The sequence below is a fragment of the Capricornis sumatraensis genome, chromosome 2 (genome assembly GCF_032405125.1).
Source record: "Capricornis sumatraensis isolate serow.1 chromosome 2, serow.2, whole genome shotgun sequence".
NCBI classification, from domain to species: Eukaryota; Metazoa; Chordata; class Mammalia; order Artiodactyla; family Bovidae; genus Capricornis; species Capricornis sumatraensis.
Genome location: NC_091070.1, coordinates 132,065,859 through 132,210,037, shown reverse-complemented (window position 1 = coordinate 132,210,037; position 144,179 = coordinate 132,065,859). Strand labels below are relative to the sequence as shown.

At 41.9% G+C, this 144,179-nt stretch overlaps 1 protein-coding gene and 1 pseudogene across 1 annotated transcript; one reads left to right on the top strand and one right to left on the bottom strand.

Annotated features, from left to right (window-relative positions):
• Window positions 1-80,287: 80,287 nt before the first annotated feature.
• On the top strand, window positions 80,288-132,594 carry CTTNBP2NL (CTTNBP2 N-terminal like). The gene is made up of 5 exons (XM_068964130.1): window positions 80,288-80,338; window positions 96,869-96,976; window positions 123,271-123,501; window positions 127,025-127,132; window positions 128,344-132,594. Exons 2-5 carry the CDS (start codon window positions 96,878-96,880, stop codon window positions 129,820-129,822), a joined length of 1,917 nt encoding a protein of 638 aa, XP_068820231.1. The 5' UTR covers window positions 80,288-80,338; window positions 96,869-96,877; the 3' UTR covers window positions 129,823-132,594.
• On the bottom strand, window positions 105,794-110,593 carry LOC138073549 (small kinetochore-associated protein pseudogene; annotated as a pseudogene).
• Window positions 132,595-144,179: the final 11,585 nt, after the last annotated feature.

Here is a 144,179-nt window from a genome sequence, read left to right as displayed (position 1 = left end):
AATATTGAAACGTCTGGTAAAGAGCAGTGGTTCTCAAAGTATGGTTTCTAGACCAACAACATTGTCATCACCTGGGAATGTGTTAGAAAAACACATTCTTGGGGGTCTGCCCTAGACCTACTGAATCAGAAACTCCAGAGATACAGGCCCCGTAATTGATGTTTTAACAGACCTTCCAGGAGATTCTAAAGTGGGCTAAAATACAGAGTATACTCCCTGCTCTAAAAATCCTGTCTATTCATCTCTCCTCACCCTTTGGCAATCACTGATCTTTTCACTGTCTCATAGTTTTCCTTTCCCACGATATAGTATGTGTTAGTCACTCAGTTGTGTCCGACTCTTTGCGACCCCATGGACTGTAGCCCACCAGGCTCCTCTGTCCACGGGATTCTCCAGGCAAGTATACTGGAGTGGGTTGCCATTCCCTTCTCTAGGGGATCTTCCTGACCCAGGGATTGAACCCAGGTCTCCTGCATTGCAAGTAGATTCTCTACCATCTGAGCCACAGGGAAGCTCATGATACCGTATAATCGGAATCACATAATATTTAGCCTTTTCGGTCTGGCTTCTTTCACTTGGTGATATGCATTTCCGTTTTCTCCATGTCGTTTCATAACTTGGTAGCTCATTTTCTTTTTTGTGCTGAATAATATTCCACTGTCTGGCTATAGCACAGTTTATCCAGTCACCTACTGAAGGGCATCCTGGTTGCCTCCAGATTTTTGGCAGCTATGAATAAAGCTGCCATAAACATCCACGTGCAGGTTTTCGTGTGAATATAGGTTTTCAACAACTCTGGGAGCATGATTGCTGGATCATATGGTGAGAGAGTGTATTTAGCTTGATAAGAAACTGCCAACTTATTGTCCAAAGGGCTTATACCATTTTGCATCCCCACCAGTCATGAATGAGAGTTCCTATTGCCCCAAATCCTCACCAGCATTTGGCATTGTCAGTGTTTTGGATTTGGGCCATTCTCATACGTGTGTAATAGTATCTCATTGTTGTTTAAATTTGCATTTCCCTGATGATGTATAAGGGAGGGCATATTTACATATGCTTCTTTGCCTTTTATATCTTCGTTGGTAAGGCGTCTGTTCAAGGTTTCTCCTTTTTTTAATCAGGTTGTTCATTTTCTGCTTGTTGAGTTTTAAGAGTTCCTGGTCTATTTTAAGTAGTTCTTTATCAGATGTGTCCTTTGCAAACATTTTTCTTTCAGTCTGTGGCTTCTCTTCCCATTCTCTTGAGGTAAGTTGACATTTTTTATTTTGTTTTGCTTTAGTAACTAAGCAATAAAGGGTAAAAGTAATAAACATTTAGGAAAAGGTGAGTGTGACAAGAACTCTCAAACACCACCCAGTAAGAGTTCTGAGGCCCAAGGATATAGGCCAAATGACTCTAACAAGTCCCCTGGCTCCAGTACCTTATTTCCACTCATCTCCAAGATAAAGCTCTGTCCTTAGATAAGCAACTCTCCAGCCAAGCTTCCCGAGAACAATTTTCTGCTTCAGTAGACAAATCGTCAGTGTTTCTTAACCCTTTGGGAACCACTGACTTCTTTGAGAATCTGATGAAAAGCTTCAGGCCTCTCCCCAGGAAAACACACACACACACACATGCACACACATTACATGCCATTTCAGGTGTTCACAGGCTTCCCAAATCCCATGCAACATTCAGTGACCCCAGATTAGGAGGCCCTGCTGGAGATGTGGGAGAGAAGGACTTGAGTGGCCTGTAGTCAACCTGTCAGGGCACCCAGGGGCAGAGTACAAGCCATTTCCTTTTCAAGACAAAACCCAAACTCACAGTCCCTATCTTCCCAGTTCTCTACACTCTTCCCTTGCCTGTGTTTTGCTATGTTGACATTTGGGGAGAAAATGAAGACGAATCAATGGCCAGAGCCTGGTGCGGTCATCCAGCCCTGGTCACATTGACCTCCTGCAACCTTGAACCAGACTGAATGAGCTGCTCATGCCCTCACCACCCCTAGTGGCAGCTGCCCTCCAGCTGCAGCAAAGTCACCCCATGGTGGTGACTCCCCTCCCCCCAGGAGGCCTTCTAGAGGCCCAGCTGGTGGTCCAGCTGCATGGGTCCTTTGGTGTAGAAAGGAGAGCAGGAAGTAGGAGGGGCAAGTAAGGCACCAGGGGTGCAACAAATGTGACGGGATGCTAACTCTCAGGGCCCTGCAAAGAAGCTCAAGGGAAGTGTGTGGTCAGTGTACTTCCCTGGATGTGGATACAGCTGGCTGCGTAAACTTCGGCTCAGTTGAAATGAACTGGTTTGTAGCAATCACAGCCACCTCAGAGCAAAGCTCCTTGGCAACTTACCATCTGCAAACCCACCTTTGATGACGTTTGAGAGTGAAGGAGGATTGGCTCCTATATGGGAAATGTAGCAAGGGCCTTTTTAACCCCTGACATGGGGCACTGGAGAAGCTTGGCACTGCAAGGAAAGTGTCTTTCTCCATGGCTCCACCTGGGGTGAGCATGAGCCTGCGTGCAGGATGGGGGCTCGCCTCTGTGAGAGCTGAGCCCCCTACTCACACAGGGGGCTTCCCCTGGTAAAAGGAATGGCAGCCCACTCCAGAACTCTTGCCTGGGAAATCCCATGGACAGAGGAGTCTAGCCGCCTACAGTCCATGGAGGCGCAGAGTCAGACATGACTGATGACTAACACACACACACACACACACACACACACACTCACACAGGAGGCATCCTCTCAGGAGGGCTGTCCCAGTGCCATTCACACATGACCTCCACAAGTTCACCCAAGTCCTTTCCCCCTGCAAACCCCAGTTCCCGGCTTTCTCCACCCGCCCCTCCCACAGATGGATTCTTTACCAGCTGAGACACCAGGGAAGCTCAAGAATACTGGAGTGTGTAACCTATCCCTTCTCTAGCGGATCTTCCTGTCCCAGGAATGGAACCAGGGTCTCCTGCATTGCAGGCAGATTTTTTTATCAGCTGAGCTACCAGGGAAAACATTCAACACACCACGGCAAAAGTATATTCAGTCTGTCACCCAACATTCCATCTATTGCATCTCCAAGATGATCAGTCAAGATGATTTGGGATCACTCTGCTTCTAATTGTCCCGCTGTTACTAGCTATCCTGGGCCCAGAGGAGACATATGGAGCACCTACTGGCAAGAGTCATAGCTAGTCACAGTTAAAGGGGATAGATCTGTTCTCTGGGGCACACGCTGCAGGCAGCATGGGAGGTGGTGAGCTTTGCCTTGGCTGGAGAGGTTGTTCATTGATTCATCTAATCATTCAATATTTGTTAAGCACTCACTAAGTACCAGGCCCCAGGGTGGGTGCTGTGCTTATAGGGAGTCCCATTATGGATACAGTTCAAGCAAAATCATGCATTGGACAACAATTAGACAAAAAAAAAAAAAAAAGCCATACTGAATGTAAATTGATATAGCTACTATGGAGAACAGTATAGAGATTCCTTAAAAAATTAGGAATGGAAATATCATATGACCCAACAATCCCACTACTGGGCATATGCCCAGAATATGAGCCATACGCCTGAGGAAACCATAACTGAAAAAGACTCATGTACCCCAATATTCATTGCAGCACTTTTTACAATAGCTAGGACACGGAAGCAACCTAGATGTCCATCGACAAATGAATGGATACAGAAATTGTGGTACATATATACAATGGAATGTTACTCAGCTATAAAAAAGAATGCATTTAAGTCAGCATAATGAGGTGGATGAACCTAGAGCCTATTATACAGAGTGAAGTAAGTCAGAAAGAGAAAGACAAATATTGTATATTAACGCATATGTATGGAATCTAGAAAGATGGCACTGATGAACTTATTTGCAGGGTAGTAGTGGAGATGCAGATACAGAGAACAAACTTGTGGACACTTGTGGGGAAGGAGAGGGCGGCATGGAAACATATACATTACCATATGCAAACTAGATAGAGTGGGAATTTGCTGTGTGCCACAGGGAGCTCAGCCCAGTGCTCCGTGACAACCTAGAGTGGTGGGGTAGGGAGAGAGATGGGAGGGGGTTTCCAGAAGGAGGGGACATATGTATAACTGTGACTGACTGATCTTCATGTTTGGCAGAAACCAACACAATATTGTAAAGCAATTAATTATCCTCCACTTCAGTCACTCAGTTGTGTCCAACTCTTTGCGACCCCATGGATTGCAGCACGCCAGGCTTCCCTGTCCATCATCAACTTCTGGAGCCAACTCAAACTCATGCCCATCACATCAGTGATGCCATCCAACCATCTCATCCTCTGTCATCCCCTTCTCCTCCTGCCTTCTATCTTTCCCAGGATCAGGGTCTTTTCCAGTGGGTCAGGTGGCCAAAGTATTGGCATTTCAGCTTCAACATCAATCTTTTCAGTGAATATTCAGGACTGACTTCCTTTAGGATGGACTGGTTGGATCTCCTTGCAGTCCAAGGGACTCTCAAGAGTCTTCTCCAACACCACAATTCAAAAGCATTAGTTCTTCAGCATTCAACTTTCTTCATAGTCCAACTCTCACATCCATACATGACCACTGAAAAAACCGTAGCTTTGACTAGACAGACCTTTGTTGGTAAAGTAATGTTTCTGCTTTTTAATATGCTGTCTAGGTTGGTCATAGCTTTTCTTCCAAGGAGCAAGTATCTTTTAATTTCATGGCTGCAGTCACCATCTGCAGTGATTTTGGAGCCCCCCAAAATAAAGTCTGACACTTTCCATTGTTTCCCCATCTATTTGCCGTGAAGTGATGGGACCAGATGCCATGATCTTAGTTTTCTGAATGTTGAGTTTTAAGCCAACTTCTTAACTCTCCTCTTTCACTTTCATCAAGAAGCTCTTTAGTTCTTCTTCACTTTCTGCCATAAGGATAGTGTCATCTGTGTATCTAAGATTATTGATATTTCTCCTAGCAATCTTGATTACAGCTTGTGCTTCATCCAGCCTGGCATTTCACATGATGTACTCTGCATATAAGTTAAATAAGCAGGGTGACAATATACAGCCTTGACGTACTCCTTTCCCAATTTGAAACCAGTCTGTTGTTCTATGTCCAGTTCTAACTGTTGCTTCTTGACCTCCATACAGATTTCTCAGGAGGCAGGTCAGGTGGTCTGGTATTCCCATCTCTTTCAGAATTTTCCAGTTTGTTGTGATCCACACAGTCAAAGGCTTTGGCATAGTCAATAAAGCAGAAGTAAATGCTTTTCTGGAACTCTCTTGCTTTTTCAATGATCCAGTGGATGTTGGCAATTTGATCTTGGTTCCTCTGCCTTTTCTAAATCCAACTTGAACATCTGGAAGTTCACAGTTCACGAACTTTCAAAGCCTGGCTTGGATAATCTTAAGCATTACTTTGCTAGCGTCTGAGATGAGTGCAATGGTACGGTAGTTTGAACAATCTTTGGCATTGCCTTTCTTTGGGATTGGAATGAAAACTGACTTTTTCCAGTCCTGTGGCCACTGCTGAGTTTTCCAGTGATGGCATATTAAGTGCAGCACTTTCACAGCATCATCTTTTAGGATTTGAAATAGCTCAACTGGAATTCCATCACCTCCACTAACTATGTTTGTAGTGATGCTTCCTAAGGCCCACTTGACTACACATTCCAGGATGTCTGGCTCTAGGTGAGTGATCACACCATTGTGGTTATCTGGGTTATGAAGATCTTTTTTCTATAGTTCTGGGTATTCTTGCCACCTCTTCTTAATATCTTCTGATGCTGTTAGGTCCGTATCCTCCAATTAAAACAAAACAAAACACCGTATTGCACATTCAAATTCTAACATGCTGTGCTTCAGTGTTCTCTAGGGTTTTGCTCCCTTACAAACAAGTCCTCCATATTTAGGTGGTACACAAGAGAGGATCAAATTTGAAGAGAGCTGCCACCCTACTTTTCTGCCTTCCAAGGCAAGCTTCCAGCTTCTTCCAATTCTGGCCCATTGTACTGCCAAGTAGCTTGCTCAGCAAATAGCAGCTGGATATATACTTTATATAATCGACTTATATAATAAAATAATATATTTTATCAACATATAATAAAATAATCAAATTATTTTATTCAGTTATGATTAAATAGGACCTAATGAAAAAATTAAGAAAAATTGCAGAGAAAGGAACACTTCCAATTCATTCTCCAATGCCATCATCACTCTGATAACCAAAACTAGACAAAGACAAAAAAAGAAAACTACAGGCCAATATCACTGATGAACAAAGATGCAAAAATCCTCAACAAAATTCTATCATTTCAAATTCAACAACACATCAAAAAGTTCATACACCATGATGAAGTTGGGTTTACTCCAGGGATGCAAGGATTCTTCAATATATGCAAATCAATCAATGTGATACACCATATCAACAAACTGAAAGATAAAAACCATATGATAATCTCAATAGATGACGAAAAAGCCTTTGACAAAATTCAGCACCCATTTATGATTAAAACTCTTCAAAAAATGGGCCTAGAAGGAACCTACCTCAACATAGTAAAGGCCATATATGATAAGCCCACAGCAAACATTATTCTTAGTGGTGAAAAACTGAAAGCATTCCCTCTAAGATCAGGAACAAGACAAGGGTGTCCACTCTCACCACTATTATTCAACATAGTTTTGAAATTCCTAGCTACAGCAATCAGAGAAGAAAAAGAAATGAAAGGAATCCAGATCAGAAAAGAAGAGGTAAAGCTCTCACTATTTGCAGATGACATGACACTATACCTGGAAAACCCTAAAGATACTATCAGAAAATTACTAGAGCTAATCAGTGAATTTATCAAAGTTGCAGGATACACAATCAATACACAGAAATCACATACATTCCTATATACTAACAATGAAAAATCAGAAAGAGAAATTAAGGAATCAATCCCATTCACCATTGAGACAAAAACAATAAAATATCTAGGAATAAATCTACCTAAGGAGACGAAAGAACTGTATACAGAAAATTATAAGCTAGTTAAGCTTAAAAGCTTTTGCACAGCAAAGGAAACTATAAACAAGGTGAAAAGACAGCCCTCAAAATGGGAGAAAATAATAGCAAATGAAAAAACTGACAAAGGATTAATTTCCAAAATATAAAAGCAGCTCATACAAGTCAATACCAGAAAAACAAACAACCCAATCAAAAAGTGGGGAAAAGACCTAAAGAGACATTTCTCCAAAGAAGACATACAGATGGCTGCAATCTCAAAAATGACAGAATGATCTCTGTTCATTTCCAAGGCAAACCGTTCAATATCACAGTAATCCAAGTCTATGCCCCAAACAGTAATGCTGAAGAAGCTGAAGTTGAATGGTTCTATGAAGACCTACAAGACCTTTTAGAACTAACACTCAAAAAAGATGTCCTTTTCATTATAGGGGACTGGAATGCAAAAGTAGGAAGTCAAGAAACACCTGGAGTAACAGGCAAATTTGGCCCTGGAATGCGGAATAAAGCAGGGCAAAGACTAATAGAGTTTTGCCAAGAAAATGCACTGGTCATAGCAAACACCCTCTTCCAACAACACAAGAGAAGACTCTACACATGGACATCACCAGATGGTCAACACCGAAATCAGATTGATTACATTCTCTGCAGCCAAAGATGGAGAAGCTCTATACAGTCAACAAAAACAAGACCAGGAGCTGACTGTGGCTCAGATCATGAACTCCTTATTACCGAATTCAGACTTAAATTGAAGAAAGCAGGGAAAACCGCTAGACCATTCAGGTATGACCTAAATCAAATCCCTTACAGTGGAAGTGAGAAATAGATTTAAGGGCCTAGATCTGATAGATAGAGTGCCTGATGAACTATGAAACGAGGTTCGTGACATTGTACAGGAGACAGGGATCAAGACCATCCCCATGGAAAAGAAATGCAAAAAAACAAAATGGCTGTCTGGGGAAGCCTCACAAATAGCTGTGAAAAGAAGAGAAGCGAAAAGCCAAGGAGAAAAGGAAAGATATAAGCATCTGAATGCAGAGTTCCAAATAGCAAGGAGAGATAAGAAAGCCCTCTTCAGCGATCAATGCAAAGAAATAGAGGAAAAGAACAGAATGGGAAAGACTAGAGATCTCTTCAAGAAAATTAGAGATATCAAGGGAACATTTCATGCAAAGATGGGCTCAATAAAGGACAGAAATGGTATGGACCTCACAGAAGCAGAAGATATTAAGAAGAGATGGCAAGAATACACAGAAGAACTGTACAAAAAGGATCTTCACAACCCAGATAATCACGATGGTGTGATCACTCATCTAGAACCAGACATCTTGGAATGTGAAGTTAAGTGGGCCTTAAAAAGCATCACTATGAACAAAGCTAGTGGAGGTGATGGAATTCCAGTAGAGCTATTTCAAATCCTGAAAGATGATGCTGTCAAAATGCTGCACTCAATATGCCAGCAAATTTGGAAAACTCAGCAGTGGCCACAGGACTGGAAAAGGTCAGTTTTCATTCCAATCCCAAAGAAAGGCAATGCCAAAGAATGCTCAAACTACCACGCAATAAAGTAATGCTCAAAATTCTCCAAGCCAGGCTTCAGCAATACGTGAACCGTGAACTTCCAAATCGTCAAGCTGGTTTTAGCAAAGGCAGAGGAACCAGAGATCAAATTGCCAACATCCACTGGATCATGGAAAAAGCAAGAGAGTTCCAGAAAAACATTTATGTCTGCTTTATTGACTATGCCAAAGCCTTTGACTGTGTGGATCACAATAAACTGTGGAAAATTCTGAAAGCGATGGGAATACCAGACCACCTGACCTGCCTCTTGAGAAATCTGTATGCAGGCCAGGAAGCAACAGTTAGAACTGGACGTGGAACAACAGACTGGTTCCACATAGGAAAAGGAGTATATTGTCACCCTGCTTATTTAACTTATATGCAGAGTACATCAGGAGAAACGCTGGACTGGAAGAAACACGAGCTGGAATCAAGATTGCCGGGAGAAATATCAATAACCTCACATATGCAGATGACACCACCCTTATGGCAGAAAGTGAAGAGGAACTAAAAAGCCTCTTGATGAAAGTAAAATAGGAGAGTGAAAAAGTTGGCTTAAAGCTCAACATTCAGAAAATGAAGATCATGGCATCTATTCACTTCATGGGTAATAGATGGAGAAACAGTGGAAACAGTGTCAGACTTTATTTTTGGGGGCTCCAAAATCACTGCAGATGGTGACTGCAGCCATGAAATTAAAAGACGCTTACTCCTTGGAAGAAAAGTTATGACCAACCTAGATAGCATATTCAAAAGCCCAGACATTACTTTGCCAACTAAGGTCCATCTAGTCAAGGCTATGGTTTTTCCAGTGGTCATGTATGGATGTGAGAGTTGTACTGTGAAGAAGGCTGAGCGCCGAAGAATTGATGCTTTTGAACTGTGCTGTTGGAGAAGACTCTTGAGAGTCCCTTGGACTGCAAGGAGACCCAATCCGTCCATTCTGAAGGAGATCAGCCCTGGGTGTTCATTGGAAAGACTGATGCTGAAGCTGAAACTCCAGTACTTTGGCCACCTCATGCGAAGAGTTGACTCTTTGGAAAAGAATTTGATGCTGGGAGGGATTGGTGGCAGGAGGAGAAGGGGACGACCGAGGATGAGATGGCCGGATGGCATCACTGACTCGATGGACGTGAGTCTGAGTGAACTCTGGGAGTTTGTGATGGACAGGGAGGCCTGGTGTGCTGCAATTCATGGGGTCACAAAGAGTCAGACACAACTGAGCGACTGAACTGAACTGAACAAACACATGAAAAGATGCTCAACATTGCTCATTATTAGAGAAATGCAAATCAAAACTACAATGAGATATCACATCAGACTGGTCAGAATGGTCATCATCAAAAGGCTACAATAAATGCTAGAGAGGGTGTGGAGAAAAGGTAACCCTCTTGCACTGTTGGTGGGAATGTAAATTGATACAGCCACTATGGAAGATGGTATGGAGATTACTTTAAAAACTAGGAATAAAGCCAATATATGACCCAGCAATCCCACTCCCAGGCACATACCTTGAGAAAACCAAAACTGGAGAAGACAATGTATCCCAAATGTTCATTGCAGCACTATTTACAATAGCTAGAACATGGGAGCAACCTAGATGTCCTCAACAGATGAATGGCTAAAGAAGCTGTGGTACACATACACGATGGAATATTACTCAGCCATGAAAAGGAACACATTTGAGTCTGTTCCAATGAACCTAGATGCCTAGAGCCTCTTATACAGGGTGAAGTAAGTCAGAAAGAGAAAGATAAATATTGTATACTAATGCATATATATGGAATCTAGAAGGATGGTATTGATGAATTTATTTGCAAGGCAGCGATGGAGAAACAAATAAAGAGAACAGACTTATGGACACAGAAAAGAGGGGAGGAGAGGGTGAGATGTATGGAGAGAGGAACATAGAAATTTCTATTACCATATGTAAAATAGATAGCCGATGGGAATATGCTAAATGACTCAGGAAACTCAAGCAGCGGCTCTATATCAAAGCAGAGGGGTAGGATGGGGAGAGAGATAGGAGGGAGGTTCAACAGGGAGGGGACATATGTATACCTATGGCTGCTTCATGTGACGTTTGACAGAAAACAACAAAATTCTGTAAAGTAATTATCTTTCAATTAAAAAATAAATAAACTTTTTTAAAAAGAAACTATTGACACAAGTGTCTTGAGGATGCAAAACCTGGAGTTGGCGTGGCCTTTGCTTAGACAAGTGAGAAAGGTTAGAAAATATTTACACATCAGATACAAAATTTAGGTTAAATTCACACTTTTTCTGCATATTGTCATCACAAAGTTGAGTTTCCATTTAAGTCTGTTCATGAAAAAAGGCAAAGAACTTTCCTCTAAATATTGACTAGTTTAAGAATTCTAAAGACTTGTCACCATGAGACCATTAATATTTGTTATAGGAGACAACATGTGTTGAAATGTTTGCTGTAGAAAATTGTTCACTTAAAGTAGCTAAGCTGTGTTTATCAAAGAAGGTTGAATTTTCTCACCAGCCTTGCTATAATTAATCCACCGACAATGACCTCACTGGTCTTGTTATAATTCAATCAGTGAAAAAGACTCGGCAGAGCCGCTTAAAATTAGGAACATGACTAAAGGCATTCCTTCCCTCCCCCCTAAAAAAGGGTTATTTTGAAAGTAAAATAAATATGTGGTTCTAACAGATTAACTTCAAAATACCATGCAGAATCTCGATTTTCCACAACAGGGGAATTCTCTTGTAAGGAGGCTTAATGAGACTCTACTCAAAGATTTTTCTCCGTCTCTAATTTAACCAACACATGAGCACATCTTCAGGTCACCAGGGTATATTTCTAGAGGCCCAGCCCCTGCTCATGCCTCCTGCTTCACTCCAAGTCTGAGAAAAATGGAGAACATGCAACTTCTCCTCAAGCCACTAGCCAGAGTCCTCATTACCCTCCCTGGAGCTCAGCCCCTTGGAAAGGTGCTGGAAAGCCGGCAGGCAGGCTGCAGCATTGAGGAACTCCAGCGAAAATCCAGCCCAGAACCTCCTGAGCCAGAGGCCAGCAACCAGGGAAGCAATTTGCTTTTTAAGGCATTTTTCTCCCTCCTCATCAAGATCAGAAGAGTGGTGCTGGCTGTTGCTGAAAGCTTTGGGGTTAGACACAAACAATAACAGAATGATGGTTGGAAAAGACAAATATAGCATTGTTATGCCAGGCATCTCTGGGGGGGAGCCGGCTAGATGGCCCCAGCAGAGCTGCCAGAAAACCACGTGATGGTATCCATCCAGGCCTCCCAGGCCAGCCCATCCACATGCACCCCAAGAAGTTCTGCTGAAGGCACAACGGAGACTCAAAATGAGGATGGGTTTTAAATGATCAGTTGCTCAACTGAAAATAGTTAAGACTATTCTCGATTTCTGGGCAAGACTAAACTGAGAACCAGCTAGGTACCAGGAAGGCATCAGATCATCATGGACTCTCGGGTGCTGTAGGATATCAAGACACTCAGTGGGAACATCCAGCTCCTGATGAACACCCCCAGGGGTAGGGGAAGCAACTTCTTCCTGCTCCCCTCTGCCTTCCCCTCCTTTCTATGTTTGACCTTTCCAGCTTCTCTTTTTCCTCTTCTCCCCCCAGCCCTCCCCACCCTGCTCCCCAACACCCAGCCTGCTACCTCCCCATCTCTACCTGGAAGCCTCTACCTATCGACCCAAGGGTTCACAAGTTCACAGAAGGAGTTCCTCACAAACTCAGGAGACAGACCTGCTAGTGAGAGGAGCCAACACCAAGAGGAGTCCCAGGACAGAACCAGGGGGTCACTTTTCTTAGCCTGTCCTGAAAGGCAGGACTGTACCTCTACCGTGTTGGGAAAGCTATGAGGTACCATGTCAAGAACACAGGCTTTAAGTCAGAGAGACTGAACTTGAGTACTTACTAGCTGTGTGATCCTGGGCACTTCACTCCACTTCCTTGGACCTCAGTTACTTTATCTGTAAAAGTGGGAATAATAATAGCTATCCCAGAGTTGGTGTAAGCATTCAAAGACTTAATGCTGATAAAGTATCTTGCCCGTGACTGCTGATCAACAGAGTGAGTCCCATGCCTCTTCCCACTCTCTCCTTCTGTGAGCCAGGAGAGTGGCTTCCTGGTTATTCGTGGCTTCCTTGGAGAAATAGTACAGGAGACTATGTCTGGGCCCATCCATGTTACACCCCACTCCCTGCCCAGATCAAAGGTAAGTCAGGCCTCTGCTGGGCTGGGTCAGGAGACTGTGGCTAAGGGTCAAGTGCAACCAGATGCTGAGAGCATCAGGTATGAAGGGAACAGCGTTCTGCGTGGCTCGCACGGTCAGTAAGGTCTCCTGGAGCCTGTTAACAGCTGATTTCATTTCACCACCCTTTTTAGCCCTCAAGCAGCTGATGTTCAGATAGCTGGCTCTAGGCACACAGGACAGCCTCTGCGCTGGGTACCGCTGCCCAGAGTCTATCCTGAAATAGGCCTGCTCCTCCAGGTGTGAGAGTCAACTAGGGCTCCCCTTCCAGAAGAGGTCTGTTCCCTGGCACCCAGGCACACACACCTCCATATAGTCAGACCGCTGGATATTTTCCAAGGGTCTCCCCAGTCCCCCCTGTATCCTTGAGAAAATATAGGCTCTATATAGAGCCTGGAAAAATCTGTAACTGTGCACTCAAAAGATTTTCTAGAATAAAAGCCACAATGATAACCAGTAATGTTACAGCACTTTGAAGTTTCTGCAGAACTTTTGCCCATTTAAACTCTGTCAAAGAAGGCTAACTGCTGCAATGAATAATGCCAAAATTTCCACGGCTTAACATAATGAAATAATTTCTTGTTCTCATCACAGATCAATGCAAGTGGGCAGAAAGGAGAAAAATTCTATCCCACATAGACATTGGGGATCCAAGCTCCTTACATCCTGTGGCATTGCCACAGAATCTCCAAATCCTTCACTTTAGTGCTCAGACAGGGGAGGTTTCCATGGGCCAGGCCTGCAGGTGAGGGGCATCAGTTCCCCCTACCTAATTGGCCAGAACTTAGTCACACCGACCATCTAATTCCAAGGGAGGCTGGGTGCTTGGGGGGAAGGAGACAGGATTTGGTGAAGAGAACTGCCCTTTCGTTGCTACAAAGCCACAAGACAAAGACCTTTTCCTCAGAGCATAAAATGAGGTTCGGAATGGCTGACACACTCAAATAAATGACAGTGGATGCATGACTGTCAGTAAAGGTACAGAAGCAAGATTTGAATCCAAGTCTTCTGACTCTAGTTCATTCTCTATCTCATGGAGAATTTCTCCCTCCCCAGTTGCTGAGCAAGTTACTGTGTCTTAAGAGAGACCCAGGTCCTACACATGCCCCCTCCTCTTCCCCTTAATATTTGAGAAACCAGAGGGAAACATACTACATACTTCCCAATCAATCCTTCCACCTTCCACACCACAGGAGTGGGACTGAGCCCTCCTCTAGGCGCTCATCCATGAAAATAAAGACACCTTGGCACACCTATATCTTTGGTCCTGAGTAAGGAAACATGGGGGCTTTCCAGATGGCTCAGTGGTAAAGAATTTACCTGCCAATGAAGGAGTCGCAGGTTCGATCCCAGGGTCAGGAAGATCCCTTGGAGGAGGAAATGGTAACCCACTCCAGAATTCTTTAGGGAAAAATTCCCTGGCCAGAGGAGCCTGGTGGGCTACAGTCCACAGGATTGCAAAGAGTCGAACACAAGTGAGCATCAGAGCACACACGCACACACACACACAAGGAAACACAGTCCTTGACTTGGCGGAGTTCACAGTCTAATGAGAGAGACAGAAATGTAAGAAACAGCTATAACTAGACATGATCAGATAAGAACAGAGCTCTCTACAAAGAGCTACAGGAACACAGATGAGCAAGAAAGTTATCTTCTCAGGCAGTCAGAGAGCAGTAACATGTGTCCTGGGTCATGAGCCAGGGAGGCCCCGAAGCCAGAGAGAAGCATGTGAACAGACAGGAGCAGGAGAAAGGAGATGCCCAGGGGAGTCTTTCACAGGAGACAGGGAAATCCAGTCCCACGTGGCTGTGGAAGGTCACTCTAAACTTCCTCTTCTGGGGCCCCAGGAAGATGGGGTCATGATCTGGAGAGAGTTCCAAGATTTTTATGCCACAAAACCAAAGGGCAGGGTTTCCACCTGGGTCAAGGTTGTTACCTACCTGTAGTAGAATTAGCTGTCGTTTGCACAACACTCTGCTACTTAGAGGCACTTTTCACACATTAACTCCTTTCACTCCTCGTTTTGCAGACAAGGAAAACAAATCTCAGAGGTTAGCAGCCGGGCTAGAACTCAAACCCAGACATTTCCACTAGGGCTTTTTCAATCATTGGCGGGGAGGGGCACTTCAGGAGTCTTTTCCGTGTCTCTATCAGTGTCCTCTCTAAAATGGATAGCAGTAGATAACTTACAGTCCCTTCTTTTTCTTTCCTCTTTTCACACAAGGGGTTGAGAGCTAGTTCGAAGCATCTGTTCCTAGGGGACCCCAACCTGAGGAATAAATGGACCTCCCCGGATTCTGGAGAGTTCCTACCTTCCCCACTCACAGGTCATCTGTAGTTCTCTTCAGGAAGCCACCAGAAGACAGAATAAGTGGCAGAAGCAGAGACAGATGCAGACGACACAGAGAGTGCAATCTTCCCCAGCCTGTGAACCTCACAGGTCCACGTGGGACCCAGAAGGCACTGGGGCAACAGCCACCTTCTCTACAGCATCACCTCACCTTCCTCCACCTCAGCACCAGGCCCCGTTCCATTCTTCCTTTCAACCTAGAATTGGATCAAGAGAGCAAAGACTGAAGATGATATTTGCAGTGAGGTTCTCTGACCTCTCTGTAGGGTGGTCAGAGGGCAGGTGTCCTTTCTGAAACTGATCAGAGCTCCTTCTCTCCTGCCAGAGAACAACCAGTTGGAGGGAACACTGGGGCTCAAGAGAATTCAGTGCTCCCCGAGAAGATCTTGGGGACTGCTAGTTACAACCTGGGGAACAGATTCTTCCAGAAGTAAGTAGATGCCCCAGAATAGAGGTTACTTTTCACCTGTTGTTCACTCAAAGGAGCAGACATATTTCTCAAGTCAAGAAAAAGGGAACATAGTCTACTCAAAGGATCTTTTTCTGATGTATTATATTTGTTCATATGCAAAGCCCTATAAATATATGTAAATTAAATCACATGGAGTTATGCCTTTATTGAATAGAGAAGAATGTGGTGGCCACAACTGAAGAGGGAGTCTTTGGGACAGGGCTCTTCAGAGAGCACTTTGTAAAGGAAGGGATCTGGGACCCTCTTAACTATATTGAAAAATCCCATCCACTGTGTGCCTCCATTGTTGTGTTTATCACATCATATTTTAAAACAATTTCCCATTTGTTTTTTATATATATCAGGAGTTCTTTGAATCCAAAGCCTGCACACTATTTATCTCTGAATCCCCTGTGTCTGGTGCTAGGCCTTAGAGGAGCCCCATAAATATTTGTTGAGTGATTCATCTGTGAACTGGGAGACTCTAAGTTGTGCCCACCAGGAAGTCAATGATTTCTAAACTTAAAAGTCTGTGTTCTTTCATTTTTCTTATTTACTTAATTTCAAAGCAAAATTTCTTTAAAAAAAAAAAAACAACCCTCTCTCCGTTGAACCACAGAGAAAGGGATCTGTCCAAGGCTAAGTATAGTGGTAGTAGTGAAAGCAAGATCAAGGTCCATCCTAAGGGGAGATGAACACTGCATGAGAAAAATTGCTGAGTTTCCTGAAAAAACTCTTAAGAAAAACTTAGTTAAGAGAGTGCAACTAAGCCTCAGGCTATAGAACTTCCAAGAGCTATTCAACTCAGTTCAGTTCAGTCTCTTAGTCATGTCCAACTCTTTGAGAGCCTATGGACTGCAGGATGCCAGGCTTCCCTGTCCATCACCAACTCCTGGAGCTTGCTCAAACTTATGTCCATCAAGTTGATAATGCCACCCAACCATCTCATCCTCTGTCGTTCCCTTCTCCTCCTGTCCTCAATCTTTCCCAGCATCAGGGTCTTTTCAAATGAGTCAGTTCTTCACATCAGGTGGCCAAAGTATTGGAGTTTCAGCTTCAACATCAGTCCTTCCAATGAACATTCAGGACTGATTTCCCTTAGGATTGACTGGTTGGATCTCCTTGCAGTCCAAGGGACTCTCAAGAGTCTTCTCCAACACCACAGTTCAAAAGCATCAATTCTTCGGTGCTCAGCTTTCTTTATAGCCCATCTCTCACATCCATACATGACTACTGGGTTGGGAGGGCGGGAAGATATTCAATATGTAGCCAAGAAACCAGTCTGAGAGTGAGTGTCAAGAAAGCAGATGGTTGATCCCAGAAGATCTAGCAATAAAATGCTAAGAAGAATTTCTATTTTAAAAGTCCTTGGACATTCATCACAGGGATCTTTTATAGGTGCAGCCCATCAGGCTGTGACACCTACCTCCAGGGCATTTCACTGGTGACACAGATAGAGGGAGAGACCATCGTAGCTGCCTGTTTGTTACTGTAGGGAGCCCTCAGAAACTCTTTTTGGCATGTGTCTCAAAACTCACCTCTTCACAAGTTTGTCCCCTGCTAAATGCAGGGAGAGCTTCCCTGGTGGCTCAGCAGTAAAAAAATACAGTGCCTGAGATGCGGGTTCGATTCCCAGGTAGGGAAGATTCCCTGGAAAAGGAAATGGCAACCCACACCGGTATTCTTGCCTGGAGAATCCCATGGACAGAGGAGCTGGCAGGCTACAGTCCATGGGGTTGCACAGAGTCAAACATGATTTAGTGACTAAACAAAACAAAATACAGGGAGAGGGACCCCCACACACAAGAGGTGATGACCTGAGGAAGTTAAGAAGGATGTCATCTGGGAAAATAAGGAACACAGCCAGTTCCCTTTATGTTTGCAGGAAGAAACAGATCTTCCTCACTAGGGAGCTCAACGACACACTTATCAAGCACTTTCTGTGTAATACATAGTGGAGACAGCCATGTGTGAGTTAGCAAGGCTACAGTTGGGTAAGGAACCCCCAAACTTCAGTAACTGAAAGCAGGAGAAGCTGACTTCTTTCTCATGTGACAGCTCAGGAGAATGTTCCGGTTCAGCCCCATCATGTGGCAGCCTCCAAGGTCACCATGCCATCACCATCAAGCTGGCAAAGGGGGAGGTGCTCTCACTCTCTGGGCCTGAATGACACATTCCAATGGGACGGAGACAGCCTCTCCTAGCTGCCAGGGAGGCCGAGAGAAGCAGGAAGGTGAGAAGCCCCTTCCAGTTGTCCTCACCACCTGCCAGCCCTGCTAATGGACATTCGGTGATGGGGGAGCAACCACCCTCTCCAGGCTGGATCCTGGGCTCCGTCCTCCTCAGCTGCCAGCCACCCACCTCACTGCAGTTCCCAAAGCGCCTGCAGAGCTGGGGCTCACTGCCCACCCCAAACCACTCTGTCACTAAGTCAGCATGGATCGATCGATTTCCTACTCCACACCAGGCCTGGGGTAGGTACTGGGAACACAGTGCTGTATGAAACATGCGTGGTTGAGGTCTCCAAGGAACTTCCATTCCTCTGTACTGGGGACAAACAAGAAAAATCAGCCAATCACTAAACACATGCTTTCCTAGAACAGGAAAAGTTTTAAAGGAAATAAAAAAGAGTCATATGAGTGAAAAGTCTACGGTGAGAGGGCTACTTTGGACAGAGAGGTCAGAGAAGCCCTTTCAGAGCCCAAAGAGGCAAGGAAGAACAGCCATATGGCCAGCAGGTAAGTTGTACTGGGCAGAAAGCCCCAAGGCCGTTGTCAGGAATGGGCTTGCCATGCCTGAGGATCTACGGGAAGGTCAGTATTGTTGGTGCCCTGTGGGAAGGTGAATGGCCTGAGCTGAGACCAATCAGAGAGGTCAATGGGGCCATATGACAAAGGATGCATAATGGCAAGAGGCCATTCAATTACTCGGCAAATGTTTACTGAGCATCCGTGCACCTGGAGACAGAAGATACCACAGCGAAGATGTGGACCGCTGCCCCTGTAGAGCCCACACATGCCAGGGGAGACATGAAGCCAACAGGCAAATGGACAGCATCCCATCAGGTAATGGTAAGAGCTCTGAACACAGTGGAGCAGTATTCCAGAGTAGATAGACGGGGCTGCGATCCCAGATGGCGCTAGTGGTAAAGAACTCACCTGCCAATGCAGGAGACATGAAACATGGGTTTGGTCGCTGGGTCGGGAAGATCCCCTGGGGGAGGGCATGGCAACCCACTCCAGTATTGCCTGGAGAATCCCACGGACAGAGTCTGGCAGGCTACAGTCCATTGGGTCGCAAAGAGTCGGACACAACTGGACGGCTTAATACACATACACAATTGTAGACAGGATGGGAAAAGCAGGGCCCCTGGTGCAGGGAGCAGAGATCTGAGCAGGGGAAGGGATGAACTCTGTAAGTGTTGAGGGGCTGACATCCAGAGAGCCATTAGGGTTGCCAGGTAAAGTACAGGACACCCAGTTACTTTAGAAATTCAGATAAATAAATATTGCACAGGGCACACTCATACTAAAAATTATTTATTTTTCATCTGGTACTCAATGTCAACCGGGCATTCTATACCTTTATTCGCTAAAGCTGGCAACTATAAGACAGAGGGGACAGAAAGTGTGAAGACCGCAAGGTTGGAGAAGGCTTGGCATGTTCAAAACACAGCATGGAGGCTCCTGTGAGGCAGGTGAGGGGAGGTGAGGCTGGAGAGGGAGGCAGAGGCCAGAGCGCGCAAGGCTGCAGGGGCCCCGGTGAGCAGCTCAGATTTTTTTCTAAGTGGAATGGGAGACCTTGTTGGATTTTGGGCAGCTGTGTAAAGGGTAGAAAGAGAAGACACAGAGTCGCTACTCTAATCATCCTCCCTCCAGAAGGGTCAAACAGAGGAGGTTGAAAATCAAGCTTATCCCAGGTCCCAGTGTCCTACTGTGCTATACCTGCTGGGCAGCCTGGGGAGCCTGGGGAACCACTCCAGATGAGACCATCATTTTATGTGCAGGGCTTAGAGCCTCCTCTCCCAACCCGCTTTCTCCTTCTAGTCAGTGGGGTTAGGGGGTTAATCAGAGTGCCCAGGGCTCAGGTAGCCACTGCTTCCTCCTCCCTTAGGGAAAAGAGCAGTTGACACTGCAGCGCACAGACCCCGGGGCAGAGTCCTGGAACCTGCCGGCCCAGCCTCCATGCCACCACCCACTCCACTGCTTCTGTTAATTCAAAATGGGGCAAAGACCACCCTGAGAGAAATTGCCGATGGGCAGATCCTTCTCCTCTTTTCCTGACCTGACTGCTCTTTGTCAAGTCAAGGGTGGCGACAGTGGGAAAGAAGAGGCTGGGTTTCTTTGCGTCTGGCCACTGCTATTGATTCTCCCTTCTCTTGTCAGAAGTCCTGTGCATATCGTCTGGGCTCCCAATGCTCCAGTTGTTGGCATTGATCGACAGCAAGAGTAAATACAGGCAGATGCCGGCTGTTCCCAGAGTGCTCTGAAAGCTTCTCACACTCAGCTTGAAAAGGAACATTTTCTGGGATTGATTCCGGACATGTGACTCTATAAGCATCAGGATTCCAGCTGAGAAGGGACAAGGAAGGAGCTGGGACAAGGGGGTTCTTCCCTCAAAGATGTGATGGAAGAAGGTTTCTTTATGATTTCTTAAGAAGCTCTGGACCCCAGTTTCCAACAGTGGCATCTAATTCCAGTTTCAGTGGTTGAATGATCCTCTACAAAGAGTATTGATTTATGAATTGACGTGAGAGTCAAAGATCTACCTAGAAGGGCTTCTCCAGTGATTTGTCTCTGTCCTTGGCTTTGTCCTATAAAACATCTACTTCATCAGCTTGAATAGAAACACACCATTAAAGTTTACAATTGAACCCAAAACTAGGGGGTGATGTGAGCTAGGGAAAAACTACTCAGCCAACAGATAACCTTGGGCAATTTGTTTAACCACACTGAGCTACAGTTTTCACATATGTAAGATGATATAATAAATCCTGCATCTTTAATTTGTTCTGAGGATTAACTGAGATGCCCTACACAAGGCACCTATCCCAATGGCTGGCACAAAGGGCACAATAAATAGTAGTAATTTCCTTCCCTCAGTTATGTCACCTGCAAAATGGGGAATAAATGTCATTCAGTGTGAAACCCAATTGACTCTGGAAAGGAAAACTTAGCTGTTGTATAGCTACCGCGCGTTAGACCAGGATCAAGTAATGAACATTAATAAGCCATGCAATTAAAAACTAATAACAGCACAGAGAATACAAACTTGGTAACAATCCCAGTGAAAAAGACCCAAGAGTTTTAATTAGTCACAAGCTCAGTTTGAAGCAAGAATGGGACATAGTTACCATGAGACACTTATGCAATTGTAGATTACATAATGATAATAATTAACATATATTGAAATTTACTATGTCCCAAGTGATACTCTTAACTATTGTACTTTACTCATTTAATGCCGCCAATGACCCTATTAGCTGCTACTTCTATCACCAATTTATAGATGGCAAAACTGAAGCAGAGAGAAGTTAAGTAAATTGTCTGTGGTCACAGAGCTTATTATTAGCAGAGCTGGGGTGGAAATAGCAGAGCTGTTCACACTAAAGACCACCTTTGGAGTTACTGGGTTAGTTCTGAGTACCTTGTCAAATGCAGCCACATTGTCCCTAACCAGATGCAGCCTCAGCTTTCAACTGTTCTATGTCAACAGGTTAGGAGGGAGAGGTTAGGGATGGCATAGCTTAGAATTAAGTCACCCACCTAGACCCAGTCTCTAAAGGCCAAGCCATGACATCAAGACGTTCACATTGCCCTTCAGATCATTTTACTGCTTATCAGGGAAGGGGCCCTGTGCTTCATGGAAGGGTCTTGAGGTCTTGCCCCTGAATTTCTCCTCTCTTCTCTCTCAGTCCATTTGACTGAGCCTCGTAAGTTGATGGCTACCTGCCAATTAAAAATGATGGCACTGGAAAATGAGGCAAGCTAGACATTTCTTTGAAGTCTCATACCCTCTAAAAATTCATGCAAATTTTGCACTCTCTTTCATACTATTTCTAGGTTTGTTTTAATATAAAATTATTATTTCAGGCAACTTATCACTGAGTAAAATTAAGGGTCTGAAGTGATGAACCACAGTTTTCATAGAACCCCTGGCACTCTGCTGAAAAAAATTGGAAGTGTTAGTCGCTCAGTCATGTCCAACTCTTTGCTGTGCCATGGACTGTAGCCCACCAGGCTCCTCTGTCCATGAGATTTTCCAGTCTAGAATACTGAAGTGGGTAGTCATTCCCTTCTCCAAGGGATCTTCCTAACCCAGGGATCAAACCCAGGTCTCCTGCATTGCAGCTAGATTTTTTACTCTTTACCACTGAGTAAAACTGATGCTCTGGTGTGATGAACCAGTTTTCATAGAACCCCTGGCACACTGTTACCTGTCCCCAATCTGAAAAATTCAGACCTGCAGACACATACTTCACAAGGAAAGAAGTCCATGGTATATCAAAGGTGATAAGAGGTTACTACACAGTCTGCACAGTATGATTCTATTTTTGTATCCCCTCTGGAAGGCTACCTGTACTCTAAAATGTTACCTCTGTGTTGTAAGAATATGGGTGATTTTTATCTTACTTTTTTGCTTCTTACGTAACTTTTCTATAATAAGCAGATGTATTATCTGTGGGCGTGGAGTATGGGGTTTTGTGGTGGTGGGTTTTTTTTTTTTTTCAAGGCAACGGGGTAATTAGTTTGTCTTTTTAAGATTTAAGAGTTCCTGATTGCCTGCATGTTTCAGACACTTGCTTCAGCAAGCTGTACCTTTCAGACTCAGATCTTTGCCTTCTGAAGCAGGGGAGCCAAGTAGAACAAAACAGCATACACACAAGCTTAACCAGACATCTTCCCTGGGGCCTCACCTAGTTCTTTGTTCATTTTACCAGCAGCAACCTTGACTATCCAGGATGCTCACACAAGTCCTTCTCGCCTTTGAAGTTTGTTGTGGGGTGCCCAGTGCTCAATCCCAACTCTGCTTCCCCTAAGTAAAATGTTTCTGTCCTGCCCGCACCTCCCGACAACCAGCTCCTGCCTTCTCACCGCCAGCCTTAGTGCTGCTGGCTCACAGCTCACTGCACGTTTGGAACCTGTGACTCAGCTCTCTTCCCCTAAGGTTGCCCCACTGCAAGTTCAGTTTCCTAGTCTTCAGTCTCTACTTCGTACTCAGGTCCCCTTCCTATTTCATTCATAATGTCATTAATCATGATTAATTATTTGTTACACAGTTATTATGTGGCAAGTGCATAATGGCTATCCATTTATATTTGTTATCTTTTAAATCTCATTTGTTGCTGCTGTTCAGTCCCTAAGTCTCTTCTGACTCTTTGCAACCCCAAGGACTGCAACATGCTTAGCATGTGAAATGAGCGCAATTGTATGGTAGCTTGAACATTCTTTGGCATTGCCCTTCTTTAGGACTGGAATGAAAACTGATATTTTCCAGTCCTATAGCCACTGGTAAGTTTTCCAAATTTGCTGACCTATTGAGTGCATCACTTTAACAGCATCATATTTTAGGATTTTTAAATAGCTCAGCTGGAACTTCATCACCTCTGCTAGCTTTGTTACTAGTAATTGTTCCTAAGGCCCACTTGATGTCACACTCCAAGATGTCTGGCTCCAGGTGAGTGACCATACCATCATGGTTATCTGGGTCATTAAAACCTCTTTTATATAGTTCTTCTGTATATTCTTGCCATCTCTTCTTAATCTCTTCTACTTCTTTTAGGTCCTTACCATTTCTATCCTCTACCATGCCCATTCTTGCATGAAATGTTCCCTTGATAGCTCTAGTTTTCTTGACGAGATCTCTAGTCTTTCCCATTCTATTGTTTTCCTCTATTTGTTTGCATTGCTCATTTAGGAAGGCCTTCTAATCTCTCCTTGCTATTCTCTGGAATTCTGCCTTCAGTTGAGTATATCTTGCCCTTTCTCCTTTGGCTTTCACTTATTTTCCTTCCTCAGCTATGTGTAAAGCCTCCTCAGACAACCACTTTGCCTTCTTGCATTTCTTTTTCTTTGGGATGGTTTTGGTCACTGCTTCCTATACAATGTTACAAACATCTGTAACGTCATAGTTCTTCCAGCACTCTGTCTACCAGATCTAATCCCTTCAACCTATTCATCACCTCCATTGTATAATTATAAGGGATTTGATTTAAGTCCTACCTGAATGGCCTAGTGGTTTTCCCTACTTTCTTCGATTTAAGACTGAATTTTGCAATAAGGCGCTCATGACCTGAGCCACAGTCAACTTGTTTATGCTGACTATATTGAGCTTCTCCATCTTTGGCTACAAAGAACATAATCAATCTGATTTCAGTATTGACTATCTGATGATGTCCCGTAAGGTATATTTCACAGTCCTTACATCACAGGTAAAGAAACTGAGACTCAGGGTGCTTGAGTAAAGTTTAAGATCACCGTTCTGATTATTGTCAATAGTATCATCTCTGAGCTTAGTTTCTTAAAACAACAGTTTTATTCTGGGTGCTTACTGGGCTCATCTGGATGGTTCAGGTGGCAGCTGGAGAGGTAGCCATTTCAAAGGATTTCCTCACTACAGGTATGTGGCTGATGCTGGCTATAAGCTGAGATTTCAGCTGCGTTATCAGTCAAACACCCACACTTGGCCTCTCCGCATGGTCTTTCACTTAGGTCAGCTTAGGCTTTTTTACAAAATGGAAAATTCCAAACAGAACAAGATGGAAGTGCATGGTATTTTTATGACTCAGCTCACACAGCGTCACTTCTGTCACCTTTTATTGGTCATGGCAGTCATGAAGTTCTGCCCAGGTTCAAGGGGAGGGAACAGAGACCCCACTACTTGACGAGAAGAGTGTCACCACGCTGCAAGAACGTGTGGGATGGGATACACAGAGTCAACCATCTTTGGAAATTGTGGTCTGCCACAATTACACAGCTAGAAAAATGGGTAGAGTCAGTATTTGAACCCAGCTCAGCCTACATGCAAAGCCTGTGCTCGTAAACAACGACAGTACGCTGCCGAGAGACAGTCAAAATGCCTCAAGCTCTGAGTCTGGGATACAGAGCACAACACATCAGGAAGACATTAACCAACAGGGTGTCCAGAGGAGGGAAGCCAAGGTGCTGAGATGCCCAGAAACAGCAACATGATTTAACAAAGGCTGGAGGAGATTTAGCCTGAAGAAGACAAAACTTAAAAGTGACATGATAGCTTTCTCAAATCCACTGAAGATGAACATGCGGAAGAAGGAAGACAGATTGTGTCTTGCCTTCCCCAGTGAAGGAGGAGACAAGGAGGCAGAATCCAGTTCAGTGCAGATGACAGAGTGCTGGCTTTGGAAACTTACTGGTTTGGTGAGCAAATCAGGGTTACCTGCTGGTTGTACCTCTTAGGTAAATCACTTATCTTCTCTAGGCCTCATTTTCCACATCTGTAAAATGGAAGTAATAAAACCTATCTTCCAGGGTTGCTGTAAAAATTAAAGATGATATATGTAAAGTAACCTGACATACAGTAATTACGCAGTAAATAATAGCTGCTATTTTTATTATTGTTGTCATTGTTATTCATTAGAGCTCTTCAACAATGAGACTGGCTGCCTTGCAAAACACACGGTCCCAGAAAGGATTTTTATACTGCAACGTGCAGTATCTGGATGGAATGTTGGACTAAAAGCAAGGAAGCTCTGGGCCTTTGCCCACCTTGGGCTCACTGGAAATGAAGGCCAACCAGGGAGACCTCATTGTCCGTTGGATGGACTTAGCCTTGGGGCCTGCTGGGACCCTGGTAGCACTATTAGGAGAGAACAAGAGGAAACCAGGAAGGCATCGGTCTAAGAAGGCAGCACAGGATCCTTGAGAGAGGCCCAGGTAGAGGCAGCAGAGGTCTTTGGGCAAAGGCAGTGACAGAATCAGAAAGATATCAGTGGGTTCTGGAAACTGTCTAGGCCGGATCCACCTAGCCAGGCCTCCTGGGAAGTCTGTAATCCCGAGGAGAAGGATATGGTAAGAATGTTAGGAGCTGGGGCCCCAGACAGCAAGGGTGACCTCCATGTCAGTTGCTCAGTTGTGTCGCCATGGACTGTAGCCCACCAGGCTCCTCCATCCATGGAGTTTTCCAGGCAAGAGTACTGGAGTGGGTTCCATTTCCTTCTCCCAGGGATCCTCTGACCCAGGGATCAAATGCAGGTCTCCTGCACTGCAGGCAGATTCTCTGCCGCTTGAGCCACAAAGGAAGCCCATAAGCACAGACTAAAAATCAGAAAACCGAGATGGAAATCAGGTCTTATATAGACTGGCAGATAACACAGGGGAAAGAGAAGGTAGGGAAGGAAAAGGGGGAAGTGGGAACTTGAAAAAAATAGACAACATGTACCACACTCACTATGTGCCAGGCATGGTTTTAAACATGCCATGAATGTTAACTCACTTAAGCAATGATCCTATAAGATATGTGTTATTATTATTCCCATCTTATGAGTGAGGAAACCAAGCTATACAGAGGCTGTTAGTTGCCTAAGTCTCCATAGGTAGAAGCTGTCAGAGTCAGGTTTGAACCCAGGAAATATGCTTCCAGTGCTCTGATCTTTACCACTCTATTCGTATGCCTGTCCAGGTGCATACACCACTTAATTTTAAGTGCATGCATATTCAGGTGTGTCCAGCTCTTTGTTGGACCCCATGGACTGTAGCCCACCAGGCTTCTCTGTCCATGGAATTTTCCAGGCAAGAATTCTGAAGTGGGTTGCCATTTCCTAATCCAGGGGATCTTCCTGATCCAGGAATTGAACCCAATTCTTTTGTGGCTCCTGCATTGCAGGCAGATTTTTCCTGCTGTGCCACCCTTAATTTTAAAGGTAATGATTATTACCTCTATTTTCAGAGGAGGAAAACAGAAGCTCAGAGGAACAGAGAAGCTTCCTCCATATCAAACAGCAAGAAGAGAACTGAGGTAGGATATTAACACAGGTCTGTCCAGCTCCTGCAATTACACATGATCTTGTGTTTAACAGGCACAAGTACTTAGGACCTGCCAGAGGATTAACAGCAGAAACAACTGATCCATTTCCTATAACCAGGCGACAGTCCAAAGGCTTCCTGGCCTGCCGTGGGCTGAATGGGTCAAATTTCAGGGGCGTGGGTCTCAGTGACCTTACAGGGACAATGTCCCCAAGGTTCCCTCCTCCATCCTGCCACTTCTCCCCCACAAATGCAGGCATGCCTGGGTTTGGTGTCACAGTGATAAATTCCAGTCTCTGATGGCAAAACTCCCAGGCCCCATTCCTGTCTGCCTATTAAGTGGCAAGACCTTTTCCTGACTCACCAGGGAAAACCTCAGAGGAAAAAGAAAAAAGACTGGGTTTCCAGAACATTAAACTTCCACTGCCACTGCCGCTTGCCAATCTCCCTGCTAATCACTTGGAGCAAAGAAAGCCAATGCTCACTAGCGGGAGCAGGGGGCGGGGGATGTTCACTGCATCACTGCCTGCCGACCGTCCTTGTCTCACCAGCAGGCAGGGACCTTGGAAGGTCAGTTCATCCCTCTTCCCAACCTGGCCCAGACTCGCTTCATGCAGAGAAAGAAATCTGGCCCAGCCAAAGGGACAGTTTTCCCTCCATATTAGGTAACAAAAATATCAACCAGGGCTTATCTGAGAGCCAACTAATATTTAGTAAATATTGTTCACGTGCCAGACACTGGTCTGATTAAACTGGGCTCCAACCCTCTGTCTCCAAAGTTTATCATCAGGGGCTTAAGGACCAAGAAAGGGAGTAATGCTTAGATTCGAGGGTATAAATACTGAAAACTTTTCCTGTCACCCCTACCTACTCCACCAGATCCCCCAGCACCTTACAAAACACACATTCCTCCTGCCTTCTTTGCTGGCTTTCTTTTTCTGGGAGAGATTTTCTTGTGCAGCAACAGACTGCTCAAACACAAAGGTTCAGTGGAGTTTGGCCAGCAGTGGGTACAGTGAAAAGTTCACTGAGCTGGGTCACAGGGTGAACCTGGAACAGTCACTCAGCCTTGGTGATTTTTAGTAGTGTTATCTGTATAATGGGATTACTTAAATCACCTATTTCTTAAATTATTCATGCCTTCCAATTTCTTTAAAGAAGTCTAGCTCACCACACTGGCATATATGGTAAGAGCACATTTTAGAAAAAAATGCACAAAAAAAGGTATTCCTAGGGTGTGGGGAAATGGGCCCTTTTGTGCACTGCTGGTAGGTGTACAAGCTGGTACATCTTTTTTAGTGTGGGTGGGAGGGTAGCAACAAGTGTGAAAGAAAAAGCATTATACTCATCCTTTTCCTCAAAATCTTCACTACAGGAATTTTCTGCGACTTGCTGGAGCAGCCGTGAAGAGATACCCCACGCCCGAGGTAAGAGAAACCCAAGTAAGATGGTAGGTGTTGCAAGAGGGCATCAGAGGGCAGACACACTGAAACCATAATCACAGAAAACTAGTCAATCTAATCACACTAGGATCACAGCCTTGTCTAACCCAATGAAACTAAGCCATGCCTGCCGGGCAACCCAAGACGGGTGGGTCATGGTGGAGAGGTCTGACAGAATGTGGTCCACTGGACAAGGGAATGGCAAACCACTTCAGTATTCTTGCCTTGAGAACCCCATGAACAGTATGAAAAGGCAAAATGATAGGATACTGAAAGAGGAACTCCCCAGGTCAGTAGGTGCCCAATATGCTACTGGATATCAGTGGAAAAATAACTCTAGAAAGAATGAAGGGATGGAGCCAAAGCAAAAACAATACCCAGCTGTGGATGTGACTGGTGATAGAAGCAAGGTCCGATGCTGTAAAGAGCAATACTGAATAGGAACCTGGAATGTCAGATCCATGAATCAAGGCAAATTGGAAGTGGTCAAACAAGAGATGGCAAGAGTGAATGTCAACATTCTAGGAATCAGCGAACTAAAATGGACTGGAATGGGTGAATTTAACTCAGATGACCATTATATCTACTACTGTGGGCAGGAATCCCTCAGAAGAAATGGAGTAGCCATCGTGGTCAACAAAAGAGTCTGAAATGCAGTACTTGAATGCAATCTCAAAAACGACAGAATGATCTCTGTTCATTTCCAAGGCAAACCGTTCAATATCACAGTAATCCAAGTCTATGCCCCAACCAGTAATGCTGAAGAAGCTGAAGTTGAACGGTTCTATGAAGACCTACAAGACCTTTTAGAACTAACACTCAAAAAAGATGTCCTTTTCATTATAGGGGACTGGAATGCAAAAGTAGGAAGTCAAGAAACACCTGGAGTAACAGGCAAATTTGGCCTCAGAATGCAGAATGAAGCAGGGCAAAGACTAATAGAGTTTTGCCAAGAAAATGCACTGGTCATAGCAAACACCCTCTTCCAACAACACAAGAGAAGACTCTACACATGGACATCACCAGATGGTCAACACCAAAATCAGATTGATTATGTTCTCTGCAGCGAAAGATGGAGAAGCTCTATACAGTCAACAAAAACAAGACCAGGAGCTGACTGTGGCTCAGATCATGAACTCCTTATTACCAAATTCAGACTTAAATTGAAGAAAGTAGGGAAAACCGCTAGACCATTCAGGTATGACCTAAATCAAATCCCTTATGATTATATAGTAGAAATGAGAAATAGATTTAAGGGCCTAGATCTGATAATAGAGTGCCTGATGAACTACGGAATGAGGTTCATGACATTGTACAGGAGACAGGGATCAAGACCATCCCCATGGAAAAGAAGTGCAAAAAAGCAAAATGGCTGTCTGGGGAGGCCTTACTAATAGCTGAGAAAAGAAGAGAAGCGAAAAGCCAAGGAGAAAAGGAAAGATATAAGCATCTGAATGCAGAGTTCCAAAGAATAGCAAGGAGAGATAAGAAAGCCTTTCTCAGTGATCAATGCAAAGAAATAGAGGAAAAGAACAGAATGGGAAAGACTAGAGATCTCTTCAAGAAAATTAGAGATACCAAGGGAACATTTCATGCAAAGATGGGATCGATAAAGGACAGAAATGGTATGGACCTCACAGAAGCAGAAGCTATTAAGAAGAGGTGGCAAGAATACACAGAAGAACTGTACAAAAAAGATCTTCACGACCCGGATAATCACAATGGTGTGATCAGTCATCTAGAGTCAGACATCCTGGAATGTGAAGTCAAGTGGGCCTTAGAAAGCATCACTACGAACAAAGCTAATGGAGGTGATGGAATTCCACTTGAGCTTTTTCAAATCCTGAAAGACGATGTTGTCAAAGTGCTGCACTCAATATGCCAGCACATTTGGAAAACTCAGCAGTGGCCACAGGACTGGAAAAGGTCAGTTTTCATTCCAATCCCAAAGAAAGGAAATGCCAAAGAATGCTCAAACTACTGCACAGTTGCACTCATCTCACATGCTAGTAAAGTAATGCTCAAAATTCTCCAAGCCAGGCTTCAGCAATATGTGAATCATGAACTTCCTGATGTTCAAGCTGGTTTTAGAAAAGGCAGAAGAACCAGAGATCAAATTGCCAACATCCGCTGGATCATGGAAAAAGCAAGAGAGTTCCAGAAAAACATCTATTTCTGCTTTATGGACTATGCCAAAGCCTTTGACTGTGTGGATCACAATAAACTGTGGAAAATTCTGGAAGAAATGGGAATACCAGACCACCTGACCTGCCTCTTGAGAAATCTGTATGCAGGTCAGGAAGCAACAGTTAGAACTGGACATGGAACAACAGACTGGTTCCAAATAGGAAAAGGAGTACGTCAAGGCTGTATATTGTCACCCTGCTTATTTAACTTCTATGCAGAGTACATCATGAGAAACGCTGGACAGGAAGAAACACAAGCTGGAATCAAGATTGCCGGGAGAAATATCAATAACCTCAGATATGCAGATGACACCACCCTTATGGCAGAAAGTGAAGAGGAACTAAAAAGCCTTTTGATGAAAGTGAAAGAGGAGAGTGAAAAAGTTGGCTTAAACCTCAACATTCAGAAAACAAAAATTATGGCATCTGGTCCCATCACTTCATGGGAAATAGATGGGGAAACAGTGGAAACAGTGTTAGACTTTATTTTGGGGGGCTCCAAAATCACTGCAGATGGTGACTGCAGCCATGAAATTAAAAGACTCTGACTCCTTAGAAGAAAAGTTATGACCAACCTAGATAGCATATTCAAAAGCAGAGACATTACTTTGCCAACTAAGGTCCATCTAGTCAAGGCTATGGTTTTTCCAGTGGTCATGTATGGATGTGAGAATTGGACTGTGAAGAAGGCTGAGTGCCAAAGAATTGATGCTTTTGAACTGTGGTGTTGGAGAAGACTCTTAGTTCCTTGGACTGCAAGGAGATCCAACCAGTCCATTCTGAAGGAGATCAGCCCTGGGTGTTCTTTGGAGGGAATGATGCTAAAGCTGAAACTCCAGTACTTTGGCCACCTCATGCGAAGAGCTGACTCATTGGAAAAGACTTTGATGTTCGGAGGGATCGGGGGCAGGAGGAGAAGGGGACGACAGAGGATGAGATGGCTGGATGGCATCACTGACTCGATGGATGTGCATCTGAGTGAACTCTGGGAGTTGGTGATGGACAGGGAGGCCTGGCATGCTGCGATTCATGGGGTCGCAAAGAGTTGGACACGACTGAGCAACTGAACTGAACTGAACTGAACCTTAAGGTATGTGAAAAGATACACAACATAACAATGGTCATTACAACATCATTTTATCACTTCATACCTACAAAAAGTATGTGCAATAGATGTTTACAGGGAGCCCTCCTACACAATTCATGAGAACGTAAATTGGTATAGCCACTATGGAAAACAACATGGAGGTTTCTTAAAAAACTAGAAGTAGAGTTACCATATGATCCAGCCATCCCATTCTTGGGCATATACTCAGAGAAAACTGTAATTCAGATAGAAACATGCACTTCTATGTTCATAGCAGCATTATTCACAATAGGCAAGACATGCAAGCAACCTAAATGTCCATCAGAAGATGAATAAAAAAGATGCAGTATATATGTGTATGTGTGCACATGTATGTATGTGTGTGTGTGTGTGTGTGTGTATACACACGTGCAATGGAATGGGCTTCCCAGCTGGCTCAGTGGGTAAAAATCTGCCTGTGATGCAGGAGGCACAGGAGATACCAGTTTGATCCCTGGTTTGGGAAGATCCCCTGGAAGAGGGCACGGCAACCCAGTCCAGTATTCTTGCCTGGGGAATCCCGTGGACAGAGGAGCCTGGTGGGCTACAGTCAATAGGGTTGCAAAGAGCTGGACATGACTGAGGCGACTGAGCATGCACAATGGAATATTGCTCAGCCCTAAAAAAAAATGAAATATGGATGGACCTAGAGATTATTATACTAAGTGAGGTAACTCAGAAAGAGAAAGACAAATACCATATGATATAACTTACACGTGGAGTATATAATATGACACAAATAAACCTACCCGTGAGACAGAAACAGACTCACAGGCTAAAGTTGCCAAGGGGCGAGATGTAGGAGAGGGATGGATATGGAGTTTGGGATTAGCAGACGGAAACTATTATATATGGGATGGATAAACAACAAGGTCCCACTGATAGCACAGGGAACTATATTCAATATCCTGTGATAAACCATAATGGAAAAGAATATAAAAAGGAATATATATAACCGAATCACTTTACTGTTCAACAGAAATTATACATTGTAAATCAACTATACTTCAGTAAAAAAAAAAAAAAAAAATTTACATTTTAAAGAGCTGCCATAATAAAAAATATATAGTCAGTACCCGTGCATGCATGCTTAGTGACTAAGTCATGTCCAACTCTTTGCAACCCCATGAACTATAGCCCTCCAGGCTCCTTGGTCCATGGGATATTCCAGGCAAGAATTCTGGAGTGAGTTGCCATTTCCTTCTCCAGGGGATCTTCCCAACCCAGGGATCGAACCTCCAGCTCCTGCAGCATCTCCTGCATTGCGGGTGAATTCTTTATTGCTAAACCACCTGGGAAGCCAAGTACCAAACACCTATCTTAATATTCACCATACCTTTAAGCCTCATACATGCCGTGTCCCACCTCATGCATCTCTCTCCTCCCACTTCAGTAACCCACTACCCCAAATTTTGTGCTGTTCCATTTCTTTCCTTCTCTTTATAGTTTTGCCATACATCTACGTATCTCTTAAGAAAAGTTTCATTTTTCCTATTTTGATCTCTGTTCAAACATAGTCAATTTGTATACATTGGTCCGTGATCCTAGTTTTAACTTGATTTTTAACTCCACAAATTAGATGATGATGACAGTGATTATGATGTTTAGCATTGTTTTATACAATCAGTATTCATTTATACATCTTCCACTTTCTTTCTTCACCATTCATTCTTGCACTTCAAATCTCCTCCTGGGATCATTCTTCTTCCATGTGTCTATCTTTATAAGTTCTTTTAGCAAGTCTCTCTGGGTAATCAACGGTATCATTTTTTTCTTTTTAAAACATTTTTAATTTGCTTTTATTTTACCCTCATGTTTAAGAGAAAATTTAGTGGTGGTAGAATTTTAGCATAATATTTCCACTTAGCACTTGAGTCTCCTGGCTTCTGTTGTTGCTATTGATAAATAACCTGTGGGTGGAATTCCCATTGCTCTGTAGGTAATCTATCTTTTCTCTCTGACTTACTTTTAGGATGCTCTCTTTTTCTTTTAGTATTCTGATTTTCTACAAAATGTGAGTTTCTTTTTCTTTATCCTGTTTTGGAGTCACTGGACTTGCTAAGCTGAGAAATAATGTCTTTTATCAGGACTGGAAATTGTTCCGTCATTATCTTTCTTAATACTTCTCTCTCCTTTCCTCTGCCATCCTTTAATGTTCCAATTCTATCTATGTTGTATCTCCCCACTCAGTTCTTTACATCTCTTCATTCTTCCATCTCTTTGTCTTCCCACTATATTCTAGGTCATTCTTCAGAGAAACTTCCAGGTCACTAATTCTTTCTTCTTAATTCAATTGAGTCTAGTTTATTATCACATACATTGAGTGGCTCATTTGTATGATTATACTTTTTTATTTTCCAAGATTGAAGGAACACCTACTTTAATATATTTAATGAAAAGATAAGTGTAATTATACTTACTGGCAAGGGAAAATGTCAGCCTAAGGACTGAGTATAAAAATTAAGTTATATAATAGTGTTCTCTTTGGATCATAGGTTGTTGGGTGATCCTTGCTTTGGCTTTCTATACTGTTTTAATTTTTTGCAATGGGAATTTATTATATTAACAAAACAATTGTCTCAATGTTACTCACACTATTATGCAGATATGCGAAACATTTGTGGCTTCTTTATTTCTCTGTAACATGCTTAATTGTGCTTCTAGAAACTCGATCCTAGTGGGAATTAGAGGACTAGGAGTCTGATGAACCAGACCCAGTATATGGGTCTCCCCAGATTTGCCTGGCCCTATTTGCCTCTCCCCTCTACCATGCATTCAGTGGATAGCTCTAACCACCACTGTCTCATATCCTAAAACTGCCTGCTGTCTCAGCCTTCTCCAAAGTGAGGGCTTTAGCAGATACTCTTTCATACCTGCCATGGCAGAAACCACAGCAGCTCTGGTGCCGAGGTCTGACTCAACAAGATCCATGAAGATTCTGATTCTTCTCATCTCTTCCAGACTCAGATACAGGGTGTGTTTTGACTTAGTGCTTAGTAACAAATTACTCAGAAGCTTGGGGCTTAAAGCAGCTTATTATCACACATTTTTCTGTAGGTCAAGAATCTTCAAGTGGCTTCGCTAAGTGGTTCTGGCCAAGGGTCTGTCATGAGACAGTAGTCAAGATGATGACAGGAATTGCAGTTATTGAAGGCCTGACTGGACTTCAGTGAAGTTGGAAACTGGAGGTCCGCTTCCAAGATGGCTTACTCTCATGGATACTGGCAGGAGGCTTTGGATCCTCACCACGTAGGTCTCTTCATAGGCTGCTTGACTATCCTCAAAACATGGAAGCTGGATTCTCCAAGAACAAGTAACAGCAAGGAGGAAGACACAATGACCTACTCTCTGAAACCACACACTGTCATCTTCCGTTTATTCTCTCTGTTAGAAGAAAGTCACTAAGCCTAGCGCACACTGGGAGAGGAATTGGGTGTATCGCTTGAGGAGAGTATGAAAGCATTTGTGAACACATTTTTAAACTACAACAAAGGACCACAGCACAGACCCATGATCTCCTACCCCCTCAGAATCTTCCCAGGAGGACCAGTTAACACAACGTCATAGTCCAGTGAGACAAATGTTGACCACTAAACACAGGAAAGAGTTAAAATCAGTAAACAAACAAACCAACCATCCACTGACTCTTTTGAGATGCGGTGGTTCCTCGCAGCTCATCTGAAAGAACTCCCATGTGTCTCCACAACAAAATTAGTTTTCTTGTGAAGCTCAGTAATGCCTTCTCTCCTTCCCAGCCTCGCTTTCCTTTTCTCCTTTATCTTTGCTACCCTAGGACAGCACAAATGAGTAACGCTTGAACATGTAAGCTTTGTGTCAAGTTCTATGTTCTAGAAACTTCAGTCAAGTCAAGATCTCAACATAAGCATTTCTTTGAATGGTTCAGTCTCTTCAGAGTAAATGTTCAGACTTCCAGATCTCCTCCTGCAATGCTCCACCACCACCCTGACTCTTCCTTAACGACGACTAAGTAGACGGTGACATGTACATAATTTGTAGTAATGGGAAAGGTGAACTAACCTTCGCTCAACGCTGACCTCTGCCACTGGGTTGTTTATCTAATCTGGTTTCTATACTTCTCTGACTGACTTGTCAGGATGACACACTAGCACCCACAGCCAAAAACCACGATTCCGGTCCTTTTTCTCCAATTACAAAGTTCTCTGCTCTGTGAACTCTTTGTTCCAATCCCAGACCTCTACTCAACTACAAACTCTCAGCATCCCAACAAATAAGAATGATTTCCATCACACCATAGCCTGAATTATCTCTACCCCACTGTTTGTAAGAAAATTCCACCATCATATTATTGGGGAAAAGGCAGTAGTGAATTTAGAAATTGTTTTCTTTCCATAAAAAACCTTACTTTCAAGACTATTCTGTCCTGATGGACTCAAAAACAGGAAGTTGCCTTTGGACGTAAAGCTAAAAATGACCTCTTTGTTCTGGATGATTCCTGCCTTTCCTGAAGAACTAAAACTCATCGCTTTCATGGGTGGAGAACTCCAGGAAAACAAATTTACAATATATGGATATTCACTCAAAACACATGTTAAACATATTATCTATCCCTTTTAAGCAATTAAAGTATTTTTTCAAAAAGTACTGTCATCGACTCATTATTGAGCCCATCTCTAGCTTGCCTATTAAGGATACCCCTCTTTATCGCTTCTCAAACAAATTGAATCTAATCAAACTTATAAGCCTTTGCATAGCAAAGGAAACCATAAACAGAACAAACACCTACAGACTGGGAGAAAATATTTGCAAATGCAACTGACAAGGGCTGAATTTCCAAAATATACAAACAGCTCATACAACTCAACAACAAAAAAATAAACAACCTAATCAAAAAATGGACTGAAGACCTAAATAGACATTTCTCCAAAGAAGACATACAGACAACAGACAGGTACATGAAAAGATGCTCAACATCACTAATTATTAAGCGTAAATCAAAACTACAATGAGGGGTCTTCCTTGGTGGCTCTGTGGTAAAGAATCTGCCTGCCAACGCAGGAGACACGGTTCAGTCCCTGGTCCAGGAAGATCCCACATGCCGCAGAGCAACCAAGCCCGTGTGCCACAACTATTGAACCGTGCTCTAGAGCCTGGGAACCGCAGCTACTGCAGCCCACACTGAGAAGCCACTGCAATGGGAAGCCCATGCACCACAACTCGAGAAAGCCCCCAGCAACAAAGACCCAGCGTGGCCAAAATAAATGAAATTATGAAAGAAAAAACTATGAAATATCACCTCATACAGTCGGTATGGCCATCGTTTTCTACAAATAATAAATGCTGGAGAGAAAAGGGAACCTTCCTACACTGTTGGTGGGAATGTAAACTGGTGCAGCTGCTCTGGAAAATAGTATGGAGGTCCCTCAAAAAAAATAAACAAATAAATATAGAGCTATATATGATCCTGCAACTCCAATTCTGCGCCTATATCCAGAGAAAACCATAGCTTTCAAAGATATATTCACCTCAGTGTTCACAGCAGCACTATTTACAATAGCCATGCCATGGAAGCAACCTTAAAGTCTACTGATGGATGAACGGATAAAGAAAATATGGTACACATGCACAAAAGAATACTACTCAGCCAAAACCAGGACGGAATAATGCCATCTGAAGCAACATGGATGGACCTAGAGACTGTCATACTAAGCGAAGTCAGACAGAGAAAGATAAATGTCATATGATATCACTTACATGTGGAATCTAAAAAACTATACAGATGAACCGATTTACAGAACAGAAACAGATTCACAAACATAGAAAACAATATTATGGTTACCAAAGGGGAAGGGGGCAGGGATAAATTAGGAGTTTGGAATTAGCAGATACAAACTACTATATATGAAATAGATAAATAACAAAGATCTACTTATAGTACACAGAACTATATTCAAAATCCTGTAATAAATTATAATGGAAAAGAATTTTTTTAAAAAGACACTCCTCTTCTTCCTCTACCTCCCAGTTCAAACACTCAATCTTCTCCCCTTATAAAGGGCAGCTCAGTTTGGACTCATTTCCCTGGTTTTGAACTCAGCAGTCCTTCCAGGATGTGAGCTCCTATACTTACTCCTTTGACCCAGAATAAGAAAGAGCTCTCGCAAATGCCATTGTCTTACCTCACAGTCAGGAAAGAGAGATCAAACACAAGGATTTTTAAGACATGAAAAGAAAAGATGGATGTGAAGTCACTTTGTCAACTGTAAAGCACTGTAAAAATATCAAAATATCTCATGAAGGAAGACTTCCTAAATAGCTGCGAAGAGTACTTCTTCTAATGTTGCCTCTAGATAGTCTTTTGAATGATGACACTTGTCCCAGGGGCCAGGAAGGATAAAGTCAGTATTAGGAGTGAGGCTTCTTTAAATCACTGATTAGAAAGGATGGCGCAAGACGGGGCACCTGTGGAGAGTCATTTCCAGATGCATCTCATCTGGCTGGACACACTGGCTTCAGGCGTCCGCTGGTGCAGCAGTATTGGAGAGGCCTAGGGAAGGCATCCAGGGAGGTCCAAGTCTCAATATTGAGATGGTGGCAGAACCCCAAAACCTTCAGGCAGACCACTTCTGCAGTCGTGGGCAGAGATCCACCCAGGCCACTGTCCAACTCCACTCGGCTGGGCAGAAGAGGGACTGATTTATGTCTCCAGCAGGTATGCCAGAGAAAATGCAAATTGATCAAAAATTAAATATTCATAGGACATTATTCATTAAGATTCATCTCACCGAATGGATGAAATGAGGCAAGGGAAGAAATTAGCTTGCTTGAGAGTGTCAAAGTGATTATGTGATTAAATTGCAATTTATAATTTCTCCTTCAAAAAAAGCCTTACTTCTTGATTTGTATTTTTTCCTCCTTACTGTGCCCCACTGTTTTCTAGGCCTGCGCCAAGGGCACTCAGGGTTAATCGGTGATGGGAAGGCTCCAAACACAGTGCCTGGTCTCCATCCTTCACTCCTTCCCACTGCTGACTTCAGGAGAGGACCTTCACCCAACATTGCTCTTAATGCTGAGAACAGGGCCTCTGGAACAAGAGGCCCTCTGACAGCCCCCACAGAGAAAACCAGACAAATCCCTACAGGACCACTTGGTTGGATTGTTTCCAGGCTTAGGCCACTGTCTTCTTTTCCTCTATGAGGAAAAAAATAACTATATATATATATATATATATATATATGCAATACAATTTTTCTGTAGATTGTCAGTGTCCCTACAGGACATACCTAGATGACCACCTCCATATTCTCCCAGGAGGAGGTGTCTTTCTTGTACTCTTGGCTCCCCCTCCTGAACTTGATGTGGAGTTACACAGAGCCTCCTTGAGGCAAAGTCAGGGTCAGGTGACGGCTTGGCAAAGCTCACCCACTGAGACTCCATCACTGAAGGCTAACAAGCCTGTTCCTCAGCGCCTACCAACAAAGGTCCTCAGGGAAGTAACCAGAATTCAAGAACCCAGCAGTCCAGGGACAAGAGAATAGGTATACCCACCTGGTGGGCTGCTGTCTATGGGGTCGCACAGAGTCGGATACGACTGAAGTGACTTAGCAGCAGCTGCAGCAGCAGAAAACCCACCCCCTTCAGCTGGGGGATCCTCTCTGCCACAATCCCCCATCTGGTGAGCCTGAACCCAGTGAAGAACCAGGGATGCTCCCCAAACCTTGTCACATGGAGACCAGGCAGCTTTAGTTCCCCAGCTAAAGTCTCCAGAGCCCTGAGGATGCTGAGCATGCAGCCACCTTAAGAGGTGCAGGTGGGCCCGAGGATCAGCAAGATTCAGATGGAGCCCCACTTCTATCTGCTCCTTTCATTGTGCTTCTGGGTGTGATTTCACTCCAGAAAAGGGTTTCGCTGCTAAAAATAATTTTAAATCACCGAATTAGATGACCTCTCCTAAGCCCCTTCCAGACCAGAAGCTTCTGATTCTCCGACTTTAGTGGTATAGAAACAAGATGTACTCTGAGCTAGACAAAGTCTCCATTTTCTCCCCTTACCTCTCGCTTTGAGAAAAGCTGCAATCTGTCTGTCTGTCTTCCTTTCTAGGAGCCGGAGTCTAGCCAAGATGCTCTGTATGGGTATGGAAGCAGACGGCTAACTGGGTTTATCTCACTGTCTCTGTCTTCTCCCATTTTGGCCTCTCACTGTCTCTATCGTTCTGTGTCTCTCTACTGCTACTGCCCAGAGAAGATTTAGAGGCTGGTTCCAGCAGCTGAGAAGGGTGGTATTAATTCCAAGCTTGTTTCCAAACACCACAGAGGCCTGCCCAGGTTAATTAGTTGTGCCGGCTTTTCTTCAAGTGAGCGAGCCGGCAGAGTTTTTTATAGCTCTGTCACTGTGGTTATTTGTTCATCTTCTGTTTTATTTGGAAATGCGTTCATCTGACAATAAATAACATCCGCCATGACTAAGGACGATAAACACAGTGAGCAACTCCTCCAGGGGTTTGAGGGGTCACAGTCAGAAGATGGCAAGGCCCAGTCCCCCTGCCTGGAGGTGTTTCCAGGCCCTTGGAGAGGCAGGGAGGATATGGGTAAGGCCAATGAGAGGAGGCTAGAGGAAGAGGCGGAACCAAGAGACGCGGACATGGCTACAGGTGAAAAAGAAATACCACCGGGGAGCAGAGCCCTCAGCAAGGGAGCAGGGGCCTGAAAGTCTCAGGTAAAAGACACTGAGCATGGCCATGCCTCATGGCAGAGTGAAGGAAGACGATTTGGTTCCAGGCCCCAGTTCCAGCACCTATGACCTGTGTGAACTCAGGCAAGTGTCTAGTCTCCATGCTTCAGTTTCCTCACCCTTAAAATGAGAAGGATAATAATAACTTTCTACTCAGAGTGGTTACCTAGGAGACAATGGAAGTAAATGTGCTCCACAAACAAAAGGGATTCTCTTTTTTAGATGAAAAGAATTGATCAGGTAGACAGTCTTGGAGTGTGTGTTCAGGACCCTAGGCCTCCCTGGGAAAAAATTAATCTGAAAATATTAGAGAAGGGGTTTGATGAGGCAGTTTCAGCCTTCTGTCCAAAGGATCTGTGCTGATGACTTCAAGATGACCACAGAGTTTGGCCCATTTACAAGTTGACTGAAATCTTACATGGCTAGTTCAGCTCTTGCACAAGCCCCAACTGGGCAAATTCTGTTAATCCAAACAAAATTACCATGGGAAATACTTCACACTGATCTACAAGTACTTATGTAGGACTTTAGGGCTGATACTGGGGGAAGGGGACAGAAGGACCACAGTAGGAAACCAATTAGGCAGAACAGAATATTGGTAGAGGTATTAGCTTGGGATTTAAATCACCTGTTTATATCACTTTAAGCCTATAAACCTTAGAGAAGCTATTTAACATTTTTACCTCCTTTTAGTTTTCTCATCTATAAAATGGGCATAATAATAGCATCTAGCTCCTTGGATTGTGGTGTGAAGACTGAATGAGATGAAGTAGGTGGCATGCTTAGGATAGTAGATGGCATATGGCAAGGGTTCAATAAACACTAGCTATCCTTATAACACATAAAATTAGGCAAGACACAGATAACTGATCTATTCACTCACACATGTATGCGCTTATTTTTATCAATTGAGAACCTGGGTGCACAATAAAAAATTTCAATCTGATGAGGTTTAATCAAGGAATGCTTCCAAGAAGAGTAACCTCAACACAGTAAGGAGAAGAGACAGGATATTCTTGTGTACTGCAGGGCAGATCCTCATGTATTTTCCCATTAATGCTTGAATCATAGCCAAGGTTATGAGAGCCAAATCACCCACAGAGAGCTAGCAGCAAGCTGCCAGCAGATGGCGCCAGCCACCTCCACACGGAGCTGATGGAGGCACTGTGTGCGTGCTAAGTCCCTTCAGCCCACCCCATGGACTGTGTCGCCCGCCAGACTTCTCTATCAGTGGAATTCTCCAGGCAAGAATACTGAAGTGGGTTGCCATTTTCTTCTCCAGATGGAGGCACCAGAAACCCTCAAATCAACCAGCACCCAGCTCACCTCCAGTCAGGATAGAAAAGGACCAAGAGACAAGGAGAGAGGGCCTGTGGGGACAGGTTAGGCCTACCTCTCCCCTGCGGAGAAGAGATGGCTTCCCTGCCCCAGTGCAAAGGGAAAGAGGACGCACAGAACCCACCGTGCCTCACAGGCTCAGAGCATTGCCAAAGAGACCTTTGAGTCCAGGAGCCAAGCACTGCAGTCTCATGCTTGTTTTTTTCCTCCCCTCCACTGTAAGAAAAAGAGCAGAGCTCTTGACATTCACACCCTGAGGTCTAGGATCATACTTGAGTGTAAAGACTGGTACCTGTAGATTATGAAAGCAAGAGGCCCACTGCAGTAGCCTCCCCAGCAGACTTGGTACAGCATGAATGGGAAGAAGACGGCGGGCAGCCCTCCCATCCTAGGTCCAGGTGGCCTTGAAGACAACAGCCACCCCAGCAGGCCCTGTAACTGCACACGGAAATGTACAGTCAGTTCTAGGGCAGAAACCAGAGGTTTACCCAGGTTGGGCTGAATCACGACTTGGAGATCTAAGCCAGAGGATGGAGTCACAGGGGGCCTATATTACTAGTGAGACCAAAGGAAGGAGCAACTGAGGAGGCGGGGCTGGGAGGAGAGGATGGTCCTCAGAGATGGAGGAGAGGAGGGCTGGGGTGGGATCTTCAGCATCCAGCAGAACCGGAAAGAACCCAGAGGGAGTAAAGCAAGCATGGCACCTCCCCTGTCCCCACGTGCTGTGCGCTCAGTCGTGTCTGACTCTTTCAGACCCCCTAGACTGTAGCCCACCAGGCTCCTTGGTCCATGGAATTTTTCAGGCAAGAATACTGGAGTGAGTTGCCATTTCCTGCTCCAGGGGATCTTCCTGACCCAAGAACTGAACCCGCATCATCTTGGCAGGTGGATTCTTTACAATTGTGCTACCTGGGAATCTCAACCTGTCCCCATAAGTCATATCAAAAGGCTTCTTCCTCCCCATCCCTCCTCCCAGCCTCAAACAGAGTCGCTGAGGCCTTGAAAAGGGTGAGAATGGGTGCCGTCAACGCAGTCCCCACTTCCCCTCCTCTGACCAAACAATCAGGGCCCACCCAGCTCTAACTGACGCTGAAGGGGAGGAGAAAGAAGAATCACGTTTTGAATCAAGCTTGCCATGAAACTTTTAAATATTTAAAAGACTGAATCTTAATTACCAGAATGAGACTGTTAGTAACCGAAAGTGGCTGGAAAGTTATGGAACCAGACCAAGACATCATTAAGGGAGTTGCTCCCCAGCAGGAGAGAGAGATCTGGCAGGGTATAGCCAGGGGCAGTTACTGGAAGAGATAAGATTGCTTTGTGTTTATACTCCAACAAGTTGAGATTCCCCAGTAAATCAGGCCCAATTACCTGCACAGAGGAAGTAAACGGACGTTGGAGACCTGGGTCCCTGTGCCAGGACACCCTGAGGACGGATACTGACTTCCACAGAACACATCCTGCTCTTTCCCATGCAGGTGCTGTCCCACCTCCCAGGGCAGAGACCTTAAGTGAAGGAGGGGAAATTTGTCCTCAGGCTTTTGATGAGGCTCTTAGACAGAGGAACACGATGGTTTCTACTTAGAGGAATCACCAATGGAATGTGCTCGCACGCAGCTGAAAAAGATGGTGCAATTTGCTTATTTCTGGTGCCTTCCAGGAAGCATTACCTCTGCCTCACACTAGCATCCTCCAGTGGTCCCCGCCTGGGACAGCCAACAGCCACAGAGGTCTTTGACTTTCCAGGCTGAGAAAGACAGAAGAGGAACAAGTCAAAGGACACAACCAGCCCTGGGACACAGAGGCAACACCTCCAGAAGGTCAGAAGACTGTCAGAGGGGGCTTGATTCCCTAGTGGAAAATGAGAGGAAACAAAGTTTATAAAGAGAGTGGGAACTGATTCATGGAACAGGATGTTCCCTTGGCTAATTTCCATCTAGGGGAAAGGGAGGAACATTACAGAATGCCTGGGCTGTATCAGGCACCATGTTCATCCTTGTCTTGTTTGATCCCCCCATATTCACAGCCATGTAAGGAAGGCCTTCTCTCCATTTTGCAGCTGGAGGCAGAGTGGTTGCCTAAGGTTACATGTTGCTGGGATTTGAATGTCAGGTCTGTCTGTATAGCATACATGGAGATTTACTGCCTTTATCACCCCTTCAGTAAAGGGTTTGCTGTCCTGATGCCAAGAGTGTTGGTTCTAGTGGCCCCAGCAGTTAAGCCACAGTCATGCTTTTCTCAAGTACAGCCACCAGCCAATGGATGAGCAAGATGGTGGTACACAAGCCTAGCCCTTTCTACCAACGTGGAACTCCTCTAACAAGCCATTTTGCTCCAGGGTGCCCCGCTGGGCTGACAGAAGCATTATCAGTTGTGCTTCATAGACTGAGACCTCCTCCTAGCCAAACCTGCTTTCTGTCTTTTCCTTTAAGAGGTCCTATTCCCCTTTTGTGCTCTTAACTCCATTTTAGCGTCTGGTTCCTAGAGAACCCAGCTGGAACTCCCAACAGTCTGACTATTAAGCTCCTGCTCATTCTAACACCTTATCCTCACTTTCACTCACCCTTGAAGTAACATTGCTGCAGCCCAGAAAATAACTTCCTATTGGTAGCTTTGTTTCATCCATTTCAGAGGAAAGCTACTAAGGTTTAAGGATTAGAGGAGTTCCCAAACAGTTACCCTTGACTATTAGGTATTCAATCAAATCGGTGACTAACATTCGACCATACTTTGAACTCATAAGTCCAAGTAAACAGTTGCCCTCACTTTCTCCATTTCTCCCATATCAATTCCAACCCTTTATTTGCCACAAAATGTGACTGAGATACAAGTTTATTATATGTTGTGCTTAATGAGAATGCTTTATGATTCCTATCTTTCATTTAAAAGACAGGTGAGCACAAACAAAAAGGAAAAATGTACTTCATCAAATTTTATATATATATATATATATATATATATATATATACACCAAAACAGACAGAGACATTACCCATTATATTTAATTGTGAGAAACTTGAACTCTTCCCACTAAAATCAGAAAGTAAGGAGACCCTCTCACCAATGCTTTTCAACACTGTGTAGGGAAGTACGGCTTAATGCAGTAAGACAAGAAAAGAAAAGGTATACATTTGGGGAAGGAAGAAATAAAACTGTTCTTGTTCACAGATAGCATGATCATCTATGTAGAAAAATCTGAAAGATCTGACAAAAAAAAAAAAAAACCTTCTGGAACTACTTAGTAATTACAGCAAGGTTGCAGGATACAAAGTTCATATGTAACAGTCAGCCACCTTTCTATATACCAGGAATGAACAAGTAGAATTTGACATTAAAAACATGATGTATTTACATTAGCACCACCCAAAAATGAGATTCTTAGGTATACAAGCATTACCAAAAGGGTGTGTATGGGGTCTCACTGCTTGCCACTCAAAAGTCAAAACACAGGCCAGGTTGGTGGAAACCAAAGTTTGCTTTATTTCAGATGCTTGCAACTGGGGTGGGAGGGTGGTGGACATGTGTCCAAAGGCCAAGCAGGGGGTGAGAGCGTTTATAGACAGAGTTGGGGGCGGAGGACAGTTACATACAGAAAAAGCATAGTCATCTCTAACAGTCATCTTCAAATTTGTCATCACCAGTCTGAGCAGCAGCACCTCGATTGTTTTAGGTGCAGTTAACCTTCAGTTGCAGGGCCCGTTTGTTCCCATTTCTTTGCATCCAGTTCTCGGATTGTGGCAGCTCATGTCCTGGGTACAGTTTGGTCATCGTGTAGTTAATTTCTCCACCTGGTGTTTTGGTATCTGGCAGACAGCTCACAGGATATGGCTCAGAATATTATCTTTAGCCCTTGAGAAAGAGCTACAGATTCCTGGCTGTGCTTAAGGACTACATTATTATTATTTAGTCTCCTTTGACTGCCCATTTCTCACTTCTCTGACTAAACTTATTCTTTGACTAAAGTTTTCCACAGACAAAAGGCAAGCAGAGGACATGGGGGGGCGGACAGCAGGGTGCTGCTCCATTTCACAGGAGCATACAAGATCTATAAAGGGAAACTACAAAACTCAGGTGAAAAATATTGAAGAAAATTTGAATAAATGGAGAGTTCCATTTACTTAATAAATCCCATTCTCATGAGTAGGAAGACAATACTGTCAGGATATTAGTTCTTTCCAATTTGATCTACTGATTCAATGGAATCCCAATCATAATGCTAGCAATTATTTTGTGGTGTTGACAAACTAATCACAAAAGTTATATGGACAGGCAAAAGACCCAGAACGGCCAACACAACACTGAAGGAGAAGAATAAAGCAAAGGACTAATACTACCTGACTTCAAGACTTCTCAAAGCTACACCAACCAAGACAATGTGGCCCTAACCAAAAAAAAGAGACAAATCCATGGAGCACAATGAAAAGCCCAGAAATACATCCACAAAAACATAGTCAACTAATCTGTCAGAAAGCAGAGGCAATACAATGGAGCAAATGAAGTCTTTTCAACAAATGATGCTGAGACAATATGTATTCATGGGCAAAAATAATAAGAATCTAGACATAGACTTTACCCCCTTCACAAAAATTAACAAAAATGGATCACAGGAATGTCCCTGGCACTTGAGTGGTTAAGACTCTGCACTTCAAATGCAGGGAGTGTGGGTTCAATCCTTGGTTGGGGAACTAGGATCCCACACACAGAGCTGTGTGGCCAAAAAGAATAGGATCATAGACCTAAATGTACAGCAAAACTAAAAAACTCCTAGAAGATAGCATAGGAGGAAACCTATATGACCTTGGATATAGCAATGACTTTTTAGATACAGCATAAAAGGCACGATCCATGAAAGAAATAATATACACGCTGAATTTAGTTCAAAATGAAAATATCTGTCCTTTGAAAGACAATGTCAAAGAAATGAGAAGGTAAGTCACAGCCTAGGAGAAAATGTCTAGGAAAAAACATATAAAGAACTGCTATCCAAAAGTACAAAGAACTCTTAAAACTCAACAGGAAAACAAATAACTTGATTACAAAATGGTCCAAAGACCTGAACACACACCCTACAAAGAAGACATACAGCTGGAAGATAAGCATATATAAAGATCCTCATGATATATCATCAGGAAAATGCAAATTAAACCAACAAAAAGGTAACAGCACACACCTAGAATGGCCAAAAACCAAACTACTGACACCACCAGATGCTGTCAAGGATGCAGGACAACAGCAACTCTCTTTCATCGCTGGTGGGAATGCAGAATGGCCCTGCCACTTTGGAAGCCAGTTTGGTGGTCCTTACAAAACTAAACATACTACTACCACACAATTTATCAATTGTGCTCCTTGGTATTTACTCAAAGAAGTTGAAAACTTATGTCCATACAAAAGAAAGCTTCATACAGATGCTTATAGTATCTTTATCCACAATTGCCAACACTTAGAAGTAACCAAAATGTCTTTCAGTAGGTGAACGGATAAATAAACTGTAGTACAGCCAGACAATGAAATCTTTTTCAATGCTAAAAAGAAATGAGTTATCAAACCATGAAAAAACACATGGAGAAACTTTAAGTTCATATTACTAAGTGAAATAAGCCAACATGAAAAAGCTACATTCTATACAATTCCAACTATATGACATCATAGACAAGGCAGAGCTATGCAGAGGACACCACCCTTACGGCAGAAAGTGAAGAGGAACTAAAGAGCCTCTTGATGAAAGTGAAAGAGGAGAGTGAAAAAGTTGGCTTAAAACTCAGCATTCAAAAAACGAAGATCATGGCATCTGGTCCCATCACTTCATGGCAATTAGATGGGGAAACAGTGGAAACAGTGACAAACTCTATTTTGGGGGACTCCAAAATCACTGCAGATGGTGACTACAGCCATGAAATTAAAAGACGCTTACTCCTTGGAAGAAAAGTTATGACCAACCTAGATAGCATATTCAAAAGCAGAGACAGTACTTTGCCAACCAAGGTCCGTCTAGTCAAGGCTATGGTTTTTCCAGTGGTCATGTATGGGTGTGAGAGTTGGACTGTGAAGAAAGCTGAAGGCTGAAGAATTGATGCTTTTGAACTGTGGTGTTGGAGAAGACTCTTGAGAGTCCCTTGGACTGCAAGGAGATCCAACCAGTCCATCCTAAAGGAAATCAGTCCTGAATATTCATTGGAAGGACTGATGCTGAAGCTGAAACTCCAATACTTTGGCCACCTGATGCAAAGAACTGACTCATTGGAAAAGACCCTGATTCTGAGAAAGATTGAGGGCAGGAGGAGAAGGGGACGACAAAGGATGAGATAGTTGGATGGCATCACCAACTCAAAGGACATGAGTCTGAGTGAACTCCGGGAGTTGGTGATGGACAGGGAGGCCCGGCATGCTGCAGTCCATGGAGTTGCAAAGAGTCGGACATGACTGAGCAACTGAACTGAACTGATGGAGACAGTAGAAAGATCAGTGGTTGCCAGGGGTGAGAGGTGAGGAGGGATGAATAAACGATTTTTAGGGCAGCAAAAGTACTCCGTATGATATTGTCATTATATGTTTGTATAGAACAGTGAACCCTAATGTAAACTATGGACTCTGGTGATCATGACGTAACAGTATAGGTTCCTCAATTATAATAAATGTACCACTCTGGTGAGGGATGTTGATAATCGGGGCATAGTGCATTTTTGGAGGCGCAGGGAATATATGAGAACTCTGTATCTTCTTCTCAATTTTTCTGTGAACCTGAAACTGTTCTGAATAAAAATGAAGTCTTTTTTAAAAAATTTAAAACTTCTGTGCTTCAGGGACACTATCACTATGAAAGTGAGAATACAACCCACAAAATGGGAGAGATATTTGCAAGCACATATTGGATAAGATACTAGTATCCAAAATACATAAAGAATTCTAACAGCTCAACAATAAAAAGATAAACAATCCAATTAAAACTGGCATAAGATCTGAATAGATATTTCCCCAACAAAATTATATAGTCGATAAATATATGAAAATGTTCAACATCATTTGTTAGTAAGAAAATGTAAACCAAACCTCCAATGGCATACTACTTCACTAGAATGGTTATAATTTAAAAAGAGAGAGAGAAAGAAATAAAGGAAGAAAGGAAGGAGGGAGTGAGGAAGAAAAGAAAGAAAGAACAGTAACAAGCGCTGAAAAGGCTGTTGAGAAATTGGAACTCTTATGCATTGCTGCTAAGAGTGCAAAATAGTAGAGCCACTTTGGAAAATGTTTGTCAGTTTCTTAGAGATTTAAACATAAAATTACCAGATGACTGAACAATTAACCTCCTCAGTATATATCCAAGAGAATGGAAAACATATTTATATAAAACCTTGGGACTTCCCCCAGTGGTCCAGTGATTAAGACTTTGAGCTTCCACTGCAGAGGGTACAGGTTCCATCCCTGGTTGGGGAACTAAGATCCCATATGTTGCATAGCAAGGCAAAAAAAAAAAAGAAAAAAAAAAACTCATACACAAATGTGCATAGCAGCATTATAGCCAAAAAGAACCCAAATGCACATCAATTGAAAAATGAATAAACTAACTGTAGTATATCCATACAATGGAATACTATTTAGCTGTGAAAATGACTGAGGTATTGATATGAGCTACAACATGGATGAACCTTGAAAATGTGCTATGTGAAAAAGTCATAAACAGACTTATATTGTATATCAACTTATATATTCAGAAAAAGCAACTTTTATAGAGACGGAAAGTAAATTAGTGTTTGCCAGGGGCTGGGGGGTTGGGGGTTGAGAAATGGAGACTGACTGCTTAACAAGTACAGGGTTTCTTTTTGGGGTGATGAAAATGTTCTGGAATTAGGTAGTGGCAATGGCCTACTCCAGTGTTCTTGCCTGGAGAATCCCAGGGACGGGGGAGTCTGGTGGGCTGCCATCTATGGGGTCGCACAGTGTTGGACACGACTGAAGTGACTTAGCAGTAGCAGCAGCCGCAATGGTTGCATAACTCTATACATACACTAAAAACCACTGAAATGTGTACTTTTAAAGAGTAAGCTTTACAATATGTGAATTATAACTCCAGAAGAACCCTAAAACTGTTTGAGATTTAAAACTGTAAAACCAAAAAACAAAAAGAAAACAGAAAAAAACTTTTGCGAACCTGTAAAAGGTTTTTGAAAATGGCACTAAAAGCACAATCCATTTTTTAAAAAGTTGATAAATTAGACTTTATCAAATTAAAAATTTTGATCTATGAAAGGTATTGTTAAGAGGATAAAATAACAAGCCATATACTTGGAGAAACTCTTTGTAGAACATGTATCTAATAAAGGACTTGTGTCCAGAATATGTAACAAACTTTAAAAACTCAACAGTAAGGAAACAAACAACAGATTTTTTAAATAGACTGAATATTTGAACAGAACTTCAACAAAAACAAAAAAAAATAGGCAGATGGAAAATAAGTACATGAAAAGATCCTCAATATAATTAACCATTAGGGAAATGCAAATTTAAAAATCATAAGGGTACCACCATGTATCTATTAGAATGGCTAAAATGTAAAAGATGGCCATACAAGTGTTGGCAAGGATGCATAACAGCTGAAACTTTCATGGTTTAACCATTTTAGAAGTCTGTCTGGCAGGGTTTTGTTTTTTTTAATTAAATATATTCCTACCATACTTCAAGATAGTTCCCCAAGAGAACAGACAGAATAAGTCCATAAAAGACTTGTTTAAAAATGTTCATAGCGACTTTATTTGTAATAGCCCCAAATTGGAAACAACCCATATGCTTACCATTGGTAGAATGGAGAAATAAATGGTGTCTGTTCATACAGTGGAGGATTACTTAGCAGTGAAAAAGCATGAGCTATTGATACACAAAGCAGTATGGATGAATCTCAAAATACTGAGTCCACCAAAAGGTTCATTTGGGTTTCTCTATAACATCTTAGCCAGCCCAATACTTATATTCAGTGAAAGAAGTCAGACAAAAAGAGATACATACTGTATGACTGTATTTACATAAAATTTTAGAAATTGATCTATAATATCAAACTGACCTATAATAACAGAAAGCAGATTAGCGGCTGGCAGAAGCAAGAAGAGAAGGAGGCAAGAGAGGGTGGAAAAGAGAGAACACAAAGGGCACACACAAGGAGACTTTCAGTGACAGGCATGTCCACTATCTTGACTGTGGTGATGGTTTCATGGGCACGTTAAAGCTCATAAAGGTGTGGGAGAGATAAACTCGGAGGTTGGCATTAACATGAATTAACATATATACACTCCCATGTATGAAACAGATAACCAATAAGGACCTACTGTATAGCACAAGGAACTATACTCAAAATTTTATGTTAATAATAACATATAAGGGGAAAGAATCTGGAAAAATAGAAATATGTGTATATGTGTGTGTGTATGTGTACATATATGTGTGTATGTATAACAGAATTACTTTGTCATACATCTGAAACTAACATGACATTGTAAATCAACTATACTTCAAGAAAATAACTATTAGTCTTTTTAATACCTTGCAAATTGTAAACTTTATGTGCAGTTTATCATAAGTTGATTATAACTCAGTAAAGCTAGAGAAAGAAAGAGCATTCATGAGTGAATATGTAGCTTATTGTACAATATCCTACAAGTGGGAAAAGTCCCATTTAGATTCTGCCCCCAAGACTTTAAGCGCCTTAGGATGGAATGACCCCTGAAGGCCCAGAAAGCTGACCCTTTCCCAGACCCTTTATACAAAATCTTCCCTTAGAACACCCTTCCCTCACCGTGAACATCAACACATTTTTCAAGCCCAGCTAAAATCTCATCTACTCCTTGAAACTTTCCTTGTCTTCTCCAGTCTGCACTCTCCTAGCACCTGAGGATCCAGTAATATATCCCTTTAGTCTAGCATGTAAGACTCGTGGTTTCAACTCTTCCCCCCAAATCTTAAATGTCCACCACTTGCACTGATTGGTCATTTTACTGAGACACAAATTTAACTTCAGCCAGTTGTGATGTCCCTACAGAGGAGGAGATAATGGCTGAGCCAAACCCCCACCCACCTCCAGGCCTTCATAGCCCAACCCAGCTTGGCTGGCCGCTGCTTTTTATAAAAGCTTTTTCACCCTTTATGTAGAATGGACTGCCTGGGAAAAAAAAAAAAAAGCTATCAGCTTGTGATGGAAATGATGAGTGAGTGAAGCAGTCCAAGAAAGGCATGGTTCTTAGCCAGAAAATGGCTTTATAAATTACTTTAATCTTTTATTAAGAATCTGCAAGCATCACTTAAATATCTTAGTTGTACTTTACAGCATTTTATGGGAAGAAGTTACACACTACAGTGGCATTAACAGGATTGGAAATTTGAAAAGGCTTTGGGCCTTGTCCCTCAATAATGTCAAAAGCTCCCAGTAGCTCTGCTGAGTACTCATCACTCTGCATTATAATTATGAGTTTAGCTACCTCCCCTCTAGTCTGAGAAGTACAGTAGTCTGGAATTTAGAGTTGGATTGTCTGGGCTCAAACCTCAGTTCACCTCATAGCTAAGTGACCTTGAACAGGTTGCTTAAACTCTGTGTGCCTCGATTTCTCCATCTTTAAATGGCAAGTAAAATAGTACCTGCCTAATAGAGTTGATTTAAATGATTCAGCATAATATATAAAAAACACTTAAGTCAGTATCTGACCCATCAAAAAGTGCTCAATAAGTGTTAATAATTAATTTGAGGGTTTCCTCTGGAGCAGTTTATTAGGGACTTTTTAAAATTTGTCTAGTTCTCCAGTATGCACTCAACAAGAGTTAAAAGAATGAGTGGATGACTCAGCAAGTGGGTGAGTTATGGTTCTGCCCCTTTGTTCCTGAAGCCAAAATTCTGTCTGGTATAATGGAGGTGTTTGGTTGGCTTATGCAGTATCCAGCTTGTGATGGATGTATCCAGTATCCAGCACTGATTTGGTCAGTATCCCTGTCATGTTCTCCACTGTTACCAATGTGTAACCATGAGGATCATGGTGTTATGACTGGGGAGGGGCAGGAGGAACAGAAAGGATGGTAGAGGATCCTAGCTGGCCTGTGTTCCCCATTTGACCATCATGGTAGGAAGATGAGACCTGGAATCAAACAGTCTTCGATGAGAACAGTGATGCCCTTGCCCCTCTAGAGTTTATTCTCAACCCAGCACCCTGAGTGACCCTATTAAAACCTAAATTAAATCATGTCACACACCTGCACAAAACCCTCCAGTGGCTCTCGATCTGATTTGGAACAAAACCCAAAACTCCCATAATGGCCTACAAGGCCATACATACTCCAACCTGCACTCTCTCTCCCATCTCGTCTCCCACCTTGCTCCTCTCTGCACACCCCACTCCAGGCTTCTTGCTGGATACTGGCTTTCTGGCAGTCCTTCAAATACATCCAAAAGACCGCTGTTTGTGGTCTTTGCATTCTCTGTGCCCTCTGCCTGGTATGCTTTTCCTCAGAAATTCATGGTCCACTCTCACTTCATATAGGCGTCAGCTGCACCTCTTAAGGGAGACCTTCTCTCTCCACCTATCTAAAACTCACGTGGGACTTCCCTGGTGGTGCAGTGGTTAGGATTCCATGCTACCACTGCAGAGGGTACAGGTTTGAGCCCTGGTCAGCGATGTAGGATCCTCATGCTGCATGGCACAAACATAAATAAATAAAACTCACGAAATCAGAGACTTCATCTGTTTGCAGCATTGCTTCATCCCCAACACCTTGCCCAGTGCCTACCACACAGTACTCAATAAATACTATTCGATGAAGAAAACCCTAGGAATCCAGGTCTCTTTCTGCTTCAGTTTCCCTCCCAGAGCTTGATCCTCCCCATACAGAAGTCTCTCTGCAGGCGTGGACCATGCCCAAAGATGGTTCCTGGACCTCCTGAAGAATAAGGTGCATTAAAGTGTACTACTGGTAGAAAAGGGAGCTGTTGGTTGGTGAAGAGACTTAGTGGTCCCTGACTAGACAAGGTGATTTGCCTTTGCTAGCATTTTCAAGAGAACGTATAAAGTATAAGGTGTTAAAGAGACAGAAGTACTGATGACTGTGACCCATTAGCAACCAAAGAAATGGAGGGGGACAGAGACAGAAAAGAGAAAGAGAAGGAAAAACCTGAATCACTCATGCTGTTCTTCCTGGGGTGGGACTCAAGAATACACATTTTAATAATTCCCCTGGGTGATTCATAAGTACCCAGCTTAAGAGAGGTCCTTAGAAGGCATTTGGAGATTTAGTAAAGAACAAGGCCGTACATTTATAGTGGGAAAGCCATGGGCTCTCACAGCCAAGCAGACCTGGGTTCAAGTCCTACCATCACTGCTTATCATCTCTGTAACCTTCTGCTATCATTTAACCTCTCAGATCCTAAAGTTACATGTCTAGTTAGAGTTGATAATTACATCTATTCTAACTGCACTGTTGTGATGATTAAATCACAACACATGTAATATGCTTGGAACATAGTAGATTCTTAGTAGTTTATAATGCTCTTTTTTATGGCCTCTATTTTCTGAGTGCTTACAACCTCCCTATAATGTTGTGTTGACATTCTTACCCCTCTACTCCATGGCCTCACAGAGGTGAAAACATACAGTCAAAAGGGCCAGTTCTTCGGCATATAGTAAAATCTTCAGCCCATACCTTCCCCAGAATTCCTCTTCCCTTCTCTAGAATAGATCGAGGAGCATATTTTCACTCTTAACTACCCACTGCATGCATGCTAAGTCACATCAGTCATGTCCGACTCTTTGTGACCCTGTGGGCTGTAGCCCATCAGGCTTCTCTGTCCATGGGATTCTCCAGGCAAGAATACTGGAGTGGGTCGCCATGCTCTCCTCCAGGGGATCTTTCCAACCCAGGGACTGAACCCTCATCTCTTTTGTCTCCTGCATTGGCAGGCGGATTGTTTACCACTAGCACCACCTGTTAACTAACCATTAATAATATATTTCTGTATTTTAAGTCTCTACCAAGACTGCCACATATATTTTAGGACAAAAGCTCGGGAAGGAGGTGGAACAGACCCCATGATCACTCACTTGTAGATTTCTGGCAAGTGGCCTGCGTGCATGGCTAGAATGTGGGTGTGCTGAGACTTAGGACTCCCTAATGCTGTGTACTCTCCATTAGGTTACATTCACCATCATCAAGACCTTTTCTTTTGAGGGTAAAGAGGAAAAAAAGAGACAGGACATTTGTATCTCCTGTTGCTTCCTGCCCCTAACCTCTGGAGTACTGGCTGGAGAGTGAGAGGGCAGCCAAAGACGCTCTCCCAAGCTTAGCTGCAGACTGCAAAGACAACCTGGAAAAGCCTCTCCCAGTCCAAGCCTCTCCAGCTCAAGGCTGGCAGCCTTCTGCAGCTCCACACCCCCACCTGCTGGACGCTGCCTTGCACAGATCCTGACCATCCACAGGATACTGTTCTCTGGGAATCCTCTACGCCAGCCCCTCCCCCCAGGTCTGCCTTGAGGGCCACAAAACAGGCTGGAATAAGGGGAAGTACCCTTATTTCTTTCCCACCTAGTATTACTCGCTCAGTCGTATCCAACTCTTTGCGACTCCATGAACTGTAGCCTGTCAGACCCCTCTCTTCATGGAATTCTCCAGGCACGAGTACTGGAGTGGGTTTGCCATTCCCTTCTCCAGGGTATCTTCCCAACCCAGGAATCGAACCCTGGTCTCCCACAGTGTAGGCGGATTCTTTACCAGCTGAGCCACAAGGGAAGCTTCACTTTCCCAGTCTTACTGTAAATCTTCATCTAGGATACTGAGTGAACTCTTTATACTCTCTAACCTTCAGTTTCTCCCAAGTTATAACCAGAGGAGGATTCACCCTGACTTTCCCGCCCTCCCAGGGTGAAATGGAATAGAGTAAGACACCCACTCTGCCAGATGGAAAGAACTGAGACTTTGGAGAGGAAACTGCTATAAATCTGAGAACTCCGAGGATAAAAGCAGCAGCATTCTCAGTAAACAAATGAAGGAACTAAGTCCCAGAAAATCAAAGTGAGCAGCTGCAGGGAACAGACTTTATTCATTCACTCATTTATTCGATTACTCACTCAGATATATTAGTTGAGCCCCTACAATGTGCCTGGTACTGTGAAACAGGGATGAAAACCCACTCACTGCACTTTAAGTCTCTTTGCTGAGCCACTCATCACCTTCTTCCTTTCCTCTTCCCTGTCACTGTTTTCCTTCTGAATATTTTCCCCTGTGTTCTTGGTAACCCTCATTCTACTGAAAACAAATTCTACATCCATAACACCCTCCAAGAACTTTCACTACATCCTCCCCCTCATTATAACTAAAACCTGGCCTTTCCCCAAGGACATTAGTTCCCTTGCAGCCCTCTTGTGTGGAGGCAGCTCCCCCACCCCCGCATGAGTTCCATTTTCCAGCCAAGAAGGGTGCACTTGGGGTCAGCATTCTCCCAGCTGCCATCGCCTCGCCGGCAGTTTCACACTGACTCTTCTACCCTCATTTAAAGCCTTCATCAGACTGAATGGCTCATTGCCCCCTACTTCTTCCCTTGCTGTCACTGACCCTGGCCCATGCCAGCTGAGGACTCTCTCTACTTACCCCTACACATCAGCTCCCACCAAGGTCCTGAGACAAATCGCTCACACCCATGCATTCGACATGCTAACCTCCCCCTAACTTTATCCTAATCACTTCAGACAACTTTCTGTGCTGCTTTCGGCCATGCTTTTCAAGGCCACAATTGGACCATTACTAGCAGGCTCCATCTCTCAAAATTTACACTTCAGTGTCCCATTTGGACCACAATCCCTCCAACTTTATTCTGTTCCTCCCACTTCACAACTCCCTGACCTCACTGAGTTCTAGCACTTTAACCCCTTTTTTGCGTCACAGTTTATCTTCCCTCCTCCCTCAAGCCCAGGGCTCAGTACTTGGAAAACCAAGCTGAGTGATTTCTCACCAGCCTCTTAAGCCCCCTTACTCCCTTTTCCTTCTACTCCTAAAGCCTGACCCTGAGTCAGTCCCACAGCTGCCTGTTCTGCCCTTAGGCCTGGACTTCTGGGTCCTGGTGAGGAAAATTGTCTACTCTGGCACACACTGGTCTTCTGGAAGGTTCTTCAAGGACCATTACAGATCTGTCTCACTCTCCCCAAGGCCTCAGCAGATAGTCTGTCCTCCTATTTCACTGAAAAATTAGAGCCAAAAACTTCCTCAGATTCTCACCCTCCTCTCATAAATGAATCCGGATGACCTGCCACATAGCCTTCCTTAGGGTCTCCAGGTCAGAGGTTGCTCCTCTCCCTGTTCAGAGTCAGCCTTCCTACCTGGGCCTGAATTCTCTTCTGTCCCCTGCCCCCACCACGCCTCTGAAATTTCTATTCCCTTCTTTTATCAGCATCTGGGTCAGTCACTCAAGAGACAGAATGTTGTTGTTGTTCTTCAGTCACTCAGTCGTGTCTGACTGTTTGCAACCCCATGGACTGCCCACACCAGGCTTCCCTGTCCTTCACTACCTCCCAGAGTTTGCACAAACTCACATCCATCGAGTCGGTGATGCCATCCAACCATCTCATCCTCTGCCGTCCCCTTCTCCTCCTGCCTTCAATCTTTTCCAGCATCAGGGTCTTTTCCAATGAGTTGGCTCTTCACATCAGGTAGCCAATGTATTGGAGCTTCAGCTTTAGCATCAATCCTTCCAATGAATATTCAGGGTTGATTTCCTTTAGGATTGACTGGTTTGATCTCCTTGCTATCCAAAGGACTCTTAAGAGTCTTCTCCAACACCACAGTTCAAAAGCATCAATTCTTCAGCGCTCAGCCTTCTTCATGGTCCAACTCTCACATCCATACATGAGGACAAGAGACAGAATACAAACCCTAATTTAAACAGGGGGATTTTAATTTAAAGAATTACTAGCTATAACAAGGGCTTACCTTCTACAGAGAAAGAAAGAACTCAATAAGATACACAAATACCCACTATGGGGAACAGCCTCTACCTCTAGGACTGAGACAGAAAATCTGAAGAGGCCCTGCCCTCTCAGCTGATGTCTAACCTATGCTGGAAAGGGTGAGACCTTGACCCACTGGATAGCAGAGATGTTGTGCCAACAGAACTCACCAAGAAGCCACCCTCTGGGGTACCTGAGAAAGCCATCAACATAGAAGGTCTATGCTGTGGAGCTTGCAAGGCCACCCACCACACACTGCCCAGGAAGCCATCCACAGTGCCAAAGGACATCCCTAGGAAGGTGTTGCCCTGCAAAGCTTGCTAGGAAAATACCTGTAAGGATGGTGTACTAGAAAGCCACACTAGTAGACTGAGGAAGCTGCCCACAGGGAGGAGCCACGTGCTACTGGCTACCCTGTGTATGTGGCTGGAGACCACTCTCATAGCTGGTCACCCTATGCTGCTGTGCTTTGCCGCAAGAGCCTGCAAAGAGGACACAGGAACCAGGTAGAGAAGCCCTTTCTTCCAGCTATGCCCCCCCGTGCCCTCTACTGACATATCTTAACCTTACGCCAGCCGACAAAGGAGAAAGGCCTATATTAATGATAAGGTCCAGCTCCATTTCCACAGAGCAGGCAATGAAGAGTGTATCTGGAGCAGAGAAGCAATAGTTTGGTAAGTGACGTATTAATAATTGGTATCTTCCACTTCCCTGTCTTTACCAGCTTCTTTCACTCAGCCTGTGAATATGTGCAAGTATTACCAACTAAACATACACACGAGCATCTCCAGGCACTATGCTCCCCACTAGTTATGACAATCTTTCTCACTTCCTTCTAAGCAAAGCTTCTAGAAAATACAGTCCGCACTCATTGTTTTCTCTCTTTTGTACTCCTTTCACTCCTTTTTCTACTACATGAGTGCGTACTGAATTGCTTCAGTAGTGTCCGACTCTTTGCAACCCTGTGGAACATAGCCCACCAGGCTCTGTCCATGGGATTCTCCAGGCAGGAATACTGACCTGGCTCCAGCTACCACTATCCACAGAAATTTCTACAGCCAAACTCATTGATGAAACTGAGAGGATATTTTTTTTCTCATCCTTTTTAATTTAACATCTAAGCACTTTACATTGGTTACAATTCTCTCTTTCCTTGCATTCTGTGACATTCCTTAGGGTAGATTATGTTATTGGCTCAAAATTTTCCCCGCTTCCGACTTTGCCATGGTTCACTGTGGGTGGAGCATACTTCCCTGCTCCGCTTTACTGTGGGCTTGGCTGTGGACTTGCACTGGCCAATGACAGGTGAATTGAACTGACAATTGGTCCGTTCCAAAGAGAGACTCTTCTATTTGCCCTCTTGCACTCCAGCCCTCAGCCATACAAAGAAAATGCCCAAGGGAGCCTCTTCTCCATCAGCTTGAGCCCAGAATGAGAAACACATGGAGCAGACATGAACACAATCCACAGCCTGGATCTGAGCTGCCAGAGCCAACTTACAAAGCCATAAACTTGAAATAAATGTATGCTGATGTAAGTCGTTGAGATTGTAGAATCTGGCAACATAGCAAATGCTAGTTAATCTCTATCTAGATAAATTAAGATAAAAAGAAGCACAAATTACTAATATCAGGAATAATAGAGGAAACCACTGAAAACTTTATAGATACTAAAATGATATGAAATATCTTACAACTTTATTTGTCAATTATAACCTCAGTAAATCTGAAAACGGGGGATATGAAGAATCCAAACTATTTGAGAGACAAATCACTGAAGGTGACACAAATGAAATAGAAAAATCTAAATAGTCCTTTATCTATTAAATAAATTGAATTTTTAGTTTAAAAACTTTCCACAAAGGAAGCACCAGGTCAAACAGCTTCACAGAAGGAAGAAATTATACCAGTCATACTCATTGTAATAGAATTCCTGGGGTAACAATAGGAGGTTGGCGTAGGGGAAGAAAGAGAATACACAGTCTGCAAAGGACGAAGGAAAATTTTCTCTATTCACAGACGACATGATTGTGTATATAGAAATTCTTAAAGAATCTACACTTCAAAATGTGAAAACTAAAAAGTGAATTGAGCAAGACTACATGACACAAGGTCAAATATAAAAAAATCAAGTTTTTCTCAAGACTATAAAAAATTGAAAGAAATTTTTTTAATTTTAATGCCATTTAAATTAGCATCAAGTCTTCTAATTCTGATCAAGATGGAGTAACAAAGACAACATTTATTCTTCTACCTGAAATAACTAAAACACTAGACAAAATCTATGAAACAACAGTTTTCAGACACTAGGGATCAGACAGCACAGGCAGCAGTCCTTAAGAGAGAAAGAAAAACAAAATGAGCCCTGTGATGTCCTCAGTCAGTGACAGGAGTGGGTTTCCAAGTTTTAGCGCTAGAAGGGGAAAGCCAGACGTAGCCCAAAAGTCTCCCTCAGTTCAGGAGATTACGCTAAGAATCCAAGACGATCGATCGATGCAGCCGGAATTCACAAGAAGAGCATCAGCGATGAGGGAGCTGCACTGAGAGAGACTCCCAGAGATCTGCAAAGGGCCTCCCTCAAGTCTCTGGCCTGGTGCTGGTCAGTATGTTCATACGAGAAAACTACTCAAAGCTGAAGGAAAAGAAGACACCTGAAGGGAGTGAGGGTGGGGACAATCCTCAGGCTTCCTCTCCCAGAAAGAACGGAAAACTCCCTAATTTACAGGTCATCAGGTACCATATTCACAAGGGTATTGCTTCAGTTGTGGGCAGTATTAGCTGTGGATTCAAAGCAGTTCTGGTCATGCCTAACAAAGCAAGCCTAAAAAGGACCGAGTAATTTCCAAAAAACTACATCACAGAATAAAGCTCGATTATAGTTGTAGGAATACAGAAACATCCAGTACCCAACAAGGTAAAATACACAATGTCTGGAATCCAATAAAAAATTATAAGATACAAATAAGCAGGAAAATTCAATCCATATTAAAGAGAAAAATTCATCAGTGAAAACTGACATAGATGATAGAATTAGTAGACAAAGACATTACAGTTGGTAAAACTATATTCCATATGTTAAGGAAGGTAAAGGAAAGATTAAGCATATTAAGTGGAAACATGAAATATATAAAAGACTCAAATAGAACTTCTAAAGATAAAAATGAAAATGATTGAGATGAATAACAGCATATTAGACACTGAAAAATTAAAGATTAGTGAACTTTAAGAGAGAGCAACAGAAAATTGTACAAAATAATCACAAAAAGAAAATAGATTTTAAAAAACCACCAGAGTATGAGTGAGACAACTTCAAATAACCTATTATATATGCAGTTTCCTTTCCCAAAGGAAAAAAGACAAGAGAAGTCAGAAAAAAAATTGAAGAAATAATAACCAAAATTTTTCAAAAATTTATGAAAATCAGTCCCCAGACTCAAAAATCTCAGTGAACCTCAAGCACAAGAAACATGAATCTAAGGCACTCCATAAAATTTCATCAAAGCATAAAGTGTGAAGGGATAAATTTAACAAAATATATGTAAAATTCATATATGAAAAACTAGAAAACATTATGGAGAGAAATTAAATACCTAAAGAAATGGACTGAAAGGTACAATATCACCGTCAACTCTCCCCAAAATGATAGATTCAGTATAATCCCAATAAAAATCCCAGGAGGCTCTATTTTGTAGAAATTAATAAGTGATTTTAAATTTTATGTGAAGGTTCAAAGGATCTAAAATAGCCAAAACCATTACTTAAAAAGAAGTTGGAAGACTTAAATAACTTGGCTTGAAGATTTATTATAAGTATAAAAATCAAAGTAATATGATATTGGCATTAAAATAGACAAATACACAAATGAAACAGACCAGAAGTAGACCCAAAGGATGGCCAAGAAGCACAAGGTATTCAATCATTAGTTATCAGAAAAGCGCAAATTAAAACCGCAGGTAGGTACTACTACACACTTAATAGAGTTGCTAAAAATTTAATATAGTAACAATACCAACCGTGGTAAGAGTAGGGAGCATCTAGAAATCTCATGTATTATTGATTAGAGAGTAAAATGATATAACCACTTGGGAAAGAAGTAGGTAATTTCTCTTAAACATACACTAAACATTTGACAGTGAAATATATATATATGCAAGTGAAAATATATATATACATATATAAAATATATATACATTGTGTGTGTGTGTGTATATATATATATACATATATAAAATATATATACATTGTGTGTGTGTATATATATATATATATATATATATATATACATGCTGCTGCTGCTGCTGCTAAGTCGCTTCAGTCGTGTCCGACTCTGTGCGACCCCATCGATGGCAGCCCACTAGGCTCCTCTGTCTCTGGGATTCTCCAGGCAAGAACACTGGAGTGGGCTGCCATTTCCTTCTCCAATATATATACATATTTACACACAAAAGCTTGTACACAAATGTTCATAGCACTTCATTCATAATAGTCTCAAACTAGAAATAACTCAAATTTCCACCAACAGGTTAGTGGAAAAACAAATGATGGTATATTCGTACAGTGAAATTTTACTTTAGAAATAAATAGGAACAAGTTACTGCCACAACACTGATGAAACAGGATACAAAAAAGTAGGTACTGGGACTTTCCTGGTGGTCCAGAGGCTAAGACTCCAGGCTTCCAAGGCAGGGGACTGGGGTTCAATCCCTGGTCAAGGAATGGATCCCACAGACTACAACTAAAGATCACCCACGCCACGGAAAATGAAAATTAAAGATCCCTTATGCCGCAACTAAGACTCAGCATGGCTAAATAAATAATTTGAAAATTAAAAAAAATTTTTAAGTAGATACTGTGTGACTGCATTGAATGAAATTCTAAAATAGGCAAAACTAATCTATGATAATAGAAATCAGACCAGTGGTCGCTTAGAACAGGGAGTGCAGGGGAATAACTGGGGAGGGACACAAGGGAATCTTAATATGATGGAAATATTCTATACGCTGACTGGGGTAGAGGTCCCATGAGTGTTTACATTTGTCAAAATTTCAGCAGAACTCCCTATTGTTTGCTGACGTGGTAGCATCTGATGGTGGCATATATCTGGGAACTGTACACTCTAAATGAGTGCATGGGTCATATGTAAATTACACCTCAATAGGCAGTTTCTTTTTAAAAGGAAATAGAAAAACAAAATCTAACTAAATTCATCTCTCTCCTGATCCTCTGCTTACATTTCTGCATAGTCCTACTGAATCTTCTTTGTGAACTCTTCATTTGGTTTGCCTCTGAAACACAGATTACCTCATGGTTCCATCCTCCAATCCATGCACTTGTCTCTTATATAACCCTAGTTAGTTCCCTCACTGCTAATGGTTTGCTGCTGCTGCTAAGTCACCTCAGTCATGTCCGACTTTGTGTGACCCCCTAGATGGCAGCCCACCAGGCTCCCCCGTCCCTGGGATTCTCCAGACAAGAACATTGGAGTGGGTTGCCATTTCCTTCTCCAATGCATGAAAGTGAAAAGGGAAAGTGAAGTCGCTCAGTCGTGTCTGCTAATGGTATAACTACCACTTATTTTATGATCATTCTCAAGTCTATATTTCTTGCACAGACTTTTCCCCAGAACCCCTGATGGGTATATCCAAATACTTAATTAAGAAATCTATATCTTAAGCTCAACATGTCCAAAACTAAGATTGTTACACATAACCTCAAGACTGCCTTTTCTACTATATTCTTTTTAAATCTATTTTACTGACATATAGTTGATTTACAGTGTTGTGTTCTACTGCATGCCAATTTATTTCAGTTGTGTCCAGCTCTTTGCGAACCTACGGACCATAGCCCGCGAGGCTCCTCTGTCCACGGGGATTCTCCAGGCAAGAATATTGGAGTGGGTTGCCACGCCCTCCTCCAGGGGAATCTTCTCGACCCAGGGATTGAACCCAGGTCTCTTATGTCTCCTGCATCGGCAGGCGGGTTCTTGACCACTAGCGCCACCTGGGCAGTTCTACTATATTCTTCAAATACGGTGATACGCTGCTGGACACACAGTAAGCACTGCATATGTTAATGAATGAAAGATGGAATTACTAACAGTCAAAAACTCCTTCAGATCTCCCTCTTCTATATTAATTAAGCACACAACCAACATGTTTTGCCTAATCCTGCCTTTCCCTCCCACTGGGAAGCTAGAAAGATATAACCTTCTTCTTGGCTGACACTAAGCAAATTCTCATGCTCTCGGGGCCTCGTAGGCATTAAATATTAAAGGTATGCATTTGGAATCAGATAGAAGCAGATTCAAATCCCTGCCTACTGCTAATATATCTTTAGCATGTTCTTTTTATTCTTTGAATTTCACTTTCCTTATCCATGAAGGAGAAAGACTAATACCTATTCTGAGGTTGCTCTGAGTATTAAATGAAATGGAAGGTTACCTCTGCCTGGAACATAGGAAGTGTCACTAAATGTTAGTGCCTTCTCTTCCCACTCCCCACCACCACCTCCACTCTCACCTAGAGGGAGAGGGAGGGAGACGAGGTGGCGCACATTTCTGAATGGCACCTCCTCAGACTGACAGGCCGTATTTCAAGATAAGGAAAGATATTCTCCACTCCCCGCTTCCTCGAGCACCACAGTCACCAAGAGAACTGTGTGCCATTGGTATTCCAGGCAAATGCACTCATCTGCAGAGGTGCTCTTATCTCATGATGCATCTGTCAGGGAAACTAGAAAAAGGAACACTGTGTTTAGAAAATATATTTTTCCCCTCCCCAGGTAAGCAGGAGAAATAATGGAGTTCAAATTGGAAGGACCATGAGATAAAACTCCTGCCCACCAGGTATTTATCCCAGTTCATAAAAACAACTACTTCAAGGTAATAAAAAAAAAAAAAAAAAAAACCCTCCCTGTTGGGGAAGCAAATGGAACCACATGCTTCTGAAACAGTTTGAGAGAAAACGGCAAACTCAGGGAACAAACAGCAAATGCATGTCAAGCAGGGCCAGCACAGAGTGCCTCGCTCACAGACAAGGCTCTGGGAAAGGCTGGAGCCCCTCAAATCACACCAGCCATCAGGAGAGCACATGGACCTTCTGTCAGGTCCACAGGCCTCAGTGGGATATGGGGAGGTTCTCTTTCACTCCTGCACCCCCACCCTAAGAATTTCACTTCATTTCCGTTTCTTTAATGCTGCCCTACAAACTCTGTCCCCTAGGACACTGTCCCCCTCCTTCCTTTCCCTCTTTTCCCTGAAAATAAACACACAGGCTTTTATGGTGGGAAGAGTTTGCTAATCACTAGAAGACAATGGACAGAGAGAAACAAAACCAATAAAAATGAAGACATTGTTTACTTACCTAATGAGCCCTTGTCTGCAAGGTGACTAAACATCCCTGTTTGCACAGGACAGTCCTGTTTACTCTTGTCCTAATGTTATGATTAATAGTATCTTTTTTACTCTCAAAATTATCCATGTGGGGTCATGTAGTAGAATAAGCTATTCTATTGATATGGTATTTACTCACTTTGTATCAAGCATATAAACATTAACTTATTTAACCCTGAAAGCAATTCTATGAGCTAAGAAACATTTTTAAAATAATGAAGCCAAGACATAGTGAGGTTGAGTAACTTGCCAAAGGTCGCACAGAGAGTCAGTGTCTGAGCCAGGATTTGAACTGAGGCAGTCTGGCTTCAATGTGCTTTTTCTGTTGTTGTTGTTCTAGAGATGGTTGGCTTCTCTTACTTATTTTTTAAAACAAAACTTTTTATTCTGTATTGCGGTGTAGCCAATTAACAATGCTGTGGTAGATCCAGTGGACAGTGAAGAGACTCAGCTACACATCCATACGCATCCTTTCTCCCCCAAGCCCCCTCCCTCCCACCCTGTCTCTCACATTTCCTATCACTACCTTAGTTCAAGCTGCCTTCACCTCTGCCATGGATCCGGGAAACAGCCTTCTGTCTGGGTGTCCTGACAGAATGTCCTTGTTCTTAACCACAATAGTAGGCAAGCTATGACAAAGCTTTAAGAAATCACTTGCTCTTTCATTTGATAAATATTATTCATGCCTACTATGTGCAGACACTATGTGACAAACTACAAATACCCCATGAACCAGGAAGAGTCCCTGCTTTCAAGGAACTTTTAGAAATGGGAGACACAGATTCAAGTAAAAGGATGGGAGTGCAGAGTGTACTGAGAACAATTAGAATGGGGTAGAGGAGAAGGCAGTGGCACCCCACTCCAGTACTCTTGCCTGGAAAATCCCATGGACAGAGGAGCCTGGTGGGCTGCAGTCCATGGGGTCCCGAAGAGTCGGACACAACTGAGCCACTTCACTTTCACTTTTCACTCTCATGGCTTGGAGAAGGAAATGGCAACCCACTCCAGTGTTCTTGCCTGGAGAATCCCAGGGACGGGGGAGCCTGGTGGGCTGCTGTCTATGGGGTCACACAGAGTAGGATATAACTGAAGTGACTTAGCAGCGGCAGCAGCAGAATGGGGTAGGGGGTGCGTGGTACACAGCATCTAAATCTGGCCTTAGACGATCACAGAAAGCTTCCTGGGGGAAGTGACATCTGAGAAGAGTCCTAAAGAAAGAGTAGGTAGCTGGACTGGAAGAACCAAGAAAAGGCAGTGCAGGCAGAACAGCACAGCAAAAAGTCCTGAGGCCAAAGAGATCCGTGATGAAGTAAGGGAATTCAAGCAGTTCAGCAGAGGTCTAATGCTGCCTGGGGCCAGGGCAGCAGCAAAAGTTGGAGCTGAAGACGCAAGTAAGCAGAGGCTAGCCCAAGAAGGGATGTCATCTCACATTTACACTTTATCGTGAAGGTAATGGGAAACTCATGACTTTCTAGGAACTCAAGCAGTGGTGGTTTGCTCTCTCAGTCATGTCCGACTCTTACGACCCCACAGACTGTAGCCCACCAGGTTCCTCTGTCCATGGGATTTCCCAGGTGAGAATACTAGAGGAACTTCAGCAGAGCAGTGACCTGTTCAAATTTTCACTTTAGAAAAAAATCACCGTGGTTGCCATGTAGAAACGAATTGAAGGGGGAAGAGCCAGAGCAGACACAGAAACCCAGACAGAAGGCTGCTTCCAGGATCCATAGCAGAGGTGAAGGCAGCTGAGCTAAGGTAGTGATAGGAAATATGGAGACAGGGCGGATTAGGGAAGCAGAGCAGCAACACTTCACGGTTAGTGGGATGAGGTGACTGGGAGGAAGCAAGGGTGAATGCCCTGGAGGTGACCTACCCTGTCTAAGTCTGGAGCTTGAGTCATGCATTTGTTTGAGATGCATCCAAGTAGAGGTGGTGACTGAACCATCAGATTAGGTGGCTCACCCAGGGCAGTGTATAAAGTGGGAGGAGAAAGAGATGGCCATAAGAAGCATGGGAAGGAGAGGCAGGAAACCAATGAAGAAAGGATGATGCCATCACAGACACCAAGGGAAGGAGAACAGTGTCTTCAGGGAGCAGCTAGGGCCCAGACACAAGCACATGGTTTGTCAACAAGACGGTCATTGGAAATCTTAGGGGAGCAGCTGCACACTGAGGCAGGGGTGAGACTATAATGATTGACGGCAGAATGGAAGGTGAGGATGGGTCTCAAAAAGCCTGGCATTAAAGGAAAGCAGAGAGTGGGGGGAGGTGGGAGCGGGGTCAGGTCCCAGATCAGACACCCAACTCCCTGCTTTCTTGCTGAGTCCTCTCCCTCCTTAATCCTGCCCACCAGTTCTGCTGATAAATACTAGAGAAGAGGACTTCCCTGGTGGTCCAGTGGTTAAGAATCTGCCTGCCAATGCAGGGGACCCAGGTTCAGTCCCTGGCCTGGGAAGATTCCACGTGCAGTGGGGCAATCAAGCCCACACACTCCAACTACTGAAGCCCACACGCTCTAGAGCCCTTGCTCTGCAACAAGAGAAGCCGCCACAATGAGAAGCTCGCACACCGTAACTAGAGAGTATCCCCCACTCACCGCAACTAGAGAAAGCTCTTGTGCAGCAACGAAGACCCAGGGCAGCCAAAAATAAATTAATTTTTTAAATTTTTTAAATATTATAGGAAAACAGATGGCTGTAATAGAAATAGTTAAGAAATCTCACTAAGTCCATATTACCATTCCCCTGTTTTATGGCACTAAAATCACCTAAAGAAGCCCCTCATGGGCTTCATTCCTGATGGCATTTTCTGCTCGGCTGGCAGCCATCAGGGCAGAACTAGCATTCATCTCCATTAGCATCCATGTAGGAGACCATCTGTCTCAAGTGGATTATTCATATTCCTGCTGCTGCTGCTGCTAAGTCACTTCAGTCGTGTCCGACTTTGTGTGACCCCATAGACGGCAGCCCACCAGGCTTCCCCGTCCCAGGGATTCTCCAGGCAAGAACACTGGAGTGGGTTGCCATTTCCTTCTCCAATGCATGAAAGTGAAAAGTGAAAGTGAAATCACTCAGTTGTGTCCGACCCTCAGCGACCCCATGGACTGCAGCCTTCCAGGCTCCTGAGACCACCCAAATGGGTCAGTGAATCCCTTTTGGATATTTCCTCAACTTCAAGATCATTTATTTGATTAACTCCCAGGCCCAGGCACTGTTTCCAGGAATTGAGGATTAAAAAGTGAGTAAATCATTTTACTCACTCGGTAATCATCCTAAGTGGACTTTTCAAGAGGTTCATCTGAAGTTTCTGGGCTTTCCAGGTACCTCCAAGGGTATGAACCTAGATTTCCCCTAAGAGGATTTGCAGTGGGTTGAAATAGGTCATAAAAGCCTTTATTTCCCACCAAGGAACTCAGGATTATTACCACAGTTGGACACTAGGAGAAATTGATTTATAGAGCACTTTTTATAAACAGTGCACTTTCATTCATTCATTCAATCAATAAACATTCATAGAACACACCTACTGTGTACCAGGTACTGTGTCGAGATATCGGAGATAAGAATCATGAGCAAAATAGAAGTGAGCTCTGTCCTCATGGAGCATACAAAAGGCTTGTGAAAAGCCACACTAATCAAAATAACTGTCAGTTCAGTTCAGTTCAGTTCAGTCACTCAGTCGTGTCCGACTCTTTGTGACCCCATGAATCGCAGCACGCCAGGCCTCCCTGTCCATCACCATCTCCCGGAGTTCACTCAGACTCACTTCCATCGAGTCAGTGATGCCATCCAGCCATCTCATCCTCGGTCGTCCCCTTCTTCTCCTGCCCCCAATCCCTCCCAGCATCAGAGTCTTTTACAATGAGTCAACTCTTCACATGAGGTGGCCAAAGTATTGGAATTTCAGCTTTAGCATCATTCCTTCCAAAGAAATCCCAGGGTTGATCTCCTTCAGAATGGACTGGTTGGATCTCCTTGCAGTCCAGGGGACTCTCAAGAGTCTTCTCCAACACCACAGTTCAAAAGCATCAATTCTTTGGCGCTCAGCCTTCTTCACAGTCCAACTCTCACATCCATACATGACCACTGGAAAAACCATAGCCTTAACTAGACGGACCTTTGTTGACAAAGTAATGTCTCTGCTTTTGAATATGCTATCTAGGTTGGCCATAACTTTTCTTCCAAGGAGTAAGCATCTTTTAATTTCATGGCTGCCGTCACCATCTGCAGTGATTTTGGAGCCCAAAAAAATAAAGTCTGTTTCCACTGTTTCCCCATCTATTTCCCATGAAGTGATGGGACCGGGTGCCATGATCTTAGTTTTCTGAATGTTGAGCTTTAAGCCAACTTTTTCACTCTCCTCTTTCACTTTCCTCAAGAGACTTTTTAGCTCCTCTTCACTTTCTCCCATAAGGGTGGTGTCATCTGCATATCTGAGGTTATTGATATTTCTCCCGGCAATCTTGATTCCAGCTTGTGTTTCTTCCAGTCCAGTGTTTCTCATGATGTACTCTACATATAAGTTAAATAAGCAGGGTGACAACAGACAGCCTTCACGTACTCCTTTTCCTATTTGGAACCAGTCTGTTGTTCCATGTCCAGTTCTAACTGTTGCTTCCTGACCTGCATACAGATTTCTCAAGAGGCAGGTCAGGTGGTCTGGTATTCCCATCTCTTTCAGAATTTTCCACAGTTTATTGTGATCCACACAGTCAAAGGCTTTGACATAGTCAATAAAGCAGAAATCGATGTTTTTCTGGAACTCTCTTGCTTTTTCCATGATCCAGTGGATGTTGGCAATTTGATCTCTGGTTCCTCTGCCTTTTCTAAAACCAGCTTGAACATCAGGAAGTTCATGGTTCATGTATTGCTGAAGCCTAGCTTGGAGAATTTTGAGCATTACTTCACTAGCATGTGAGATGAGTGCAATTATGCGGTAGTTTGAACATTCTTTGGCATTGCCTTTCTTTGGGATTGGAATGAAAACTGACCTTTTCCAGTCCTGTGGCCACTGCTGAGTTTTCCAAATTTGCGCAGCACTTTCACAGCATCATCTTTTAGGATTTGAAATAGCTCAACTGGAATTCCATCACCTCCACTAGCTTTGTTCATAGTGATGCTTTCTAAGGCCCACTTGACTTCACATTCCAAGATGTCTGGTTCTAGATGAGTGATCACACCATCGTGATTATCCAGGTCGTGAAGATCCTTTTTGTACAGTTCTTCTGTGTATTCTTGCCACCTCTTCTTAATATCTTCTCCTTCTGTTAGGTCCATACCATTTCTGTCCTTTATTGAGCCCATCTTTGCTTGAAATGTTCCCTTGATATCTCTAATTTTCTTGAAGTACAAGTGTATAATTATAAATCATAACACATGCTAGGAAGGCAAAACATTAGAACTTACTCACTCTATTGGGCTAAGGAAACTTTCCTGATAAGGTGGCATTGAGAGAAGGTCTGAGGATGTATAGGCTTTAGGTAGAGGGTTGAAAGAACAGCCCAAGAACACACAGTAACATTAGCGAATACTCTGAGGAACGGAAAAGCAGCCATCATTGGAGAAAAAAATGAACTCTGACACTTGCTAAAATGGTAGAGAAGACTTCCCTCAGGACTCCTCGGAAAGTATCAAGACTATGGCAATAGGGAAGAGAGACCAGTTTCAACTCCAAAATCAAATGGAGGAAGGGATTTATAGCCCCAAAGCAGAGTGAGCGATTCAGTGGATGGAAAATCACTAAGAGGAGACAGCAAGGATGGGGGATTCTCACTAAACTGACTTAACCGGATTCCTGCTGAAGGCAGGTCAAGGACTAAAGATCAAAGGTGAAGGATAAAGCATTTCATCAGATATGAAGGATATGGACTCACTTAGCAGGATTCTTGCTAAAACTGGGCTGTGCAGGCCCAGCAAGGCCAGAGGGTGAGAGTGAGTGACCAACGTCAAGACCTAAACTAAAGCCTGACTAAAGTTTGATCAAGGAGAGTCTTTGTCCTCAGTTGTCCAGGGCAGAGACAGCAATGAGGAGAGGAGCACTAGATGATTCTGGACAGAGAGGCAGGAGCCAAGTAATGAGGGTTTGGTGAACAGATCTGTCCTAAGACCACTGAATAGTTTTCATTGAGAGGAAGGGTTGTGACGTGATCAGATTGTGTTTTCTTAAGATCTGCACAGCGTGCTGTGTGGAGAATGGACTGGAAGGGGCAAGAATGAAGGCTAGAAGACCATTTAGAAGGCTGCCACTGCCCTGAAGAAATGAGGTAATGGACAGACCATGATGGTGATGGAGGTAGGAATAGAAGTTATGAAGTTAAAGTATTCAGGAGGAAAAATTGACAGGTCTTTAAAAAAAAAATTGACAGCTCTTGGTGATAGATAAGTGGCAAGGAGAAAAATTATCAATAAAACTCCTGTTATCTGGCTTCTTCTTTACTACAACCCTGTGAAACACAATATTATTTCTCAATTTATAATAAGGGATTTGAAACTCAAAGTAGTCAATGACATGCCCAGGTCACACAGCTAGTACGTCTGGCTCTCAAGTTACTTTCCACAGTGCTACCCAGGAGTCAAGCAGCTGTTCCTTATGGAAGGTTCTACTCTCTTGTGTGCCTTTGAAAGCTACGCCTAGTTAGTACCTCGAGCACCATACTTCACTCACAACATTCCCTGTTTGCCTAAGCAGTAGGAAAATCAATGAAATTTTATCACAGAAGCTGCTGCAGTTTGAATCAGTTGACCTCCGAGGACAGTACAAATAGATTCCTCTGTTAGAGAAACTATCTTCATGGGCTTATCTGACTATGAAAATTGAGGGTCCCCTGGATAGAACTGAGATGAGAAAGGCTTGCAGTAAGTAATTAAATCACTCTGCATAACAAAGAAGAATTTTACAGCAGGTGGCTTGGCCATAACTGTAACCTTAACACCTGGCATACCATAGTCAGTGTATACTTCTGTTGAAACTCCAGGGTTAGGGCCCAGCAATCTGTGATTTATCAAGACCCTCAGGTATTTCTGATATACCTTCAAATCCGAGAACCCCAAATCTTTAAAAACCTTTTTAACACTGCCCATACCATACAAGGCCCCCAAATCCTCAGTGAACAGCCGCTGCACACAACAATCTGTTGTTAGTGATGCTTTGGACAACAAAGGACTGCCATTCCGAACTTTCTGACAATGACCAGCAGCAAGGAAAGTCCAGGCCAAGGTTAGAGAATCAGCTGCAGCTCAAGAGGTCCCAGGAGCAAACGCGAGACAAATGCTCAAATGTGTAATAAACACTATTTGCTTCGCAAATATTCAACCCCATTTTGTTGGTAATAAATGGATGAATGAATGCACGTTCACCTGTGGTTATAGCTTCCCCCCACGCTTAATGCATGGTTGTATACGGAGCACGTCCGGCCAATCACAGCAACACATGCCCTGCCCACAGTAATTGGATTCAGACTCGAATACATGGTCTAAGCAGAACCAAGAAGACAGAGTGGGACTTTTCTCAGACTTCTGAGGACAAAGGAGATGCTCTTTCCTATTGAATATGACTGGATATGAAGCTGGAACTCCTATGTTTATTGCCAGTTGAGGAAAAAAGCACGTCTGAAAACAGAACCAACTCTACAAAAGTAAAGCTGAAAACTCCCGAGAGAGCAGCCTGGTTCTGGTAAAGCTTTTGAGGAGCCAGATCAAGCCTCACGTGAAGGCAGTCTAATTCTGGATGTTTTTATCACATGAGCCAATAAAAACTACCTTTGCTAGTTTGGATGGAATTTCTGTCCTTTACATCTGGAGGAGTCCTGATTATGATGTAATACAGTGGGGTGAGTTATTTTATTTGGAAAGTGTAGCAACAGAAAGAAGGAGAACTTGAGTCAACTAGTTACACAAATCTACCTCCCCTCAAGACTGTGAGTACCCGGAGGTCTGGAATTGTGTGTTATTTCTTGTGGTAATGACAATAGGTACTCAAGGATAGTTTTAGAAATAAAGAGGGGACAAGAGAAAGGTAGGGTGGCAAAAAGAAAAGGAGATGAGAAATGTACAGACTCCTCCCAATGGTGCAGGTGCCCTGGGTCTCCTGGTCACTTTTTCATGGCAGACTAGACCCTGCTAGGGACCAGCAGACATCATGTAGCAAGAAATAGGGGTATAGAAGCCTCTAGCATCAGGTTCCTCCAAAGGGCTCCTCTAGGAAATTGCCTAGAAATGATGGTGCAGCCATTACCAGGTCATTACTTTTCCTACACATATTTCTCCCTTTTCTAAGCAACAAGAACCTATTCAGCCAACTCTGTGGTGCCTCAGCTGAAATAACAGACGAAAGGGAAACCAGAGAGAAGCCCAACTGAGCCGAAGCTCTGTTTATAGCGTAGCACAGAAATTATTTACTGCTTAATGTCAGGCCATGTGTGAGGAAGAAGGGGGAACAAGAGGGAAAGGAAAGACCAGCCTTCCAGCCAGCTTCAGTCCCTCTGGCAAGGCTACTCAGCCCAGCGCTTTGTCTGAGGAGCCAGAAGACACAGAAGGAGGTCTGGCCCCAAACGATTAGGGAAAAGTCACCTGGGGCGGAGGAGAAACAGGAAGGGAGACAGAAAAGGGAGCGGTTGAAAGAGAGGAGAAAAAGTTAACCGTTAATGAATTAAGTCAACTTACCAATAAAAACCAGTAGCCAGCTGATAGCTCCTGCCCCCTGCCCGCCATGAGTCTGCATGAACACTTGGAAATAGCAACCAAAACATGAATCTCATCATACATAACATCAACTCATCATCAGGTATGTGCTTCTCAATTATAATTTAATAATTTCAAAGATTAGAATGAAAATGAAAAGTTGAGATTCATCCAAAGGGACATACAGTATTCTTCCAGGGACCTATGACTAACCTGTACTTTGGGGATGAAGGGAGGGGATTAAATTGACTCAAATCTTTGGAAACTTTGCTGGGTGATTTGGGAACTCCATGATTTTTCTCATCTATTTCCAGGAATTTTCTATCTGAGCTAGACTGTACCCCATTTACCTTCCCTTTTTACCCCTCAGTGAGCTAGCTGTGTGTACCCCATCCAGGCCCATCAGCTTTAGGGGAACATGTGAATTCCACAGAGGATGAGGGAGACGGGACTCAGGGTCCTCTGGGTACTCTTCCCAAGGCCCCTAACAGCAATCTGTTGTGTGGTTCCCAGGGACTGCCCTGTTATGTGTCGCTCCACGCAAACTGTCCTAGGATTCAATGGCCTATGGCCTTGGATTTTTCATTGCCATCCTATGTCAGGAGCCTATCTATGGATCTGGAGATCCAAAAAACCCACATAGCCCTAGTTTCCTGGTCCTGGGGAAGGGCTGCGAGGCAGTGCCAGTAATGGCAAGAACAGTGAATCACAGGGTGCTGGGCCCAGTCCACCTCCACCACCCACAGCTCCATGAGGCAGTGGTGGAATGGAAACAGCTGGCATTGACGACCGGAGGACCTGCTCTTTGATCTCAGGCAAGCTCCTCAGTGACCCCTCTCTTAAACTACCTAAATCTCAGTGATCTCATCAATAAGTTATTATGATTTTTTTTTTTTAAGGTTTGCTGGGAGGATGGTGTGAAGTAGGCACTAAATAACTGGTCAATGTCACTATCATCATATTGTTATGTGACCTTTGGCAAGACGCTTAACCTCCATGAACTTACTTTCTTTCTCTTTTCTAAGATTAATTTATTTTTGGCTGTGTCGGGTCTTAGCCGCAGCGCGTGGGCTCTTTAGTTGTGGCGCTCAGACTCCATAGTTGTCGCAAGGGCTTAGTTGCCCCACGTCATGTGTGTCGGCTCTTGGTTCCCTGACCAGGGATCAAACCTGTCTCCCGGAAGGTGGATTCTTAACCGCTGGACCGCCAGGGAAGTCCCTGAACTTGCTTTCATGTGAAACATGGGAATGATAATTATCTCCTAAGATGATCACAAAGGAATAGATGGATTATATATGTAAAGATTACAAGGATGATACACGTAATATATGTAAAGCACCGGTACAGTGCCTGGTACATAGGAGACCCACAATGTTAGATTTCTTTTTCTTTCCCAGCCTCCCTCTGTGAAGTCCAAGGTAAGAGTTTCCTGGCTCTCTCATGGTCAAGCTGGCCCCAACACTTACCTAAAAACCAGAAGAATCTGTCCCTAAAGGGGGTTTTTCCCAACCTGCTGCGCTCTCAGCTCACGCCCTTAAAAGGAAAAACCGTCCAGCGAGAGGCGCTCCGCGGCGTGCGCTGGGGCAGCCAACAGGGAAGCCGACGACCGCAGGACTCGTCGCTCAGCACTAGGGGGAGCAAGAAGATCGAGAACACAGTGAGGGCCACACCCAGAAACTTCTCGGCTTCCTCTGTGCTCTAGTCGGTCGGGTGGAGTGATCCTAAGTGAAAGAGAACCTTAAGGACTACTCAGAAAGGCCTTTGTGGGAACAAGTAATGGGAGAAAACGTAGGGAGTCATGGAGACAGCACACCAGCCTTCCCACTTAAGCCTGGTCCCAGCAGAAAGAGCTCTCTCAGGCTTCTATATTGCGACCTCAGGATCCCCTCCTGGAGAAGCCAGATGGGGGCTCATAAGGAACCAGCAGGTAGGAAGAGCCAAGCCAGGTCACTTTTCCCAGTCACTCCAACTTTCACATCTAGCTCACCCAGCGTCTTAGTAAGTCTCAGTGGGTCACAGCTAGAAGGAGTCTTACAGAGCCCCAGATGGTCAACCAACCCTTAGATGTTCAGCTGCAGGGCTCGGGCCCAGAGAGGAGAAAGAGCTTGAGCAAGATCTCCAAATAGTTTATCATCCCTCATAGAATTTACCAAATACTTTCATGCCCATCATCTCACTTGGATAGTCACAACCACTTGAAGGAACTGATTCCATGTAAGAAATGAGGAAACTGAGGCTCAGGTAAGTGCCAATAGCTCGCCTCTTCCCTGCTGTTTTCGTTTGCCACCCACTGTTCTCTTCTCTCTTGCCTTCCCCAGAAGATTGCTATTCATCTCCAAGTATTCCAAAAATCAAATTTAAAAATATTCCTTGCATTCCCTGTCTTCCTAACCCATCTCGTATGATGGAGACATGATAGAGCATAGTAATTATGAGGGTGGACTTGGGAGTCAGATCTGAGTAAATATTCCATGTTCATCTCTTATGAATTCCATGACCATGGACCTCTTTGCGCCTCAATTTCCTTATCTGTAAAACAGGACTATTCACATCTCGCTCCTGGAATTCTTTTAAGGGTTAAATGAGATGTACTCCGAAGCATTTTCATAGTGCCTGCCATATAGTAAAGGCTTGAGAAATGCTTCTAGCATATATAATTATCATACAATTATAGAACTGAAACGGTCTTTAGGAATTAGGTTGCTAATTTCATGCTATTACCAGTGAAGCTAAATGCAGTTAAGTTGGGGGTGTTACTTTGTGAAGTAGTTTTGCACACAGGTTTGAATGTTTCCCATCCCTGCCCCCCTCCAAATCCTCAGAATGTGAACTTTCTTTGAAATGAGATATTTGCAGATGTAATGAGCTAAGATGAGGTCATACTAGATTAGGATGAGTTCTAAATCCAGTATGACTGTTATCCTTAGAAGAAGAGGAGAAGACAGATAGAGGCATTAAGTCACAGAGAGGGAAATGCCATGTGAAAACAGAAGCAGAGAATAACACAATTCAGCTACAAGCCAAGGATTGCCAGGAACCCTCATAAGCTAGGAGAGCAGGGTGACCCTCCATAAGCCCACTCCCACCAACACCCCTCACCAAGGAACCAACCTTGTCAAAACCTTAATTTCAGACTCCTAGCCTCCTCACTGAGAGAGAATACATCTCTGTTATTTTAAATCACCCCATTTAAGGTCAGTTGTTACAGCAGCCCTAAGAAAGTACAGTTTGTGACAGGGAGAACTCCAGCAGAACTCACAAATTTTTCTTTTACATTTCCAGTCTAGCCCTCTTTTACTCTATCATTGCCTCCCCCAAACGGGCAATAAACATTCATGGTACACCTACCTAGGAAGTTTACTCATTCGGAGAAAAATTAACACACACTATACTCTTTAGTGCTTCTTACTAAATTGTTACCTGACATACAGTAGGCATTTAATAAATACTACTGGCATGTTGATACAATAATAGATATAAAAATAGTATGTTGTATTATACAACTTTAGGAAATTATTACAAACCCACTTTCTACCTCTGTACACCTGTGTGCCAGACTCTAATTTATTTAGACATTTTATACATTTGAAGAATCATTGAACTTCAAATTCACAGGCTCTGGCCATGCACTAGCTCCAGGGGTGATGAATTAAAAGGATAATAATCTGAATACCCTCAGGACTCAATCCTACGAGGCAGGGATGACCTCATTCTTGCTGGGTCCTCCCACACTCACTGAGGAAAGTCAGCAAGAGCTCAGAAAATCTGGGGAGCCGCCAGTTGCTCTGAAGGAAGTAGGTGCCAGGTCAGCCTGGGAGTAGAATGGGTAATGGTGGGTTAACAAAGGGAAGGGGGGGAGGAGGGGTGAGCTGATTCACTGGGACAACTCTTACAGTGACTCAGAAGCCAGCAGAAAATAGCCTGTTCTCCTGCATCTGCCTCACTGTCGGGCAATGAGGCACTTCCTCATTGCACACCCAGAAGGCAGGGCAAAAGGGCGGAGGAGGAAATGGAATTTTTCAAATTCGTGGGCCTAGTCCAGCATTTAAACTCTGTTTTTAACCATTCCAGACATTTTGTTTCAAGTGAAGTCAGTATTTGTTGAACACCTACTATGTCCCTGGCCCTTCATCTTGCCTTTCAGAACACAGGGAATGATGTCTTTCTGAAGTTCTGAATTTCCTATTTGTTACTTCAGAAGCATCTGAGCTGCTGTGGAGCCCTTCAGTACAGTCCTCTTGTCCTTCAAATATACATACAGAGGACATTCTCAAGCCAGCAGTCAATAGAGGGAGACATGGAGCCCATTTCTGTTTCTAATCCTAGTTGGAGGTCATCCAGACTCACTCTCTGAACCGGCCCTCCTCCTGAAAGCCAAGTGTATAGAGAGCAGAATATAGCACAGAGTTGGAATCCACATCCTTGTTGGAAGGTCCTTGTTTTCCATTTACTAGTTCTATGGCTTTACTTAATTTCTCTGAATTTCTCTCTTCTCTGTAAAATAGGCACCAATGGTCTATCTTACAGGTTAGGAAAGATTACATTTGTGTGCGTGTGTGTGCGTGCCTGCGCAGTTGTGTTCGACTCTGCGACCCCATGGACTGTAGCCCACCAGGCTTCTCTGTCCATGAAATTCTCCAGGCAAGAATACTGGCGTGGGTAGCTGTTCCTTTTTGCAGGGGATCTTCCCGACCCAGGGATCAAATTCGTGTCTCCTGTGTGAAGATTAAATATCATTATATGAAAATAACTTGCAGGAATGGCAACCTAGACAGCATATTAAAAAGCAGAGACATTACTTTGCCAACAAAGGTCCATCTAGTCAAAGCTATGGTCTTTTCCAGTAGTCATGTATGGATGTGAGAGTTGGACTATAAAGAAAGCTGAGCACCAAAGAATTGATGCTTTTCAACTGTGGTGTTGAAGACTCTTGAGAGTCCCTCGGACTGCAAGAAGATCCAACCAGTCTATCCTAAAGGAGATCAGTCCTGAATATTCATTGGAAGGACTGATGCTGAAGCTGAAACTCCAATACTTTGTCTACCTGATGTGAACTACTGACTCATTTGAAAAGACCCTGATGCTGGGAAAGAGTGAAGGCAGGAGAAGGGGACGACAGAAGATGAGATGGTTGGATGTCATCACCAACTCGATGGACATCTGTTTGAGAAGCTCCAGGAGTTGGTGATGGACAGGGATTCCTGGCATGGGGTCGGACACAACTGAGTGACTGAACTGAATGGCATTAACAGGGCTTCCCAGGTGGCTCAGTGGTAAAGAATCCACCTGCCAATGCAAGAGACAAGGGTTTGATCTTTGGGTCGGGAAGATCCCCTGAAGGAGGAAATGGCAACACAATCCAGCATTCTTGCCAGGAAAATCCCATGGACAAAGGAGCCTGGTGGGCTACAATCCATGCAGTTACAAAAGCGTCAGACCTGACTGAGCACTTATGCAACAAAACGGCATTAATACTGGTTTACTTCCTTCGAACTTCCCTATGTTTGCAGACTGACTACATCCCTCCACCTGACTGCAAACTGCGTGTGGACAGAGCTGGATCTGTCTTGAGACAGTCTGCCTAGGTGAGTAGGAGGCCTCGGTACTGCTTTGCTTAATAATAATTGTTAATATTAGAAATAATACATTGAAATTAATTCATATTACTTATGCATTATAAATAATTGTAAGCATGTATTATATTTAAAGCAATGTGATTATTATTCTTTTAACCAGTTGAACTGGAATCCGTGAACGGGAAAAAGAAATCCAGAAACTTTGACCTCAGGAAGGGATGCACCCTCTCCCTTCTCTGGGTTATTTGGTGCTGGAGGGCTTAGTGCGGGGCTTCCCAGGTGGCTCAGCGGTAAAGAATCCACCTGCAATGCAGGAGATGCGGGTTTGATCTCTGGATCAGAAAGATGCCCTGGAGAAGGAAATGGCAACCCACTCCAGTATTCTTGCCTGGAAAAGTCCATGGACAGAAAAGCCTGGCGGACCCATTGAGTCACAAAAGAGTCGGACATGACTTAGCGACTAAACAAGGGCTTGCTGCCACCAGATCTGCATTCCTGTGTTCACGAGGGACAGACATTCCTTGCATCCTCTACTGTCCTTTGTCCCAGCAGGGCTGCGGCAGCCTACAGTACAATGGGGCCAAAGACACAAAAATTCTCATTTGGAAAACAGCGTAGAAAACATTGACACACAGCAATTTTATTCATTCGATTTCTACCTGGAAAGGAAGTCGGGTTGGAGAGCTACCCGGCGTCTCCACTCCAGGGGTTCCAGGGGCTCCAGAAGCTACTATTCTATAATGTGAAAAGAGGGGTCTCTGGGTTTTTCATCTTTGCTCCCTTCTCTAGCACACGCTTTGTCCCCATCTCCCCCCCCCCGCCAAAAAAAAAAGTGTGTCGGGGGGTAGAACAGGTTTTCAACAACAGGTTTTCTAAACACCAGAGCGCACTTCATTTATTAACATTTTGGATGTTAATGTGCCCAGTCAGTCAGGACACCCGAAACCCATTCCTGAGCTTCCCGTATAACGAGGGTACACACGAAGCACTCGCCACCATCTGGTCCCGAAAGCCCATAGAAGGTGGAAAGTTGCAAAATCCGGGCCCGGAGGGGCTCAAGCCCACCCCGAGCCCGGGCAGGAGGACTGCGCTTCCTCCCGGAAGTGACGCGAGCTCAATCCCAGCTTGGCTCTCCCCAAACAAAAGGGATCTTGGGGCCCCGGGAGGAGCCTAAATGACATTGGAGAAGCCCCTCCTCCAGCCTTCGCGGATTGGTTTCGCGGCTGGAGAGGCGAGGAGGCCATTGGCTCTGCCGAATGCCAGTGCCCCCGCCTGGCTGTTGAGGGGCGGGGCCTCGAGGGGCTGTGGATGGAGAGGGTGGCGGAGGCGGCAGGGAGAGGAACCTTGAGCGCCGGGAAAAGGTAGGAGCCGTTGGCGCCGGGGCTTGGCGGCGGCTGGGAGGCCAGGTTCTCGAAAGAAAAACAGGGGTAGAACCGCCGGTGTCCTCCCGCCACCGTCCCAACTGCCACTCGCGCCCATCCCCTGAGGGGGCGGGGCCGTCTCCTCTACCTCCCGGTATTCCCTGAGGAGGCGGCTTCTCATCCTTCGAGGGTGCTTGCAGCTACTTATTGTCCCCCATCAATCCCAGCTTCCCAGAAGGGGCTGGTTTCCTGATACCCCTCATTTAAAAGGTCCCTCACCTAGCCTCTCAACCTTGGGAGAAGGCGTACAGGTTCCCATTCTTTAGATTGCCGCCCCCGCCCCCATTTTGTACCCCTAGGAGGCCAGACATCTCTTCCAACACCTGTCCTTGCTCGCAAGGGAGGGACCAGAGGTAATTTTATCCATAAGATAAAAATCAGTGTTTTTAAAAAGAAGAGAGATGGGACGATGCAAAAATCAAAAGACCCGACCTAGACAGCCAGCTCCACGGACGAATCGGCCTTCCCCAACTTGGGTTCCTCCCATCCCCCATTCTGTATTCCTGAGCCTTCCCCCTGAATCCTCTCTTCTCCTATTGAGCTGGGGCGGGGGCGGGGGGCGGTATCGAGAGTTCCTCTGCTTCGGGACTTTTTGACTCTGGAGGAGGAGAAATAGTAACCTTCCCGACCCCGCTTTGTACCTTTACTCTATTACTTGAAAGAGAAGCTAACCTCTGAGGGTTTATTTTTTTAGGTTTGAGTTCCGTTTCATTTTTGCTTTCTATCCTATTTCTTCCTGAAAATTTGATGAAAAATCGCCTTTTAGTATTTCACAGTGAATTGAGCGTGTTGTATATCTACAGAGTTGTCGTTGTGGGTAGGAATGCAGTGTATATTGTTGGACTGTCCGTAACAGCATGCTTTCAAGTGAAGCAGTACAGATAACTAAATAAAGAGCTTTAGATTAGGAATGAGTGACTTCCAGTCTAGGTGGGCTGGTCTGTTGCTCAGGGAGACTGCAGTTAACCTTGAAGGTGTAGTTCTTTTGAAACAAAAGGGAGGAAGTGTTTGAAGAAAATTCAGGTTCAGTGGTCTAGGTTTATGATTAATCTGGTCAGGTAGCCTTTGGTTACTCTCTAGCCCCTATTTTATGGTGGGTTTTTTCCTCTAGGAGAAACTGATGTGTAATATATATATATGATGTTGACTGGCTTTACAAGACCAGTATCATCTACCAAAATTCAGGGGATAAAAATTAAAAGCACATTTTAAATTTCAGAGATAAGGATTAATAAAAGCAAGGTAAACTCTAGCTATTCAGACACATGTGACTACCAAAGAGAGTCTCTATAGGGTGCTCATAAAGACCTTCATTTCAGCAGGTGCAAAATATTGATAATTTTGGCCTAATGTAAATGCCATTGACTCCCCATTAACCATCTGTTGCTAGTGCTTTCATACATTAAAATCCGCCATATTTTTTAGCGTTGTTTCTTTTGCTTTCAATCCAAAGTCTGTCTTACTACTGTTTTCTGAAGTCAAAGATGGGATTGGAGGAGTTGGAATCATGAGGGGCAATCATAAGGGCTGTCTTTTACTTTCCTGATAAGCATCTCTGAAGGTAGACGTCATGAAGGTAATTAATTTTGAATAGTTAGGTTGGACGTTTTCGGAGCCAGTCTCCCTCTGCATAGATCCACTCAGTGACTGTTTCCAGATCTCCAGTAAAAAGGCCCAGGGAAGAAACTGCGGAGGGTCTCTCCAGCACACACCAAGCATACTGCAATGGGCTGGTAAGGGCCCCCCAGCAATAGCAGCAGAGAAAAACTAAAAGCAGAGCAGGAAATCCCCAAAAGATATATCTTCCTTTATGAACAGAGAAAAGAAAATAAACCAATGTAAAGAGACTAAGGAAAACAAAGTTGTGGTGATTGCCAGGGCTTTATGAGCAGAAAGGAAAAAGCAAATAATGCTCTTTGATTCCTTGGCATAACAAGCAAGATTTATTCGATACACATTTGAATTGCAGAAATCTTTAACTTTTTCGACACCTGTTTAGTAGTGTTAGATGAAGAAAAGCATTGTATGCAGAGATTTTTCTAATGTACGTGTTGTCTATCTCATAAAGTCTTCAGGAAGTGTTAGTATGTTTTGTTTCACCTTTATACCTTTCACAGTGCCTAGTATATAGTTTGACTTAATGAGTGTTGAACTTCATTTGAAGCTGACACCTTCGGGTAGACTAGAAAGATATACTGATAAGATATGGCATATCTTGTTGGTATAAACAGCCCATTTCTTTTTGCCTTGTTTTCCCGATCTGATGTCTTTTGGCGCTTCAGTATCTTCAATGACTCTAAAATACTAAATTTTGTAGTAGATGTCTGCTGGTTAGATATATAATTTTGAAGTAATGAATGAAATTTGAACCAGACTTATTAAAGTAATCAGTGCTAGTCTTTTAGCATTTTATTTTTCTAAAAATCTGACCTGAGAGGAATGAAGTGAATTTAGGAGAACACACTAGGAACTGTTTTTTCTTTAAAAATGGTTTCTGAGAGTTTGGTTTTGACAAATTTCTGATCTACTTTGGGATTTTTTAAAAAATGAATTTCTAATTGACTTTATACTTTTCTAAACTAGGACCAAGTACATGATCAAGGATACACACTGTATTGGGTCGCTGAATGGAATCATGCAGACAGACTGTGGTGGGCCTAATGCACTCAGCCTACAGTGGATTTGTGTCTTGGTAGAATCAGGTTTCCAGTACTACTAGTTAATCTGCAGAACAAGATTAGAATTTTTGACTTTTCTGAGTGGAGCAGAATGGTGTTTCTTGGATGTTTTTAGTGAAATAGTGTTTCACTTTTTATGTGAATTAAATAATGTAATATTAAGTATTCTTCTACACCTTTAGCATTTAAACACCAGTGAAGAATTCATGTCTGATTTTAGTTATTGGTTGGTTTAATTTTAAATATTTCAACATAGAGCTAAGATGCATAAGTAGGGGAAAACAAATCTTTTACATGTCATGATCTCAGATACCTGATACAAGGATTTTTAGGCCACTGAATTGGTGTTTAGTGGCATGATACAAGAAGCAGAGATATTTTTAGAGGAAGTTTGTCCAGTCTGGTGGTTGACCCCAGGAATAGCTCATCAGCCTGTTACCAAAGGCCATTTTTTTCTTATTTCCTGAATGTTTGCTGCTAATAGCTAAAAATTGAATCTTCCTAGTTTTAGTTCAAAGCATTTCAGTGAGAAGATAGGTTATTTATGGCGAGGCGATAAAGTGTGCTAATTTACAGCACAGACTTTAAAGGCAAACCTGAGTTCAAATCCCAACTCTGTTGCTCTTTTGCTGTATGACCCAGGAGAAGGGCAGAGTTTTCTACCTTCACCATATCTCAGTTTCCTCAGCTGTGACTTAAAAATGACTTTTAGAGGCTTTTTTTAAAAAAGGATTACAGGAACATGGCATGTAGGAAGCACTCAATAATTGGTGGGTATTATTGACATTATTATTAGCACTGCACGTGAGTTAATTAATATTGAATATTCTTTTACTCCTTTATCATTTAAACAAAGGTGAAGAATTAGTATCTGATTTTAGCTATGGGTTGGTTTGGTTTTAAATATTTGACTACATAGCTACGTTTCCTAAGTAGAGGGAAACAGAGCTTGTGTATGTCGTGATCTCAGACATCTGACAGAAGAATTTTTAGGACAGTGTGTATGTCTTACAGTGTGTGTTTCATAATTTTGTCATGTGCATTATCTTCCTTAAACTTGTTGGCCCTGGAAAAAGAAAGGCAAGGGATTCAACTATCTGATGTTTTCTCTCTGAGTTGTCAGTTACTCCACTCCAAACTGTCTCAAGTGCCTTCACTCTCAGTGTCATATAAACAGTTTCATGGATAGTGTGATCATGGTACAGGGTTGTACCTTCTGTGAGATTTAAGGGATTTTCCATGGTAATTTTGATTAATAGTGATTTTTTTGCCTTTTGAAGACAGCTCTTCTACTGCCTCCAATGTAAGGAGCAGTTCATAGGAACAATCAAAATGGATGAGAAGAAACCATCGATGGGGAGTTAAGAGTAGAGGGCAGGGGAGTCGAGGACAGGGGTTGTGGGTTGAGGGAAACAGGACTACAAACAGGCTTTGATGCAAAGAATGTAGTAATATGGCTTCTCCCTGCCAACTGTTTCCAAGCTCTGTATTTCAGGTCCAGAACCAGAGCTTTCACTCTAACTGTGTGCTCTGCTGCTAAATGAATCCTTTCTAAATCTTTTGGAGCCACAAAGAATGTAATCCTTAATTGTTACTGAGTTCAAATAGAAACTAGGAAGGAAAACAAAAAGAGCACAGGATGATGGGGTTTACAGACAAAAAAAGACTTCTGACCCTGAGCCTTGGGAGCATCTGCATGGATCCCTTGTACAAAGCCGCTGGGCAAGGCGAGGCTGAAGTGTGCTCTGGGTCTGTCAGGGAGGAAGGGGTGCAGAGGGAGAAGCAAGCAGGGATGAGTTGTGTCAATGGGAGATAAGAGCTATAAATTATAATGGGGAGGAGAGTCAACTGATGGGTAAGTTAGAGAGGAAAGAAGCACTAAGTTTGGGGGTTTGGGGGAGGAAGAGGTCCCCGTTCCTTGGTTTCTGCTGAGTAGGCCTTTCTGCTACAGCAGTGGAACTAGAGTGGGAACAGAACCAGGCTGGCTCCTAGCTGGTCCAATATTGGACCGCACAGACAAGGTCTGGTCCAGCCCTGTGTGTCAGCTTCTTATTGCCTCTTGTTCCCAAATTGAAGGCAGAGAGGAGATTTTCTGAAAAGGCTCCATCCCTGAAGACTTCCTTGCTTCTAAACCTGTAGCCTTCACCACACTCGCTGACTTTGAACATGTTCCTCTTGGGGGGGTGGGCTAATTACTTCTCATTCAGTGTCTGTCTCACATCACAGTCATCATTTCCCCGAAAAAACCAGTTCGTTTTCTAACATCCCTGTTTCTGTTAAAGGCATCATCATTCTAGTTACCCAGCCTTAAAACCTCAGCTGATCTGGGATTATTTCTCCTCTTATCTCCTTAAATAGAACCAATACTAAGTTACTGTACATTCCTAACAAAGTCTCTTACATCCGTCTTTTTTTTCCATTCTTAACTGCCACCATCCTCGTTCACACATTTTAATCTTATACCTGCACTGTTATTCTGCCAAGTGCTTTTTCTGCTTCCAGTTTCTCTTCAGTCAAATCAGCTCTGTACTTCAAGCTTTAGCCTTCTTAAAACTATACTTTTATTGTGAGATTCGCCTTGTTAAAAATGTTTAGTGGCTTCTTATTTCCTAAAAGATAAAGTCCAGTTTTATGATACATTTCTATGCAACCAGCCTGTTTTGAATACCCCTTTGAACCAGAGACTGCTGGGTACTAAGTTTATCAAGTAAAATAAGACAGAGTATTCGTCTGGAAGAGCAGTGTTATGAGACAAAAGACAGCTATGTAAATAGATGAATTGATATAATAGAATGGGATAACTGCTGCTGGGTTATAAATATAGATACATATCCATTATGCATTTAATATTAAAAATAGCTGTAATGTTTTTTGAAGACCCATTTATCAGTATTACAAGTTAAAATTATGACTATTAAAAGGTATAGAAATGCAGTGGAAGCAAAGTCATGCTTTTCATTTATATCCTAAAGTCACAAAAAAACTAGCCTAGACAGAAGATTGTCCTTTTTCTTTCCCAAGTAGTGTGCAAATACCATTGGCCTAAAAAAGTGTTGTGTGTGTTCCTAAGCCATTTTCCCCAGGAACTGGCCAGGTGATCACCTTCTTGGAACAGATCAGCCTGCCAGGTTAGAAGGAGTAAACTTGTTTTGATTTCTAAATTAGACACATGAATGGTAGAAAATGACTGCTCATTGGAAAAAGGAAAATTTCATTATCCTTGCAGATGCAACCAAATATATGCTCTCCAGAGATAACAAGTGAGAGAGCTGACCACTCACTAACCCTGTTAAACCCTTCCGTATCCTGTTAGAGTATGTATAGTCATCCCTATTTTATAGAAGAAGGGAGAGCTCAAAGGTTAAGTGGATCAAGGAAGTATGAAGTTGTAGAGCCAGGATATAAACCTGGGTCTGTAATACTCAGAAGTCCAAGCCCTTTCCACTGCAACGTCCTCTTAGAAGAGTTACTTAGATACATCCTCTCAGAAGAGTTACCGTCCCCAAAGAACCTGGGAGCAAGGTCTCTTGATCATTTTCAACTGATATCAAATTGTTAAACTTTTTTTTTTTTTAAATCAGTGGTCTGGTTTAAAAGACAAAATTTTAAAGGCAAAACAACATCATCAGTTATAATTTTGTGTTACAGTCCTATGAGAAATTTTTATACAGTTCAGAAAGAGTCAGATCATGGGCATAGCTAACACACAGATATCTGGACCGTATTAGGGTTTGTCCTGCATGCCACATGCTCTCTTTCTCCCTCGCCTGAAATCTTGATGGAGTCAACAACTTCATCCAACACTAATATTTGAAGCGTTCTTGTATCCCAGCCTGCCTGTAGAATTGAAGCCCATGAATCATTTTACTGGAAATAAAATCAATCTACATATTGTTCCCTCATTGTAGTATTTTGCAAATCATGATGACATTATTTCAAAGAAACAAAAATTTAGGGGGATGATGGACAGCTAGATGATATAGACAGATATACATATTTCAGTGAAATCATGTTATAATTTCATTGAAATATGTATATCTGTCTATATCATCTATCTGTCCCCTAAATTTTTACTTCTCTGAAATAATGCTAATAATTTCATTGAAATAAAGCCACTAACAGATATACCTGAAATGGTAAATACTCCTGGTAATTTCCTGATACTATCAATAGACATATTTTTAATTTTAATGAAAAAAATTATTAATGTAAAAACTGTTATTCATTTTCATTAACATATGTTCCAGTAGCTTAACTAATGTAGCTCTTCTGGTTTGGTCTTGTCCCAGGTGAGAATACTTGAAAAGGTATAAACAAGATTTCTAGGTAGACAGATATGTTTTTAATAGCATTGTGCCAGACATCCCCATTTTCGGGGAGAGATGTTTGAATGTTTGTTTACAGGCATGAGGCCACTTCCTCCTTTTCTTCTGTATATGTATAAATGTTGTTGGCAACATGTAGGAGAGACAGTGGTGGAAGCAGATGTGCACACCTCGTGAGGGAGACGGACTTGCACACATACACACACACAGAGATACACTGGAGACGCGTGAGTCTTCAAACAGTGCTGACCAAAACAGAAACTGACATCCATCTTGCTGTCCCAGAAAGTCGATTAGACGGTATCTTAACAGTTTTACTATTTAGCTGTAATCTTCAGTAATTCACTTAACAACTCTGGTCTCAATTTTCATCTGTAAAATGAGAGTCCTAAGTTAGATGATTTCTGAGGTCCCTTCCAGTTCTGTGACTCAACATTGTAGCTGGTAAAATGAGAAAATCAGATGTAAGTTGGTACCAAGTAGCAGTAGTTACTAAGGAAGCCTCTGGAGTTAAATTACTTAGGTTCAAATTCTTTTTCTGTCACATACTACATGTAAGACTTTGAACAAGTTATTTAGTCTTTGTACCTTAGTTTTCCCATCTTTAAAATGGAGGTGATGGTTATGATGAACTGGCTGGTTCATGGTTATAACACCTATCACCTAAGGTTGTAAGGACTGAGTTAATACATGTCAAGTACTTAGAACACTGCCTGGAACAGATTAATGTTTAGCTCAGTGTGTGTGTGTGTGTTTTATTACTACTATGGTTTGAATTCTAAAAATCTCTGAGGAAAAAATAAATAAAACTCTGAGAAGTGGTGATTAATATTGGTAAGCTTAATTATATTATTATTAATTTCTGCCCTAAGTATAAATCTAAAAAATCTGGCAACCTAGAATCAGCTTTGAGTAGAATTCTGAAAGCATTTTAAGTATTGACCTTAACAAGTTATTAGCATTATTACAGAGCTGGCTTCTTGAGGCCTTCTTCAAAGTACACATTGAGAGTGTTGGATAAACAAGCATCTCAATCCCTTAGCACTGTTGTATACTATATTTATATTTCAGGATCCTGAAATTTGTACTCTGAAACTGTTACAAAACCATTCCTTTTTACATAATCCTATCATCAGACTGATAAGACAAAGCAAGGCATTCTCTATTCAGGCACTCTCACAGTAAGGGGAAGATTTTGATCTAGTTGAACATTTTAAAATACCGGTAGTAAATGATTACAATGTTGTGTTAGTTTGCTAGAGCTGCCATAACAAGTACCACAGACTGGGTTGCTGAAACAACAGAAATTTATCTTCTCACCATCCTGGAGGCTGCAAATCAGAAATCAGTGTGTCAGCAGCATTGGTTCCTTCTGAGGCCTCTCTGTCTTTGGCTTATTAAACAGGAGGCATCTTCTCCCTGTCTTCACAGGGTCTCTTCCTGGCCTGTGTTTTTATCCAAATCTCTCTTCTTACAAGGGCTCCAGGCATATTAGATAAGGGCCTACCCTAATGTCCTCGTATATTTTTTGGCTGCACCACCGTGACATGTGGGATCTTAGTTTCCTGACCAGAGATTGAACCAGTGCTCTCTGCAATGGAAGCACAGTCTTAACCACTGCACCACCAGGGAAGTCCCGTGACCTCATTTTTAACTTAATCACTCTTTAAAGACCCTGTTTTCAAATATATCACATTCTGAGGGATTAGGGATTAGGACTTCAACATATAAATTTGGGTTAGAGGACACATTTAACCTATAACACATAAGTACAAAGAATACAAATAGTTCAGTAATATCTTTTACCTTCAACTAAAAGAAGATTGACTTGACATTTATAGTAAAGCTTTTATTGCACAGTATTGTAGAATTTAGCAAGATTTGTTTTTCTACCTTGATTTTAGAGTCTCTGTAAATAATAATAGCAAAAACAACTCTCTTTAGTAAATGTGCAGAAGATCTGTTTACTTTTTACTTTGGGTAAAGGCCTCTTCCCTTTACCCAACCGCCACTCATTTTGGTTCTAGCTGTGCCTTTTCTGATAATATTTTGACATGTTTTTCTTTACTAGCCTAATCCTAAAATGCCAAAAGTACAATTTGGGATGCTGTCACTGTCTCACCCCCAAATGCATGAATAACCTTTATGAAAAGCCAGAAGTGCCAGAGGGTGGGGGAACTTAAATCCTGAAATAGTCAAGGTAATGTGTCAACACCTTCCACCCTCAGATAGAAGGTTGCTTTGGATACATTTTCTTCTTGAACAGCAGTGCACTTTTATTTATTTTAGACTTGGTATTTATAAAGGTGACTTTTTTAAAATTTCATATATGCTGGGTTTTTAAGGAAGTACGTTATCTAGTAGAAAGCTGTCAAAACACCCACTTTGTATGTCAGTGTTGATTTTTTGAATTTTTAGAATTCACTGGCCTTCCAAATTTTGGTTTTGCTTATATGTACTGAAAAGAGTCTTTACATAATTGGAACAAGTTTGCATTACATCTTTGCTATTTTTCTATTACTTATATTGAAAACTTACTGAATGGCCTGAATGTCAGTCAGTTGCAGCCTAAGTGTAAATTTCTTAAATTATAAATTATAAATTTGAATGTATAATAATGAAATGATTTTTATCCAGTTTTGGAAGAATGATCTCCTGGGTACCATAACTGAGTGTGTGTGTGTGTGTGTGTGTGTGTGTGTGTGCGCGCGCGCGCACGCGCTAACCAAGTGGATTTGAAAGAAAAGATTTATGTAGGGCTTTTTTTTTTTTGAGGTTCTTCTATATCTGGAAATATCTAAGACTCATCTTAAAAACGTTTTCTCTTACATGTCCCATTTCACCCACTACTTAGAAATAAAGCCTTCAGTTCCACATAGAGACATACACACACCCAGATACTAGGTAGACAAACATCTTACTTGTACTCCACCCTGCCCTGCCTACCCGCTTACTTAGCTATAGAAGCTGTTTGGGGTGTTTCTTTTTCTGCCACCCAGTCTCTCTGGTAAAAAGGCAACAATGCCTGCTATCATCTAGAATAAGTTCAGAGCAAGAAGGAAAAGGCACAGCCACAGCCAGAACCAAAATGACTGGAGGTTGGGTAAAGGGAAAAGGCCTTAACCCAAAGTAAAAGGTAAAATGAACAGAGTTCAAAGTAAAATGAACAGAGCCCAAGCCACAGCAGCATACCTCCATGACAGAATCAGCACTGGTGTTGAGGAGGCACAGTGGAGGTGGGGGGCCAGTGTCCTTGATACCCGTAATTCTGTTCTTGTGGGTGTTGGCACATGAAAGTTTGTACAGAAGACCTTCATGCGCTCCTGGCTCTTAGCCCTGACTTGGTGAGAAGTAGCATATAAATATACCACATAGTAAGCCGGGCAAATTCAGTTTGAAATCACTTATTAATAGCTTAAAAATAAGCTTCATATTTAGTCTATAAATAGGCTTATTTTTCCAGGGTATTGTAGTATGTATAACTTTATCTTTTTACTGTATATATTTATATATTTTTTTCATTGAGAAAAACTATAAAGCTTAATATAGCTATAGCTAGTTATACCACAGTGTATGATAATATATACAGACAACTTGTCCACAAGTGGTTTTTATTTCAAATTTATAGAAATTCCTTAGGCAGAAGTATCTGCATCTAAACTCTACGGAAACTTGGGTCTTGGAAAGATTCTACTGGAAGGAATGAGCTGAGCATCTGGTTGAAATGATCTTGTTTTTCTCTGTTACTTAATGGACAGTGACAGTGACAAGTAACAACTCATTTAGAAAATAAGTGGAGAATGAGTCTGTAGACTACGATGTGACTTGCCAAAAATCTGGCAGTCATATTTCTGATAATGAATATAGAGTTAGAAGCAGCCTTTCTCTGAAAATCTCAGACCAAATTATTTATATATTAGGCAGAAATTGGAGTCAAATGGACTTGGAAGCTTAAAATGCAAGATGGAAATTGTGTTCTATCAAATAAAATTTAGAGCCTATCTTTTTTAAAAGTTTGCTGTGTCTAATACACTATTAGAAAAGCATAAACCAAAAATTACATATAATTCAACATTTAATATTTGAACATAAGTGGGAAAAAGTAGAAGCTGGGATTAGTAATAAGCCCTTCAAAGTTGAGGTGGTGACAGATGGATTTGTTTGTTTATTGATTGGCAGATCAAGGGATCAGAATTTGCCTTACCAGAATTTGGCAGTTTGAAAAGTTAATTTGTAATCATGTTATTTTTTAAATCTAGTGCATTGTGAATAAGTCATAGTGATTCAAGCAAATAGGTTTTTGTCAGTTCAGGTAGAGAAAGTCAGTTTCTTCTAGTGACATTCATAAGATGAAATGGCAGTGGACATCTTAAAAAAGACTTTGAAAGGCCTCACCTTCCCTAATTATAATCGCAAAAGGGAAGGCAGATTCTTGGTGTTTTTTCCAATGTACTCAGCTTCATCTTGAAGTGGCTTGTTTTCTTCTTTCTTGTCTGTATCAACCTACAGCTGTCAGGCCTCTGCAGCTATGAGGACAGTTGACATTCTGAGGATTTACTAATTGTTTGTAGAGTGTGGTCACGTAGACAATAAATCTCTTATTATTTTGCACATTGAACATTTTTCCACCATGCTGATGACATTTTAAATATATTTGTCAGTTTTCCCAAATTTTAACTGAAGAAAACCTTAAGAATTTATACTTGAGGACTAAAGTGTGACCATAAGCTATCAGGTCAGTATCACCCCACCCCATCCCCCTCCTGTACCACCCCCAGGAATATCACTAGCATGCTAAAACTCAACACAGTTTTACTATCATGCATTTATATTTGAAACAAAAAGTTACTGCAGTATGTTGTGTATTGAAATTAGATTCAAATGTAAAGGACAGCAAAAAACCTGGAAAATTTTAATATTTACAAAGAATGGTTGTGGGAATATGCAAAAACAGATCTCTTGGGGTTGAATTACACAGCTGGGGCCCTTCTTTCTCTCTTGTGTCATTTGTATTACATTCACTTTCTGTAGCTGCTGCTGCTAAGTCGCTTCAGTTGTGTCCGACTCTGTGCGACCCCATAGACGGCAGCCCATCAGGCTCCCCTGTCCCTGGGATTCTCCAAGCAAAAACACTGGAGTGGGTTGCCATTTCCTTCTCCATCACTTCCTGTAGACACCAAGCTAAATAATTGGTGAAAGTGAAGTCGCTCAGTCGTGTCCAACTCTTTGCAACCCCATGGACTGCAGCCCACCAGGCTCCTCTGTCCATGGGATTCTCCAGGCAAGAATACTGGAGTGGGTTGCCATTTCCTTCTCCAGGGGATCTTCCCGACCCAGGGATCGAACCCAGGTCTACCACACTGCAGGCAGACGCTTTAACCTCTGAGCCACCAGGATTGGTACATATTAGCAAAATGTTCCAGATATTAAAATTTGTGTGCAGAAGTTATTCCAAATGTAGATGTAACATGAATATTGTTCTTTATGCCATTGACAAAGAACAGGATTTTTTCTTGCTTAGACTAGCCTGCTTTATATCAGGTTGGCCAAAAGTTTAATCAGGTTTTTCCATAATATCTTAGAGAAAATCCTAAACGAACTTTTTGGCCAACCCAGTAATTAAAGGGACTAGAGATTGTTTCAGTTTTACTCTTTTTTGAGGACGTATATTTATCACAACAAATCAAAAACTTTGTATAGTCTGTTTCAGTTCCTTTTGTATATTTACCTATAATTCTTACTTGACTTCTCTAACAAATAATTCTTAATTTTTACTCATGAAAGCTTCGAATGGAACCATGAAGGACTTTAGAGATTATCTAGTGTATTTGAGTTCATCTGTGAGGAAACTCAGTGCCAGAGCAGCTAGATAATTTTTTTTTTTTCCTCAAAGCCATATAGCTGGTTAGTAGCAGGGCTGAGACTGAAATTCTACATTCTTCACTCATCACACTGCTTCCTTAAACCACAGTTTTAGATTTCTTTTTTTTTTTTTAAGCACAGTTTTAGATTTCTTAATGAGAATATTTAAGGAATAAAAAAATATTGAAGGAAATACATTTTGGCTCCATTCCTAGTTGATTTACTCAACTAGTGCAGTTAGTATTTATAGACTCCCTTTACCAAGTGCTCGTTATTCCTCTTAACATCAGGGGAGAGGTGAAAAAGATATAAAATGATTCCTTGCTTTATAATATCCTTGAGAGAGGTTAAAGCATGAAACCATCAGGAAATGGGGGAAGGATTTCATCTAAAAACAAAAGTGACTCAAATGGTAGTTTAAATTCCTCACGACTCTTCACTCCAGCATGCTGTCTATCATCCTTCTTTATCTGTGGTTCCCAACTACAAAAGGGTAGCCAGAGTCTCTTATTTCTAAAGTAATTGATCTTGACTGTCCCAAGTTTTGGTAATGCCTTTCTCAGAATTCTTTTGGAAAATGAGAGAGGATCAGTTCAGTTTAGTCGCTCAGTCGCGTCCGACTCTTTGCGACCTCATGAATCGCAGCACGCCAGGCCTCCCTGTCCATCACCAACTCCCGGAGTTCACTCAAACTCACGTCCATTGAGTCTGTGATGCCATCCAGCCATCTCATCCTCTGTCGTCCCCTTTTCCTCCTGCCCCCAATCCCTCCCAGCATCAGAGTCTTTTCCAATGAGTCAACTCTTTGCATGAGGTGGCCAAAGTACTGGAGTTTCAGCTTCAGCATCATTCCCTCCAAAGAAATCCCAGGGCTGATCTCCTTCAGAATGGACTGGTTGGATCTCCTTGCAGTCCAAGGGACTCTCAAGAGTCTTCTCCAACACCACAGTTTAAAAGCATCAATTCTTCAGCGCTCAGCTTTCTTCACAGTCCAACTCTCACATCCATACGTGACCACTGGAAAAACCATAGCCTTAACTAGAACAGACCTTTGTTGACAAAGTAATGTCTCTGCTTTTGAATATGCTGTCTAGGTTGGTCATAACTTTTCTTCCAAGAAGTAAGCGTCTTTTAATTTCACGGCTGCAGTCACCATCTGTAGTGATTTTGGAGTCCCAAAAAATAAAGCCTGACACTGTTTCCACTGTTTCCCCATCTATTTCCCATGAAGTGATGGGACCAGATGCCATGATCTTCATTTTCTGAATGTTGAGCTTTAAGCCAACTTTTCACTCTCCTCTTTCAGGATAGTAGTTCCTAATAATTAAAGCATTGATCACCTTGTATCAGGAGCTTGGCAAGATGTTTTGTATTTATTAACTCAATCTTTACAGCAATCCTATGAGTTAGATATCATTTCACTTTAACAGATAGGAAAACTGGGACTCAGAACACTTGTCCAGTCACACAACGAAGATGTCAACCTAGCATCTATCTGACTGCAAAGTAATGTATTTTTTCCAGCATACTATCTTTAAGTGTAGCTTTATTAGGTTTGTGGGTTTGGGGGGTTTTGTTTGTTTTGTTTGTTTTTTAGTTTTTATTTTTAAAGTAACTGTTGTGAGGTATCTCTCTAATAGTTACATGAGAATTACTTACTAGTTGCTAACCCTCACCAATTAGAAATGTAGCAGTTAGAGCTGAAGTTACATTGAATATATTTTACCATGTGGCAAAGGATTCCTACAGCATGTTCTGGAAGGATATCTAACAACACAGTGAAGTATATATTTTCTACATGCTCTCATTCCCTTAAAGGCAGTAGTTCTAAAAGGAATCAATGACTCTTTTGTGTGCTCATAGAAATTGGGAGTTACTAGAGGGTGTGTGAACTAGTCATGTTGTGATTCACTTTGGGAAAAAAAAAAAAACTACATGAGTGTGGCAATTTAAAAGTAGAGCATGGGAGAGGGAAAACAGTTTTTGTTCTACTTTATAAATTATAAAATGTATCTTACCATACACAATAGTCAGAAGAGCCTTCAAAGATTGTATCATAGTCTAACTTTTATCTATGTGTGGTTTGTGAGAAATTAATCTTATGGAAAGGGTTAAATTTGTGCCATGCAATTTGCCATTTAACGTATTTTAAAAGATGCAAGACTTCTTAGAAATGTGAACTTGTTAAGTCAAATAAATTCAGTTTATAATAGCCTGGCCAATTAAGATGTTTAAACAATATATTTTAAGCACTCATTTAAAAGTACATTTGTACATGGTTGCACTTAAGTCTTATTTTACTATGAAATATAAATATTGTGATAGATGCTCTCTGTGAAAGTAGACAATTTAAAAGAAAAATTTCTCCTGTCGTCCCACCATACACTATCTTTGCTTAAATTGATTTCAGCCAGTTTCAGAGGGATCCAGAGTGTTTTATATACAGTTTTAGAGTTTGGTTATCTAAAAGTAGAAGATCTTTTTATGGTATAACAGTTTTTCAGTGAAATAGTATTCATTATTACAAAATTTTACCTGAACTTCTAGTGAATAAAACTAGTGTCTAATTGTTTCAGAGAATTCTGGCAAGTTGTAGTCCATGGAGTCGCAAAAGAGCTAGACACAACTTAGCAACTGAATGATAACAATTCTTTCTGAGACCTTCTAGGATGTTTGAATATATGCCAGGAGGGAAAAATAATGAAAACCTGATCTTTGTAAATGGTGATAAAGTCAATAATTAAAATGAATTTTATTTTCGTTTACTGCTCAGTTTATGATTAACATCAGAAAATTCTTATTTTTACATTTAATTACAACCATTTCCTTTCATTTTTAAATTTTATTTTTAATTGGAGGATAATTGCTTTACAATATTGTGTTGGTTTCTGCATACATCAGCATGGATCAGCCATAGGTATACATAAGTCTCCTCCCTCTTGAACCTCCCTCCCACCTCCTACCCAATTGCACCCCTCAAGGTTGTCACTGAGCACTGAGTTGAGCTCCCTGCGTCAAATCCCCACCAGCTGTCTGCTGTACACACGGCAATGCCCCACCCTCTTCATCTGCTGCTGTGTCCACAAGTCTCTTCTCTGTGTCTGTCTCCATCACTGCCCTGCGAATAAGCTCATCAGTACCGTCTTTCTAGATTCCATGTATGTGCCTTAATTTGTGATACTTGTTTTTCTCTTTCTGACTTAGTTCTCTCTGTATAAATGGGCTCTAGGTTCATCTACCTCATTAGAACTGACTCACATGTGTTTCTTTTTATAGCTGAGTAATATTTCATTGTATATATTTTCCACAGCTTCTTTACCCACTCATCTGTCAGTAGACATCGAGGCTGCTTCCATGTCCTAGCTATTATAAATAGTGCTGCAATGAACATTGGGTACATGGTGTCATTTTCAGGGTTTTCTCAGGGTATATGCCCAGTAGTGGGATTTCTGAGTCATATGGTAGTTTTATTCCTAGTTAACCATTTCCTTTCTTAAAAGTATTTTCTACTGTAATTCTTGCTCTTATCTCACTTTATTTTTTCTTAAATAGTATCGGATTACCTCTGTCTTCTGGAGATTATCTGATTATTGTCCTTGTTTCAGGCTTTCAGGATGAATCTGGAAAAACTCAGCAAGCCAGAACTCCTAACACTATTCAGTATTCTTGAAGGAGAGCTTGAAGCAAGGGACCTCGTTATAGAAGCTTTAAAGGTATGTTTTTTAAAAAAGAGAGAGAGAGTGGCCATCATATGTTTGAAAGCCATTTCTTTGCTTAACTAGGATATTTCTATAGTCCTAGTTGAAGTTAAGAGGCCTTGGTATATACACATTGATACTTGCTATAGCAGCCACCCATATGATATGATTTGGGGACTCTGATAAAGCATTTCTGCTTCCAAATAATTCCTTTAGTCTCCCTACCTGATGTCTGGACTTGAACTTTATTCTTTACCTTAGTGCCTTTAGCTGTTTCTGAATGCCAACCCCTCGAGAACCTGATGAAACCTACTTTCTTAAAAATCTGTATACAACCATATTCCATAATTCAGGATATAATATCTGATAGATCAAGGACTCCATTAAGACTATGAATAGATTTCCCTAGACCCCAGATTAAAAATTCTTACTCTGGTTTCAGTATTTGATATCTATTAAAATATCCAGGAATGGGGAGGAGATGGTTATAGGAAATCTACTTTCTATTCAATTTTGCTGTGAACCCAAAATTAATCTAAAAAATAAAGTCTAATTTAAAAAACAATATAAGGGCATAACTTCTTTAAAGTGTCGTGAATCTTCTACACCTTGGGAAGGATGTTTTCTAATCTGTCCTGAAATCAGATTTGGAGAGGGAAAGAAAAGACCTTAAGGGTATCTGTTTGAGTAATAGGAAGATGATACACCTGAAAGGAGAGAAGTGGCCAAATATGAGACTTGGGCATGCTGAAAAAAGCATAGTCTCTGCTGAAAGCTATTGCTTTTTTCTTTTTCTTTCTTTTTTTTTTTATGTAGCTTTGTAATGTGTGATGAGTGATTTCCAGTGGTTTAATTTCTCCAAAGTACATGAGGCAATTGCCTTCTGATTGGGGGGTGGAGTCTGGCTTATTTTCCTTTCCCCGCTTACTTCAGTCTTAGTTTACATGGCGTCCCTGAAGATCACATGTTTATGGCTTTGACACATGCCTAGTCAAATATAAAGTTCATTGCTCGAGTCTGCCTGTTCTGCCACTAAGCATGACTGTGTGACCTTGGTCAAGTCATTCAGTCTGTCTGAAACAAAGCTTCCTTGTCTGTAATAAGAATAAATGATTAAAAACTAGTATTTCTGTGTAACACTGTAATTTGCATGGCATTATAAGTACTCCAATGATGTAGGATTCATTTCTTCTTTTCCCTTTATTTGTATTCTCTCAGCACACATCATATACCCCATATCCAAGAAACAGTCAGTGGTTGCTAATCATCTGAATGGATGTTTCCAGTGTGCCCTCGACAGGCTAACTTTTCAGTGACTCCCCCGCCAACACGTATTACAAATAAATGTTTACTGTGGCTGGTGACTCATTTCTGCCACATCCACAGGTCTTCCCCTTTTGTCCCTCTTGGGGATTTCTCGTCCTTTCCCTGTACGTCCCTGAAAACTGTTTATCATAACCCCATCCTAAACTGATTACACCCAGGACACCTTCCCGTTTATTATCACATATTTATCTGATCAATGAAGAGAAAAGAAAAAGAAGGTTGAAGAAAGTTTGAGCTCATTCCCTATCCTTACTCCTAAAGTGAGTTGTTTTTCCTGCTTCCTTCTCTTGTTCTCATCTGAGACTTCTGGCTCTCCTCTCCATAGGAATTACCAGCTTAGACCTGGAAGGGTTCCACTGCCTAGGCTGAACCAGAAAGTGCTTTGCTCATGCCCTCTTAGAACTCAGAAAGCGTTTTCCAAGAGCAGCATTATTATAAATAGCAATCAGAATTTGGAAACTACAATAGTTTGGCAACGTTTAAAAAAGGCTCACCTGAGGATCTGTGCCTGTCTGCGCTGGGATTCCAGGAAGAAGTTTCCCATACATATCGCAACTGACTTACACAAAAACTTTTGGGCCTCAGCCCTCTCCTAATTGGGATAGGGGTTGAGGAATGGCTTCCTCTAATAGAAAAATTGGAAGATGACCTCTTTGCTTTCTAGCTTTAAAAACCTGTGGAGCTTTATGACTGTTTTGCTAATTCTTATACTCAGCACCTGGCATATAGATTCTCAAATGGATATTCGTTGAGCAGAGGAAATGTATGCCATTGTTTTAAAAGATTGCTGTAATATTTCAAAATGAATGTTGTAAATTACTAAATTTACAGCCTGCCCTATGTAACATACTGCCTTCTGGTTTTAATGTTAACAGATGCTAAGGTGCTTACTGCATATGTTTTCCTAAAATAAAATTATTTTTTTCTGTGTGAATCCAATTTTAGTTACTGTAGGCAGCTTCTGACAAGTTGAAAGCGCAGCTTGAGAAGCAAGAGCTGTAGTTAAGAGAGCATTTTGAAATAAGATACCATTCAGAATCAGGCACAAGTGTTGTATTTAGTCTGTGCATACAGCCTGTAGGTGGTAAAGTTCTCTTCTAAGATTTAAAGTATATGAGGTTTAGGTGAAATGAATAGCTTCACCAGAAGTGATATATCTTTAAACAGTCTATTGTTAGACAAAGTAGCAGCAGGGGGTCAAAATTGTTCCAGCCCTTTGAGAAAAGCAACTGCCATATCAGATTCTGAAAATGAAATCTTGTTTTATTTGTGGAGTGATTTTTTCTTTGGGCTTTTGATGTTGGTTCTGTAATATGTCAAGATTTTACTGCATTCTTTCTGTATAGCTCTTGCTTAGCAACAAACACTGTTGCTGTTCTTGAACTAATATGACAGCTTGCTAATTTTCTTCAATTTAGTATTCTGTGTTAATTCATGCTTAGCTGGTTGAAAAGGTTTTGGTCTTTGTTCTTAAATAGCAATGATTGGTTTTTCCTTTATGTTTTAAAGTTTTTTGTTTTGCTTTTTTTTTTTCTGTTTACCTTTAAGAGAGATTTTTCCTGGATATAAAATCTATTCTTTAACCTTGCATGTCTGAACAAAACCATATGGTTCACTGTTGCTGTTAAATAAATAGTAAGTCCCATTGGCAAGGGTTAGATTTATATAGGGATGTATTATAAAAGTTCCTGTAGTTTGTAAGTAAATCCTACCTGTAAAGTTATAATTGTAAAAGAGCTTCATTCATTTTCCAGAATTTCTGCAGTTTCAGATTGTAAATACACCCTTGTAGAGCCTTCATAGTTCTTTTTCTCCCCAAAATATAAAAGCCTCCTCACTCTTCTGTTGCAGCCAAGACATGTTTGGCATAGAACCAAGGAATTCAATAGAAAATAATGTAATATTCAGCTCTTCAGTATTTGAAGAATAATTGTTAGAGGCCATTTATACCATATTTGATCCTAAATGAACTTTATATAAAATGATTTTCTGTATTAGAAGGCATTACGTCAGAGAAAAGCCTTCTTAATGAAAGTCTCTCCCTTTGATTTGACCACTTCATTTACATGAATGAGAACACTATGGGAATCCCTTCCACAGTGAAAGCAGATGACATAGCTCATTAACTGTCCAGGAGAGGTTGGATTGGAACCACACGGTTCAGCAGGAGAAGCTCAGTTCATTAATTCTAAGAAAATCTAGAAAAAGCCTCCCAACAGGGTCTGATTACTCTAGAAAAAGAAGAGGGAACACTCATTTTTAAAATTTGGAAAACAGATTTGACTGTCAATAAAAGTTAAATAGTTTGAACCTTCCATGTTGTGTATATTATATCTATGTGTCTCAGATCTGATGCAAAGACACCCTTAGCTATGATTAAGTAGAATCTACCCTGATTAGTATCATTTTATTTTAAAGCATTCTTTAAATTGCTTTTGCAATAATAAATGGTGAAGTATTACAACTTTCACATAGAATAAGCTTAAAGAGTCTTGAATTCCTTTCCACTGATGCCTCAGTCATAAAACAGGTATAACTCTTCTAACGTCTAGGATATAACTTTGTTGGTTTTGGCCAAAAGCCATTGCAGAATTCCCTAGGCGAGAAAATTTACAGACAAAAATGTTGTAGGCAGGACAAGGTTAGAAATATATTTAAGAGTTTGAGGCTGTAATATTTAACTATTGGGAGTTTTTTAAACTGCCAGAGTTAGAAATAAAAAAATTGATGTTACATATATGTCTGTGTTAATAAATTATTTACTTTCTCCAAAAATATTCTTAAAATAATAATAAGGATCTTATGGCAGTGCCAAAAATATAGAACAGACACAAGCTATCATGGAAGGTGCTGTGGCCTAGGAAAATCACAAGTACACGTTCACTGTAAGTGGAGTGTGCCATCTGCTTTTGGTCATGGCCTTGTGCTTTTTTTGGAAGCAGATTATTATGAAGGCTGGTCTGAGATGAGGAAAGTAAAATTGAATTTGGCAAAAAACAGACATTGTCCTGTACTAGTAAGCTTGTCAAGTGTGTTTGCATTGAAAACAAAATCAGACATATACTCACATGATAACGGATCTGTGAATATATTTAAATGTACTCAAAGTTGAAGCATTCTTTGTCACTCATAAGCCTGGACATAACAGTTCTTTGACCAAAAATGATCCCATTTTGATAAATGATTTTTAGGAAGAGATTTTAGAATTGGAGTAGGTAATTTAAATCTTTGCTAAAAGATCACATGAACATAAGCTTATAACTGAGAGAAGTCCAGTTGCTGCCCATATAAGAACTGGGGTATTAAGAATCAAGCAGAACTTTATTTAGGGAATTGAATTATGAGGTTTTTAGATGTACATTCATAACCTTTACTATGATGTGTTTTAGAAGAGAATCAGTTGCCATCTGGGGCCATGGCGACTGGCCCCCCAAAAAACATGTTTTTTATGTGTTTTATATAGTTGGAATTTATATAGCTAATACTTCTCATTCCTACTCTCTGAATAATGTGCATATATGAAATCCTAGCTTTCAAAAAAGAGGCATAAAGGTGTAATTATTAGGCATTCTACTAAATTATCAACTAGAACCTTCAGTTAAGTGTAGCTGTCAAGAGCATGAGCTTTCATATTAGACAGACATAAGTTTGAGTTCTGCCATTTAACTGTATGATCTTAGACCCTGTTAACCTGTATCAATAAAATGGCACAGTTATCTCAAGAATTAAATGAGACAGCAAATGGTAGTCAAGGTGCTCAGTGTCATTTACTGTTAGTTATTATTATTAGAACATAAGTTTTAAAGTTCATCTATTTAGGAACAAAGATACATTCCATAAAGCAAGATATACTGATAGCATCCTGTCCTTCATAAGACAGCATAAGAAAGATGAACATTTTAAATTAAAATCTTTGTTATCAGAAGGGCTTGTACTGTAGCTTGTTTTTCTTATGGGAATTGATGGTTTTGAGCTGATCCACCCCCACCCTCACAACCTAACACGTGTATTTTGAGACAGTTGGCAAGGGTTAAGGGTGTACTGTGGGGCATGGAACAGATGTTACATTGCATTCCCTTCTCTCTGCCTTTATAATGAAAACAGGAAATACAGAGACAGTGTGGGAACATTTTTCAAATTGATTTTTTTCCATTGATTTCTTTGCTTATTTCTCTACTGATTGATTTGACATATTTGTTATATTTTGGCTTTTTATTTGCTTTATTGAGATAAAATTGACATGCATATATTTAATGTATATAAATTGATGTTTTCATATATGTATCCCCCATGAAACCTTTACTACCATCAAGATAGTGTACATATCCATCATCTCTCAAATTTTCCTCATGCCCCTTTGCAATCCCTTAACCTTCCCAACTCCTCCCCATAACCCCCACCTCAAAAGCACCAATCCTCTAGAGGTTAGTTTACATTTTCTGGAATTTTATGGTGGAATAATCATACAGGATGTAATCTTTTATTTGGCCTGGTTCTTTGACTCAATATAAGTATCTTGAGATCTATGTTGATGTTGTATTGACAATTCATTCCTTTCATTACCAAGTAGTGTCCATTGTGGGCTTGTGGGCTTTCCCAGTAGCTCAGCTGGTAAAGAATCCGCCTGCAATGCAGGAGACCCCAGTTTGATTCCTGGGTCAGGAAGATCCGTTGGAGAACGGATAGGCTACTCACTCCAGTATTCTTGGGCTTCCCTGGTGGCTTAGACAGTAAAGAATCCACCTGCAGTGCAGGAGACCTAGGTTCGATCCCTGAGTTGAGAAGATCCGCTGGAGGAGGGCATGACAACCCACTCCAGTATTCTTGCCTGGAGAATCCCTGTGGACAGAGGAGCCTGGCGAGCTACAGTCCATGGGGTCACAACTGAGCAACTAAGTACAGCACAGCATAGTGTCCACTGTATGTGTGTACCAGTTTGTTGTGTCAGTTCATGATAGTGAACATTTACGTTTGCAGTTTTGGACTATTGCAAATAAAGTTCCTATGAACATTCATACACAAGGCTTTGTATGGACATGCACTTAATATTTCTTTTGGATGAATACCTAGGAATAGAATGGTTATGTTACATGGTAGATGTATGTTTAACTTTTTAAGAAACGGTCAAATTGTCTAAAGTAGTTTTACCATTTTCATTCCCACCAGCATGTATAAGAGTTCCATTTGCTCCACATCCTCACCAGCACTTGATATGGCCAGTCCTTTTAGTTTTAGTCTTTCTGATAGGTATATAATATGACATTGCAGTTTTAATTTGAATTTCCCTGCTGACTAATGATGTTGAGCATCTTTTCATGCTTATTTGCTATGTTGTTTTTCTTCCATAAAATACTTGTTCAAATCTTTTGCCCATTTTTAAATTGAGTTGATTTTTTTCATTACTGCATTTTGAACATTCCTTCTATATCTGGATTCAAGTACTTTAATAGATATATGCCTTGCAAATATTTTCTCCCTGTCTGTGGCTTATCATTTCATACTCTTAACTGTATCTTTTGAAGAGCAGAAGTTTTTCATTTTGATGAAGTCCATTTTATCAATGTTTCTTTCATAGATTTTGCTTTTAGTATCACATAACTAATATTTAGTGTCAAATAAGAAATCTTTGCCTAAACTGATGTCAGAAACTTTTTCTCTTGTGTTTCTATAATTTTATAGTTTAAGTTTTACACTTGAATCTATGATACAGCTTCATTTTGTTATATGGTAAAATATATGGATCAAATAATAAATTTTTTTGCTGATGGATAGACAATTGTTCTAGCCTCATTTGTTAAAAAGACTGTCCTTCCTTTGTAGATGGCTTTGGCCTCTTTGTCACAATCCATTTTCCATATATTTTTTTGCTTATTTCTGGATTTTCTGTTATATTCCATTGCTCCACTTGTCTGCCTTGATGCCTGTACCATGTTTTCTTGATTACTGTGGCCTTTTATGTAAGTCTTAAAATTAGGTAATGTTAATCCTCCAACTTCTGTTCTTTGAACATTGTTTTGCTTATGCATGGGTCTTGGCATTTCCATATGAATTTTAGAATCAGCTAATTGCTAATCCACGAACATGATATTTCTCTCCATTTACTCAGCAGTGCTTTATAGTCCTCATTGTATAGGTCTTTAATATCTTTTGTCAGATTTATCACTATTTCATTGTTTTATGATTATTATAACTTTTTAATGTTAATTTCTGATTATATAGATATGAAATTGATTTTGTATATTGATCCTTTATCCTGCAACCTTAATAATCTCATGTATTAGTTCTAATAGCTTTTTTATAAATTTCATTGAATTTTCTATAATCATGTTTGCAAATAAAGACAATTTTACTTATTTTTTTCTAATCTGATTTCCATCTATTTATTGCCTTATTGTATTGGTTAGAACCTCCAGTACAAAGTTAAATAGAAGTAGTATGGATATCTTTGTTTTGTCTCTGAACTTAGGGAGGAAACAGTCTTTCATCATTAAATATGCTAGCTGTAGGTTTTCATAGATGTTCTTTATCAAGTTGAGGAAATGTCCTTCTGTTTCTAGCTTGCTGAGACTTAGAATAGATTTTGTCATGTGCTTTCTCTGTATCTTTTTTTTGGGTTTTTGGTTGGTTGGTTTTTCGGTTAAAAGCTCCAACATGTATTATTTCATAGATGTTACTATTAGACCTTCATCCCATTTATTAAGCCATTTCAGATGACTTCAAGTTCATAAATTTACAATGAGGTTATAGAGCCCAGGCCTCCCTCAGTTGGTCAGTAATCCACCTGCAGTGCAGGAGACCCCAGTTCAATTCCTGGGTTGGGAAGGTCTGCTGGAGAAGGGATAGACTACCCACTCTAGTATTCTTGGGTTTCCCTTGTGGCTCAGTTGGTGAAGAATCCACCTGCATTGTGGGAGACCTGGGTTCAATCCCTGGGTTGGGAAGATCCCCTGGAGAAGGAAAAGGCTACCCACTCCAGTATTCTGGCCTGGAGAATTCCATGGACTATATAGTCCATGGGGTCGCAAGAGGCAGACACGACTGGGCGACTTTAGAGCGCAACCAGGATGGGACAGAATGTATTCCAAGTTTGGAGGGGGCTGCGTAGTTCCTCAGTGGTGTCTCCTGTGGAGCACCTGTCCTCCACTGTTTGCTCCTGCACGTCTGAATGTGACCTTTCTCAGGCTGTGGCCATTTCATCTCCTGATTCTAGTGCTCTGCCACTTTGTTGTCTAGAAGATTGATGCAAGCTTCCTGGCCCCATCCCTTCTTAGGCCTCAAATACATACTGTGAGGTTCAGGAGAGCTGGCCAATTTGAAGGCTAAGAACACTTGCTTGAAGGAGGAACTGCCATGCCAGCATATACTGTCCTTAATCATACTGCAGAAACTGCTTTCATTCTGAGGATGGTGAGTCCTAAAAAGATGATGGCCAAGAAGCAGATGTTCTAAGGGACTTATTCTGAAAGTTTATCCCCAAGAGAGAGCCATGTGGCCACCTGCTTTTTATCATATTTCTAATAGCTGCTCCATTTCCTCAAGCGCTGTTGTAAAATCATTTACTTGGCTTATATAAGGTCTGTTGTTCTTTGAACTGGGCCCTCTTGTCTTCTTTCATCTTCAGCCTTACCTTTAAGACCTGCAACTCCTCCTGTCTGTTTTCTGGCTGTTTCATTAAAAAGCTTCAGCTCATCTTGCAAAGTTTCTAACAGCAATGTAGAGTCCATGTGATCCATAGTGGAGTCTAGGTATGTATGATACCAGGGTCTCACTGCCTGGGTTGAGGCCCTTGCCCTCCAAAACTGCCCAACAGTTGTTCTAAAACTTCTCCATTAGCTCCACCTTCTGGGTCAGGTCCTTCAGTTCTCCCTGAGTTTCAGTCAACTTCTGGTGCAACTGCTGGTTGATGGCCTTTAAGAGCTGGTTCTTATCCTTGAGCTCTTCCTCTGATTTCAGTTTACTGTGTGATTTGTGGCTCTTGCTGATGTTCCTCCTGGTGGCAGTGTCTGTAGCTTTCACCTGCCCATTCTCGTGTCTTGGTCTGATGATTTTTCTAACATCATTCTCTGAACCTCCTGAACGAGTTCTGGAAGCATCAGCTTCTTTGGACTTAACAGGCAATAGGCTCTTAGAAGTGTCTTGAGTTTGTGCCTATCTGGGCAGGCCACTACTTAACACAGAGGAGGGCTGCAAGGTGTATGCCATCTTAACCATGCTGGCATTGTAACAAGGTGGCATGGCTGGGGCCCAGGCACCTGCTGCTTCCACCCACAGGCCTCAGCCGAGAACTACTTCCCTGGTGGCTCAGACAGTAAAGCGTCTGCCTACAGTGCGGGAGGCCTGGGTTTGATCCCTGGGTCAGGAAGATCCTCTGGACAAGGAAATGGCATCCCACTCCAGTACTCCTGCCTGGAAAATCCCATGGACGGAGGAACGTAGTAGGCTACCGTCCATGGGGTCGCAAAGAGTTGGACACGACTGAGCAACTTCATTTCACTTTTTTTTTTCATGTCCTTGCTATGTTTCTGAAATATTGTCTGAAAAAGAATTTCATCCCTTTTCTTACTGAGTTTCTCTTAAATCAAGTAGATTGATGTGGAGTAGCTTTTTTAGCTTTATCCTATGGCTCTTCTGGGCTTCCCTGATAGTTCAGTTGGTCAAGAATCCACCTGCAATGCAGGAGACCCTGGTTCGATTCCTGGGTCAGGAAGATCCCCTGGAGAAGGGATAGGCTACCCACTCTAGTATTCTTGGGCTTCCCTTGTGGCTCATCTGGTAAAGAATCCACCTGCAATGCGGGAAACCTGGGTTTGATCCCTGGGTTGGGAAGATCCCCTGGAGAAGGGAAAGGCTACTCACTCCAGTATTCTGGCCTGGAGAATTCCATGGGATTACAAAGAGTCAGACATGACTGAACAACTTTCACTCACATGACATCTTAGAAACTAGAATTCTCTAACTTCAAATTTTATGCAGTAGAGTTTAGTAATCAAATTATTTTCCCCAGTGGCAAAAGTTAATTTTAATTTAAAAATCAAATCATAAACATTTGCAAAAGAGAAACAAACCAAAAAAAAAAAAAAAAACCTCTGCTACTTTAATGAACTGCTGTCCTTTAAAGCAACTTTTATCCTTTGACTTTAATAGTTTTAATAGTTTACTGGTTTCTTATGATACTTTTATCAAACAGGAAAAAACAATATGTACATTTTTTTACCTTCTGACAGAATATCTTTACCTCTTTCCTAGGAGTAACAAAAGCAGTTAAATCATTTAAATTGCATTTTAGTATGTCATATCACAGGAAATAGACATCAAAATGATACAAATGAACTTATTTACAAAATAGAAATAGACTCATAGACATAGAAAACAAATTTATGCTTATGAAAGAGGAAGGAGGAAATGATAAATTGGGAATTGGGGGTTATCAGATATACAATATTGTGTATGAAATAGATAAACATAAAGAATAAACAAGGACCTATTGTATAGCACTGGGAACTGTGTTCAGTATCTCATAATAACCTATCATGGAAAAGAATCTGAAAAAGCATATCTAAATATATTTATCATTGTCTGATATCAACTATTTGCTATTTTCTAAGAAAAAAGTAAAAAAAGATATAGCTTTTTAATCACGTCATCATTTATATTATACATTGTGGCATTTAGGATGTTTAAGCATAACGGTACCAGAAAAATAAGCACATTTACCATTTAACTGACATCTTCCAGTAGGCTGTTTTTCTTACATCTTTGAGGAAAGAAAGGCGGGATTCAGTTTGTAAAATGCTACCTATTTAGAGAAGACACAGTTGTCTAGTAGTTGGGGAAAGCTTCAGAAAAGATTACAGCAGTGGGGAATTTCACTGCATTTTTCAGCCTGAAACTAAAACAAATAAAAAAGGGAAACAGCTTATTCCTGTTATTTTTACTTCCTCTTATTGTGTCTTCCTTGCATGCATTAGCCTTGTGATTTGTGATTAATCAGAGGTTATTTCTAGTTGTCCCCATAGGAGAAGAGAAAGAAAGATGAAGAGGTTGCTTCTAAAGTTAAAGCCTGTGGTCCATCATTTAGTATTTCAGTTCAGCCAATTGTAGGAACAATTTGAAAGATAGACGGAAACTATCTTGTGTATTTGCTGAAAGTCCTTATGGAAGAGAAGTATGTATAGAATCAAGCTGAGAATTTTATTATATAGGAAATTGTTTCCTTAGAAAAGCACAGCAATAAATCTATTCCACGAAACCATTCTTGTGTGTGCACAAGGATGTTCATTGCAGTATTGTTTAATACAGTATTGAGAAATATAATCAGCCTAAAATATCCATCAGTAAAAATACAGGTAAAAATATGGGTGCATAACTGATACATCCTTATTATGGAATATAATCACGTTTTTTTAATGAGAAAGCAAAAGCTATGTATTTACTGTCTTCAAAAGCTCTTTAAGACACACTAAGTGAAAACAAGTTGCAGAACAGTTTCCCAGAAAATAATATCTATGAAATTACACACACACACACACACACACACACACACACTCTACACACACATGTACATGCTTGAAAAATGTCTGGAAGGATGTCTATCATACTAAAAACCTTCAGAAAAGAAAGAGAAATTGGGTTATGTTTAGAAAGTACTTCAGCTTTATCTGTGGAGTTAAAATTTTATGAGAAAATAGTCATTTGCTAATGGTGAAATTAAAATAAAAGTTGTATTTCTAAGAAATACAGTGTGAGCAGTGGGATGGCAAGGAGTTAAGAACATTTACTTTTTAAACTTCAGGTAGTTGATACTTCTCACAGAAATCTCTATTAACTCAAAAATCTAGTTAAGAGAGTAGAGAAGTATAGCATACCTGGGGCAAGCGTGAGCTTACTACCTCTGTATCCCTGACTTTCTCCCCAAAAAGCAGGCTAAATTTCTGACTGATTTTCAAATTCTGCCTTTGTGTAGGATACCTAAAAGTTATTCTTCCAGAGGTCATGGAAGTTTCTTTCAGAGTTCATGGATTCAAATTACATAAAGCTAACAACATATGTGTATGAAGCCAAGAAATTTTAATATCATAGCAAAAGACCTACTACCCTTCAAAGTATTTTTCCTGTCTTCAGTTCCATTATGTGTAGTTCATAATATTTCATCATTTAATAACAACAAAAAGTATATTCTGCCTCAAAAAGTCAACTTCGCCCAGTGAGTACTAAGATATGCGTAAGTTAAAAAAAAGTTTTAATCTAATTCAATACCTAATGTGTTGTCACTTCAACAAAAGACTGAATTCTTTGGTAGACCTGATTACGAGATTATTATTTGATTCAGAAGTCTCTTGTTGATTTGAAACTTCATAAATAGAACTTCTCATATAAGTGTACGTAATAAATTTTTGTACAGTTAATGCATACTTTTTTCTGTTTTTCTTTGCACTTTATCTTGCTGCACTGCATGCCACATATCTATTGATAGACCCTAGAAAGTTCTTCAGAAATATTTGTCATCTGAGAAAATAAGTTAAGGCCCTTTAAGTTTAACTTGAATGCATTCAAGCCTCAAAAAATAGGTTGCCACTTATTCATATTTTTGAGAAAAGAGATTTACCTAGTTTGCTATCTAAATATAGTTTGCCAACTAAAAATTGCCACTTGCCATCTGGTTCTAAAAGAATGAAGTCACCAGACACTGCAGTCACTGACCTTCAACACACCCTGAAAGGAGTTCAGGGCAGAGATCAGGATTGAGGCACTCTGTGCCCTGGGAGAAACTGGCAAAACAGGACTTCAGGTAGATATTGTCAAGAGAAGGTTTTATGAGCCAATTTCTTGCATCTTCTCATATGTAGAAAACTACTGAGATCATTAATGGAGACTTCTGCTCCTTATGACTAGCAGCACCCTCTGCCAAAATGTGTGCCTGGTTGTATGTTTTCCCATCACCAGAATCATATGTACAGGACCTTCCCTCTTACCTCTTCGGAGCATTTCCTCAGGGCTATCTGAGAGGCTCTCTCCCAGTCTGCACCCAAATAAAACTTAACTCACAACTTTCACATTGTGCGTTTTTTTCAGCTGACAAGTCTCATAATTTCACTATTGCTGATAATTTCCACTCAGTGACATTATTTACATCTCACCCCTGTACAAAGAAAGAACAATTTGTTCTTCAGACAGGAAATTATTGCTTTGTGTTTGTTTCCATATTTTTAGTCAAGGATACCAAATAATTAGGATAGGCACCTTTGTTCACTGTGTATCTGTATTCAACTAAAAAATTTTTAAAGTGTACTGATGTTTTACCTCCATATCCTTTCCTATCAAATTGAGATCTGCATCCCCTAAGTGGTTAGTAATGGGAGTTTTGAGAGGATCAAGGAAAAGAATTCAGTACTTTTTTAAGGGTACAGCATTGCTTGTCTTTCTTCATCTGTCTGGGTATATTTACAAAAAATAATGTTTCCTACACTTTTCAACTAAGGACCCCTGTGGGCATCTGTCTAAATTACACATGTCCTTTATCTTTTGGGATATATTTCTTTATCCCCCATTTCTCCAGTGTTTTTGTTTCTGGCTTTCACAAAATATTCATTATCCCTCCTTTAGTTACTTTCCAAATTGATAGCTCCGAGTTCTTTTCTCTTTAAAATCTTCCCTTCAGTCTCCTGTCCTTCCTGTCCTGACAGTATCTTTCATCCTAGAAATCATTAAAGGAAAAGAGAACTAAAACAAAGTCTTTCTAGATTTAGAATAGAAACAGTTTTCCTGTTCCTTATGGATTAAAATGGAGAAAGGGTCTAGGTTATCCCATTCTTGTCTTCAGTAACATTTAAAGTTTCCTAATGGTATCAACACTCTTTAAAATAAAAACAAAAAGGAAGAGCTTATGTATCTCCAAACAAAGATTTCCTGTTCTGATCCCAGGCATATGCTAATCCCTTTCCATGCACTTTTATCATGAAGATAAAAGTAGTCTTGGGTCAGAATCACTTGGAATTAATAGTAGCAGTGATCAACTTCCACGTGCTTGGTTTCACCATATATTCAGTGCCTTACTGTAGTGATGAACATTACCAGTTCACATTTTAAATTATTATTAAACACCCCACAATGCACCAAGAGCCCACTTTTTACTTTTCATTCCTGACTTCTTTACCCCTTTCTTCATCCTTTTCTGTAAAAAACAGTCCTTTTCTGACTGGAGTCCTAAGCCAGCTGGTTGAAACTGAGCAGTAACTAGCTACCTCCCTCCGCATAAGGCTTCAGTGACAATAGAAATTGCCATCTTCCTGTCCTCTGACTTGTGATACAGAGCTTGTTAGAATGTATAATTAGCACTGTCCTTGCTTCTGTCTGCCTGCCCTGACATCTTGTTCTCACTGAGGTGTGGTTCGCAAACCATACTGGTCCCCTTTTTTCGTTCCTCCCTGTCTCTGCACTCCCTTTGACCAAACTCTTACTATTTACTTGATACACTTAATTGTGAACACTATTACTTCTCAGCCAAGCAAGAACCCCTTTCCCAAGGCCTTACATTTGAGCAGCTTGTTTCCTGTCATATTTCCCTGTAGTATTAGTCTGTGTCTGTAATTGAAGAATCTTGCTTCAAATCAGGTTGATAGTTAAGACCTCTGCCACAGTTATACATCTTCAAATCCTTCCGCCTCAGAATCCCCCAACTAGAGAAAGAAGACACCCTTACACATCTTATTTATGAGCTTTTTTTTTTAGTATTTTACTGCTGAAGTTAATTTCTACATTGTCTGTTAATCCATAGTGAGTAAAAGAGCCACAGCACGTCTCTAATAAAGATGCTTTCAAAGCTCATAGTTGCTTAAGGTGTCACAGTTACAGCGTGCAGCCTGGGTCTCCTTATGAAATAATTTAGAGACAGTTTTTGAATAGTGTGACCCTCCCCCCAACTTCATGGTGTTTCCTGTGATTCATTAAATTGCTGATAGTCCCATTTATCTGCCAGAACCCACCCACTTCCAGGGTTGGCCTTTTCCTTCCTACTCCTTACGAGTGTAAGGTCTGAGTCTTAGAAAGTTCTGATCAAACAAATTGCACTTGGTGTTCCTTTAAACATTAATGGTATTGTTTAGAAAGCATTCAATAAGCAGAAACAGCTTGTTTATTTCTGCTGTCAGGCCTTCAACTTGTCTGGCAAATTTTAAGCTCTTGAAAGCAGGGGCTTAGTCAAATCTACACCCCCCCTAACATCACCCACATCACTTAGCATAAAAGTACCCAGCAAACATTAAGCATTCAGTGTAAGGATTCAAAGCATGTGCCTGTGAACCAGCCATATGTCTAGAAAATTTTCTGATTTCTCCAATGCCATTTTTTTACCTTTTTTTTTAATATAAATTTATTTATTTTAATTGGAGGCTAAACTACTTTACAATATTGTATTGGTTTTCCCATACAGCAACATGAATCCGCCATGGGTATACACGTGTTCCCCATCCTAACCCCCCTCCCACCTCCCTCCCCATACCATCCCTCTGGGTCGTCCCAGTGCACCAGCCCTGAGCACCCTGTATCATGCATCAAACCTGGACTGGCGATTCATTTCACATATGATAATATACATGTTTCAGTGCCACTCTCCCATATCATCCCACCCTCGCCCTCTCCCACAGAGTCCAAAAGACTGTTCTATACATCTGTGTCTCTTTTGCTGTCTCGCATACAGGGTTATCGTTACCATCTTTCTAAATTCCATACATATGTGTTAGCATACTGTATTGGTGTTTTTCTTTCTGGCTTACTTCACGCTGTATAATAGGCTCCAGTTTCATCCACCTCATTAGAACTGATTCAAATGTATTCTTTTTAATGGCTGAGTAATACTCCATTGTGTATATGTACCACAGCTTTCTTATCCATTTGTCTGGTGATGGACATCTAGGTTGCTTCCATGTCCTGGCTATTATAAACAGTGCTGCGATGAACATTGGGGTGCACGTGGCTCTTTCAGTTCTGGTTTCCTCGGTGTGTATGCGCAGCAGTGGGATTGCTGGGTCATAAGGCAGTTCTATTTCCAGTTTTTTAAGGAATCTCCACACTGTTCTCCATAGTGGCTGTACTAGTTTGCATTCCCACCAACAGTGTAAGAGGGTTCCCTTTTCTCCACACCCTCTCCAGCATTTATTGCTTGTAGACTTTTGGATAACAGCCATTTTGACTGGTGTGAAATGGCACCTCATTGTGGTTTTGATTTGCATTTCTCTGATAATGAGTGATGTTGAGCATCTTTTCATGTGTTTGTTAGCCATCTGTATGTCTTCTTTGGCAAAATGTCTGTTTAGTTCTTTGGCCCATTTTTTGATTGGGTCATTTATTTTTCTGGAATTGACCTGCAGGAGTTGCTTGTATATTTTTGAGATTGATCCTTTGTTAGTTGCTTCATTTGCTATTATTTTCTCCCATTCCGAAGGCTGTCTTTTCACCTTGCTTATAGTTTCCCTGCTATTTTTGATTGTCTAACCCTAGTAACACAGGCTTTTTTTTTTTTTTTCACATTTTGTATATTTGATATTAGGCGAAACTTCTCCAGCTTTGTAAGCTTTTATAACATTCATCAATTTAAAACAGTAATGCTGATTCCTTATCATTTCTTTCAGAATTTACATATTTATTATAGCTTAAACTGCTTAAAATTATAGATTTAGGAGTTACACTTCTTACGTTCTTCTTTCTATTCTAGTGTTTTTCAGACTTTTTTGACAGGGACACCGAGTCAAAAATAGGCTCTGCATCATGACCCAAGGGATATACCAACACATACACTTGCCCTCCCACACACACCTCTATATTCTCATGCCAAAAGAAAAGTTTCTTGAAATAGTGCTCATAATGTTCAGTGCTCTGTGATGTTTTCAGTTCTGTTCCAGTTCATTTTTAAGCTGCTGATCATGACCTGCTAAATTGCAATTCATTCCTTTGACGGACTGGGGAATATCTGTGTATGTGTATTACTCTTCCAGTTAACATACACAGCACTTACTGTATACCATTTACTGTTCTTCTCCACTACTTACCTGGCTTTGTAGCCTTGGGAGAGTCTCATATTAATGGTCAGTTTCTTCTACAAATTAGAGATACAGTGCTGTCTACTGTAGAGGAAGGCTGTTAGGATGAGACGAGCTGTGTAAAGCTCTGAGCACGCTGCTCAGCAGGTACTAAGCTCTCCAGTGTGAGCACCTCTCTTGTTTCTGCTGTTGTTATTGCTATTAAAATTACTTTGGTTTGAACTTCCCATGTTTCTGAAACACTATATATTATATATAACTTAATTTTACCTTTAATTCTCATTATATATATTTATATTTTTAAACTAGAGGTATATTTTAGATCTAGTAAAATGCATCGATGTTAAGTGTTGAATTCAGTAAGTTTCGACAAATTCCACTCCATTTGACGTATACTCCTATCAAGACATAAACATTCTAATCACACCAAAAAGCTATCATATGCCCCTCCCTGGTCATTTGTCCTCCTTATATCCAGGTGTAACCACTGTTCTGATTTTCTTCACTGTAGATTAGTTTTGCCCATTAGAACAGTCACACACAATGTGTTCTTTCTGACACTTTTTTTTTGTTTGATATAATGATTTCAGGTTCGTTAGTATCATTGTATGTATCAGTAATTTGTTCCTTTTCATTTCTGAATAGTCTTTCTTTTGGGGGGTTGTGGGGGTCTTTGTTGCTGCCCATGGGTTGTGGGGGAGTAGGGGCTGTTCTTCATTGCAGAGCACGGGCTCGGAGCACGTGGGCTTCAGGAGTTCCAGCACACAGGCTCAGTAGTTGTGGTGCATGGGCTTAGTTGCTCTGCAGCATGTGGGATCTGCCCAGATCAGGGATCAAACCCATGTCCCCTGCATTGCCAGGCAGATTTTTATCCTCTGTGCCACAAGGGAGGTTCCTGAATAGTTTTCCATTGTATGAATGCATCACATTTTATTTTTATCTATTCTACTAGTGATTGATGTTTGTTTACAGTTTAGGGCTATTATGAATAAAGCTACTCTGGATAACTGTGTAGAAGTCTTTGTGAATATATGTTTTCATTTCTTTTAGACAAATACTTAGAAGTGGAATTGGAGGTAGGCATTTTCTAACTTTATGAGAAACTTCCAGGTTAATTTCCAAAATGATTATCCCATATTTACTCCCACCAGCAATGTGTGAGTATTCTAGTTACTCCATACCTTTCCAGCATTTAATGTTGTCGGTCTTTAATTTTAGCCTTTCTAATGGCTGTATGCTGCTGCCGCTGCTAAGTCGCTTCAGTCGTCTCCGACTCTGTGCAACCCCATAGACGGCAGCCCACCAGGCTCCTCCATCCCTGAGATTCTCCAGGCAAGAATACTGGAGTGGGTTGCCATTTCCTTCTCCAGTGCAGGAAAGTGAAAGTGAAGTCGCTAAGTGGTGTCCGACTCCTAGCGACCCCATGGACTGCAGCCTACCAGGCTCCTCCGTCCATGGGATTCTCCAGGCAAGAGAGAGTGGGTGCCATGGCTGTAGAGTAGTATCTTATTGTTTTAATTTACATCTCCCTGATCACTAATGAGTTGAGCATGTTTTCATGTGCTTTTTGCCCATTCATATTTTATTTTTAGGTCTGTAATCCATTCCTGCTTTGTATGGTATGAGGTAGGTGTTGACTCTCATTATATTTTAAGAGATATATGGTTCCCTAAATAAAAGAGATTAAGCTCTAATACAGCATTAAAGATTATACTTTCAAATCCTTAATTTATATTTAGACCGTTAATTTGTTCAGGTCTTATAGAATTCCTTACACATTTTCTTCCCCACTTGAAAAAGTTGTTTCTGTAGACCCAGTCCAGAATGTATATGTAACTTGTTTCAATCACATACATAGTCTATAATAATAAAACAGAACAAAGACAAAAAACTCAGCACACTTACTTCAATTTCGTTAGTTTCTCAGGACTCTCTGGAATTTGAATGTTGGAGCAGCTACATTATTCTGTTTACCCATATTCTTACTCTATCAGTAAGTAGTCTACTAGCTAGAAGTATTATACTTGTAGTTATTTGTACTAAACTTACCATTTTTAGTCTTCGAAAGAATTTATCACACTGGAGTCAGATAATAATATGATCCTCTGAACTTATGTAAATAATTGCTTTTATAAATATCTGTGGATGCAAACTGACTCCAGGAGAATTCCTTTTTTTTTTTTTTACCAGCATGATGAACGTTTTATTAAAAAGACAAGGGGAATCTTTGAAGCTCATTCTACTTCAAAGTCAGTTTGCTAAATATATAGATCAGTGTTACCTTAAGTGATTATACTCAGTAAATTCTAGATTTTCAGTTCAGTTCAGTTCAGTCGCTCAGTCGTGTCCGACTCTGCGACCTCATGAACTGCAGCACGCCAGGCCTCCCTGTCCATCACCAACTCCCGGAGTTTACCCAGACTCATGTCCATTGAGTCGGTGATGCCATCAAACCATCTCATCCTCTGTCTTCCCCTTCTCCTCCTGCCCTCAATCTTACTCAGCATCAGGGTCTTTTCCAATGAGTCAGCTCCTCGCATCAGGTGGCCAAAGTATTGAAGTTTCAGCTTCAACATCAGTCCTTCCAATGAACACCCAGGACTGATCTCCTTTAGGATAGATTGGTTGGATCTCCTTACAGTCCAAGGGACTCTCAAGAGTATTCTCCAACACCACAGTTCAAAAGCATCAATTCTTCGGTGCTCAGCCTTCTTCACAGTCCAACTCTCACATCCATACATGACCACTGGAGAAACCATAGCCTTGACTAGATGGACCTTTGTTGGCAAAGTAATGTCTCTGCTTTTGAATATGCTGTCTAGGTTGGTCATAACTTTTTTTTCAAGGAGTGTCTTTTAATTTCATGGCTGCAGTGATTTTGGAGCCCCCCAAAATAAAGTCAACCACTGTTTCCCCATCTATTTGCCATGAAGTGATGGGACCAGATCCCATGATCTTGAATGTTGACCTTTAAGCCAACCTTTCACTCTCCTCTTTCACTTTTATCAAGAGGCTCTTTAGTTCTTCCTCACTTTCTGCCATAAGGGTGGTGTCATCTGCATATCTGAGGTTATTGATATTTCTCCTGGCAATCTTGATTCCAGATTGTGCTTCTTCCAGCCCAGCATTTCTCATGATGTACTCTGCATATAAGTTAAATAAGCAGGGTGACAATAGACAGCCTTGACATACTACTTTTCCTATTTGGAACTAGTCTAGATTTTACTAACAGCAAAAAAAAAAAACAAAAAAATATTGACCTCACTAAAATGATGAGTACAGAAAGGCTAAGACATCAGGAAAGAGTCTGGAAAATAAACATCTATTATATGTCTTAGGCCTAAGGCAAAATACAGAGAATGTAGGAAGAGAGATGTATGATAAGTGCTTTTTCCTTCAGATAACTTAAAATCTAGCAAGGATGAAATAAAAGACAGGAAAGTGAGAAATGTTTATAACAACGCAAGAGATAAATACCAATTGACCACATTATATAATATGTCAAATACTAGTTCAAGATTGATTGCTAAGTAAATAGAATGTTATTGATTATCCAGGTTCCTGATATATTTTTAGTGATGTGTTGTTACTTCTGAGTTATCTGGGATTGGTAAATTTTGTTTTGCTTTTAATGAAGATTTCCTAGCCTGATCGAGTTTTAAAGAATCGTAAACCTGTGGAGTTGAGTTTAAGTCATTGACTCTAAAATAAAGGAAAAAGTATTCTAAACTTAGCTATTGAAAAAATTAATTCATATTTATTATACTTACTTTGTGTCAAGTACAAGAGGAAGCATTTTTATGTTAGTCATTAATTTTTATAACTATAGGTATATTTGTTACCCTCATTCTACAGAAGAGGAATCTGAGGCACAGAGAAGTTAAGGTCGTTGCTAAAGGTAACAAAGAAAGTAATAGTGACAGGATACAATCTCAGCTCTGTTAGACTCTAGAGCCCAAAAGTATTAAAGAAAATAAACATATAGAAACCCAGATTTGAGAAGACAGCATTTATAGTTAAGTGGAAGGAGTATTCGGTTTTCAATAATGTATTAGAAATTTTTTTAAGTGATGAAAATTTCCTCCTTGTTCCAGTGATAAATTTTGTGCCATATTCCAAAAATTAAAGCATAATTCCAGTGAGGCTAAATCCTTTTTTATCAGTACTGTCCAACAGTAAAATCCAGTTTTCCTTCAGAAAGTAGAAAGGAGCTTCCAGAACAAAGGGTATACTTATAATATCATTATCGTCTTTATCCAGAATGGTTGCTTTATTTCCAGTTGCTCAGACAGCTATTTATAGTTTATTAGGGACTCCAGAGTATAAATGATTTAAGATTAATAGAATCAAACTGTGTGTGAAAAGAATTCTTTTTCACATGCTTTTGGTAACATTAACAGAAATCATTGTGGAACCCTCTTGTTTGTCTTTCTGATCCTTAGCACAGATAGTTAAAGGCATAACATTTATATTGCTGATTACTTTTATAAGTATCACTTCAGAATTGGTGGTAAATGGCAAAGATGCATATCCTAATACAGTTATGATATCAACATGAGTCTTGAAAATAAAACCTTCTACTTGAATATAAGCCCTCAATTAAATAAATGGGCCATAATTCTTCCACCTTTACGTTTGGGACCACTTCTTATGTTGGTGATTATTATCCAAAGAATAAAGAAATTGATTTCTTATTTTATGATCGAAATATATATAATTTATACTATTATTTATGTATTATTAACTATTATTTATGTACATATATACATATTATGCATACATAATAATTATTTAGCATAATAAATTATTTATTATAGAGAGAAGGTAACTCCTTCATATTTCTTTTTGTAGTTTATCATAGTAAAGCTGAAATTTTTGAAGAGCAAGCATGGCATATCCAAGGATATTATGTGGCTTTAAGTTATCAGTAGTGGCATGTTTCATTCAGCCTGTAACAGCAAAAATAAATGAGTAGTAGATGACTAGTGCGTTTTGTCTGCTGTAGTAATATCCTCTATTATTGAATCTGTCTAATCAGCCAATTACTTTATTGTTATCTGGAATTAAAGATCATTGTGTTTTCTGACAATGTAGGAATTTGTGTTCAGTTAAAATACATATTGTCACTAAAGTGAAAATAATGAAATTGCAAGGAACTGACTGGTTTTAGCGGCACTCCTGATCTCTTCCCCCTAAAAGTGAAATCTAGATCATTTTAAAGTTCTTATAAAATAGCTGAGATATCATTAAAATATTAAGCTCAGCCTTGACAGATTTTAGAACAGGTATTTAAGTCTAAATTTTGACTTGAAATGTGAAAGGTAGTGGTAGCATGTCTAGTCATTCACTTTGATAGCCAGCTTCGAAGATGGCCCTCAGTGAATGATCCCGCTCCTGATAGTCACACCATTATGTAGTCCCCACTGGCCATATTTACCAGGGTTGGTCTGTGTGGTTGCTAGAACACATCAGAAATGATGGTGAGTCATAAGACAGTGGGACTTCCCTCTTGATGTGCCTGTGTCTATCTGTCTCACTGTCTCACATCACTTGCTCTGTGGGAAGGCAGCACATGCTCGGGGACAAGGCCTAGCCCAGCAACCAAGCTTGGAAGTGGACCCTCCAGCCCTACTTGTACCTTCAGATGCCTGCAGTCCTGGCCAGCAGCTTGACTGCAATCTCATGAGACCCTGAGCCAGAACCACCCAGCTCAGCCCTCAACTCCTCCAAGATTCCTGACCCTCAGAAACTGTGAGATTAAAAACAATTCACTAAACATTTAAATTGGGGGTAATTTGTTAAATAGGAATAAATAACCATGTGAAGTGAAGTCGCTCAGTCATGTCTGACTCTGCAGCTCTATGGACTGTACCCTGCCAGGCTTCTCCATCCATGGGATTTTCCAGGATGAATACTGGAGTGGGTTGCCATTTCCTTTTCCAGGGATCGATCCCAGGTCTCCCGCAATGCAGGCAGACTCTTTACCATCTGAGCCACCAAGGAAGCCCAAATAACCATACATACTTCCACTAAAGCTCTTCTTTCATTTATCAAATCATAACATCTATTTTTGTTTATTTTTGTTGTTATTATTTAGGTTGTTAAGTGTGTAACCCATCCAATTCACTTGACTGACGCATTAAGTTGGTTGGAAAATACTATATTCCATCTCATTTTCCAATTCACTCTTTGGTATAATAAATACAGAATTCACTTTTCCCATATTCGGGCCCTTATTAAAATATACTTAAGAGAATTGTTTCATGATAAGGAACCTTTTTTCAATTATTTCACAGATTCTTTTCACTTATATTGAAGCTACCAATTTTATATAACTTGTAATTACTGTACAAGTGATTATGGAATTACAGTGAAGTATTTCAAGAGAAAACAGACAGCTTGACAGCTGTTCTCAGGGAAGTCTGAGACCTCACCACAGAAGCTCCACATCCATTACTTGTAACCCTGTGATGCTTATTAATTCTACAGGATAATAACGGTGTGGGTTTTAAAAAGTCTTATTTTTAAGGGTGAGTTAACTGTGTACTCAAACCTGAGAGGAGCTTCTCAGCAGATCTGATATCAGTCTTGAATTGTACTCCCAGCTCTGCTCTCCCATACCACTTTCTCCATGGTGTTCTGAAAAGGAAAAGGTCATAAAAATATTCAGGTTCACTTTTTCCTTTTTGCCCTACTAAACCAATTTCAGTACCAATAATCATTTCTTTTCCATAGCAAATCTTACAAAAATAGTAATCATGAATAAAAGATGTGACAGAAAAGTGGGATTTCATCTCCTTAAAGAGTTTTTTATTCCTCTCTTGCTTCCTTTGTCTGTTTTGCTAAATAAGGATTTGCCATAGGATGTTAATAGCCACAGATAGAAACTTTCACTGAATCCTGGGTTATCAATCTCATGTTGTTTTTTTTTCAATCTCATGTTTTTATACCTGAATTTAAAGAAACAGACGTTCTTCATGAAAACATTGATGAGTCACATTTGTTTGACATTAATGCTCTTATATACATAATTAAAATTGGCTTTTTTGTCTACTCTTGCCATGATTTTTTTTAAATAATAGGACTTCCCTGGCAGTCCAGTGGTTAAGACTCCCAACTCCCAATGCAGGGGGCATGGGTTCAGTCCCTGGTCAGGGAACTAAGATCCAGCATGCTGCGAGGTGCAACCAAAATGATGATGGTGATGATGATAAATAGTTTTGGAATTGGTCTTGTCTTTCTCCATCCTAAATGGACTTGATTTTGAAATTTTTGAAATTTTACTGAGAATTTTCTTTTTAATTTGGACCTCAAAATAGGATTCTGTCTTTTAATTTACATGCTCACATGTGCACACATACATACTTGTAATAAGGTTAGGGGGTTAGTTAACAGTAACTTACAGCAACAAATGAGTTTCAAATTTCTAGTATACAGATATTATCCAAATACTCCAATAATGTCATTGGTTAAGATGGTTGTAGTCAAGCCAGAAGTAAAACCCAGGGCTTCTAACTCTGCTTTGAGCATTTGCCAACCAGTACCAATACAAATTTGTAACTCAAGGCTAATTCGTGAGTCTTAAACTTTAACAGTCTCTATTGAAGAAGGAGGCATCACATGTTCAGCACTGAAACCTGTTTCTGTGTCAAAGAAACCCACGTTCGCTTTATTTTCTTGAGGGTTTTTGTTCTGTTTTTTAAGCATGGTCATTGGATTGTGTATTTTTCTTTTCAAATGGGTTCCCACTTGTGGGTAGTGGTAGTAAAAATATATATGTAGCTCCTGATAAAATAATGTTTTTAATTGAGAAATGACAATAGTTTTTGTAACTAGATTTCATTTGAAAGCTTAAATTATACAGTACTTTGCTGTGACTTTTGAGGAAGTTTCCTCAACCCTCTATGAACAATTCTTTTTTTTTTTTTTTTTGTAAAATGTCTTAGGAAACATTTAAATGTCTGTTTACATGATTGTTAATGTCCTTTGTTCACCTGCACATAATATATGATGCTCAAATGAAATAGTACTTCAGATTTTTCCTAGCAGGGACAAGAGGGTAGCTTAAGAATCTCCTTCGACTGCCTTCCTGATCATTTGACCTGACTTGGTGCCCAGGCCCGAAGCCCTAGGCCAGGCTCCGAGCACCAGTCCACATTACCCGCTCAAGTTCCCCAAGCCCTGAAGGGGACAGGATGGAGATGAAAGGCAGCAGCCGGCCGGAGGCTGGAAGAGGGGGTGGAGGGATTCCATCTGCAGCCCTAGTGCCGAGAGCCTCCACCCTCTTGATCCATCAGCAGTCGAGTGAAGTTCTATGTGGAGAAATCACAACCAGTCCTCGATTATAATGTAGAATTATTTTTAGCATCCTTTACTTACCTATGGTCACCTTGTTAGGTCTCTAAATCTGTAAACTCATAAAGATATTATGTTTACCATATTTTAGAAATGCAAATGCCATAACTCAGCAAGGAAAGATAAGATATACCCATTGGTAATATAAGCGTTCATAAGCTGAGGCAGTAAGCATGGCAGTTCAGGTCACAGACTTTAGAGCCAGGCTGCCCAGGGGGGTGTAAATCCCAATTCTGACAACTTGCTAGCCGAGCAACCTGAAGCAAGTCACTTGACCTCTGCATAGTAATTTACTCATCTGCAAAATGGAAATGATAGCACCACTTTAAAAGTCAAAGTAAAACTTGAGTAAGGTAATCTGAATCTGAACACTTGGATCAGCATCTAACATGTAATTAGCACTGTATAAGTATTTGTTCTCGTTAGTATGCTGTGCCCCGATTCTGATGCTGTATCTGTACTTAGATGGCCTGTCTGATTTGTAGTCCACAGGTTACTTCATATCAACACCACCACCTTTGATGTCTAACTGCTAGCAAATCCCCTCTTCAGTAATATTTGAAAGCAAAATGCTTATTTTTCCTTCTTTCCCAGGCCCAACACAGAGATACTTTCATTGAAGAACGCTATGGAAAATACAACATCAGTGATCCTTTAATGGCGCTCCAGAGAGACTTTGAAACCCTAAAAGAGAAGAATGATGGCGAGAAGCAGCCAGTGTGCACGAACCCGCTCTCAGTTCTTAAGGTGGTGATGAAACAGTGCAAGAACATGCAGGAGCGCATGCTGTCGCAGCTGGCTGCTGCTGAGAGCCGGCACCGCAAGGTGGGTGACGCTGACACGAGCCCGCAGGCTCCCGGGACAGCTTTCTAAATAGTGCCTGATACTTCTCTGTCAGCTGCCAGGTCTCATGGTAGTTCAACTGGGAGGTCTCACCGGTGTCCAAAGAAAAAAATCAGCTTACCTAGGAGCCAGGAGATAGAAAATGCAGGTTATTCCAAAGGTTAAATTTAGGGAGTATGTCAGACACATTGTTTTAGATGACATTCCTTCTTGATACGACACTCCAAAACACTTGGTTTGTTTTTTCAACTCTTGATCACCCAAACTTTGGCAACAAACTGGGGCTTGACCAAGCCTTGTAGCTGAACAGAGTGTTCTCTATTTGCTTACTTAAGTGATAAATAGAAAGATTAATAGGTATTTGGGTATTTGGGGAATGCTGTATCAGAGAGAGAGAATTTACCTGACTGTAAACATACAAGCCAATAGATTATTAAATTTCTGGTTTTGAGTTTCATTGCATTTTACCTCTCATGAAACCATAAACAGTCCCTACGGTTGTTTACCTTAAAGCTGTTCTCTATTAGGAATGTGTGTGTATGTGTGTGTCTGTCTGTCTGTCTCCAGGTCTTACAGCATCTAAGATAGGACCTGTGCTTTCCTCTACCTCATCTCATTGGAATTCTTCTAGTGCTTGTGGTTTCATTCCCTGACTTGTCATTTATAGCTCACATTTGGCCTGGAAAAGATGCTTGGCTAGAATATGCATTTTTAAGAACTGTTGGTTTAGATTTATATCAACAAGGTGGGGGGACATCAGTGCATTTAGTAGGAAGTGTTTTATTCAGAAAAAATTGGGTTAGCAGCTGCAGTTTGATAGATCTTCGTTTACTTTATGGTTACCTGCTTTAGAGAGCCATCTGCTTAAAGTGCATCTGACAAAGTGCTTAAGGTCTTAGGTCTTGCCCACAATTTTTCTTTCCCTTCACAGAATCCAAACAAAAAGCCAGAATGGGAGTTCTTAACCACAAATAGGTCTCAGATGTTCCATGACCCCCCAGAAAATACAATGAATGCCAAAATTTATGCATTTTATAGAAAATGAATTCTTTTTTCCTATCCTTACTAGAATTCTCAGAGTTCTCCAAGACCCAGAAAAGTTTAACCTCTGGTTTAGACTGAAGTAATCTGAAGACATTTATGCTCCAATTTAAAAGATGTCACTGAGTTAGGGTTAGTTGCCTAAATTTGGGGGCTTTTACATATTATAAGAAAATCTACACAACATCTTTATTTAATAGGCAAGCCTGTTCTCCACTTCATACGTAAAGTAATTGAGTGGTACTGAAGGGCTGGCTGGCTATCAAGCCTGTTGAAATAGTGTTGGGATAATTTATGGTCCTGGGTGATTGGGGAGAAAAAGAGTTAAAAATTTCAAGATTTCCTAATACTATATTTCAGTGTAAGATAGCATTAAATGTTTTAAATCACTGCCTATCTGTTCTTAAGTGTTTTATCAAAGTAGACCATTGACTTCATTAGATATCACATAGTACCTAGAGGCTTATAATTAGCATGCATATAGTCCCAGTTTTCCTGAGAGAATTCCAGTTTAAGCCTGGTGCCTTGGCAGAGTTGTTAACAATACCCACTTTGGCTCTTAGACATATTAGTGATTTAAACAGTGAATTACATGGTTACTCTGCTTAGATCAGCCCTGGGATTTCTTTGGAAGGAATGATGCTAAAGCTGAAACTCCGGTACTTTGGCCACCTCATGCGAAGAGTTGACTCATTGGAAAAGACTCTGATGCTGGGAGGGATTGGGGGCAGGAGAAGAAGGGGACGACAGAGGATGAGATGGCTGGATGGCATCACTGACTCGATGGACGTGAGTCTGAGTGAACTCCGGGAGTTGGTGATGGACAGGGAGGCCTGGCGTGCTGCCATTCATGGGGTCGCAGAGAGTTGGACACAACTGAGCGACTGACCTGAACTGAGTCTACCTCTTCCCATTCCCTCTCTTCCTCAATATTAGAGACAACCACTTTTCTTGTAATGTGTTATTTTGTTAGCTAACTTCCATATATTTTTTCCATATTTCTAATACATTGCTCTCTCACTTTATCAGATAATTTTAGACACTTATATTTACTTCCTTTTATTATAGATGTGGATTTTTTAGCACCCCACTTCCCTTTCCTCTTCACCCTGCCATCTTCCCAAAATAAAAATAATCCTCTTTCCTCACCTTTATTCTCTGTCATATCTGTTATTACCAAATCTGGAGGCTGTCACATTCTGTCTCTTCAGAGTATAAACATCTGGTGTATTCCTGGGCGGTAGATGCCTGGCTGGGCATTCTGTGTACAGGAATCAGGTTGAAGGGACAGGTAACTCTTGAAAATACACACCTGGACCTAGTTCCCTTGTCTTCCATCCTACACCTTACCTCTTCTCTGCAGTGTCTGCCACCTGCAGATACCCCTATGTCTTTGGGGTCCTACAGGGCAAAACAGCTTCCTCCCTCATACCAAGTAGCTACCATCCCTCCAGCCTCTTTCTTTCTTCAGAATATTAAAAATTTGTCTGCCAAAGTCTCTCTTTTTAGGGTTTTTTTTTTTTTCTTTTCATCCCATTTCTATAATTTTAGAAGCCTCTCTGGAGAGGAGAAGCCAAAATCTTTTTTTAACCAGAAGGAAATAAACCAGAATGTTTTCATTTCTGTATTTAAAGAGGAGTCCCCGAAAGTCTTCTTCCTCCATTCATAACAGTTGTTAGTGAAGACAAACGATGAGAAATGGCCATGGGGATGACAGTGCTCTGGCTTGGGGAGGTCTGGGCCAACCCACCTCTGAATCATGAGCAGAGGCTACGAAGAAATCCATAATTATTGGAATATTATGCAGTTGTAGGCAGGATTATGTGGGGAAGTGCCCCTTTAAACCTGTACCTTCCTTAAAGTTGGGCTTAATTGCTTGGCACCAGGGTAAGTGGAATGGGTAGACAGTTAATTAAAAGGCCTTCTGAAAAATCTCGACTTCAGATCTCAATAATTAAGCCTTCTCGTATGCAGGATGAAGTCTAGAGAATCTTTTTACTTCTTATCTAACTGTATATAGGATGTATATAATAATTAAGCAAGGCACAGTTAGGATGTCACCTATTTGAAATGTTTAATTTCAGGCTTCACTCCCTGGTACCTCCAGTGATTTGAGCATCACGGGGAAAGCCTCAGCTTTCAGCTTTCCATGAATCTGCCTTCACCTGTCCCCTAATCGCAACAAACTTCTTAATTCTCTGAAACCTTTTCAGTCCCTATAGCTAATGAGTTCCTCTTTTCTGTTTACATGCCACTTTGTGTGAGGTAAAGTACATACTGTATTTTTTCTAGAACATATCTTTCACCCTTCTAGACAGTGTGCTCTTTGATGGCCCTGACTAGGATTTACTTACTTATGTATCTATGGAATATGATCTTGGATGCTTAGATAGGCACTTACTGTTACATTGTATTCTAAGTGTGACTCCCTATATTTGGAAATGATTTTTTTAATTCTTTAAAGGTAATCCTAGACCTTGAAGAAGAAAGGCAGAGGCATGCACAGGACACAGCTGAAGGCGATGATGTCACCTACATGCTGGAGAAGGAGCGAGAGCGGCTGACTCAACAGGTAATTAAGGTGGAAGGGCTCGGAGCAGCATTTGCCTAGAGTAGCATTTCCTGAAGATTATTCTGCAGGGTATAAATTGGTGTTACTCAATAAAAAGGGCTTTGTGATCAGATAACTCTGGGGATTACTGTATTAAACAAAGTTAAAGAAGCTTCCCTGGTGACTCAGATGGTAAAGAACCTGCCTGCAGTGCAGGAGACCTGGGTTTGATCCCAGATGTTCATGTTTGATCCAGTGTTCATGCCTGGAGAATCCCATGGACAAGCTACAATCCATGGAGTCACAAAGAGTCAGACACGACTGAGCGACTAACACACAAAGAGGTTTCTAACTTCAATTGTTTAGACTTCGTAGTATGCCAAAGCATGCTGTGAGTCTTCAAGATTAATATAGGGTAATCTGTGTTTAGCAAATCTATATTTTCATAAAATCTGTTAATAGAGATCATTCACTGTGGACCATCATTCCATAGAACACACTTTGGGCAACACTAACTTTGAACTCTCAAAACTTTTTTTGACTTAGGACTCCTAGTAAAAAATACATTTTACATCACATACACATATATACATACGCTTGAAACAAAAATCTCACTAAATCATACATAACCCTTACTGCTTATAATACACATTAATATTTTCACTTCTGTTTCATTTGTTCACATCCTTAATGGCTCACTAAATGGTTTCCCCATCCATTCATGGGTCTCAGAGTTTGAAAAACACTGACTAATAGGGTTCCTTGAACGCTTTCCCTCTCATTTTGTTCTTTAAGTAGGGTTGGGATGATGGTTAAAGCCAATGGCATTTGTGTAGAAGAATGATTCATATGCAGCTACTTATGATTGTTTGTTTTTAAGACCAGAAAGAATTATTACTGAAGCTTTAAAGGTTTTGTTTTCATCAGCATTCATCACAAAATCCAGTTTATATGGCTTTCTTCTTTCTGTTTTGATTGGTTCTATTCCTCTGAACTTTCCACAGACCTAGAACACAATGACAATTCAGATTCCCACTAATAACCCTGAGACAGTAAGAACTAGAAGTGCCTCCTAAATCATCAAAGCAAGATTAAGTCGTCGTGTGTACATTTTTATGTTAGGTGTTGTAATACTTAAGAAATAGTTGATGTAAGCACATGGCATGTAACAGTTGTCAGTGTCTCTTTGTTTCCTTACTCTAATCCAGATGTGTGGTGGCATTCTTTTGCAGTTGGAATTTGAAAAGTCCCAAGTGAAAAAGTTTGAAAAAGAGCAGAAGAAACTCTCCAGTCAGCTGGAAGAGGAGCGCTCCCGCCACAAGCAGCTGTCCTCCATGCTGGTGCGTGAGTGCAAGAAGGCCACCAGCAAGGCCGCGGAGGAAGGCCAGAAGGCAGGAGAGCTGAGCCTGAAACTGGAGAAGGAGAAGAGCCGAGTGAGCAAGCTGGAGGAAGAGCTGGCCGCCGAGAGGAAGCGGGGCTTGCAGACGGAGGCCCAGGTGGAGAAGCAGTTATCTGAGTTTGACATTGAAAGGGAACAACTAAGAGCAAAGCTGAACCGAGAAGAGAACCGGACCAGAACTCTGAAAGAAGAAATGGAGAGTTTGAAGAAGGTGGTGAAGAATCTAGAGGCTTTGCACCAGCAAACTGGCCCCAGCGAGCAAATGAAGAAACCAGTAACCGCGTCTAAAGGCACGGTAACTGAGCCACCCGTGCTAGTGTCTGTATTTTGCCAAACAGAGAGTTTTCAGGCAGAGAAAACACATGGGGGCAGCACAGCCAAGGTGACGGCCAGCGAGCTGCCTGGTCCCACCGCTCCCACTTACTCTTACGCAAAAACCAATGGACATTTTGACCCAGAAATGCAGACTACCAAGGAGTTGATCGCAGGCAGCAATGCAGAAAACCAAGTGCCTCCACGAGAGAAGCCTGTGGAACTGGCCCAAGAAAAAGCAGTGGAGAACGGCGGATGTCCTGTGGGAATAGAGACACCAGGCCCAGCGCCTAGTCATCTGCCTTCCAGCGGGGGCTCACCATCTCCCAGCAGCACTGCCTCTTCCTCTCTCACCTCCTCTCCTTGCTCGTCACCAGTACTAACTAAGCGCTTATTGGGGTCATCAGCTAGCAGCCCTGGCTACCAGTCATCCTACCAAGTAGGGATCAACCAGCGGTTCCATGCAGCTCGGCACAAATTTCAGTCCCAAGCAGATCAGGACCAACAAGCCAGCGGGCTGCAGAGCCCTCCATCCAGGGATCTGTCCCCCACCCTCATAGACAACTCTGCTGCCAAGCAGCTGGCCCGAAACACAGTCACTCAGGTGCTCTCCAGATTCACTAACCAAGGACCGATAAAGCCCGTGTCTCCTAACAGCTCTCCCTTTGGCACAGACTACCGAAATCTGGCCAGCACTGCCAATGCGAGAGGTGACACCAGCCATTCACCTACTCCAGGAAAAGTGTCCAGTCCTCTGAGCCCCCTGTCTCCAGGGATCAAGTCCCCTACCATCCCCAGAGCTGAGAGAGGAAACCCTCCACCCATCCCACCCAAAAAGCCTGGCCTCACTCCCTCTCCATCCACTACCACGCCCCTGACCAAAGCTCACTCCCAGGCGTCCTCTTTGACCACTGCAGAAGACCTTGGCAGCAGCTGCTCTTCTAATGCTGTTGTTGCCAATGGCAAGGATGTCGAGATACTTTTGCCTACCAACAGCTAGTGCCTAGGAGGGAGTCTCTGCGTTTGACATTCCATCAGATTTCGTCCAGGAGCTCAAGAGTCAAACCATTGAGTCAGATCATGTTATTTATTTTGATCTTAGCTGAAACCGTCTTATAATACATTTAGTGTATTTCACCTTTTTGTATTTTATAAGTAGAAACTAAGTAGTTTGGAATTTTATGATTCCCATCTTTGTGCTAAAGCTAGAAGGGCACCTCAAAGACACCTAAGCTTCACAGTCACCATCATGTTATGATGGAGAAAGCTAACTGAGTACCAGGTGGTGATTTGCTGTCTGTCTGGAGACTCAAATCACTCAACACTCATTTTGAATTATGCAGAAGTGGTTCATGCAGATTTTTTTATTCCAGATGAACATGTTTTAAAAGTGCCTGAAATTAGACTGCCATATGAATGTGATTTTGCAGCAAAAGCACAGAATGGATCATTTAACTGCAAAAAAAAAAAAAAAAAAAAAATGAGATCCTCTGTGAATTCTGAATGTTAAAAACCAACACTGCTTTTAATCCTCTTACTGTTTTAATACAAGCTTTGTGTTCAGAAATAAGGCTGCATAAGTAGAATGGGAATGCTAAAGGTGAATGAAAACTCACCACAAAGTGAGCTTTATAGAGCCCTTGAAAAACCCTCCTGAACATTAAGCAGTTGGGGTGCTGATTTTCTTGTACTTTGGAAAAATTTCATCACTCCCAGTTTCCTGCATAAGTTCTTGAATAGAATGAAATCACATCTCCTTCAAAAATGTCTTCAGGCATCTACTGTTTTGTAAGGAACTTCTGATTCCGGTTGCTATTACTTGAATAGGAAATGGTTACTCATTCTGTGTAAAAGTTTTGCAACAGAATGAGATCTTTATTCTGTAATCCAAAAGCAATAACTTAAAGTTCACCGTCTTTGTAATATTATGTCAGAATTATACAGGTTTTAGCCAGTTGTTCTACACTTATTCTCCAAGCTGCCAGCACTTGGTGTCCCTATCTGTGGAGCCAAATTAACTTTTACCTAAATGAAAGTATACATATATCTGTATAAATACACACCCCTTTACGTGTTTAACATACACACACTTAAACACATAAATATTAGTGTGATTGTATCTTTGGAGTTTGCAATATAGTGTAAAGGATGAGTAGAAATGCATGTTAAGATTACCTACCAAAGCAACTAGAGGTAGCTGGGACCCAATCAAAGAAAGAATCTTGTCCATGGGGAGGGGGAAATTTCACATGAAATCAGGTCCATCATGAAGACAAGGCCAAACCAACCCAGTGTCACAAAGCTCAACTGGTCATATAAATGAGAAAAACAAGTCAGTCAGTCAAATGACGTATAACAGCTGGGAGCAGTGAGAGCCCTAGTAAAGTGAAGTGCCCATGCCCTGCTGAAAAGGGCACCTCTTATGCCACTTCAGCTGCTTGTTGCTACGCAAGAATGCTAGACCAGGGTTACCAGCTCCTAAGATTTTTATGAAATCCAAATTTTCATGAGAAACATTCTCAAATATCAAGAACTGATCAAAATACTTTTAAAATACTGCTAAACATTTCTGCAGCTGGATTTAGCTCACAAGCTGCCAAGCTGCAGCCTTTTTAATTCTAGAAACTTCTGTCATTTCCATCACAGTGAGTTTGTGTGGACAAAAGCCTCCAAACTTTCCAATTTGTTGTCTAGCACAACCAACAAACTCCCTAGAGTATAATGACTGTCCACCTCAGACATGGTGGTTACCTGATTTTGTGTCCACAAGGATGGAGAGATCTCACATACATTGTTCTAGTCAACACTTATCCAGCAGCCAGGGCTTCCCTGGTGGCTCAGTTGGTAAAGAATTTGCCTGCAATGCTGGAGACCTGGGTTCGATCCCTGGGTTGGGAAGATCCCCTGGAGGAGGGCATGGCAACCTACTCCAGTATTCTTGCCTGGACAGAAGTGCCTGGTGGGCTACAGTCCATGGGGGTCACAAAGAGTCGGACTCAGTGACTAAGAACACAGCACGACCTGTTATGATTTAAACCTATTTCCTCATAACCCAATATGAGTTGATGGGAGGAAAGCAGGTGATGGAAATCAAGATGAATCACCCTGGAGTACACTGGTGTCTGCACAGCTTATGGTTTGACTGAAGCCAATGCATCAAGGAAAAATGAAAATACTGGTAATGCCCTAGCATGTCTACCAAATGATAAAGAGGTTATCTTAAACTTCCCAGAGCAGTCATGCATTAAAGCTTATTCCCATGCATTGTCACACGAACTGGAACTTCTCTAAACAGGAGGGGGGCTATAATCCCAGAGTATTGTTACCTCTCTTGCTTTAAATGGTAATCTTACAAGTTGCATTGTGCTCTTCTTTTGTTTTGGCATAGATATATATATAGAGAGAGATACTATAAGGAAGTTTATTTCTTAGAAAGTGCACTGAATAATGTATTACTTTTACAGTGTAATATGGGGGTGGGGAAGTGCAAAAGAAATGTGTATTTTTGCTAGTTGCCTATCTTCCGAGATAAACAAGCACAATACTGCAATGGATCAAATAATCCAATTAGGTATTATAGATTAGTATTTAAGTTTGCCGTAGACTGTGTGTGTGCTAAGTGAAAGTTCCATGATTCACAGTTCTGGTCTTAACCCATGTTGCGAGAGCTGTTCCTGGCCAACAGATCATAAAGATGTGCAGCACATAGCGCAAGCACTAACTAGTTATTAACATCTGTAAAACCAAATGTACCGTGCAGAAGTCTTCATCCATTTTTATAGCAGACTACATTAAAACAACTTAAACCATACTGTCTGGGCAAAAGTAGTCTTGTTTGTACCAAGTGGAGAATGTTGCACAACAGGGCCCATTTTGTTGGGGAAGGAGCAGATTGGGAAAAAGGGACCACTGGCTCCTGGCTTCAAAAAAAACAAACGAAGATACACGACCCATCCAGGTTAGACCCCAAAAGGACATGGGACATTGGTTTTCCTTAGAATCTTGAAGCTGAGAGAAGCCTTCACAATAGTCCAGTCTATAATTTTTAAATCATTTGGGGGTTCTGGACCTTTTGAGGATCTTAAGAATAGCTGGACGCTGTCCCCATAAAAATGTATATGCTTATGTGCAAAATTCAGTTGATGGCTTCATGGCGTCCAGAGACCCTGAAGCCATCCATAAATCCTGTCCTGTAAGATAAGAACGCCTGATCTTGTCCAGCCCTCTCATTTCACAGATGACTCATGACTCTGGTCTTGGTCCAATGCTATTGCTGCTACGCTGTTAGCAAATGCAAGTGTAGCCAGATACGAGCACTTGAAAATCTTTGATGTACAAAAGATGTTCACACAGTGTGGTTGTTTACATATCTACATTCCTAGCATTTAAGCCAATTACTGGTTATATCCATTTTTCAGCAAGTACTACCTGGGTCGAGAAGATCCCCTGGAGGAGGACATGGCAAACCCCTCCAGTGTTCTTGCCTGGAGAATCCCATGGACCAGGGAGCCTGGCAGGCTACAGTCTATAGGGTCACAAAGAGTCAGACATAACTGAAGCGACTTAGTACACATATGTAACTTATAAAGAGTACTTCTGATGCTTGGCTCTTGAAACAGAATTTCAAATGTCTTTTGAAAAATGCATCAGAGGTAGGAAATGAGCATCATTTGTTCCAAAAGAATAATTTTAGTTGCTATAAAACAGTTGAGAAAACCTGAGAGCCTGTCCACCCATTTGCTCACATATCAATGGCCAGTTTACTGGTAAAAGCAAAGGAAGAGAAAGGACACTGGGGTACTAGTTCTCAAACTTGTGTTGTACTCACAGGAATCCTGCTAAAAATAAAGATTCCTGGGGACTGGGCCTGAGGGCCAGCTGATGCAGGTGATTTGAAGATCACATTTTGAGAAATAGTTCCTCATAACCCTCACTTGTTCTTTCACAAGAACTCACTTGGCTCTAACAGAAGGAAATGACATAAAGCTCTGGAATCTGTCTTGCAAGAATGTCAGTGGTATTTGAAGTCAAGAGTGCCTACTTGGATTCCAAGGACCATGTTAATGATTTCACTCACATCTTCCCTTAGTAATTTGCACAAGGGTGCTGCAAAGTGTTATCCCTGGTGTACACATGAGGTAGTGGTGAATACCAGAGGTTTGTACCGGGCACCTTAGTAGGTGACAGGGCTGGACTGAAAACCCAGTGCTTTGCTGCTTCCACTACCTGTTGCCCAAATGAGAATCTTCTGAGTCACTCATTACGCCAGTTCCAGGCCCCTCCCCATAGAGATTCCAATCAGTGGACCAAGGTGGACCTCAAGGTAAGTGTCTGGGCTGCTGCTTAGCATGAGGCAGGTTTACACCTCGCAGGACACCATGCTGCTGCTTTACCACCCTAACCTAGAGGCATTTATCAGCTCAGGTAAATGGAACAAAAAACATTAATTCCCCTCAAGCAACTGAGATCTCTTATATAATTAAGATAGAGACAGAAACCAACATAGCTATTAGAGAAAAACCTCAAGGTACTCACAATCCGGTTGGGGGACACACAATGTTATAAAAAGAGACTAGAGACAATAATGCAGGTAGGGTGGAAATGCTATATAGGGTCACTAAAGGCGGTCCTAGCAAAAATAGCTGCTTGTGGGCGGAAACAGAGAAGAGAGAAGAAGCAAATGCCTTTTCTCCTCTCTCCAAAGCATTATTTACCTGGACTTCCACACCATCTCCCTGTGTTTCCAATATGTTTCAGTTGGCTTGTCTTGGTCTTCGAATGAAAGCTAAGTCCTGTTGCAGAGAGACTGACAGAGCTCCCAGGCCACAGCAGGCTGCAAAAACATTATCAAGTAACCTGTAGAGAAGACCTAGGAACGTGTAAAAGCCACGCTGAGAAAGGACCTTCTGCCAAAATACCACATTACCCATAAATGTCCCCTCCTACCCTCTAAGTCTCCATAAGCAAAAGGGGGAATGACAAGGTTTGAACAGAATCCAATGGGTCCTGGGATACCTGCAAGTGACTGCTTCCCTTGGAGGGATGTGAAAGCAGTTTCTCCTTTTCTCCCAGTGGTGTGAACGTCTGTGCTGCTGTTAAGACTGGAGGGGCACTGGGAAGGTCGCGTGGCTCTGCCCACACCACTGTGAAATGGCTGGCTTGGAAAAATTACTGGGAAGTGTGGCAGCAAGACTGGCCTTCTCCCTGGGGAGTCACCTACTTAATCTGACAAGAGTCCTACTAATTAACTCAGCATGGTAAACACACAGGTCCCCCTTCAGGAATGAAGGATTTATTTTCCTAGCTGCAGGAAATGCTGACAGGAAACAGCTCTTGGCTGTAAGCCCTTTGGAAAGCGATTTGACACCAAGGTCACATCTCCTTTCATGGGCAGTCCACATCCAAAGACTGATATGGAGCATAAAGACCTGGCCTCCTTGTCCCAAATCAAGAGAGCTCTGAAGGGTCATCCGAGCTTCTAAACTCCCTGTAGAGCTGACTAAGCCCTCCGTTGAGACTGCTGCAGCTCAACTGTCCCCACCTCTTCTTTTTCCTCCCTCCCCTCTTCCTTCCTGTGGATCCCAAGGGTTCTCTCTGATAAGCCTGTGTGTGTTCAGTTGCTCAGTTGTGTCAGACTCTGCGACCCCCAAGGACTCTACACTGCCAGGCTCCTCTGTCCATGGGGATTCTCGATTCTCCAGGCAAGAATACTGGAGTGGGTTGCCACGACCTCCTCCAGGGGATTTTCCTAGCCCAGGGATCAAACCCAGGTCTCCTGCAGCACAGGCAGATTCTCTACCTTCTGAGCCACCAGGGAAACTCCTGGTAAGCCTCCTGCACCTTAATCTCTCAGACTCTGTTCTTTCTGGTCGTGACTAAGTCCCCTAAATGTGGGCAGACACATTTTCTGAGTATTTTATTTGGTACCAAGCTGTCAATCATGTATATTACATGTGTTACTTCATTTAATCAACACAACTACTGAAAGAGGCAGGTTATTCCTGCTTGACCCATACAGTAATGAAGGCCTACTGAGGCCCAGGACTTTGCTCAAGGTCCTACAACTCAGCTGGGCTGAGAGTCAGGGGCACAGCTGGGATTCAAACCTTCATTCATTAGGCCTTCAAGTCCACTCTCCTTCCAGTGGCCATACTATAGTAGAAAGTATGTAGGACATTTGGGATTTCCAGTGACTAAGACTCTGCACTCACAGTGCAAGGGCCTGGGGTTCAGTCCTTAGGGAACTAGATCCTACATGCCACAAGGAAGATCGAAGATCCTGCAACTAAGACCTGATGCAACCAAATAAATAAATAATTTTTTTTAATATGTAATACATTTGGGAAGTTCAGAATATTAGTTTGTGGACAGTAATACATTTAAGTATGAATCCCCTGGTTTGTTAGCTTTCTTCTGAGACTGAGCTAGGAATAGGACACTGAAAGAGAAGAGGCTTTGGTGGGGAAAAGAGAGAGGGATGACACATGGCATCATCAAATGTTACAGTGAGAAGGAAGCTTAGAGCCCCTTGACTCTAGCTCCCTTGTACTGCAGATGGGGAGAACAAGGCTAGGTCTAAAGAGTCAGTCTAGCTCCCTCTTTCTGCTCAGCCACCTGCGCCTTTCCTGAGCCGACCTGGGACCAGAATTCCTAGCCCAGCCCCGGCTGCTCCCTCAGGTGCTCTTTCCTCCTCTTGCCTGTTTCTCCACAATGTCTGACCTTTGATCCTGTCCACCAGGGCTCTGCCCTCCACCTGCTGGCCTAGGGCCACCTGCCATTCTGGTTGCCACAAAAATCCCATCCTCATGTCTGTGAACCGGTTTGACAGCCAAGGTGAGGCTGGGAGTGGGGAGGATTGCAGAGCTTCTACTCCCAGGCCATGCCTCCATCTGTAGCATCAGCTCTGGGAAGCACTTACTCACAAGGCATGACTTCTTCCTCCGGTATGGACAAGAAGCCACTGAAGCCATGAGCACCTACCTCTCCCGGCTTGTGAGTCTGACCTGCCACACCTGCCTGTGGAGGAGACTGCAACTGAATATTTGGGGAGAGACACCTCCTTCCCCTGCTCCTCCTGCCCACCTGAACTCAGACCCACAGCTCTCCCAGGAAGGGTCTTCTGTATTCTCCAAAGACTTCCCCATCTCCCTTATAGTGGCCACCCCCACCCCCAGCCCACCTAACCCAAATCAAAACCTCTCAAGACCATCTGGGCCTCAGGGCAGACCGGGTGTCCTTGGGGTGGCAGACTGGTAGCCACAGCACACAGGCCCCTTCTTCATCCCTAGTGTGTTTTCCTCTCCCAAGTCTTGGTGAGTCAGCACCACAGGGCCACGCACAAGGCTCCTATTCAGGGCTCATTTTCCTTCCGCTCTGACTTAGATCTTGGCATCTCTCTCTCTCCCCCTCTCATTCTCTATGTGAGCCTTATTCTCAGCATGGGAAAGCTCTGCTCCCTGCCCTGCGCCTCTTCGGTTTCTCCCAATACCGCCCCTCCCCCACCCCCGACACACACACCCACATTCCTCATCCTTACCTTCTGGGAGTTGTCAGTCCCAGCTGGGTACAAACAAGAGGTAGAAAACAAAGTAGAAATGTTAAACTGTTAAATCCTCATTCACATATTTTTAACGGGTGTTTGTTGTTGCTGGCTCTACGCAGACCCTGAGCTATACTGAGGAGACACACACACACACAAATCCCCTGGACATTCGCTGTGCCTGCCTGACACTGACACAGCTTATGTTTATTAAGCACTGACTCTGTGTAAAGCCTCATGCTAAAGGCTGGCATTTACCCTCTGATGAGGGAACCCTTGCCCAGGTGACATGCCAGGCAGCAAGTTCCCCAAATGGGTGGCAGGGCCTCAAGTGTAACCTTGAGCAAGAACTAACCTTGCTAGCCTTCATTTCAGCGTCACGGTAAAGACGCTATGAGAAACTTCCTTTGAGGTTTTCTGACATTAAGCGCGAAAGTACGTAGGACACGGTGAGTGCAGGCAGATTATTTGCAGCCGCTGGGGTATGGATTTCCCTGGTGGCTCAGACAGTAAAGCATCTGCCTACAATGCGGAAGGCCCAGGTTGGATCCCTTAGAAGATCCTCTGGGGAAGGAAATGGCAACCCACTCCAGTACTCTTGCCTGGAAAATCCCATAGAAGGAGGAGCCTGGCAGGCTACAGTCCATGGGGTCACAAAGAGTCGGACACGACTGCGCGACTTCGCTTTTGGGGAATGGAGCAACCGGCGAAAGGGTCTAGAAGGGAAGCTGAGAGGTCGCCACGGGCAGCCTCGCTCTTCATCGGAAAGCTGAATCGCTAGCGCCCCCTGGTGTTTCAGTCGCTAAGATTTTCTCTGCACCCAAGTCTGGCCGCACACCCACTTCCCTAGGAAAGGACCGATCAGAGGTCTGGAAGGGACCCGCTTCAGACGGACTGGCGTGGGCAGGGTTGTGTCCCTTCCCCACGTGCGCACCCTACCGCCTCCTGCAGCTCAATCGCCAGTCCCCGCCTTAGGCGTGGAAGCCCAAATTCCTAGAAGGGTAGTCAACAACAGAAATTGCCTCGTGGGGTTGCTGTGTGCCTTAACTGAGAAACTCTTAAGACTCCAAACCAGTTAAGGCATAAGTAAGCACTCAAAAGGGCTTCCCTGGTGGCTCAGTAGTAAAGAACCTGCTTGCCAATGCAGGCGACGCGACTTTGATCCCTAGGTAAGGAAGGTCCCTTAGAGAAGGCAATGGCAACCCACTCCAGTATTCTTGCCTGGAAAATCCCATGGACAGAGGAGCTTGGCAGGTTTACAGTCCATGGGGTCGCAAAAGAGGTGGACATAACTTAGCGACCAAACAACACACAAAGCACGCAGAAAGGATAGTTCCTAGTATTATGTGGCGCCTAATAGTACATATCCACGCGTTAGTTGCTCAGTCATGTGCGACTCCATGCGACCCCACGGACTGAAGCCCACCAGGTTCTTCTGTCCACAGGATTCTCCAGGCAAAAATACTGGAGTGGTTTGCCAGTCCCTTCTCCAGGGATCTTGCCCACCCAGGGATGGAATCTGGGTCTCCTGAATTGTGGGCAGACTCTTTACAATCTGAGTGACCACGGTGGCTCCTAATAGTAGGTGATCTCCTACTCCTAATTACCTCCTAATAATACTAATAATGCCTCCTAATAGTAGGTGCTCCATAAACTCTGTTACACAAGGGTCAGGATGACTATCAATACATATTTGTATATTCATTCATCTCTTTAATTATGCTTCAAAAATATCTTGCTCCTTTATACAGTTTATGGGGGGGTTGTCTAGAGAATAAACCTTATTAAGCCGAACAAGTGAGCAAGAGCCAGCACTCTGTGGGAAGAAAAGAAAGAGATTTCCCTTGTTCAAACATCCACACACTAGCTCCTACTAAGTAGAACTCACTGACTTAGGCACTGGGATAGAGAAATAATTAAGTTTACAAGGCCTTAGGGGTTTAAAATGATGGTGGGAGAGACAGTACAAAACATGGTATCATGCGGACTGTGATAGACTGTGATAAAAAATAGGAAGCCGCTCTCAAGTCTTTCCACAGGTACCACATTCTATGGAATGTGTATCTCCCAGGGCCTCTCACCTTCTGAGATGGCACCCGCTCTTCTACAGAGTGTGGATCTCAGCAAAGCTATTTCTTACCTCTTACCTTCCCTCTTGCTGAATTTCTTCTGTATGAGAAATAAAGAATCTGAACTTCAGGAAGTCCTGACACTGGTTTCACTTGCTCCTAGAGTGCTGACCCTGCCACTGGCTGGCACTTCAGACCTGCGTTCATGCGAAATACTGTGCTCAAGGCTTCAGCTCCGTGGCCCATGTGCAGAGACGCCTCCCCCCACACATACACTGTGATTCAAGATGGCGCCAGTAGGCCACATGCAGAGATGTGCACCCAGGCGCTGCGAGATCTCCAGTGGGTTCTGGGAGAGCACAGCTGCACCAGACTTGTCAGAACTCTCTCCCCTCTCTGCTGACAAGATCCCTATAAAATAGGCCTGCTGCTGCTAAGTCACTTCAGTCGTGTCCGACTCTGTGCGACCCCCATAGACGACAGCCCACCAGGCTCCCCCGTCCCTGGGATTCTCAAGGCAAGAACACTGGAGTGGGTTGCCATTTCCTTCTCCAATGAATGAAAGTGAAAAGTGAAAGTGAAGTCGCTCGGTGGTGTCCGACTCCTAGAGACTCCATGGACTGCATCCTACCAGGCTCCTCTGTCCATCGGATTTTCCAGCCAAGAGTACTGGAGTGGCGTGCCATTGCCTTCTCCGTATAAAACAGCCCTACTGAGGGCCTTTCAGGAAGATATTGTACCCAGGAATATTAGCTCACAACTCTCCATTCTTCGTTCAAAGAATAAAGCTTGAAAAATAAATAAACTAAAAATAGGAATACACTGTGTTGACACAATTAATCCCCAGGGGAGTCAGGAACGGCCTCATAGAGGAAATGACACTCATCCTGGTCTTGAAGGAGGGGTAGCTGCTCCCAGGAGATGAAGTCAGTGAAGAGTATTCCAGGTAATGAGAACAACATATGCAATGCACCAAGTTGCCAGCCTGCATGGTGGGAACTCTGGGATGGCAGTGTGGATCTGGAAAAGTAAATGAGTCCAGCAAAGGCAAGATCTGTTGAGGGAAAGAATTTCGACTCTGTTTGGGATTTCCCTGGTGGCTCAGATGGTAAAGCCTACAATGCAGCTGCCTACAATGTGGGAGACCTGGGTTCGATCCCTGGATCAGGAAGATCCTCTGGAAAAGGAAATGGCACCCCACTCCAGTACTCTTGCCTGAAAATCCCATGGATGGAGGAGCCTGGTAGGCTACAGTCCATGGGGTCAAAAAGATTCAGACACGACTGAGTGACTTCACTTCACTTTGGTCAGCCACAGGGAGCCTGAACTGAAGCAGCATCTTTAGCAGAGGCAGATTTACCATGAAGTTAAGCTTTAAGGGCTATCATTGGTACAGCCCCCTCCAGACCTAAAGAGCCCAAGCAATGTGTTCATTGGTCAAATGTTTTTTATAAAATTTGCTAAAGTAAGATATTTTAAATGTAGTCAGTTAAGACTGCTGTCTCTTTTTACTCTGGCATCTGTATCACACTTTCCTCTATATTGGGTAATCTTGGAGTGGTGACCAAAGCATTTTGAGAATTCAGCTAAAGGTAAGTTGAATAATGGGTTATTTTTGAGTAAAATATATTTATGTGGTTTGCAGTCACTTTCATGTACAGGTGAGTTTTCGCTAGTTATCCCATTGTAGAGATGGCTTCCAGGAGTGGTCCTGTCACTGTGCTTCCCCACCTTGCAGGCATAATGACATGAAGGAGAAACATCAAAAGTTATATTGCTGTGGGTCTCTCACATTGCTGGCAGATTCTTTACCATCTGTGCCACCAGGAAAGCCCATATCTTATAGCACCTGACTCTAAAAGTAAAATCTGAAATGGAGGACAATATTTTAAATGTATGAAGTCAAAAGTTGGTCTCTAGAAAATTCCTCCAGTTATTGGATGTGTAAAATTATAGATGGGCAATTAATAGCTCATCAATGCTAGTCAAAACAAAATTTCCCTTTTGTCAGGAAAGTATTCAACAATGCAGTATATACAACTAAAAATACATCATAATATGAAGATATAATTAGAGTATGGAAACAAAATATGTTTTTTAAATTTTTAGAGAATTCTACCTCTGACCAAGATGGAATAATAGCAACTATTAATTATTTTCCCATCTAAAACAACTAAACACTGGGCAAAATATATCAATCAACAATTTTTAAGAGGTTAGATATCAGGCAACAAAGAATAGAGATGGAAAACAAATGAAGTGAGTCCTCTGATTGACTAAACTGTGAAAAGGGGATCAAGGTATGCCTGGCAATCTCCCTAAGTAGAGGAAATGAAGCTGATAGCTGGGAGAGAAGATAAGACAGCAGCAATGAGCGGGATGTCCAGAGGTCTTCAAAGGCTTTCTCTGGATCTTCAACTGAGTACTAATCAATATATGGATGTGAGGAAAGGACCAAAGGCCAGTGAGAGAACCACCCAAAGGATCAGAGGGAACAATACTCAGAGCTCTCAAGAGACTATGAGTAGTTTTTGTTCTCACTAACCAGAATGACAAATCTCATAATTCATGGAACATGAGATAGAGTATTCAATTAGAAGGTTTTTGTCTCTATAGTGGGCCAAAATTAGCCCTAGACTAAATGCTGTTCTGCTCCTGCCTTAAAAGTTCACAAGACTCAAAAGGGTAAACTATTTCTAAATAACTATGTCCCAGAACAAAGCTCCAGAATTTGTATAAGAAAAAAAAAAACCTGCACCCAAAAAGCTAAAATCACAATAAAAAAGCATCTAATCAAAAATTACCAGGCACACAAAGAAGCAGGAAAATTTGGACCATAACTAGGAGAAAATACAATCAATTGGAAATTAATCAAAAATGACATGATGGTAGCCCTGGTAGTCCTGTGATTTGGACTCTGAGCTTCCACTGCAAAGGGCACAGTTTCAATCCCTGGTCAGGGAACTAAAATCGCACATGCTGCAAGATGCAGCCAAAAAAATGTGGGCTTCCGTGGTGGCTCAGTGATAAAGAATCTGCCTGCCAATGCAGGAGGTGCAGGAGACACGGGTTTGATCTCTGGGTCAAGAAGATCCCCTGGAGAAGGAAATGCCAACCTGATCCAGTATTCTTGCCTGAAAATTCTGATGGACCGAGAAACCCAGCAGGCTAGTCCATGGGGTTGCAAAGAGACAGACACGACTGAGTGAGCACACACACATTGTTACTTATCATATTGAAACAGTTATTATTACTGTATTCCTTATGTTTAAGAAGTCAGAGGAAAAACTGAGTTTGTTAATTTGAGACATGAAAGATAAAGAAAAGACCTAACTCAAACTTCTAGAAATGAAAACCACACTATCTAAGATGAAAAAAAAAAAATATTGGATGGTAGTAATAGCAGATTACATACTATGGAAGAAATACTTGAAAAAAAAGCAATAAAAAATTAATAGTGAAACATAAAACATAAAAAGGGAGAAGGCAGTGGCAGCCCACTCCAGAACTCTCGCCTGGAAAATCCCATGGACGGAGGAGCCTGGAAGGCTGCAGTCCATGGGGTCGCTAAGAGTCGGACATGACTGAGCAACTTCACTTTCACTTTTCACTTTCCTGAACTGGAGAAGGCAATGGCACCCCACTCCAGTACTCTTGCCTGGAAAATCCCATGGACGGAGGAGCCTGGAAGGCTGCAGTCCATGGGGTCGCTAAGAGTCGGACACGACTGAGCAACTTCACTTTCACTTTTCACTTTCCTGAACTGGAGAAGGAAATGGCAACCCACTCCAGTGTTCTTGCCTCGAAAATCCCAGGAACGGGGGCGCCTGGTGGGCTGCTGTCTATGGGGTCACGCAGAGTCGGACACGACTGAAGCGACTTAGCAGCAGCAGCAGCAGAACATAAAAAAAGATTTTTTAACAATGAACAGAACATTAGTGTGCTTTGGTACAAATTAAAGTTACATGATATAAATGTAATTGAAATCCCTGAAGGAAAATATTTTAACAAATAATAGCCAAATTTTTTCAAATATGATAAAAATGAGAACCCCAAGCACAGGAAACTACACACAAGCCCACCATATCAAATTGCTTAAAACGAAAGAAAAAAATCTTCAAAACAAGCAAAAGGGAAAGACCATATTCTATGCAGATGAACAAGGATAATAATTACGACAGAATTCTCTTTGATAACAATACAATCCTGAAGACAGTGGAGTGATAGCTTTACAGTACTAAGGAAAAAACTGTCAACCTAGAATTCTATACCTGGTTAAAAAAAAATACCTTTCAAAACAAAGGCAAAATAAGAGACTTTTCTCAAATATGCACAATCTGAAAGAACTTATCACCAGCAAATCTGCAATACAGAAATACAAATTCCTTTAGCTATACAAGGCAAAAGGAAAATGAAGAGCACTAGAAATAGTAATTATGTGGGTAAATTTGAAATATTATTTTTCTTATTCTTGAAATCTCTTTAAATTTTATAAAAATGCACTGTAGGGTTTATAAAATACCCAGAAGTAAAATGTATGCCAGCAACAGCACAAAGACTGAGAGAGGAGAAAGTAGGATTCTTATATAACGTGTGAATCTGTACGATAACATGGAGGAAGTACGTGATAAGTTACAGCAATCTCTAAGAAGCAAAACAAGATGAACGAGATAAACATGGAATCATAGCAACTGGACAGGTACTGCGCTGACAAGATCAGTCACGGAGGTATGCGCACAGATGCTGCTC

Bases quoted from the DNA above. Each gene is read 5' to 3' on its own strand.
- CTTNBP2NL (XM_068964130.1), top strand. From the start codon at position 96,878: ATGAATCTGGAAAAACTCAGCAAGCCAGAACTCCTAACACTATTCAGT. The intron at 96,977-123,270 runs GTATGTTTTTTA...CTTCTTTCCCAG, and splicing joins TCGTTATAGAAGCTTTAAAG to GCCCAACACAGAGATACTTT. The intron at 127,133-128,343 runs GTAATTAAGGTG...ATTCTTTTGCAG, and splicing joins GAGAGCGGCTGACTCAACAG to TTGGAATTTGAAAAGTCCCA.